Source organism: Chaetodon auriga, chromosome 5, assembly GCF_051107435.1.
Source record: "Chaetodon auriga isolate fChaAug3 chromosome 5, fChaAug3.hap1, whole genome shotgun sequence".
Classification (NCBI taxonomy): domain Eukaryota; kingdom Metazoa; phylum Chordata; class Actinopteri; order Chaetodontiformes; family Chaetodontidae; genus Chaetodon; species Chaetodon auriga.
Genome location: NC_135078.1, coordinates 1168605 through 1312783, shown reverse-complemented (window position 1 = coordinate 1312783; position 144179 = coordinate 1168605). Strand labels below are relative to the sequence as shown.

General features: G+C 39.3%; 1 protein-coding gene and 2 pseudogenes across 2 annotated transcripts; 1 reads left to right on the top strand and 2 right to left on the bottom strand.

Annotated features, from left to right (window-relative positions):
- Positions 1–23643: 23643 nt before the first annotated feature.
- Positions 23644–25106, bottom strand: LOC143320594 (uncharacterized; annotated as a pseudogene).
- A 1487-nt stretch (positions 25107–26593) lies between these two features.
- LOC143320593 (uncharacterized) lies at positions 26594–99763 on the bottom strand (annotated as a pseudogene).
- Positions 99764–126109: 26346 nt separating this feature from the next.
- isl1a (ISL LIM homeobox 1a) lies at positions 126110–133071 on the top strand. 2 transcript variants are annotated; one of them, XM_076729801.1, is made up of 6 exons: positions 126110–126283; positions 126703–126892; positions 127730–127989; positions 129175–129458; positions 130015–130182; positions 131399–133071. In XM_076729801.1, the coding sequence occupies exons 1-6, from the start codon at positions 126256–126258 to the stop codon at positions 131513–131515; spliced, it is 1047 nt and encodes a 348-aa protein (XP_076585916.1). In that variant the 5' UTR covers positions 126110–126255; the 3' UTR covers positions 131516–133071. The 2 variants fall into 2 exon arrangements, with proteins under 2 accessions (XP_076585916.1, XP_076585917.1); XM_076729802.1 differs by having other exon boundaries at positions 129172–129458.
- The last annotated feature ends 11108 nt before the right edge of the window (positions 133072–144179 follow it).

Sequence of the window (144179 nt, the reverse complement as noted above, 5' to 3'; positions counted from 1 at the left end):
AGCCTGGTCTGTTGCATTATATAAGTAGTATAATAAAAGATAAAAGGCCAATACATATCTAAACAAAAAAGATAGCTGCACAATTAGCCCCAGTATTGCAAATCTCCTTTCAGTGTAAATTGTTGCATATTACTTGGAGTAAAGTCTTGTCAGCCCTTAATGAGCTCAGTGACAGGAAAATGGTGATGATGTTACCATCACAGATTTTGGTGTTTCTCAAACTGAAGGCAGTGCTGCCTTATTTATGTATAGTTATTATTGTAATATTAGCTTGCTAGCCACATCAGAAATACACCACCATTAAACAAATATGTAACACTGCTGGCAAGCTGTGTTTACAAGAATCTTGTCAACAGCTGCCTTCCTGCTGATTGCTTTCTTTCTCACTCCTGTCTTTATTTATTTAATTTTTTTAAACTTTTTTAAAATGTTTCAAAGTTCACCTGAATCCTCCTCGTCAACTTCCAACTTAGTATCATTATGAAATACACCCAGTGGCAGTGTCATGTTGTGCCTCACCAATACGCTGTCATTCTGCAGTCAAGTTAGCATGAAAAAAATGTGCAATGTTGGGTTAGACTTTTAAAATAAATCTTGCTGATAACATTTCAGATGACTGTCACAGTTTGGTTAAGTTTTAGGCACCAAAGCTACATGGTGAGGTTTTGCAGTCAAAGGTTTAGGCACAAAAACTACTTGGTTAGGTTTAGGAAAAGATCGTGGTTTGGGTTAAAATAACTATTCCTTAAAACAACTAACACTGACAATTGATTTCACACAGAAAATGAATGACATGAAAAGTGCAATTAGAACTTGCCCAAAGAAAAAAAATCCTGCAGACCTCTCTTCATTTTTCTCTGGCTAAGGCAACTCATGTTGTTTCCAGTTTTCAGCATTCTTCTCCTTATACTTGTTTATTATAGCCATGCGTAACATAGCTTATACTGTCAGCTTCTGACAAAACCAGTTTATTCACTTCAAATGATCTTATGGAAACGTGCCTAATTCACATTTTCTTTTTTTTCTTTTTTTCTTTGTGGTATTTCAAGAATTTGCATAAAATTTGCTTAACAATAAATGGAAACATAACTACTAACACAGAATCCTCTAGGATACTTGTCATTCAAAGGTTGGCATCTGATTTTGTTTGTAGCCTGTTCATCACATGATGTATGACGGGGGTCCTCAACTAAATTTGTCCAGGCGCCAGAAGTTTTCTTTGGGGATGAGACTTGGCCTAAAAAGAAAAAGAAAAGAACAATTATTTAGGCCTATTAGCCTATTATTGTTTAATAATTTCACTTTCTTCAAAAAATGCTATTTTTATGACTCTGTATCTGGGTGAACAGACAATAAAACAGAAAGCCAAAAATCTAACAACAACAACTAGATACTGAACTAGAAAATGCTGTCAGACCTCCACCAAGGAGGCAGTCAATGCTTCGTACATAACCTACAGTTCAACTATCAACGAATGAGTCCTTATCTCAACAAAAAACTATTCTTCAGAATACCAAACAAAAATACTCAGTTTGGGACTCAATTAAACAGCGTGCCAATGAAAATAAACTCAAGTGACACCTCTTGCATCTAATAGACAAGCTTTGTGAGTCTTCATGATTATCTGTAGAGTGGGTGAACAATGAATTACGGATGTTTTTGGCTCATTGCCAGTGATGGCCTATTCCACTGGTGAGTAACATTAGATGTGTGTTTTTTCTGAATTAATTAATATTCTGCATGCTGGATGTGAATGTGGCGGCTGGATGTGATATGCGGGCGCCAGTTGACAATATGGGCTGATTCCAGATTGACTTTTGTCCACTGACAGAGTGGCAAAACCATGTGCATCTTTTAAAGGGAGGAAGGGGACTCTAATATTGATTTAAATACAATGAATAGTCTACCAAAGTATTTATTCAGTCAACAGTAATGATTAACATATTCTGCCAATCATGTAAAACTTAAAAATTGCAGATAATAACAAACAAGTCTTTACTGTATTAAGTCTTTACGCAGTAACTCGGCATAAATTAACCGTGCTTGATAAACTATTATTATTGATATAAATTTTATTATTATTTTTAAATAAATCCTGCTTATCACTACATTTTCTTAGCAGAGATTTATCTCGCTGTCATTTTAAGTATCATTAATTACATCAATTCTATGTCACCAATACAACCTTTTCAACATTATCACCAAGCTATAATTGTACATTTTTAAGTGTAGTGCATGTATAATTTTACTCTGTGTGAAAAATAGCACTTTATCAATGCTGCTAAAATTTTTCAATATTAATTAACACTCGGAACCATCCAATGTGCATGGTTTATCAGGTGCAATGATGGTGAGGTGATACAATGCAGTGAAGAGCAAAATGTTCCTGATGATATTTAGGCACAAAAAGTTTTATTGTTTTTGGCAAAAAGATATGAGGAACAGTGTGACAGGTATCATAATGTCAGCTAGTTTTTCTGATACATCAAATATTCAGATGTGACAAATCCTTACAAACCATATATCTACAAACAGTGGCAAGAATCATACACTGTGAAATATACTGCTTGTGGTTCATGGGTAAAGGTCCAAATCATCATAATTTCCAGTGGAAACAAAGTCAAACGTGACCCTTCTACTCAACATGTTTAATGCAGGTGCAGCGGTATTTTTCCTGTTGTAGAGGAACTTATGCCTTCATTTTCATGCTTTTTGCCATTCACTTGTTTTGGTTTTATGTTAAACATTGGATGCCATTTATTTCCATATGCTGTACTAATCAACTTGGAGAGACCTGAGACACCTGAGTAACCTCAGTTGATCTCAAAAACAAAAGCAAAGTTTAAAAAACATCACACCACCTCCAGGTCAGTGCTGGCTCAGGTCTGTGTAAACTGACCATTCAAAGCAGACTGAGCTATTTGTGAGGAGGACCTTGAGGAGGACTGGAGCAAAAATTGAGGTTTTCAGACAGAGAGAAAAGCAATGTTGTAGTAATGGACAGTATGCATAATAATGTGTTATTTATACAATATGTACTGTACCTGTGCATTGTTGCACTTGATCAGTTTGAGTGTATGGTGAATGCCACTGGGTCAGATATTTGTGAAGACCAGCAGTAGGACAATGACAGTGTTTAGTTGCTGTACTTTGTCACAACAGATAAATGACACCTTTCCTGATGAGCAGCCTCTGTGAACTTGTCTGCTCAAAGAATCAATAGTGTTGCTGCTTCTCAGAAGAGGCTGCCCATAGACTGATCTCTGTCTGTTTGTAGACAGTCATGCTGTTCATGTCAGTATTATGCTTAAGTAAACAAGCTGTCATTACTGCCTTTGTAAACTTGCACAATAACAGCCATCCATCCTTCCATCTGTCTATTTTCTGCTGCTTATCACGGTCTGGGTCATCATTGCAGTAGGCTGAACAAGGCAGCCCAGAGGTCCTTCTTTCCTGCCCAAGTTGTTTCCAATCCAGAATGTAAACATAATCCCTCCATTGTGATTTGGTTCTGCCCTAGGGTCTACACCAAGTTGGAAGTTTTCAACCAGGAGGAGCAGCAGTTATACTTGAGCTCTCCAAGCTCTATTGCACTTTACTGATATGTGTCATTATTATTTTGTTTGCCCCATTTATGTCAGTGAGGGTAGGCCAAATGATTATACAATTGAATCAACACCTCTTTAAAGCATTATAAACTTCATGAAGGGAAGATTTATTAAAGGACTGTTGTATTACACTGCATTAGTTTAGCTGCGTGGGCCTAATAAACTGGCAACTGAGTGTGTATGTGGATTCAAATATCCAGCAAACATTTTCAGTGTCCAAGCCCTTCAACAAGTGCAACAATGAACAGGTATTACCTTGGCCCTACCACAATATGTAGATGAATTCTTGGTGTAGCACAGTTAAGGTCCCTGGCTGCTCATAATTTGTTTGTATTTGCTTCATGAATAAAGCTGAAAAGCTGATGAGAGCCCCAGGACCTTCTATATGTGTCAGTGGCAAAGGTCAAGCACCTGTTGTTCAGTGAGAGCACTGTTAGTCACAAACTGGGCCTGACTAAACTAATTAAAAGATAATGAATTGCTCATCTGTATGTGAAGACTTTTTAAAGGTTATGGGTTTATGCTGACTTTTGGTACAAATACCAGACAAATAGTTTATTGATATCTAAACATGTTATTAATTGAAACAAATAAGTCAAAGTTGTCAAATGTCAGCGTGACCTAAGTTAAATAGAGTAAAAATGACAACAATCTGTTTAGGGGTGACTATGGCACAGGAGATAGAGCAGGTCGACCACCAATCAGAGGGCTGGGAGGTTTGATCCCTGGCTCCTCCAGTCCATGTGTCAGATTGTCCTTAAGCAAGATACTGAACCCCAAATGTATGCATAAATGGGTGAATGTGGTTTGTGTTCTAAAGCATTTTGAGTGATCAAAGTAGACTTGAAAAGTGCTATATAAATGCAGTCCATAGGTATATAAGACTATCTGACCAGATATCCTATGTTAACTTTCTGTTTTTGATGCTGTCTGATATATGGGTATATATTTCAGTTGGTTAGAAAATGAGTTTTAGCATTAACACCCAGCCAAAATGTGTACATATAACAAAACAAAATAAACACATTTTCATATAATATTCTCTAAAAAGTGACGGCCTTGTTTAAGAAATAATTGATAATAAATAAAAAAATCATTTAAATTTATATTTTAGTTAAATATATACAGTTGGCCACCTGTACTTTGTTTTGGTTCAGCTTAGGTTTCCTTGTTAAAAGTTAATATTTTTTTACTTTTAAAACATCCTACATACAAAAGTATAATAATAATAAATCATTATTATTATTATTATTATTATTATTATTATTATTATTATTATGTTATCAATACATTCAGACTGATTAAAGGACTTAAAAAGTTACATGTTAAGAAATTGTGTATACTCACGACATTAATTTCATATTTAAAAATTGTTCCAGCTGAATTTCTTTAATGCAGGTTGTACACCCAGAAAAGGCCAGAAAAGTTAACTTATTTTCCATAAAAGCAGAGGTGCATCGTCATTCTGTCAAGTGTCAGATTTTTGGATTTTAAATCCTGTATAAATTAGGAAATATTGTGGTCAGCTATTACCCAGAGGACTTCTTTTTCATTTCCTGTTCTTGGTAGATGCAACCGTATGACATGGTCTGGGACATTTTACATTTTTTGATATATTAAACAAACAATGTGGTTTTTATTAAAGATGCACTTTTACTATGCACTGATGTGTAGAGTAATGGTCAATTTTGAGACAGAAGTGTTAAATATGTTGTCACATGCAAATTGAGACCTTTGTCTACAAATATATCAATTCCAATTTAATATAGTATTCAAAAATAAAAATCAGATTTGAAATATGTTTTGTCACCAATCTCAAGAACCAGTGACTCCATACATACAAATCCATAATTTTCTGTTGTATCTATTTAAACTCAACAAAATATCCTCCAGTTGATATTTTTAAAAGACAACATATAATATAGAGCGTTTGCGAAGGAGCCCTGTCCCCAGTTATACAATGAGATAAAATCAATTATCTGTCATGTCCATACGCAGCAGTTTCAGAAATAAAACAAAAATAAATAACTAAATAAAGGATCAGAGGAATCCACTTAGAAGTTTTATCAGAGCCAGTCTCTGGAATTGCCTTCTCACTTAAGAGGGTCAAGAGTTGTGTGCAGACACTTTCCTCTCTGATGGAGAGCAGCCAAACAAACTCAGCAAAGAGAGAGGAGCTTAACAAGGAGATTACAGGGATGAGATCCTAGATTTATTGTCAATCCCTGAACAAGCACTGTTGCAACATTTTAGATAATGTTGTGAATTTTGTTTGCTTGTTTCAGACAGCCAGTGTTTTCTTTGTTTATGACCAGTTTGAACATTTTTGTTTGTTTGTTTGTTTGTTTTTGACGGAAAAGGATCTAGATATCTCCTCCCAGAAATTCTATTATTTACATTTACACTTTTTTGGTTCTGGTGATGTTGGGATTACACATCATGCTGCATTGGGTTTATATTTCTTTAAAATCCTAGAAAGTGGGAGTCAAAAAAAAAAAAATCAGGTGGTGACCTTGGGTCCATTTTCTGATGGGCAGTGTGCAGTGCTAGTGAATGGCTGGACACAGCAGGGCTTGCAGGCACCTGGCTGGACGGCCCGGGTGCTCCACAATGCTGTCTGGGGGGTAATTACCACAAGGTATTCTTTAAAAAGACCAGATGGTGATGAGGTCCCACCCCACCCCATCATTTACAACAGAACCCCATTCAATGACATACTTAATCCACCCACCGGTTAGCTCTTTCAGAGTCTGCTGTTGTTGTGCTTGTTCCTTTATGCTAATTCAGCCTCACCCCACACCTCCCTAACAAATAGAGGGAAAGAGAGAGAGAGAAAGTGAGAGAGGCATAAATGCCTCAAGGGACTCAAAAAGCATTATTCATTTTCAAATCGTTTCCGCCACAGCAAGTACAGTAACATTTGTACCTCCCCTCCTCTTTTCTCTGTCTCTATGCTGCCTGAAGTGCTGTTTGGCTCTTTGAGGAAGACTCGCTGAGGAGAAGCTGAGTGACAGCGGGAGGGAAGTAAAGGGGGAAGGGGAGGGTGAGAGATCTACCAAGAGACAGAGAGAGCAGCTTTTATAGACAAGGTTAAGCTAGGGTTCAGGGTTCATGATGGCACCAGCTGAAGTTTGGTGTGTTTGTGTGTGTGTGTGTGTTTGTGTGTGTGTGTTGGTAGGGGGGGTTCTTATTTTGTGGGCACATATCTGTTTCGTTTCCAGCTGGACTGCTCCCCCTCCCTCCCCTGTGCTACCCCAATCTAGTTAACCAGAAGCCCCCCACATCCAGCATCCCTAGAGAATACATAATCAGATCTTTCCCCTTTTTATAGCTGTATTCTCTTCTGCTCATCGCAAGCTAATGTTTCATCAGACTTTCTGCTCTGATATATTTTCATTCCTATTATGTTTTTGGTATTCCAATAAGTTCTAAATAGATAAGTAGTTAAAATTTGCATCAAGACAATTGAGGTTTTGTGTCTTTTTTGAGAAAAGTATAGAGATTTGCAAGACTTACTGTTTAAATAGCAGACAAGTCTGGTTTTAATCCAATAGGACATTTTCAGCAAACAACAATTCCAGGAAAAAAAGTTTGTGATATATGATTAAGTGAATACAGTTTAAGTAACATTTCATTTTGTTTACTTAATGATGCTGCCATCCTATCTCATACAAAAAAAAAAGAAGTAACATACACGTGTCTTTATAGAAATGGCTTAAACATCTAGAGATGAAACAAATCGTTCCTATAGGATTACCCTGGGGTGCCCCAGTGTGCAAGGTAACATGATGGAGCTTTCTAGAGTGCCCTTCTCGTGAAGAAAATATAATGACGTGCCCTCCAGGGAACTGCCCTCTAAATGATTAAATAGTCAATAGTTCCCTGTGTTTAATAGTTCCCAGTGTTTTTATTACAGATGATTAGTAGTCTGAATCACAGAACAAAGCAATTGTAATCTTATCCAGGGTTTTGGAAAAGTTTCACTGTAAATTCATCATAACTTTCTGCGTGCTGGTGCTCTACTGCATGAAATAACCTCTTTGTCCACACAGTTTTGTAACACAAAAATTCACTGTGAAGAAACAATGTAAAAATGTTGAATTTGAATGTTTTTTTCTTCTTCTCTGAGTTTGAAGATGAAAAATGAGTCTCTGAAACAGAGCTATCTTCATAAATTCAGGTAAATGAAAACATTTAGTGATTCTTCTCCAGTAACATAAACCCAATGCCTTGTTTTACACAAGGCAATGATACTGATAGGGAGACATTCAGTAGTTTAGAAACTAAAATGAGAGTGAACACAAAGATTGCTGCGGCAGATAACAAACCTGAGCATCCTATGTACAGTGCAGTTCAACAGCTTCTTCTCTCCAACCAGACTATTTGTATTCTGATGAATATTTTATTGTTTTCTGATGGCTATTCTAAAATCAAGCCATAAATTAATATCCATAGTCAGTATTGCTCTTGACTAGCATTGTATTGTCTGCCAAGTCACTGAGTGCCTTTCAGAAAAGACTTTTATATGAAAATCAGCGAGCTTGGGATGAAAGACAGAAATGCAACAATATCCTGCAAATTTTGTCCTTTGTTTGAAAGGGATTACTCCATTAGGGAAATTTATGGAAATGCAGCCAATTTTACTTTGTTGACCTTTCATTTATGTAGCTGTATTGTTTTAAAATCTGAACAAAAGTATGTGATTTATTTGGAATTAAGATAAGCAGAGGAAGTTATGCATTTCAATGTTTGATTTTGTGTTTATACAAAAGTAGCAAATCTTTTGGCAGCAACTGCAGGAAATCACGTTGAATTGTGATGCGGAGGAAAGGAAAGGAAAATAAAATTCTAAATATATAAATTTACAATGGAGCGTGAAGTTTAAAAACAGTAAAACAAATGCACTGAAATACCACACTTTGGTGTGGGAGCATGCAGTACTTGATATAAAAAAAACTAATTACATCTTTGGTGCCTGCAATGTAAGGACAGCAAGAGAATCACTGCATGAGTTTAGAGACATGAGATAGAAGAGCTTGCACCCAGTTTGGTTTAAAATTCGGCATTTCAGTACAAACCAAATAATCACAAGCAAAAGACAGGGTTTGAAGAAATGTGTAGGCCCAGAGAAGACACACAGATGAGTAGAAATGATACATTCATGACTTTAGTGGATTGTGTTTTGTTTGTACTTTTTATTTATAGTAAACTTTTCAGCTTGGTGTCAAGTCATTTCTATATTATAATTTTGAAATCTGCTCGCTGGATTTTTCAGTTTTCTGGATTTTTTGGTTGAAATAGCACGAGAGTCCACCTGTGCTGAGCAGGCTAACTTCATGCTGACATGAATGGTACCAATACGATTTACTGACATGGCATTGACTTACTTTACATGATAAATCAACTGACTGACTATTATTTCCGCTGGAGTTTTGGAAAAAGATCCCGGTCTCTAGAATTACATTTTTGGAGAAGTAAGGCAGTGTGTAAGACCAATTAGTTCATGATCAACAATACTGAATCTGCATCATTAATATTAAGTTGTGTGCTGGCCATATGTTGAATGTACAAAGTAGGATGTTTATTGAGGGCACCATGCTACAATTTTTAAAATAATTTGTATTCAAATAAAACCATGGGGGGGGGTGTTTTTTCATACTGATACTCCCACCGGTGAGATGGTAAGGCATTTGCATTCAACTCATAGTTCAGTGGGCTGCTTAACAGCAGCATTAAAAATTCAAGAAGCTGTTGAGTTCAAATTCTCCTTTTCACTATGCCCACCTTTTCTCACTATGCGTCGTCTGAGTTTGATTTTCACACAAAATCATCAGTGTAGCACTTCTCAGCAGCCAACTGTCTCTAATGAATGTAGCAATGAAGACTCTTCGAAACATCTGGTGCTTTCTGCTGCTCTACCATGCAAAATAAGGTAAATTTAACAAATATAAACAATATCAATCCTTGAACAAATGGCATAAGAACACCCAAAGAGGTAGCAATTGAACTAAAACTACACTATAACTACACTATACAGTACACTAAAACTAACTACACGTTATTAGCCCTCTTAAAATGTTTCGTCTTTGTTCTACATTGAATCAAAGCAAATTTAATGGTTTTTTTTTTTTCTGGATTTACATTGATTGATACTGTTACATGGCGTTTATTATTACATGGCATTGTAAAGATCTCCCTTGTTCTGTTAATCAGTGTCAACACAAAAGTGTGTATCTTTTATACAGGAGACCACTGTTAGTTTCATCTTTCTTATCAACAATGACTTTTCTAATCATGACCACCCTCTTTCCCTGACCTTAACCAAGCAGTTTTATGCCTGCACCTTACCAAACCTTAACCAGAAATATGGCAGACAGGAATCATTCTTGTTAAGGTCATATACATTTTGGGCAGAGCTGACAAGAAATGTTGTCTGAATGATTTTGTATGAAATGTCAAATGACCTACTTTACTGTTTACTTGCAGGTCATTTTTGAGGATTGAAAATTTTGGTAAGTCATGACAAATATATGTGATTTGTAAAGCTATAAGATTCAAAAAACTTCTGCTTATCGTTGAATGAAAAGCATGATCAATGTTGTTTTCAGTGGATTATAACTGTGTTGTCCTCACATGCTTTCCAAAATAAAAACTGTAACACTGAACACAATCAGAAAGACATGAAACAACATTTGTGCACTGTTGAATATTGTATTTAGACTCCTCCTTCACGCACCCCCACCCCCACTCCAAATAGCTGGAAGTGAGAGAGGTCAGAGGGCAGATCTCTAATACCCCTCTGTCCTCCCCCTTACACCTACCAGCTCCACCCCAGCAGCATCCCCCATCATGTCCAGCCTCCCCAGCAGGGTGTTTACTCTACCACCTACTTTATCAGTAAATAAATAATGGCAACATAAAGTGCAGTGTGGAACAGGAGCTGAGATTGGATAACAGTCTGGAAGGCGTGGTGGACTGTAAAATATTAATGACCCAGATTACTTTGTGTGGTGGTGAAACAGGCTTCCTGAAATGCTTCATGACAGAGACCCACTTTGTTGTGGATTAGCTGCAGCAAGTCAGAATAAGAGTTGAGATCAGAGAAACATCTGCAAAATCTGCAAAAATATCAGCATACAAATAATGTTGCAAACTAAACTCAGTAAAAACATTCTATGGGCTATCCTAAGTTTTCATTTTTGCTCTTTTTTGTCAACTTCAACTGATTTCTTCATATTTATTGAGATAGAAATATTTCATGAAAATGCAACTAGTAACAGGCAAATGAGTTTTGGAGAAATCTAATTGTAGATTAGATTGGGTTCACTGGCCGAATTTTGCAGGAAGTGTGACATTGTTAAACCATAGTCAGGTCAGACCAAGGAAGCCCATATTAATGATACAAAGTCCGTGGTTTAAACATTGAAGACCAGGTTTTGTGTCCTATCATGATTCAAGCCAGTTTCGTCTTTTCTATATTTGCCTTTTAAAAATGCTTTTATTTCAAAGTGGAAAAAGTGCAATATCAAATAGCACATAAGGTGACATAAAAGCAAGTTTAAACACAAGCTCATAAGAAGGCACAGCTGAAAAATAAAAAAAAAACTTACAGTGGCACAAATATGTCAAAGGCAGGAAAACAAGGTTCTAAAATGATTTAATCATGTTTCAGATTAACTGGAAAATTGTATTTTGTGTGTTAATGGCAGGATTGTATTTATATTTGTATGTGTGTGTGTGTGTGTGTGTGTGTGTGTGTGTGTCCTGACCACGAGGAAAATATTAAAGATTTTGGGGCAGTAGTTTCGTTTTATGGAGTCCAAACTGTTGATTCTATGGAATCATTCATCTATGAAGTCCATGTTTTCAGGTGTTGTCATGTTGTTTCTAACTTTTGGAATGAGTTCTCTGCTGTTGCATGATGTTACAGAAGCAAAAAATTACATTTTTTTCCACTTAATTTATTATGGAAAATGTTAGAGAAAAGCTACTTGGGTAGATTCCTTGAATATCAATCTAACCTTACTTGATCAAGTGTTTTTCCAACCTGCAAGGTAACCACTCCTTAACGTTTATAGCATTATACTGTAAGATAAAAGTCTATTAGCAGACTTGAATCTTGCTTTGGTTAGGTAATCAATTAAGGTAAAAATAATATCTGTTCATGTTCAATTATTTTTCTTTGCTAGTCCCTGAAAGTGTGCATGGGATGAATGTGCAATAATTATCTAACCAAAGCAAGGTTCAAGTCTCTGCAGACTTTTCTACCATCCTAAAATAAATACAAATTGATGGCATCCTATTGGATAGAATAACATGCAAACAAAAATCTGTAACACAATAGTATGCTTTTAAAAATAATTGCTAATAATTTTAAATGTGTGCATCTGTAGTTAGTTGGAAACATGCAGTCAAGTCAGTACTTCCAGATGAGCATCCTCTGTATGAATATCACTTTAGCTACGGATGTTAATGTGGAGGAGGTCCCTACATTTCATTGTGTGTCGCAAGTAGTTTTATCCTCAGTAGACCTTGTTCGGGGCCCCGCTGGAGTCTCCAGATGCCTGCTGAAAGGAAAAACACAATGTAGACAAGCCCCCTGACAGAAAAGGGCCCCTCTGAATTATCACCCCACTCCTCCTGGCTAATTAAAATTTTGCTTGTAACTTATGTCAGCCATTTGAAGGCTGACAATTCCCTAACCTCCCCCTCATTTTAATTTGTGGCACGTGTGCATAAATTGTTAGAGAGGGGAGTGGCAGTGATGCCAGGCACAAACTGAATCACATTTTTGGCCACTCTAAATGCTCTGCCTCTCCCTAGGCAGGTCTAGCTGGGTTTATATGTCCTCCACTCCACTGAGGATGACTTGATTGATAAATGCCAGGGAAGATTTGTCAAAGCAACTAGACTGCCCCCAGTGGGATGTCAATATGGTTCATTTAGACTCCCACCAGGCTTAGACTTCACGTAGAGAGGAGGTGCTACAGAGACCAGTGGGGAAACATGGGTTGAACTCGGCAGGCAGTGCTGTGCTGCTCTGTGTACTAGGCTAGTGTGCTACAAGAAATGAAATGACTAACTCTCATATGGAAGGATAAACCAGCAGGGAACAGTTCACAGTGTGTGTGTTTCTGTTTGTGTGCGTGTGTGTGTGTGTGTGTGTGTGTGTGCGCGCGTGCGTGTGTGTGTGTGTGTGTGTGTGTGTGTGTGTGTGTGACTGAGAGAGAAAGAACAAAGGCGAGAAAGCCTGCTAAAAGTGTAAGGGTCGTGCGCGCGTGTGTGTGACTGAAAGACATCGAGAAAGTGTGTTTGTGTGTGTGCGAGGCTAGAGTGCTCACAAGGAGGAGTGAGGGTGATCCAGGGTTCAGCATGTGATTGGCTCAGCTCAGCTGGAGGAGCTTTTAGTCCATTTCCCAGCAGCCTCTAGGACAGATGCACTGCCCTGAGCCATAATCTGTGTCTCGCTTCAAATGACAAATGGCACAGTGTAGAATATTGCATTATATATTAAGTACCAGCAGTCAGTAAGTTATAGGATGCTACTGCTGCCTGCAGCACTTGTCGCTCACTAAGCAGACTCTGTTTTACAACGTCAGTTATATCCTGACCATAACCTGCAACTGATTCCAGACCACAGCCTCCTACTAAGTCCTGTCTTGCTTAGATAACTTATTTGTCTTTGGACACATGGCAAAATAAACACATATTTTTAAACATGTTTTGTCTGCGTAAAAATACTCAAGAGTTCTTTTTTTTTAATGTACAAAATGTAAAAATTTTAGTTTAAAACATTAAGAAATTAACAAAAATTATCAATCGAGTGTGAAGAAAAAACAGCTTTGATGTCATGACAAAGACATCTATGTATTGTGTTGCAAAGATATCAACTGAAGTTAGTATGCTAACCAACTAACCCCAGCCCATGCTGTCTTGTAATACCACTTTTGCACCTCAAGTGGCCACAGTGAGTCACTGTCTTGTACACACACAACTGTACATGTGCATTTGGTATAATTATGTAGCTGAAGATCAAACCCCAGTGAGTTGACAACTTTGCTAACACAACCAAACATCTAGCAAATGCAAAACAAAACACAAGACATGGCAAGCCAACTATTACTACTTTACTAGTCCAAGAGCAAGAAGGTCACTTGGACATCTGTATTGCAGCCATTCATTTCTAGATGCTCTCACCAACAACTAAAAACCAGTCTGAGATTTACTCTTTTCCAGCCTCTTGCTCAATCATTCTCTTTTTCTCTTGTTAAATTCTTCTATCAACATCTGTCTCTGTCACAATGTCTGTAGAAGCCGTTGAGCCTGGTTGTGTTGCTTGCTTAACTGGTTCTGATTCTGGTGCCCATTCTGGCACCACTCACCATCACAATTCCTCGCTGGGTCCTCCCCAGCCCCACGCCTGAAAACTTCCTCCTCCTGGCAGTCCAAAGCTCTGTTAGGATCCTGTTTTATTTTGGTAGCCTTGTTCCTGTTTTATTTTGGTAGCCTTCCCTTGTGTGTCTTAGTTTCTTTACCTCCTGTATGTTTTCCACCTTTGTTATTGTGATTGTGCCTACCTGTGTCTGTTTAGTTCCCCCCTCTATTTAAGTCTGTGTGTTTCTTTTGTCTTTGTGGGATCATCCCCTGATGTGTGGTTTTCCTTGTTCCCTGTGACTACTATAAGTATTCCTGGGAGGTATTCCAGGTAGGAGGTTCAACAAACTCTGAGTCTATCGCTGAACTCTGAGTTGACTTACTCTGAGATGGGAAACTGTGAGTATCTGGTTCCAGAACAGCCGATCTGAGTTAGTTTGATCAACTCTGAGTATGTTCACCTTGAGTTGCGCGCGTGCACAACCACTATAAAAAGCCATCATCAATGGAGCCCCGATACCACGAGTCACCATGACAACTGACAAAAAAGAGATCAAGTTATTTTACCCCCGATGGAGCTGGAGGTCTTATTGCAGGCCTATGGGGAGTATGAGCACATATTTAAATGTATCATTGCTGCAGCAGTGAAGGAGAGAGAAACAGCATGGGAGAAAAATGTTACCTGAGTCAACGCGGAAGTTTGAATGTACTATTCCACTTACTTAACATTTAACCATGCTTAAGATTTGATGAAAAGCGGCAGCGTTCGAACAGACATTGCTCTGGAAATGACAGGAAATCTAATATGGGTCGGAAGATTCTCTCGCGCCGTAAAGCATTTTGAATCAGTTGGGCTTCAATATTAATCCAATTGGGAATGAATGGGCAACAGCTTTCTTCATGTGGGAGGAGACAGGCAGACACTCAGGGTTTCTTATAGTAAACATGCCAGCGAGCAGGTTATGTTCACAGAGTCTGTTACCATGGTGACTGACTCAGAGTTTCAGTTACCTCTCTTTCTGGAATGGAAAACTCAGAGTTTCCCTCATCTCAGGCTTAACTTACTCTGAGTTTTCACATAACCCACTTTCTGGAATACCGCCCTGGTTCTCCTCACCAGATTGTTTGTACTCATTAGCCTGGTAACATGCCCCCGCCACTTAACTCTTCTAGTGTCCTTTGTTCTTTGCTCTAGTTTTTGCCTCGACTGTTCCTGAGTAACTAAAGTGTGCTCTCCCTCTGAATCTACTTGCTAAGTCTGCTCAGCTCCAGTCAAACACCTAAAATTCTGCTGACTCACCTCTCCTGCCTGCTCGGTCCTTCTTGGATCTGCACGAATTGTCTCCCAGTGATCAATCTACCTTTTTATGACAATAAAACCTTTTATTATTTAAACTATCTGAATCTGTGCCATAAATTTGGAGTCCAGCCCCTTAACAGCAACATCCAGTTATACTGTCGAAATAAAGCTTACTGAGAAACATTTCAGATGACAGTTGCAGTTTGTTTGGGTTTAAGCACAAAAACTAATAGGTTAGGTTTAGGCAAAAAGCGAATTGGTTTGGTTCAGTCACAAAAACAATTTGGTTATGTTTAAGCACCAAAACTACTTGGTTATGTGTATGAAAAGATATTTGACATTTGATTTCACTTCTGGTTTCTCATGGGACACAAACCTCTGTCTCTTGGGTGAAAGTCATGTCTTTGTTTGACCCATCCATCTACCCTACATTCCTCAATTTGTGGACTGTCTTGGTCTTTATACCATGTCCTTGCCCTGAGGGTCTAATATTGATGTTGATGGCTTTGCAGTGGAGTTAGTTGAAAGCCTACCATCATCATCGTCCTCTGATGTCAACATGGGTGTCCTTTTCATGTGTAGGTGAGGCAAAATGTCACACTTACACACTATCCTCTAGTGCAAGGTTGGGGAACCTTCAGCCCCCAGGCCATATACCCACGAGACTGTTTGAACCGGCCTGTGAGGAAATTCATTAATAATAATAATAATAATAATAATAATAATAATAATAATAATAATAATAATAATAATAATAATAAAAGAGGTTTTTGAGTAATGAGGAAAATAACATAAAATAACACACGGACACATTCTTCAAAGTGGTCCACAAATACAACATACAGGTAGCAGTTGAAATCATGTCAATGCATCATTGTGCTAGTCAGCAAAACGTAAATAGATGCAGAGTGTCATGCTTTCCAAGAGAAATGGACAAACAATCATTTTTCATATTATATTATATATTATTTTTGGCAAACCAATGTTAATGTTTGTTTGTGGGGATGACTCTTGCACAGACTAATTTCTACTCAAGACTGCCTGACCCAATCCTGGAAAACGAACTGTGAGTAGCATCATCATCTCTATCATCTGACATGAGACACCTCGTCAAATAGAAGCAGTTCCAGCCAATGCAGAGATTAGTGTGAAATGTGTGTTAAATAATTTAGTATGGCCACCAAGGAACCACCAAGTGAGCACCCCCCTCCTCCCAGTTGCATATGCATAAAGAGCTTCTCAAGTGCTGCACAGTCTCTCACATGAAATGCACCTAAACCACAGAAAAATCAGACTCGCAAAAAATGGAATTGTTACTGAGTGTAAATTAATATCATTTGTTGGGACCTCACAATGTGAATGTTAAAAAAGAGGCCCCATGTAAAACTACAGGCCTGAACAAAGAAAGGCCTGCATGTGAAGACTAAAGCCACAACAAAAAAACAAACAGATGTGCCACAACAAGATCAGGCCTTGCAGATCACACAAGATTGCAAGATTCTGTTTGATTCCAAATTCTAGTTTCCCATTGGACAAGACCCACCGCAACACAGCCATGATCATCATCAAGGATATAAGAATCAATGTAACCACAAGGATAGGAGATGTCTAATCAGACTCACTTACTTTAAGTAGCCTAGGTAGCAGTTCCTAACTTGTGGCTGTTTATGTTCACTGAATACATTTGAATCCTGAAAGAAATCAGCTGTATTTGTAGCCAACCAGCAATCACAATTTGCCTGTAGAAGGAAGACAAAGATCACCTGTTTTCTTTAAATTTCTGCCATTAAACTACAGACGATGCAACACTGCCAGACACACCAAATGGACTGAAATGCACTTTAATTGCTCCACAATTGATTGTGTGTGGATGTCAGGCCTTGTCTTGTATTAGTGTTCTGCTACTGCAGTAAAGTATTTTCCAAATTTACTCTACTGCACTTTTGAAGAGAACTCAGTCACAGAATATGACTTGAGCAGCACAAATAGCACACAACAGAACACAACAAAAGCTTCTTTACACATTTATCAGTATGTTATTAATGTATGCATTCATATGCAACTTTAATAACATTTAATAACTAATTACAAAAATAATACAGCAAAATCAATCAATCAAAAATTGAAGTATTACAGGATGCACACATATCTATAAGATGGTCTTTTAATTCATATATAAGAAGAATTCCCCTTCATTTGTCACACACATGCACATGCACGCACTGCACTGCACACGAGGTGAAATTTGTCCTCCACATTTCACCCATCCTAGTCATCCCTCCTCCACAGTCCAGACCGGCGCCCGGGGACCCATCTTCGCCGTCATCATCTTCTTGCATGTTTTTAGTGGGGGTATATTTTTACGGAGGATACCCCAGGTGAGAACGGGGAGAACATGCAAACTCACAGAAAGGCCCTCTTTTTTGCAGCAGGCACCGAAGGCATGGTGCCCACAGCGAGAATCGAACCCGGGTTCGAGAATCGAACCCGGGACCTTCTTGCTGTGAGGCGACAGTGTTGCCACCGTGCCACATATAGTTGCGTTCATTTAATTATTGACGCTATCATTATTAACATGCCTCCGTAGAAAGCCCATTTTCACTCCCAATGTGTTAAATGACTGAATGATAAAGAGTGAAAAAAGTCCACATCTGGAGGAAGGTTGGGTGGTTGGATAATAATAATAACTACTCCCCTTCTCATCTCAGTCCCACCCAGCGGCGCAACTCGGAAGGAGGGAGGGGAGAAGGCGTGGAGTGGGTTTGACATAGCCGAGTCCAATCTTCACCAATCACACCAGCTCCTCGCCTCACCTTTAAAAACGCTGCTGGCGAGGCGCATGGCAAGTTTCGAGGATGACTGAGCCCGCAGCTGGGAGAGCACAGCCGGGGTGCGCATCAGAGGCCACAGTGCCCGCTGCCACGTCGACGAGCTCCCTTGGCAGATGTAATTTGTTTCTGTGACGTGCAAAAGAGTAGATGATTAAAGAAAATTGCATAGCCTACAGTGTTGAAGGCGTTATTCTTGTGGCCCACCTGCACTCCTGCTCACTCATGTCTAAATATGAGGTCCTTAGATGGTAAATCCTCGGCCGCCTCCTCCTCCTCAAAGCAATGATGTACTCCATCTTTGTAGATAACGTTAAGCATTACAATGATAACATTTATATTTGGAATGAAATTACGTGGGTAATAGGGGACAACGATCATCACGTTTTTTCTGTGTGTCTGACTCTCTCTGTCTCTCGAGTGCTCTGAGATAGATGCAGTATATATGCTCTGTAGGATGCCACGGCTGTTTCAGGTTGGCACAACGACGTTAATTGATTAGTTTGCATCCCTGTTTCACCTGTGTGCATTCAGTCAGGTTGAGTGACCATTAAGCGTACCGAACGCGCTTGCGATGTGGTCAGATGAGATACTGATCAAAATATATAAATTTATATATAAATTTAGGTCTGACTGTAAGTGCTGACTCAGATATTTGCATTGAATCGTGGCTGTTGCTAATTATTGATCGCAGTGAAATACCAGACACTGTGGAAGCCTGCCTGTGAGGTATTGGTGACGTGGGCGCACGACTCCGCTGGTTTACGAAAATCCACTTGCTCAGCGGCGCGCCGCTGGCGCACGGAGTTGAACGGGTCTGGGGTGGCGAGCTTTCAGCGCACTTCTACCGAAAATGGACCGAAAATCGCACTTCTACCGAAATGGACCGAAAATCCAAATCCGCCGGCTGATCCTGCCGACACCTCCCCCTACTGCGCCACAATGCCCATCCTGGCGTACCTCTGTGCGCCTTGGTTTACCAAAATAGCAAGTGCACTGCGTGCCCACCTGCGATGCACGATATAAATACCACTGCGCAGGGAGATAACGTGGGTATGTGGAGATAAGTTCTACCGTCTTTAATCTCGGGCTTTGCAGAGGCAGATAAGCAGCAATGTAATTCAATGTTCAGTCCAGAACTATAGTCTCAATATATTTGATAAGTCAAAACACTAAAGAAGCAGAGGAAATTGGCTCAGTTCAGTCTCTTCAATGGAATTCAGAGTATCTTGAAATGTTTGGCAAACCAAACACCAAACAGTTACAGGCAAACAAAGATCCAAGAAGTACACGGCAAGACTTGTGGTCAGAGACAGAAGGCTGAGGTATTTACCAGAGATCAGACGTAGTCAAAGACAGGCAAGTTCAGTAACAAGAGGTCAGTCGAATAGTCAATGCTAGAGAGTCTTCCGTAGATACAAAGAACAGTCTGACCCTGAGTGAGTGTTGGAAAGCAGCTTAAATACTGGGCTCACTGGGAATGAGGATCAGGTGAATGCACAGGTGGGCATGGCTGGCCAGGAGAGTGAGAGTGAACAGATGACAAGGAAATGGCAGCAGACAAGAGACTGAAAGCCCTGTGACTCAAGAAGTATGTAAAAATACACTAGTAGCCTAATTTTAGGATTTTTAAGTTACACTTAAAGTGTACTGAAAATTCTCAAGTTATATTTAGATATACTAATGTACATGTACTTCTTGTACTTCTGATGATGAGATCACATGGTAATCCATTCATAGTACATTTCATGTACATTAAAAGTGCAGTATATTGATGCAAATTGGTAGCAGGTATCCAAATGTAGATGTATCTGTAATCTGTAAATGTTAGATTTGATGTGCACTTACATTGCATTTCAAATATATTTCAGTTAACATCAGAGAATATAAAATAATTAGTGTATTTGCAGTATATTAAGCATACTTATAATTGTCTCACATTAGCACAGTCAAGTAGGGTGGCTGTGGCTCGAGAGGTAGAGCAGTCGTCCACCAATCAGGAGTTTGGTGGTTCGATTCCTGCCCTCGGCAGTCCACATGCCGAAGTATCCTTGGGCAAGATACTGAACCCCAAAAACTGCCCCTGATGCTGTGCCATTTGTATGTCGCTCTGGATAAAAACGTCTGCCAAATAGCTAATTGTGATTGCAAGTATACTTAATATAAGTTAAGTTGGACAAAAGTCCAACTTAAATACTATTAAGTGTAACAACTACAAAATTAGTTGTTCCAGTTAAGTACACCATTTATTTGTCTGGATGCAAGTACAGTTTAGTATGCTCAGTATACAAATGCATTTTATTTTATTTTATTTATTTATTTTTTTACCAGAGTGCATACTGTTACATTCTGTACGAGTTGTAACTGACCAAAAGCTTTCTTAGGCACACCAGACAGAAGAGTGTGACAGTAGTAGTAGTTTTGTCTTGATTTAGTTGTAAGAAGCTCTGAGTCATCCACAAGCTGGTGTCTGAGATGCATGTGATTAAGTTTTTGATAGAACTGTAATCATTTGAGCTTACATACATACATACTCTGTCTGGCCAAAAAAAAGTCGCCACCTGGATTTAACTAAGCAAATAGGTAGGAGCCTCCTATTGGATAATTACTCCATGGCCGATTATCTTTCTGCTGACAACAAGTTATTTAACCCCAACTGATGCAATGACTAGCTTCTCAATTCTTAGATCATAGTTGTGGTGTCACTCTGTTTGAGAAGGGTCAAATCAGTCGCATGCATCAAGCAGAGAAAACATCTATGGAGAGTGCAGAACCTGGAAATTGGGTTAAGAACTGTCCAACGCATTATTAATTGAGAGTCTTTGGGATGTGCTGGAGAAGGCTTTGCTCAGTGTTCTGACTCTCCCATCATCAATACAAGATCTTGGTGAAAAATTTATGCAGCACTGGATGGAAATAAATCTTGTGACATTGCAGAAGCTTCTCGAATCAATGCCACAGCGAATGCGTGGCTTAATCAAAGCTAAAGGCATCCAACGAAATATTAGAGTGATTTTTTTAGATTTCTAATAACATTAGAAACAATTGGGCTTACAATAGATCCCAGTTGGGTCCCACATGTCAGGTCTATTGTATTAGAGGAGTGGTCATCCATGGCCACATAGAACTGTCGACCAGTTAGATAAGACCTGAAGCATTTAAGAACTGGGCCAGACCGTGTTCAAGTCTGTCCAGCAGACTATTATGATCTACACCATTAAATGCAGCACTGAGATCCAACAAGACCAGCACAGACAGCTTTTTCTTATCTTTGTTCATTTGGGGGTCAGGAGTCCAGGAGCCACTCCTCTTGGATCTGATAAAGATCGGAGATCTGACCTTTGAGTTCGGCGATTTTTCAAGTTAGCTGAAGGCATCCACAGCAGTCAGGAGAAGAGGTGAGTGGTGGCAGTGATAAAAAAAAATGTAACCGCAAGGTAACTTCCCAGGAGAGCAGTTGGAGGCTTCAGTGTGATAAAATCAATGCAGATCGAAGATCGAATATAGTCCATAAACGCGTAAATAATACAGTACAAGCAGACCATAAAATCAATTTTGTAATCCAATTGCCACAAGCAGTTGTTTGAAGTAGTCCAAAGTTAAAAAGTAAGCAGAGCAACAAACAAACAAACAAACCACCAGCTGACAACCAGTACATAGCACCATTTAGTCCATGAGTCATGTACAAAATAAATGAAATCTTTTATTTATTTTCTAAGCGAAGTAATGACTTGATGTACATATGTAACAAATGTACTTATTTTAAGACAGACCATGGTGTTTTTGTAAACCTAACCAAGAAGTTTTGTTGGCTTTCACAAAAGTGCAACTGTTTCACAATGTTAACTGCATGTTTATAATTGTTCTCAGCAAGTTTTGCTTTGAAAGTGTAACCAGACATCGCTAATCAGACATTGTATATTAATTATATAATATAATAATATATCTTCTTGCTTCTAACCCTCTCTATAGTCACTTATTTTAAATGTCAGTAAAGCCAATCTCAAAGCACAGTTACTGTCACTAAACTGTATTTTTGAGTATGTTTTTGTATCAAAAACTGGAAATGAGAACAACTATATTATGAATTTGGTTGCATTGAAACAAAGTATAGGTGATCACAGAGCAGATTGGAAGTGAATCGAGGTTTGGGCGATCTCCCTTGCTTTTCTCCCTTCCTTTCTCTTTCTCATTTAACTACAAATGAAAAAACACAGATTTGCTGTGTATGTATGACGATAAAGTCAGAAACAAATTACATGTATCATTAAAAATTCATTTCAAGTTAACTGCTAATAAATACATGCATTTATATATATTCACAAATTAATTTCATATTTCAGAGATGCAAGAGGAGACTGTTCCAACAAAGAGACCCAGGAGAAAAAATGGCTGACTGGGTAAGATGCTCCAGTCACGGAACCAGTAGTTAGACATACGCTGACTAGAGTGTTGGCAGATTGTCTCCAGCTGAGTTAGAAGGCAAAGCAGCTGGATGCTCGTTCATAAGCTGCCGAGCTCATATTTTGATTTTTTTTTTTTTTTTTTTTAAAGCTCATTGAAAAAAGTATTGAGACATGTTCATTTCATTGTTGATTTTGTGTTTCATGGCAGTTGTTGGCAATGAGAAAAATACACCAGCTGCACATTGTTTTAAAGTAGAAATAAGATACTTTTATTTCTGTTAGGCTTACGCCTGAGAATTTTGTTAGGACCCAAAGGTGCAGACCAGAGATGGAGATAATAATGAAAATAATGCAATTCATTTTAAACAAAAACAGAGAACCAGAAAACACACCAATAAGTGGCAGCAAAATTCACACAAGGCGCACTCCAAAGCAATGGGGAGAAACAAAGGAAGCACCGACGAAGCAGGTTGAGGCAAGGCATGCACAAAAAGCAAACTTTAAGTGGCAGTCCAAAATCAGTTAATATTAGCAACTTAGAGATAGGGTAGCATAGTGCTCACAAAGCACAAACAAAGATGCCGCCAGGGATTCAGGAAAATCCGGCAACAGGTAGGAGAGAACTCTCACTCTCCCCTTTTATACTGTGCCTAATCAGGATCATGTGCATCAGGTGTGCACCTGAGGAGGCGAAGCTGGCTGGGTGTAGGTGAACACCCAGCTAAACAGAGAAGGGAGAACTGACAGACAACAATAACACTGGGGAAAAGGAAAAGACACACTGGGAAAAAACAGGTCTGTAGGATCGTAACAATTTCTTGTAGTGTAGTGAGTAATCAGCATCAACAACATTATGCTTAAACCTGTGTGGTTATGAAAACACTGTCTCTTAGAAATGCATTGTTTTCAATGAATGCAATGCTTCTTCAGTCTTATTTTTTACCTAAACTTCCAAATTATCTATGGTGCTGGAAAATTTTTAATTGTTGCAAACATTTCCCTCTTAAAGGAAACTGAAATGGCAAGATCAATTGAATTGAATTCAATTTTATTTGTATTGTGCCAAATCACAACAAAAGTTGTCTTAGGACACTTTCCATATAGAGGGTACAGGCCGAGCTCTTTTATCTACAGAGACCCAACAATTCCCTCATGAGCAAGCGCTTGGCGACAGTGGCGAGGAAAAACTTCCTTTTAACAGGCAGAAACCTCAGGCAGAACCAGGCTCTGGGTGGGCGGCCATCTGCCTCGACCGGTTGGGTGAGAGAGGGAGAGCAAGAGAGAGAGAGTGAGACAGACAGAAATTCAGTCAGCGAGAGAGATACAGACAGAGACAGAGAGACAGACAGACAGAAATGTAATCACAGTAGCAATGACAGTGGATGCAATAACAGTAGTAGTAGTTGCAGTGGATGTCAGGCAGGGCCATGGCAGGAGATGCAGTTGTAATCCACAATCCAGATTCAGCCACTATCCATGGGAACCTGCGAGACGATAAAGCACAGAGACTCCGGGGAAGAAGCTAAGTTTTTAACACACTGTGGTAGGACATGAAAACGTGCAGATGGAGAGGGAAAGGACAGAGGAGCTCGGTGTATCTTTGGAGGTCCCCCCACAGTCTAATGCTATAGCAGCATAACTAGGGGCTGGTCCAGTGCAAGCCTGAGCCAGCCCTAACTATAAGCTTTATCAAAAAGGAAAGTTTTAAGCCTACTCTTAGATGTAGAGACAGTGTCCGCCTCCCGGACAAAGACTGGAAGATGGTTCCACAGGAGAGGAGCTTGATAGCTAAATGTTCTGGCTCCTATTCTGCTTTTGGAGACTTTAGGAACCATAAGTAGGCCTGCATTCTGGGAATGCAGTGTCCGAGTGGGGTAATAAGGTACTATGAACTCTTTAGGATAAGAAGGTGCCTGGCCATTTATGGATTTGTAAGTAAGGAAGAGAATTTTAAATTCTATTCTAAACTTTACAGGGAGCCAGTGCAGAGCAGCTAACATCGGAGAAATATGATCTCCGCTCCTTGTTTTTGTCAGAACATGTGCTGCAGTGTTCTGGAGGAACTGGAGAATATTCAGCAACAAATTTGGGCAGCCTGGTAGTAAGGAATTGCGATAATCCAGCCTGGAAGTTACGAATGCATGGACTAGTTTTTCTGCATCATTTTGAGACAAAATATGCCTGATTTTTGCAATGTTGCATAGGTGAAAAAAGGCAGTCCTTGAAATTTGTTTTACATGGGAGTGAAAGGACATGTCCTGATGAAAGATAACTCCCAGATTCTTTACAGTGGTGCTGGAGGCCAGCGCAATGCCTTCCATAACTACTATGTCATCAGAAAGTGAGTTTCTAAGATGTTTAGGGCCTGGTACTATAATTTCAGTTTTGTCCAAGTTTAGCATTAGAAAATTGCAGGTCATCTCATGTCTTATCTCGCATGTCTTCAGATCTTTATGTCCTGAAGACATGCTTGTAGGCTAGTTAACTGACTGGTTTCTTCTGGCTTCATTGATATATATGGCTGGGTATCATCTGCATAGCAATCAAAATTTATTGAGTGCTTCCAGATAATCTTCCCTAAAGGAAGCATATGTGATCCGCCATGAGAAAACCAGCAACAAGTCGGCCCGGTACAAGTTATGTAAACAAATTTTTTTTTTTTTTTTTTTTTTTTTTTTTAATTTGAATTGGTGGTTTTCTTTTTTTTGCAGAATATGTAAGTTGAAATCATGAAGAAGCCACTCCATGTTTCAAATAACAGTATTGGGGGCCTTAAAACCGTAAACTTTGTATTTGGGTTGTTGTAGTAGACGTTCTCGTGTCGTGTTGTGATTTAACAGTAAATTAGCATACTGGCTTTCGTTGGCTATTCACGCACTTCTGTTCTTTTTTTGGCCAATCAGCTGCATGTTAAAAGGGAACCACGTGGCTACTTATGGAGTTAAGAACAATGCGGTCCGACCGACGCTAATCCTGATCGTCTCTGACTGACTGACTGACAGGTCCCGAGTATTTTGAGTACTATACATATTCACCTTATTCACTTGTTGCACTACGCTAAGAGACGCTATCCTGGTATGCAACATTTTGATTTCCTGTTTTGATTTCGTTGGGAAGATCCTTGGTAAAATGAATGTACTTTTCGTTGGTAAGGAAAACACTGGATTGAACTGAACTGTGGCGAAAACCGGGACAGAATGTCACTTTGAGGGATTGCATTGAATACTATTGCCACACACATACATGCCTGTATATTGCTCTCTGGTTGATTAATACACTGTTGAACATTACGTTAGTGTTTATTCAAAGTCACATACAGGGGTTACAAACTGTTTTTTCATGCTAGATGCTATGGCTATACCTTACATTGTTTTTTGCTAGCTCAGTATTGTTGTTATGTTAATGATATATACATCGAAACTTATGTTAGATAAGATGATCATATTATAAACTGTAATGGCAGGCTTAGATATGGTAATGTGACCATCTGCTATTAATTTGAATAACACACCAACCTGATGATGTGTTTGAATAATGTGTGAATAACACACCTTTGGGTGCATGAATTAAGTATTGACTGTGATGCCAATGTGCCTGTTAGCTTGACCCATGATCTGAAACAAGTGTTTTCTTTGTTTTCCTTTTTTAGAATTGGCAAAAACACTCTGACATAATCAAACAGACTGATCCATTCCACTGCACCACAGAGTGACAGAATTTATTTTATTTTATTTAATATTAGAAATAAGTATCTACACTTGCTCCTTCTAGCTCTTAATTATATTACCTTTCTTGTTTTTCCATTTTTATTCAAGGACTTTTTGTAACAAAAGAATTTCCATTTCCATTTGATCACCATTGTTCAAACTACAATAGTTTCTGTCCTGCAGAGTAACAGATACCAGATGTCACTGATAGCTAGACCAGTAGGGGGTTGGACTTATGTAAATGAGATGCAATGAGCAGCACTGTGTTACCTGGCTCCCCTGGTAGGTGAGAATCTTTCAGGCTGAATTTCTCACTAAACTAGTTTGAGGAGTGTCTACATTGAAATGGCCACATCATCTTTAAATATTTTCAGATTTCCAGCACAGAGGAGTCGTCATTAACGTGTACAAAATGAGAGCGATCTGAAAAGTAGGATTTAAACCAGCTTAGCGCAGTTCCCTTAATGCCAATGAAGTGTTCCAGTCTCTGCAATAAGATACCATGGTCAATGTTATCAAAAGCGGCACTAAGATCCAACAAGACTAGTACAGAGACAAATCCTTTATCAGATGCAATTAGAAGGTAATTTGTAACTTTAACCAGTACTGTCTATGTGCTATGATGCACTCTAAACCCTGACTGGAAATCCTCAAATAAATTATTTTTGTGTAGAAAGTCGCACAGCTGATTAGCAACTGCTTTCTCAAGAATTTTTGAGAGAAAGGGAAGGTTGGATATCGGTCTACAGTTGGCTAAAACCCCTGGATCAAGAGTAGGCTTTTTAAGTAGGGGTTTTATTACAGCTGCTTTAAGGGACTGTGGTATGTAGCCTGTTGATAAAGACAGATTGATCATGTCTAATGCGGAAGAGTCAATTAAAGGTAAATCTTCTTTAAGCAGCTTAGCATGCACTGAAGAATGTGGAGGCTCAATCACGGATCAGAGTTTGAGGACTCCGAGGCATAGGGCTCTTGGTTAGGTTTTAAAAATACACTTTTTTTTTTAACCTGTATTATCTTAAATCAAGGACTATTTTAATGGACAACTCAGGGGATGACTTTTGCTCTATTGAACAAAATCACTGAGGGGGTGTATTGGTCAACTAAAAGACAGGTAAACTTACTAAACAAACTGGTCAGTCTGGCTCTGACTGTCCTCTGAACATCACTGAGGAGGTGGGTGAGAGGAGGATATTAGCCAAGTTGACATTGATCAAGGACAATCCATCCCACCCTCTGCATGAGACTTTGTATGCCTGTGATTGACTGTTTGGTGTGTGCTTCACCAAACACTGAAAGAGACCTGAACTTGTTGCTGCTTATCTGGTTCTGCCAAGTCTGAAATTGAAGTTGCTACAAGCAATACCTGTGTTCTGGTGGTACTGCAATTGGGTCCTTAACCCCCCTGTTACATCAAAAATCTCTGGGATGAACCTCCTCTCATGAACCTGTGGCATTCATGAGGCTGAACTAGTAATTTATGACATGTTTGATCAGTCAAGATTTTGGTGAAATCTGACTCTCATGAGGCTCAATGTTTGGATTAACAAACATGCAAATCCTCCTCAGCTATGAATGCAATAAGGATTCTGACAAGAAACACACTGACCAAATATCCCTGCAGGACTACCTACACATCAGAACCTCTATCTTTTCCATCGACCACAGGATTGCATTTAAGGGCAGATGTCATTTTTCCAAGGCCTAAGAGAGTCATATTTGCTTCTTTTAACACTTAGAAACATTAGCATTATACAGTAGAACTACAAAGATAACTAACATGATTAAAAACACGGTCAACAAGCATGACAGGGTGACCTGGTGTTAAAATTAGACCGAAGAAAGATGAGCTACAACCAGAACCATCTTACAAACTAAAGGAGAACTGTGTTCTGTTGACTGTTGAACTACTTCACATCACAACAGTGCATTTCACCAGAGCTCTGACCCTGTGGCCTGCTTCACGGCTCTATTCCAGACAATTGCCTGCTGTTGTTGTCACCTTAGTCTGAAAGGGCACTGCACGTTTCGGGGTAGACAGACAAGCAGAGGCTTTCTCACTGAAGGTCCCAATAGATGGATAAAGTGGGCAGAGATGCCTAGAAAACACCTGACCTACATGAAGGGCTCCTTGGGTCACATGCATTACAGAGCTCTCAGTAGACCTGTGTGTGAAAACCTCAGGGGACCCGCAAGAGACACAGCTTCTATAAAAAAAAACAAACAAACAAACAAACAAAAAAACTACTTACTCATACAAAGTTTAGCTAAGACTTTCAATTCAAATAAGACTTAAATGAAAGTTTTATGTAAAATTGATTAATCAGATATTGTTTGCATAATGATTATGTGATTATTTTTTAATATTACATATCTTTCTTCTCCTCAGCTACATTCTCTGAGAGTTACTGGAAGATATCTATATTTTCTTATAACAGACTGGGCACATAATTTCTCCAGCATATTTTGGATTTGGTTAGTGTCCAGGCTGATTTTGCAGCACCCTGCATGTTAATCTCATCTTGAGTCCTAACCCTCAACTTGTGAACCCCCAAATACTTTTCCATTCACTTGAAGCAGCACCTAATCCAAAGGGAGAGATCAGAAATTCGTTTTCTAGCAGACTGCGTTAGTTTCAGACTTGGAAATGCTGACTTTCATCATCAACTGCTACACAAACATCTGGGGGTCACAGTTGAATGAAGCCGACAGAACTACATCACCAATAAAAAATATGCAACCTTAAGGTTGCCAAACTGGGTCCCATCTATTCCTCAGATGTGCCTAAAATCACATAATCTGTGACATGGCACAACCTTGACAGCAGTCTTATGTACAACATACATCTGTATTGCTTTACCATTCTACTATTTTTTTTTTTATTCCATTAATTCGGCTGTTGCGCACATAACCTGTAAAATCCCCCACTCCAGTACCTCACATGCATACTTTCCATAAATTGGAACCTCACAGCATGGCTGAACAAAGACAGGTCTGTATGTAAAACCAAAAAGCCTGAACAAAGGCCCACAGGTAAAAACTAAAGCCTGATAAATAACTCAGGTCAGAGAACAAAGAAATACTGCCAAAATTCTGTCAGGCCTTGTAAACCACACCTGAGTGTAGGATTTGAATCCAAATCCTGGTTTCCCATTGGAAGAGACCCATCAGAACTCAGGGGAATCCCCACATCATGGCAATGACATCATCAAGAATATAAGACTAACAGACCGCAAATCCTGTTGTTGCTGTTTGAGAAACCTCAATCACAGTGCTTCCTGCTTGATTCTGTATACTGAACATGTTACATTGATTGTGTGTCCTGCACTGCTGGGCTTTGCTTTGTTTTTTTGCCACTGTGGTAAAGCCACTAAGCTGCACTTCATCAGTAAAAAAAAAACCAGTGCCATGGCTAATGAACACTGAGTTGAGTTCACTCATCAGGTTTCTGTGTGATAAAGAGACAGTTATTGTGTCATCTTGTGCCAACTCGGGTTCCTTCTGATTTGCTGTGAATGCCTTTCCCTCTCTTTTTTTTTTACTAACCCACATACACACATCCACATACCTTTACATTCACTCACACACACAATAAAGATGCAGATAACAGTAGCGGAATTCAGCTTCGCTCACTTTTGTTGAGACAACAGATGTTTATTGATTGAAGAATTATTAATTGATGTGTTGCTGAAGTTATAAAATATATATAATCTAAAAACTACATTGAAAGAACAGTTGTCTGTGATTATTTGTGTATATTTGTTGTGGTAACAGCTGGTTGTGAGGGTCAGCCTCTGATTCATCCCTTCACTGTCCAATTGAGAAATAAAAAATGGTATTTTAAACATCTGCATTTTAAGTGAACAGCCCCTTTTGTGAGACTGTATCCCTGGTCCCTGATCTTAGGATGATGACCCATGAAACGTTTCACTTTGGTAATAACATTTACAGCCAATAGTAAAGTATAGTAGTTCAGTATAAATAAAACCTTCAATACACATGTAATAGTGTTTGATGATTTTACATTACGCCCTTTAAAATTCTTTTTTATACCAAACATAATGTGAAATTATGGTAATCTGGAAATTACAAGGTTTAGTATAATTACATTTAATAATTAAATGCAACTGATATATGCACACATACTAATCATAGGTCAAAACAAAGCTAAATTTTACTAAATCATAAAAGCCATAAGTGGTGAAAGAGCTGTTTGGGAGCTGAAACAGCTTGATAGTATTGCTGAGCTGATCCAAATGATTTGGCTCACAAACAAACAAACAAACAAACAAACATAATACATAGCTAACAACATTCTGGTATTATGACAATTAGTGAATTGCATAATGCGTTACTAAAGGATATTCAGCATTCAGTGACTAATGACGATGCCAAACCTTTATTAACATTAAACAGTGGAGACGAGGGGGACATTCTTCTTTTGCCGAGTTTTATGGTGGCTGGCATCCATATAAGCTGCATTAGTGCTACCTTTTGGACTGTACAGTAAAAGCTTCACAGTGAGGATGATTTACAGTGTCCATCCAAAGTGATCCTATTCATGACACTGTTCCTTCCATAACCCAGACCCAATTGTCTGAGTACGTGCAAATCATTCTTTTAGTTTATCATCTAGATCTTCTCCACATATACAGGTGCATCAAGAAAAATTAGAATATCATGGAAAAGGTCAATATTTTTTGTCAATTATTTCAGAAAGGGAAACTTTATCTATTCAAGAGTCATTACATGTAAACTAAATGTTTCAAGCATTTGTTGATTTTAATTTTGATAATTAGGGCCTACAGCTCAAAAAAATAAAAATAAAAAAAACGTACCTCCGAATATTAGAATGGTAGAATGGGTAAATCACTATTTCTGCAGTATAAATACCCGCAATCTCTCAGTCAGGGTCAGTACACACAACTGCAATCATGGAGAAGACTGCTGGCTTGACAGTTGTCCAGACACTCACTGACATCCTCCAGAAGGAGGTTAAGCCACAAAAGATGACTGCTGAAAGAGCTGGCTGTTCACAGAGTGCTGTATCAAAGCATATTCATGGAAAGTTGACTGGAAGGGCGAAGTGTGGTAGGAAAATGTGCACAAGCACCAGGGATGACGGCAATCTCAAGAAGATTGTCTAGCAAAGTCGATTCAAGAATGTGAGGGAGTTTCACAAGGAGTGAAATGAGGCTGGAGTCAGTGCATCAAGAGCCACCACACACAAACGTGTCTTTGAAATGGGCTACCAATGTCGCATTTCTAGTGTCAAGCCACTGCTGAACCAGAGACGACTTCAGAAGCATCTTACCTGGACTAAGGAGAAGAAGAACTGGACCACTGCTCAGTGGTCCAAAGTCCTCTTTTAAGATGAAAGTAAATTTTGTATTTAATTTGGAAATCAAGGTCCCAGAGTTTGGAGGAAGAGTGGAGAGGCACAGAATCCAAGTTGCCTGAAGTCGAGTGTGAAGTGCCCTCAGTCAGTTATGATTTGGGTGCCATGTCATCTGTTGGTGTTGTTCCACTAAGTTTTGTCAAGTCCAAAATCAACACAGCCATCTACCTGGAGATTTTAGAGCACTTAATTCTTCTGTCTGCTGACAAGATTAATGGAGATGCTTTTCTTCCCTGTCCAGCAGTTTTGGCACCTGCCCACAGTGCCAAAACTGCTCGGAACTGGTTTGCTGACCATGGCATTACTGTGCTTGATTGGCTGGCCAACATGCGTGACCTGAGAATCTATGTGGTATTGTCAAGAGGAAGATGAAAGATGCCAGACCCCACGATACAGATGAGCTGAAGGCCCCTATCAAAGCAACCCAGACTTCCATCACACCTCAGCAGTGGCACAGGCTGATCGCCTCCATGCCATGCCGCATTGATGCAGTACTTTGTGCAAAAAGAGCCCCAACAAAGTATTGAGTGCATAAATCAACATACTTTTCAGAAGTTTGACTTTTTTGTGAAGTCCTTTTTTATTGATCCTATGAAATATTCTAATATTTTGAGCGACTGAAATTTTGATTTTCATGAGTTGTAAGCCATAATTATCAAAATGAAAACAAAAAAGACTATATTTCAGTTCATGTGTAATAACTCTAAAATATATGAAATTTTCACTGTTTGAATTACATTACGGGAAAATATGAACTGTTCCATGATATGCTAATTTTTTGAGATGCACCTGTATATTAAATTTCCCTGGCCCAATAAAGTCATATGTCCACAACATTCAAGAATCTCCTGGAATTGTCCAATATGAACTTAATCCTCTCTGACTTCCCCTGCGCTATACAAATACAATCCATTTGCCATTTACCATTCAGCTCCAGCTTTCAGCAAACTTGGTGCAAAAGAGGTGTGTATATGTGTGCCCGTGTATTACTCACATTGTGGGGACAGAAATCTGTTTTCACAGTCACACTGTGGGGACTTGCCTTACTTGGTTAGAGTAAGGGTTAGGGTAAGGCAAGTTGTGGTTATGGTTGTGTTAAATCTCCAGGAAATGAATGGAAGTCTATTAAATGTCCCCAAAAATGATTAAAACCTACCGTTTTTGTGTGTGTGTGAGTGTGTGAGAGTGTGTGAGAGAGAGAGTGTATGAGTGAGTGAGTGTGTGTGTATAGCTGTCAAGAGTGTACTCTGCTCTTCCTAGGCTGCAAAATGCCATTACATAGATTTATTTAGTGCCTCTTTATTGTGCATCAACCTCATGTTTATATGACTTGAAACGTAAACAAACACTTTTATGCTCATCAGACATGGCTGAGGTACGAGCCATGCACAGGGCCATTGCAGACACCTGCACTGATTACAATGAGCCTATTTGTTGCATGAGAAACACAAGTAGCAAAAACACGTCTAATAAAGTTTGTCAGCAGAATCCCCATTAAGAGCAATCACAAGGTAAATTAAAGTTGCCATGTAGAGGGTATGCTGAGACTATAGTAGACAGTCTTTTTATTACAAACCATAATATATAATGCTTTCATACTTGGGCAGTTATTTTGGTGGAAGTAATGCAAAAGTAGCATAATCAGTAATGCATTACTCCACACAGACAGTAATATTGTAAAGTAACTTACTCAACATGTGATGGCTGTGGTCTCGGGTCACTGTGTTCTCCTTTCTTTTCTCCCATGTCTGATACTGCATTTTTTTCTTTTCCACTCTCACTCAGCAGGATGGAGCGGTAGAGAGGCGCACCGATCTACTCAGGGAGCAGACTCATGAGCCACACCTGCACCTCATCAGCTATTAGCTCGGCTTCTTAAGCCACCTCATGCTCCACTCTTGTGCCGGACTATTCTCTTAGTTCCAAGCCGAACGCAGCTCGTCAGAATAGATCGCTCATCTCTCGTCTCGCTCCTCCTGTGTATTTTTCAGAAAACTTGTTCACGATTTTTTTCATAGTCGCCTTTTGTTACTAGTTTGTTAGATTGTCTCCCAGTTGTCTGGTGAGTTTTGAGTTACGTTATTTTGTTACTTCTGCTCTTTGTTTTTTTACCCTTTTTCCCGTCAGCGGTGATTCTCAGTTCCTCTCGCTTGCAAGCGTTATTCCCTGGTTCAGGTGATTTTTTTGTTTGTACTTTTGATTAATAAATCCTGGTTTCCAACGTCTCTGCCACTGTGTCCTGGCCTTCCTTTTCCACAAACCGTAACACAACACTGGTTATGGACAGCCAAGAATAGAGACTTCTACTACTGCTTTGCCTTGCTTGCCTCCCATTAACATGCTCACTCAATTACTACTCCTTTGTACTGATTTTATGCTGATAATTACCTTGTTAAGCAGATTTTTTTTATTGGTTAGAACTTCAATTATAATATGAAATTTTATTACATTTAAACATTAATGACAGTTTTTTAGATTGCTTTTAGTCTTGATGATTTCATCCAAATTACCTTCATATATACAGTACTGTGCAAAAGTTTTAGGCAGTTGCTAAAAAATTTCTCTAAACAAAGAATGCTTTAAAAATGTATTAATAGTTTATTTTCATCAATTAACAAAATGCAGTGAACGAACAGAAGAGAAATCTAAATCAAATCAATATTTGGTGTGACCACCCTTTGCCTTCAAAAAAGCATCAATTGTTCTAGGTACACTTGCACACAGTTTTTGAAGGAACTCGACTAATAGGTTGTTCCAAACGTCTAGAACTAACCACAGATCTGTGGATGTAAGCTTCCTCAAATCCTTCTGTCTCTTCATGTAATCCCAGACAGGCTTGATGATGTTGAGATCAGGGCTCTGTGGGGGCCATACCATCACTTCCAAAACTTCTTGTTTTTCTTTACACTGAAGATAGTTCTTAATGACATTGGCTGTATGTTTTGGGGTCGTTGTCCTGCTGCAGAATAAATTTGGGGCCAATCATACACCTCCCTGATGGTATTAGATGATGGATAAGTATCTGCCTGTACTTCTCAGCATTGAGGACACCATTAATCCTGACCAAATCTCCATTTCCAGAAATGTAGCCCCAAACTTACAAGGAACCTCCACCATGTATCACTGTTGCTCACAGACACTCATTATGGTACCACTCTCAAGCCCTTCGGCGCACAAACTGCCTTCTACTATAGCCAAATATTTCATATTTTGACTCATCAGTCCAGAGCACATGCTGCCATTTTTTGCAGTTCCTATGTTTTCTTGCATAGTTGAGTCGCTCAGCCTTGTTTCCATGTCGGAGGTATGGCTTTTTGGCTGCAACTCTTCCATGAAGACCACTTCTGGCCAGACTTCTTCAGACATAGATGGGTGGACCTGGGTCCCACAGGTTTCTGTCAGTTCTGAGCTGATGGCACTGCTGGATATCTTCTGATTTAAAAGGGAAATAAGCTTGATATGTTCTTCATCTGCTGCACTAAGTTTCTTTGGCCAAGCACTGTGTCTGTGATCCTCAACATTGCCTGTTTCTTTGTGCTTCTTCAAAAGAGCTTGAACAGCACATCTTGAAAACCCAGTCTGCTCTGAAATCTTTGTCTGGGAGACACATCGCTGATCCAGGATAACTACCTTGTGTCTTGTTGCTGTGCTCAGTCTTGCCATGGTGTATGACCTGTGACATGAAACTGTCTTCCACAACCTCGCCTTGGTAGCAGATTTGGCTGTTCCTCACCCAGATTTAAGTCTCCTACACAGTTGCTCCTGTTTCAGTTAATGACTGTGTTTCAACCTACATGTGAAATTGATGATCATGAGAACCTGTTTAGTATAATTGGTCGATCATACACCTGAATATAATCCTACAAAATCATTGACTTTGTGCAAGTGTACCTACAAGAATTGATCCTGGTGAAGGCAACAGGTAGTAACACCAAATATTGGTTTGATTTAGATTATTCTTTTGCTCATTCAATGACAAGAAACTATTAACATTTACATTTTTGAAAGTATTCTTAGTTTACAGCATTTTTTCCCACACCTGCCTAAAACTTTTGCACAGTAATGTCAAGTGTCTTTACAAAAGCATGGCTTCCTACACTTGACAAAGGAAGGACTTGACCAAACTTCTGGATTTCACTCGTTCTTTGTTTTATTTAGGAGCAAAAAGCAGGTGAAAAACCTGCAAACATACAAAATAAACACATGTAAATAAAACTCATCATTTTCAAAACAAGTACATCTTTAACAGAAACCTAGTTCTGGATTTTAGAACCATATAAATTAACCCGTTTTTATTTTATACTTGTATAATGTATTCCTGTCACTATTTTAAATAAACTTATTTTTAACTCAAATGAAATCAAATATTTGAACCGTATTTACCATAGATTTTAACACTATTTTTTTTTAAACGGAAATACTGTATTTTTTTTATACATAAATTAAATCATTTTAATTTGCACTTTAACAAAGCAAAATTCACCAAACCTTTAACTACTGCTATTTATGTATTTTATCAACCCCAACACAATAAATTCAACTCAAGTTGTCTTTTTTTTTTTTTTTTTTTTTTTAAGACAAGGCTTTTTTGAGCAAACTAATATAGGCTTCTTCAAATAAACACGGTAGCAAAGAAACGAACATAAGCACAATGCCCAACCAAAACTAAACTAAGCAGATCTCCAATCAATAACTACGGTGGCCGGGAGGTGCAAACCAACATTACAAAATCTGAGACAATTTAACATTTTGGAAAACAAATTAACAAGACGTGAAACACATTTACAAGTGCCGAGACAAATTTACAAGTGGCGAAACAAATTTACATTTTGGAAAACAAATTAACAAGACGTGAAACACATTTACAAGTGCCGAGACAAATTTACAAGTGGCGAAACAAATTTACATTTTGGAAAACAAATTAACAAATACAATCTACCGGAAAGGGAACGTCCCAAATACGGGGTTGACCCGGAAGTGATAACGGGAGCGGGTCAGTTCAATTTGTTGATGTTTTCAATAGACGGAGATGGACAGAGACGGAGTCATGTTTTGCCTGTTTTGTGGCAAACACATGAGCCAATTAACACGGTTTTGTTTTTCGTGTACTGTATGCACTGCTCTAACATATCTGGTCCGCCGGTCTGGTCCATGCCTCTTAAACACTGTAACGACCGACCACACGAAAAACAAAACCGCGTTAATCGGCTCATATGTTGTCCACAAAACGGGCAAAACATGACTCGGGTCGTTTCTCAATACCAAGTACGCCAAGTTCGGACTTACGAACTTGACAGTTCGGACTTAGCAAGTTCGACCTGGGAGTACAGTCTCTCCAGGACGGGAGGACGCAGGATGGTCATTCTGCAATAGATGAGATGCGGACTTTTTAATTGGAACAGTACTTGGGCTCAGACTGATGACATTTCTCAAGTACACAAGAACACAAGTACAGAGAAGAACGCATATTGAGAAAGGCCTTCGGTCTCTGTCCATCTCCGTCCATTGAAAATGTCAACAACTCGAATTGACCCGCTTCCGTTATCACTTCCGGGTCAACCCGGTATTTGGGACGTTCCCTTTCCGGTAGATCGTATTTGTTAATTTGTTTTCTGAAATGTAAATTTGTTTCGTCACTTGTAAATTTGTCTCGGCACTTGTAAAAGTGTTTCGTGTCTTGTTAATTTGTTTTCTGAAATGTAAATTTGTTTCGGGAATTGTAAATGTGTTATGGTAATGTAATGTTGTTTTATGATATGTAAAAATGTTTTCCAAAACGTAATTTTGTCTCACAGTTTGTAATGTTGGTTTGCACTTCCCGGCCACCGTAAATAACAGACCATGTGAAATTCGCAAGCTGAGCTTACCGGTAGCCCTCTGAATCAAAAGCCCTTTTCCCATGCGTTTCATTCGTGTGTGATTGAAATTATTTCTTTTGTCTCTTTGCGACCGTTTCGGCCGTCCTCTGCTTCGTTGACTGCCAGCCAAACGACCGGCGCATTACTTGCATTTTGTTTGAGCTTGGCGCACGCTGCTGATTGACCTGATTGTGTTCACCTGTTGAAGCGCGCCGCGGAGCAGCGCGGCCGCCGTCGCGCACACGCAGCAGAGTAGCATGCGCAGCCACATCTCCAGGCAGATCGACGCAACAAGTAATGTATATGTATACTATATAAACACACTCACACATATACAGGTCGGGGAAAAAAAATAAGAGACCACTGCAAAATTACTAGTTTCTCTGATTTTACTATTTATAGGTATGTGTTTGAGTAAAATTAACATTTTTGTTTTATTCTATAAACTACTGACAACATTTCTTCCAAATTCCAAATAAAAATATTGTCATTTTTAGAGCATTTATTTACAGAAAATGCCAAATTGGTTAAAAAAGCAAATAAGATGCAGTGTTTTCAGACCTCAAATAACACAAAGAAAACAAGTTCACATTCATTTTTAAACTACACAATACTTATGTTTTAAAGAGTTCAGAAATCAATATCTGGTGGAATAACCCTGATTTTCAACTACAGCTTTCAAGCATCTTGGCATGTTCGCCACCAGTCTTTCGCATTGCTGTTGGGTGACTTTATACCACTCCTGATGCAAAAATTCCAGCAGCTCAGCTATGTTTGATGGTTTGTGACCATCCATCTTCCTTTTGATCACATTCCAGAGGTTTTCAATTGGGTTCAGGTCTGGAGATTGGGCTGGTCATGACAGGGTCTTAATCTGGTGGTCCTTTATCCACACCTTGATTGATCTAGCTGTGTGGCATGGAGCATTATCCTGCTGGAAAAACCAATCCTCAGAGTTGGGGACCATTGTCAGATCAGAAGGAAGCAAGTTTTCTGCCAGGCTAACCTTGTACGTGGCTTGATTCATGCATCCTTCGCAAAGATGAATCTGCCTGATTCCAGCCTGAATCACCCCCAGATCATCACCGATCCCCCACCAAATTTCACAGTGGGTGCAAGACGCTGTGGCTTGTAAGCCTCTCCAGGCCTCCCTCTAACCATTACATGACCAGGTGTTGGGCAAAGCTGAAAGTTGGACTCATCAGAGAATATGGCCTTACTCCAGTCCTCTATGATCCAATCCTTATCATCTTTTGCAAACCTCAGCCTGGCTCTTCTTTTCTTCTCATTGATGAAGGGCTTTTTTCTAGCTTTACATGACTTAAGCCCTGCCCAGGAGCCTGCTTTGAACCGTTCTTGATGTGCACTTCACCCCAGCTGCCATTTGCCATTCTTTTTGTAGGTCACTTGATGTCATCCTAAGGTTGCTGAGTGACATTCGAATGAGTTGACAGTCATCCCAGTCAGTGCAAAGTCGTTTTCATCCTCTGTCATTCTGTAGCTTTGTTGTCCCCAATGTCTGCTGCATGACATTGTTCTTATGAACCGCCATCTTAGAAATTTTAAATATGGAAGCAACCTGACACTCACTGTATCCCTCTGCCAGTAAAGCCAGAGTTGAACCCTTCTTTTCCTCACTCAAAACTTTTCTTTTCAACTCTTTTGGAATGGTTAATAGTTATTTTTTTGATTCCAATTACTTTTGAGGTACTATGAGCCCTGTTTTTGCCATCCAGCTTGTCCTATTGCAAGAGGATAGTGATGACCACAGCAGTGGTTTTTATACTTTTCCTCGTTAAATAAAATTTGGTTCAGGTGATCACCAAATGCACATATGTCAAACTCAAGGCCCATGGGCCAAAACTGGCCCACGATGGAATTATCTTTGGCCCGCATGATAATATTTAATTATTATTAGAGCTGGCCCGCCGGTATATTGCATGCAACTCTAGTACTACAAGTTCCACAGTGCACTGCCAGTGCGTTAGCACATCAATCAAAAGCCTGCAAGTGCGAGTCCCTGCCCCATTCGTTCATCAGCAGCCTGATGGAGCTCATTACCTGTGGTCAACTTTCAGCTACCCTCTCCCCAAAAAATGGCTAAATGGACAGTGGACTTGAAAATAGGGGTTTTCAAGGCAGGTGGGAGGCAGAGTATGCGTTCATGGATATGAAGGACAAAGCTATTTGTTTTCCGTGCGGAGACAGTGTGGCTGTCATGAAAGAATATAACGTATGAAGACACTATGAAACGAAACACCGTGACAGGTAAATGACTCTGGAAAAGCTGCATAAAGAACCAGAGGAAATGAATGCAACTGATTTTTCTTGTAATGTTTAATGTTGTTGTTTATAGATAAAAACGGTCTTTTAAGCTGTGTTAGTTCAAGGTTCAAGTATCTGGCTTAGACTAGTGCGCATCAGAGAGCAGCACACTCACGTTCCCTCAAGCTCCCAGGCCTCTGGTAGAGGACCCAAGCTTGAAGGAGGCACAATACCACCCCAGGCGGGTGGGTGGTATTTTAGAAATCTTTCAAAAAAACTTGTTTGAAACTAAAAATGTTATTGTTTATTTGGTAAATAACAAACTGAAATGACTAAATAGTCCTTTTACAACGCATAATAACCAAAAAATATTTTGTTAGGCCTCCTTTGGCCTTGATACCAGCTTGCATTCTTGCTGGCATTGTTTTTATGTACTTTTTGACAGTCTCTTTTGTTATTGAGTTCCAAATAGTTTGGAGCTGTTCCCACAGACTTGCTTTAGCTGAAACTTTTATGCGATCAATCTTTGAATCTACTAAATCCAAAAGTTGTTCAATAGGATTCAAATCCGGACTTTGACTTGGTCAGTCCATCAGTTTCAGTACTCCAGATTCCTTTTTCTTGGTCAAATAGTGGGGTCATTGTCTTGTTGGTATATGAACCCACGTCCAATCAGATTCAGTCCAGAAGGGATTCCATGATGCACTAAGATGTTGTGGTAGACAGTCTTGTTCATGATACCGTCAATTTTTACTAATTTGCCTATGCCGTTCCACAAATGGAACCCCATACCATAATGGAATCTCCTGTTCTCCAGCTTTTCTGTGGACATAAACAAGAAGACTTCAAACTTGGGCTCGTCCTTCCAGAGTGCCGTCTTCCAGTCATCAGCAGTCCAGTGTTTGTGCTCCCTGGCAAATCTGAGGTGTTTCTGGATGTTTGCAGGCCTCAATAATGGCTTCTTAGCAGCTATTCTTCTCTGTAAGCCTTGTTCCGTCAGTCGTCTGCTTATGGTCATTCTGGAGACTTTCTCAGACTCTAATCTAGAAGCATCCATCTCTGCCTGAAGATCAGCAGAGGTCTTCCTTCTGTCTCTAGTACTTAAAATCTTGACGAGTCTGACATCTGCTTCAGTTAACTTTCGTTTCCTGCCTCTTCCTTGGTGCATTTTGTAAGTAGCAGTCTCGGCAATTGACTCCAAAGAATACCTGACCACACTGTGAGAACACTTTATGTCTTTCCCTATTTGTCTCAGAGACCATCCAGCATCATGAAGTGCTTTAATGCGGACTCTTTCATTTTCAGTGAGATTTACCATTTTGAACAGGAATGAGGAATTTCAAACTGAATTCACCTTTTTATACCCAAATTTGAGCCGGCTCACTGGGCTTCTCTGAGAAGTCAGAAATAAATCAAGCATAACATTCAACCACTAAAACTAATATTTCTGTTCAGGAATGCAAGTAAATAACTATAATTTGACATATTAATCAAGAAATAATAATGTGCTTTACTATTTTTCTTTTTTTTTTTTGTAAATCATTAAATTTGAAAATTCATGGATAACAATAATATTCAGTTAAAGAGCTTCTACCCTTACAGAAAAACCACATGAATTTCACATGTGATTTTGCACATGTTGAACATGGGAAACATGTGGTTTTGGAACATTTTTCATGGTCTAATGTGTGAAACCCATGTAAATTCCTATGTGAAACCCATGTGATCACATGTGGTAACATGTGGTTACCACATGTGATCACATGGGTTTTACATAGGAATATTTATTTATTTATTTATTTATTTAATTTTTCTGATGATTTGTTTAGTCACACCAAAATTGAATTCCATTTACCACTATTGTATGGAGAGAGAGGCAGAAATCTCGGAGACAGATATCTAAAAATCTGAACATAAAAACTTTACAGGGCTGGCAATTGGTGCATTGGGACCATTATGTAAAATATGTCATTCTTCATTGACCTGTCACAAAGGAAATTAGTACAGATTGACAGGAAACTTAAATAAATAAACACTCATAAAAAAAAATAGTTAAAAAGCATGTCAAATAAAATAAAAATAGAATTAAGTAAAAGTGATGAAATGAGCAATTCAAGTATTACACTACAATGGAGACCTGGCTCTGTCTTGGACTGCCCTCTGGACAACATCGAGGAGGTGTGTGAGAGGAGGATGTTAGCCAAATTGACATCAATCATGGACAACCTATCTCACCCCCTGCATGAGACAGTAGGGGGCTTAAGCAGCTCCTTCAGTGAAAGACTCCTTCATCCCAACAGCTGTCAGACTGTTTAACTTCAGCATCATGTAATGTAGCAGTGTGTTGATGTTTTCTTTTTTTTTTTTTCAATTCTAAATCATAAACCTACTGGTTTTTGTTTTTTTTTGCACTACTGTTATCTATGCTAACATATGCTCACATTATCCATTACATCTTGTGCAATTTTGATTAATTTGTTGTTCATTTTTTTTGAACTGTGGAATAACACTGTATTTATTAGAAACTGTACATATTGTACATATACATAGACTCATGCTATTCAATGTTATTCTTATGCAACAGTATTTTTATCAAGTGCAATTTCAACATATGGCACTGGTAGTTTTCTCATAGTATTTTTATGGGCAGTAGTATTTTTATGGTAATTAGCATTTTTGTAATCTGTACATAATGTACATACATATAATTGATTTTATTCTGTATTATGTATCCTGTATACTCTTTTTCTTGACCCTTCTGTGCCACTGTTTTTGCTATTTTTGCTTTTTTAATGCTTGCTTGTTGTCACAACTGGGATCAGTAAAGTCTTATCTTCTCTCGCAATTAGCAATTAGGCAATAGCAGTATTCATACAGTACCCACAAAAGTGTTGTGGTTGAGGTAATAGTGCAATGCTGTCTCAAGCAAAGTGACATCATGGTGAGATTAGTGCAGTGGTGAATATGGCTAAAAACTGTACAAGAAATGCTATTACTTTGTAACAGTAAAATCAGTAATAAAAATATCTACTTGATATAGGGTTAGCACAAAAGCACAAAAGTATTTACGGAAAAAAGTACTTGAGTCCCAAGTAACTTAAGAAATATAAAAAGAATGAAACTAGAAATCATCTTGTGATGGAATTACACCTGCAACATGTTGATGTTCTGACCTATGAGTTCTCAGTAGCCTATACCACATTATTACATGAGTACTCTGTACTCATGGGTCGAACCACACTGATCTCTGAACTCGACCTATACTTTGATTTCAACTACACACCTGTAAAATTTTGTGACTGTATATTGCACCATTGTGACGGTGTAGATTCCTTACAGCAAATGATGGATTATTTCACAAAAACACATGAAACTATATGGCTATGGCTTTTTCCGTACCTCCTATTTCTGTCCCTCTGGTGTCCTTGCTTGGACTACATTCACGTTTGAACTTGGCCTTATGTGAGGACCCGACCTGTAACTTGGAGCAACCTGTAGTAAGATAACAGAGCACCACACTCAAAAAAATGATTCTTGGCTCTAACAAACATCAAGTAATATTTTAAAGTAAAATGTAACTGAAATATATGAAATTTAAAGTATGCTTAGTATAAACTGAATCTAAACAAATCAACTAAACTTTATTTACTACATCACATAAAAAGGCTGAGCATCACAGTCAAATACAGTTTATGTAAAAGTTTGCATTAACTAAAGCAAATCTGACTGAAGGTATTCAATTTATTCACACTGACTCAATATGATAGAAAAAACATTGTAATAAATGCAATTCTTTACATTAAACATATGTAATAAAATTACATGGGAAATTTATATGTAATGGGTGAATTATTTTTATGTGTGTGGCAGACAAACCATGATCTTTTCCTTAACCTAACCAAGTATTTTTGTTGCAGAACCGTACAAAACTGGCTGACAACTTAAAACAATAAGTTTAAAAATGAAATGAAATTCAGCACCTAGGAATCCTAGGGGCCCATCCCCACTTTTTAAAAATGACAAACTGTTACAATAAGCTCCATCAATAAATTCTGGGAAGACTTCATTTGTGCATTTGAATGTTCTTGGCCAGTTTTACTGCCATTTTTGCATCACCCTTTATTATCTTGACACTTTATTGAAAACATAAACACATGTTCAGAAATTAGACATAAGTTTAATTAGGCTGAGTTAACAGGTGATCTCATTGTTTTTATTTCCTCTTATGACTCTTGGCCCTCATAAATATTAAGTAGTATAAATATGATATTTACGTAAAATGTAACTAAATTTTATGGAAAATAAATAAACACAATGTGAATCTACCTAGTATAAACTGAATGTAAACAAATTGAGTAACCTCTATGCGGCCAGATCCCATTAGGCGGCTATGTGCATACCCCTAACACAGCAGGTGGTGGTAGTGCAGCTTAACACTGGTTGCAACCCACCCCAAACCAGAAGGAGTAGAAGAAGACCGACGTATCCCCTGGGCGTTGGTGAAGTCGACCCCGCGACCTTTGCGCATGGCAAACGTTTTCTTCAACGTCAGGGAAAATTGCGCGGAATTAGTGGCAGGTTCGGTAAGTTATTCAACCATTTCCCATATGTTGTGTTACACCGTGACGATATTATTTCGATAAATGTATTCATTTTAATTTTGTTTTTTTAATTTACTTAAGCGAGTGTGATTGTTCTGCTGTGTACAAGGTCGGGTAACTTAATTTGCGCGTGTGTGCGCTAGCTGCCTCGTGTCCTGCTAGCAAGTGCTAGCACTAGCTGAGTGGATCATATCTAACCAACAATGAACTTACAAGTACAGTCAAATTTATTCATAGTTTTTGTGAGATGACAGGACCTATGGTGAACAACACTGCTTTAACTCAGGGCCGCTCGGGCTGTGTTGATAGCTACACTTATAATGTCATAGTCCGCTATCATCTGCTAATTGACTCAGCACTAACACAGCTTCACTTTCTGACTTGCTCAACTCCGTGAAACAATACGTGTTAGATTATACTGCGGTCTCTGGCTTCCGAAGCGAGATACAGAGTCACCAGTGACACTGCTGCTCGGAATGCTTCATTTGCAGAAGCTAATGTAGATGTAGAAGCTAATGTAATTGGTCCCTAATTTTAATTGGCTATCTCTTGCTGCTCCCCTCAACTTGCCAACACTTCATTGTTATTTAATTATGTTTATACCTCAACTGAAGTGACCTGGGTGGTATTTAAAACTCATGGATAACATAATAGTCGATCAAGTATCATTCAAGGACCAAATATAGCACTAGCCAAATCCTGAAAAATATTGGAGTGGAATAATTTGGATTTGTTTCACTACCCGGCCAGAAAATACACAGGAGTAAGAAATTGTGTTATTAAAATGTTCACATTCACTTGCAAGTCAGACAAAGAACAAAATAAAGCAAACAACAACAACAACAAAAAAAGTCTGGACCAAATATTTGCATTTGACTACATGAGAATAAGACCGAAACGGTCATCTGTCCTTCCTGAATAACCCCTTGTTAATCATTAGTAAAACGCTTTGAATTTGGAAGAATGCACTGCTCTGATCAATTTTTTTGTCTTTTCTTTTGATGCCAAAATTATTTACGAAGACATGAACAGTAAAAACTCAATTCATGATTGAAATACCTTAGATTTATTGCTTAATTTACATATTGATCTTGCATTAAGTCTAGCATGGGATGCTGTTAATTTTTGTACATAACTGATTGTTCAGGAAGTATTACATTAATGTATTCATTCTTTTCGATGCACAATGTCAGAGAAATGTATGTACTTTTACCATGATAAGTTATTGTTACATACACATAAACCTGCAGCTGACTATTTCTCATCCTGGTTGGAAACTAACATTATACTGTTTTTTCTTACTTACAGATACAACATCACAGGGCCAAATCACATCACAGGGCTCACATCTTGAAAGGGCAACCTCTCAATTTAGGTGAGTACATATAATGTTGTGAGTAAGATCTATATAAACGCTTTTCTTTCTTTTTCTTTTTTTTTTCTTCAAAAATGGCAACAAACTTACATCTTGACCATTCTTTTTTCTTTTCTAGGTACAATATGTGAATGGGCGTGTGGGAATGTAAGGTGTGCAGAATATCAGTAGTAAGCAGGTATGAATTACTGAAACATTGCAAGCTAAAGCATGGCCACCATGGAAACAGGTTCAGGCATCCATGCCCATATTCTGATTGTCCCTGCACATTTATCTTATGGAATAATCTTTTGAGTCATATATACCGCAGTCACCAAACCCAAGCATCTTCAAAGACATCTGAGTTATCTACATTTTCATGTCAGTTGTGTGCATGTCATGAGATTTCAAATGAAAGGGATTACTTCAGTCATGTAAATGAACATTTACGTAGACATGAAACAGTAACGTGTGTTTAAAGCTTGTGTGTTTAAAACTAATGTCTATAATACATTTTAAACACACAGAAACAGGAAGCACAATCCACATACTTTAAATGATTTTAAACCTGAGGTTGTCAGTGTAGTTACTGGATTACAAGAATCAGTTGTTGATGTTGCGTCCTGTGCTGCAGACACGGATGTAGAATCTGACACTGATTTTGCTGCACATAATTTTTCCAGTATTGAAGATATTTCCAAAGTTGTTGAGGAGAACATCGCGTCAGTTCTGTTGAAATTGGAATATATTTTGTTTGTACCAGCCACAGCAATTGATGAATTACTGCTTGAATTACACTATTTGTTAAGCTCCCCATCTGTTCCCATCACCTTTAACAGTCTATCGAACATTCTTAAAAATCATAGTGTTCAAGTTGATGAGTCAGTTGTCAAAGAGCTTGCTCAAGAAGTGTGCAAGTCCAATCCTGTGGCCAAAGCCTTTGCAAAAGATGGGCCCCTGGCTACAGCTTACAAAAGGAAGCAATATTACAAAAAACATTTCAATGTGGTGAGCCCAGTTGAGTACATCCTTTGTCCTAAGACCAATAGGACATTTCAGTATATTCCTATTTTGTCCTCTTTGCAGCATCTGTTAAGTAACAGTGACATTTTAAAAAGTGTAGTCCATACCCACAAGACACAGGAAAATACTTCAGGTGTAGTGCAGTACAAATCGATAAGAGATGGAATTTACCATAAAGAAAATGTTTTTTTCACTGTTGATGACTTTGAGGTTTGTAACCCCTTAGGCACATCGAGAAAAACTCATAAACTTTGTGGTGTCTACTGGATTTTGAATAATTTGCCACCTGGATCTCACTCAGCTCTTTCTTCCATCTACTTGGCTGTATTATGCAAGGCTACTGATGTAAAGGTGTATGGCTATGAAAAAATTTTAGAGCCCCTTTTACAGGATTTGGTTATTTTAGAGAAGCATGGTGATTTTGTTTCAGGTCTTGGAGAGTTTGTGAAAGGCACAATCGAGACAGTAATTGCAGATAATTTAGGAGCCCACAGGATAGCAGGCTTCACTGAAAGTTTCAAGAATATATCACTCACACTAGCAACCAAACATCAGCAAATGATTGCATATCATATCAATGCATCCCACCTTAAATCCTCATTAGAAGTTGCAAATGTTTCTACCCTTCCTGTGGATGTATTGAACAAGGAAGTAGCAGCAAGCCTCAGGCAAAAATACCCCATGATGAATGAGGTACATCTAGCCAAAAATGCTACTAACAAAGGAATCTCTTACAGAATTGGCATGTTGATTCCTTATGGTTCAACCTGTGGTCTGCCAGAGTTTGCAGAAATTCTCCAAATGTGCATAGTCAAGAACAGCTTGAGCTTTGTTGTAAGAATATTGTGTGCATGGTATCATGAGCACCTCCGAGCATATGAAGTGACTATGTCACCCAGTAGAGAGGTTGCCCTAGTTGATGTTGAAGACCTGGCCGATGCTTATCCACTCTGTGAGTACACTGTAGGTGTAAGACGGATGGTTACCTTGAAAAGGCATATCATTGTATAAGGTGGGTCTATAATGTATTTTTTTTCTCACTAATTTTATGAAGTAGGTGTGCAACAAATAATTGCATAACTAGTCAGCCATCTGAAAAGATATTAAATTATACTGTTTTTTTGTTGTTGTTGATTTATGTTTTTTCCTAATTTATCAATCAAACAAAAAATATGACTGGTATTGTGTGTTCATGTAGTTTCTGCTAATTCAAAATCCAGCTACCTTTAAATTTGCCTAAATTTCCAATGAGAAAAATATGATTCTGAATAAAATCATGGCAATCACTGATGCGTTTTGCTGGGTTCTATTTTTTCCGTTGAGTTTGTTGATTATGATGATGTTAAAATTAGAGTTTTGTGAAGGGAGTCTGGCTAAGATTGACAAAACCAGTGAAACTGCTGTTTCTGGATTAAACAACGTGTCTTAAAGACTGTCTCTGTAGCAGTTCTTCTCATTATGTTGGTGGACATTTGCAAAAACACTTCTAGTGATGGTGTGAAGTTGCTTCTGCCAGCTGCATCAAAAGTATTCAAAGCATTAAAGAGAATTTTTGGCACTTTTAGATTTATTTACATGCTAAGATTTACTGCTGTGTCCTACAAGCTGCACCAAATGCACAGTCACTGCAATGTAACAAAGGAAGTCTAGGCTCAAGTTATACAGTTGGAGTGACCTTATGGGAAAACTTGGATCAACTCATGATGGAAATAACCATCAGGTCAAGTTCTGATATGAAGCTGCAGTAATGGTTGTGTACTTTGTGTAACTTCTGTTTCCTATGTTTGTTCTCTAGAATAGGTTGAGTGAAAGATGTCAAGTCCCATCCACCTGCGAATCGTTTTTGGTGGAGATGATGCCAGAAAACTTACCCTCACGTCAGGGATGCTAGCATCTGTGGATCAACTTGTCCATGAGATAAAGACTGTTTTTGGACTTACAGAGCAGTTCAGGCTCCAATACGAGGATATAGACTTTGGAAATGAATATGTTAATCTTATGTCAACCAGTGAAATAAGAGATAGGGACACTCTCAAAGTGATATTTTTTTCTTGTGAAGAAACCAGCTCCAGCATTCCAGAGACTCTACCATCTTGCAGCACCAGCATGCCAATAAATTCACCCAGCACATCACACAGTTCTGAGATCCCAGAAAGCTTGTCTGCAAACACCCTCAGCTCTCCATCCCTTGACCAAGTGAGTTTGTCTTCCGATCACTCTTTTGGCAGTGCAGACACCATCATTTTGGATCCGATTCCAGAGTCAAGAACCTCCACTTGGCCTCCAATCTTCATTGTTCCCCGCTTTTCATATTTAGCTGAAATTCAGCTCCAAACAGCAAATGCAGAATTCAGAGCAAATGGCACTCTTCTTATCCCTCCACCAAAGCTAAGAATGGATATCCTTGAAGGTATGGCTGAAGAGATCTTCAAATACACAGCATATCCCAGTGACTCCCAAATTGAAGAGGCCGCTGAAGTTTTGGTGCATACTCATCCATGCTTGATGCAAAGAGGAACTTGTGCTGGCCATGTGGGATGGAAACAATATCTAAAGACAAAGGTTGCCAATTTTCGCACAAAACTTTGCAAGATTGGACTCCCAGAGGTCAGTGTAAACTCTCTCAAGAACAAGCGCAAAGGTCAAGACAAGGCAGCTGCAAACATCAAAAAACCAAGGAAAGCAGAGGTAAACTTCCTGCCATCCCTCCCTGGGGGTGAAACAAGAGAGAGTCTTGAAGATGAACGGGTAGCTCTCTTGACAGAGGTGAAAAAGAGAAACAATGAAGCTGTGGTCAGGGAGAAAATGCAGAGGACCTTTACCATAACGAACCTGTGATCTCTGAATTTGTAGATAGGTGGTCTGCCTTGTTTACAGTGAGTGAAGTGAGTATTGATATTGGTGTTTTGCATGCTGTTTTATGTACAAATATTTTTTCCCTGGTTAAAAGTTTGTTTTATTCAGTCTTAACATTTTTGTACTCTAAATTCCTTGTGCACTGTTATTTTCTATGGTATTATGTGGATAGTATTTCTTAAGAAAATGAATGTCAAAGACTGATTATAAAATATAAGACATTTAGTTGAAGTAACATCCTGTGTAGAGGGTTGGCCCATTGTGGCACAGGGTTGCCCACTCTGATCAAAATTTGGTACTGATATCTTTAAGAACACATTTTGTAACTGTTTGCAATTTGGCAGTCCTAAACTAAGGGAAGCAAATTATAAAACTCACTACAAAATGTTGCATCCATTATATAAAAGGGCTTATAAAAAATATTGCCCCAGTAGCGATTCTCCTGTTACAGTCAAAAGTCTGTTTGTTCTTCTCTTCAGCTCAGAAAATGTTTTTTTCTTAAAGCATGGAAATTTAGATCATCTCATGTATTTTCTTTCACCTTCTCTCTTACAGATAAATGCTGAATTCATGCGTATAACGACTTTGCCGCTTCAAGCCAAGTTCTTCGGAGAACTTGACCAATACACAGTTAAGTTGATCAAGATCTTCAGCAGCAGAGGTGGGGCTGCTGGAAAGAAGATCCGATTGCTCATGGCTCTGATAGCTAAGGCAAGTGCATTAAACTGTTGCATTTAACTAAGTAAAATCTTTCTTTCAGTCTAACACTTGGTTGAGAAGGGTTCCTATTTTCTTAAAACTGGAATTTTTAAATGGAATTTCACAAAGTTTTATACAAATCAGTGTATAACTATAGAGGGTGTTTTCACAGCAGTAGTTTGGTTCATGTGGTCCAAACCAAGGAAAAAATGACATTTTGTTGCATTTTGACATGTTGACACTGACACTTTACAAACGAATCTAGAGAAGTAAGCATTAAGTTATACAGACTGAAAGGTAACTCTTTGATTGTACAGCTTTGGCATTTACCATCCTACATCACCAGAGCCCACGTAGGAAGATCAAATTGCTGTGACTGATAGAAGTTTATGAAGTGCTTAAATCCTGATGTTTTTATGTTCCTTGTGTGACAAAGAGGTTACAAAGAAACAGATTAGAACTTACAAGTATTTGACAGCAAGTTGACTGCATGTTATAAATAATGACCAACAAGTAGAGATAGGATGAAAAGGATGGGGCTTATACAGTAATGATTTGGGGCTCAATCACTGCCGCACGCTTTTTGATGAACTTTATGAACTGGCAGAGTACATGGAGTAGGATATAAGCGCAAAAGTTTTAACTGGTTTTGATCCATTGTTCAGGAAAAATATCCGCACTGACAGACTTTTGTGTTATAATGGTTACCAAACGATTTGCATAAATACACAGGGCTTATTCATAGTTGAGTTAAAGTGTCTCCCTGAACAGATTTCAAGATCAGCAAAATGATTTATTTGTAGTTAAGCATCTAAAATTATTCTAACATCTAAAATTATTGTAAAATCACTTGCTATCTGCTATCATAAAATTTTGTGGTTGATTGACTTGCTTTCGCACCTCAAATGAACCACAACAGAAGTGGGCCAAGATCACACTTGAGACTATCTCAGTCTGGCTGTTTGGTCTGCACCAGGGATTGATTGACAGCATGTCTGAGGTTTATTGTAGACCTAGCCTGTTTGGTTCATGTGGACTACTGTGAAAGCTGTCATTTGAACTTTGGTGTGGACCAAAAACTGGACTGAAACTGCTTGAAAAGGTATGAGTCGGTCTGGTTCCAAATAGACTCTGATGTGATTCATTTGTGGTGTGAAAGCAAATCAACCAGCCATAAGATTTTATGATGGCAGGTATATGATTTTAGCTAATTTAAAAAAAATTGAACCTCTAAGAAAATTCATAAGCTAATCATAAAATCTGTCCAGCAACAGATTATTTATTTGATCTTAATTAGCCATGTCTCTGTCTTTATAAGCCATATCTATATTTATGTAAATAATTGGGTAAAAATATGGACATCACCACAGGTATTTTCAGTGATTAATATTTCAAAAAGCTGTTAATCTACTGTGCTTGTGTCCTACTCCGTGTACTCTGTCATTTCATTAAGTCCATTCAAAACTGTGTGAAAACAATCCCACAATAATGTCACACACAAAAATTAGGTGAAGGGGAATATTTTTCCAGTGTTCTCTTTCTTGATTTGCTGCTTGTTTTTAATCAGTTATTTCTTAGTTCTATGTGATACAAAAGAACACAAGTATACACATCAGAGGCATTTCAGTGCTGCATAAACTTCTTTTGATTTCCCATATATTGGTCATGATTATGCAGGATGACAGATGCCAAAACTGTCCAATTATTATGATACCTGACAGCCTATGTGAACATGAACCATAACAGAACTACAGTGCAACTGTATATACTCTTTTTTTTCTTTTGGACCATAATTTTTGATCAAATCTGACAGCTCAAATACAAATAAACCTTGTGTATGCATAAATGTGCTGCCCCCTATTTTTTTAAGTTGTCTATCATAATCATTGTATTAAGAATAAGACATTGTCCTGGAAAATGTCTTAAATTTGAGATTGGAGACTCATATTTAATATGCCTTCTTTTTTAGAGGGACAACATTGAAGTAAAGAGAGACTGTGTCATAAGAGGTCTGTGCGTCCACCTCAACGAGGACAGCAACTCACTTGTCAAGGAGTACTTGGTTAGTAATAGCATTTTACTGTAAGCTTTCAGCATTTAACTTGCATTTTTTTTCTTAATTTCATAATGGTCTTTTTTTTTCACCATTAGACTGTCAACGGTGAGGAAGCAAAGAGAGAGATTGCACAGACCACCATGGGGATTTATGCGATTCGCCACGAAGGTGCTGATGAAGAGGATGAGCCAGAGGCTGTTGGAGTGGTGATCGAGGGTGTGGAGGTCCTAAGCAATCTGAGGAGCATCTCTTTTGGATTTGCCATGCTTTTTGGGCTCATTTACACACTCAACCAGTTATCCCCAGGAACTCAAATACACATTTGAGTTCTTCCAGAAAGTGCTGATGACCTTGGATGGTAACAAACTGTCCCCAAAGGTCCAAACACTTAAGATAAAGATGCTCCAGTAACTACTCAGAAGTACAGCGCCAGACAGTTGAGCTTGCCACATTTTGGCTCATTGGACAATGCCATTTTGATAGCCTGGAAAATCATTTGAACCGAGCCCATGAGCAAAACAAAGCTTTGCAATAAAGGTTGTTTCTTTTATTTTTTGGCATCTTCCACTGACACTTCCATTTGAACTTGTTGTTTCTTACAATCTCATGTTTCAGGGATGGAGCAGTAAGAGGAAACTGCTTTCGGACCCTTTTTTGCCTTGAGATCTTTTTCTTTCCGTCTTTGTTACACCTTTCACTTATCTGGTAGATGAATCACTGTTATTTGTTTGGCAGTGACAGAGAGAAGCAAGAGGACTTCTGTGAAACTCATTGAATTATCCCTTTAAATGTTACCAAGTAATAGTTCAGATTCCTCAACTTAAGTCAGTTTGGAAACTGAAGGATGTTTACAATGGACAAATGTTAATGTCATTAGGTATTAATTGATGACATCCATGGAATTCAACTGTATGTTAATCCAGCATAAGAAGATGCCTTCATGTAATGTCCATTTTCATTGTGATCCTGATGGCTTTACATTACACATGCTCAACATTGTTGTTTACAGAGTTCATTAGATAGTTGTGTACTTATGTGGATTCATTCTCTTCTTATTGGTCCACCTTCCTCTTGCTAGCTTTTGCAGCCTCAGAGCTGCTGTAAGCTGCTTTCTGTAGGGCTTGGTCAGATTGATTTAGGTGGACACTTTTCTGGCATGTGCACAGATATTTTTGCCATATTTGCCCTAGTATTTCACTCACTTTCACACACTTCTGTATCATTATTGACTGTTGGATGTCAACCATGCCTCACTTTTATTGTGCAGGTAAGATGAGCTTGCTCTGTCCATTCTGGTGATGCTTTAAGTGTCCTTGGGACTACAACTCATTAATTTGTTTCTGATTTCTTTTACAGGGTTGTTTTTATTTGTTTTCCAATTAAGTCCAATTAATTCCAATTGAGGATTCTGCAACCCCTATAATGGCATTGAACTTTCAAGTGGTGTTTTTGCTTGAGATGGGTGTTGTTTTTTTGGTTGAAATCCTGGTGGACTGATACTCTTCTGCCTTGATTATGATCTATGATGTCAACACCCAGGAGCCTCATGTTTTTATTTTGTGATTATTAGTGATTACAGATTGGTTTTATGTATTAGAAACCCTTTAGAATTGTTCCCAATGAATGCCAAATGTAATGTTCTTAAAATGTAATGTTCTCAGAAGTTTTAAGGTGTTTAGATTTGTATGTTTTTACATATGAATGTTGAAACTCTAGTGCATAACTATTACATAAAAATGACTGACTTTTATATTCAAGCCATTGCAAAAGAATGTCCAGTACATTCACACCATTGACAAATGAGTTGACACAATGCTGATTAAGCAGCTCCACATAGTTATTTGTATTTCTCAGGGTAGCGTTTTGAATCTTGTGTTGTATGGCAACATTCCTGCGCTGGTGCTCAGGAGGTAATTTTTTACCAACACTGAGGGAAGACAACATTAGCAGGTGCTTTTTGCAGCCATCTTCTTTGCCTGTCCTTGCCAACAGACTGTGACTGTTTTCTCCCCGTAGTCATGAGGTAAAAGAAATCACATAAATGCAGTTACTTGGAGCTGATAATAGTAATATTATATATAGTTATATATAGTAGTAATATATAACATATATAACAGTAATAGTTGTGCACTTGAGCTTGAGGTTGATTTATTGTTAAAGGTGCACAGTGTAGTTTGGGGGAAAAACAGACTGTTTTTATGTTGTTTATGTTTATTACAGACAAAACAAACAAAGGACAGAACACTTTAATGGTGTTTTACTTTGTTTAACCTGGACCCAAGCTCATGTTATTTTTTTTACAGTATTATTCAGCCCTCATTTGAAGCTCATGTTTTTGTATTATTACCTCATTAATATTGTAAATGAATTTTATTTCTGAGTTTAAATGTCTTACATAGTGCACTTAGTCAGTTTTACTGGTTATGGCATAAGGCCATTGGCTTTTATACATTTGGGTTTACAATAAATTTTGAACTTTTTCAATACTTTTATTGTGTGTGGGATGCTTAAATAATCACATAAAGTTTATGTAAAATTTCCTCTTATCTTTATCTGTAATTATTGAATAAGCAACATAAGGTTTATGTAAAAGTTCACCTTAACTTTATGTGTATTAATGAAATGAACACATAAAGTTTATGTAGAAATTTGCATTAACTTTAACTTAAACTTCATTTAATAAAAAATGATGTCATTTACATTAACTATACATGATAAAAACATTGCATTTAATGTGACCTTTTACTTTGAACTTGTGTGGTGGAATTACATGGAAAATTTACATGTAATTAAAATACATAAAGTCCACGTTTTTGGCTTAATTATTTTTTGAGTGCAGCGTACCTGGGACAAGCTGAACATGTGTGTCTTTACAGAATCTGTATGAATGCATAAAATAAGAAAGAAATAAGCGCAAAGAATGTATCCAAATGTAACAGGGTAAATGTAATGATTTTTCTCAAATAAGAGTAAAAACGTATGTTGTGTTCAGACAAATGCAATTTACTTAAAAAAGTTATTTAGGTACATGTAACAGAGTAAATGTAACTCCTTACAACCCATCTCTGGATAAGTGGCAGCAAAGTTAGCAAAGTGTCATATATGTAAGAATAATATGAAACCATCAGCTGTGTACTCTGGAATATTATATAGGTTAATATGATCATTAATGAATAGACAGAGTACTTATCAATCCCAATGCGGAAGCAAGTAAAAAAGAGAAGATAATGAGCAAAAAACCCTTCTTATCAAATATTATCTAATATCTAATACATCAACAATAACTTAACAAAAGCTATCATGAGTGTGCAATTTTTACTGTACATATATACATGTGTAACACAGTGCATTGATAGCCAAGTAAAACCTACTGGAGTCGACATTGTGCGAATTTAAATCTAACAGTACTTGCAAGTTGCACTGCAGTTGGGGATCAGATCAGAAGCCCCCCATCTTAAAAGCCAACTTAAATCACAAAAAAGTAATATTTCATCTAACCTTGTGGTCAACATCAGTTTTATTTGTCAAGGTTTTGAGATCTCTGAAAGTACGGAAGCTCTGAAAGGCAACGTGGAAAAAAAAACAATAAAACGGCCAATGTTTAAGTTTATCTCGTACGTACGAGATAGTATCTCGTACGTATGAGTTAGTATCTCGTAAGTACGAGATAACTCGCAATTATTATTTTTTTTCACCTTGCCTCTCAGGGCCACTGGCTCAGTTATTTTGGAGGAAAAAAAAAAAATCTGAAACGAGAGGTTTAACCTTCTCAGTTACTTTAACTACAAATATCTGCTGTAAACCACAATGGGACTGAGAGATTTCTCCATAAAATATTTATATCACATAATTTTATATAGAATTATGAATGAAAGCTCCATGTGACAACACGTAGCTGTTCCGCCACTGACAGTATGCCACGTCATCCAGACTGACCTGCCATGCAAAAGTACGTTGCTAACGTCAGCTAGTCATCACAATGAACTTTACAAGATGCCTGCATAATCTGTCAAAGATATCTATCAACGATGTTCATCGTATCGTGGATGCCCACTCCCCTGCTCCGAAGAGCAAACGGGAAAAAGGGTTTCGTCTCTACATCTCTAGTTACGTTCACCAGTACGAGGATAAGTGATTTACTGGTGACGTTAGCTGACTAGCTGACGTTAGCAACGTGCTAATTTTTTAGTTTTGTGTTTGCTTCGTATGTTCTTTACTGTTACTTCTTGTGCTAACTGTGTTGACTTTATGTCCATTTCAGTGTCAGACAAAGATCAGGGCACAGGTGATGTTTCTGGGCTTAATGTCAGTCGAGGGCGGCGATCCCAAACACCGGCTCTTGTCTTGGTTGCTGTGTAACTGTTCCATTCAAACAGTGTTGGCACTGCGTTTGCTGCTAAAACCCGTCTACCTTTGGGGGTATTTCGAATTTGGGCATTTTCGAAATGTCGGCTGCATACCTTCGTATGCTGAGTTACCGAAAATCCCGTCCTGCATATTTTCTGCAGCCACTGTGCACGAAGTTCGGTGTCCTTCGGGAAGCAGTGGAAGCTAAGCTCGCTGTTATAGCGACTTGAGCCGGCACAAAGTGGCACACAACAGTGCTCATTAGAGCCACCCACCGTCTTCTGGAACTTAAAAGTCCCTCTCACATTATACTTCGTCTTCTTTCGTGGATGTTGATTAATTTTTCATTCCTTGTATTTATTTTAGCGCTGCTTTGACTGGAGAGGGAAGTAAACCGGAAACTGGTTTGCCGATTTCAGGCGGAATCGGAAGTACGTCACGAGGCTTTCGCACAGAGCCTATTACATAACACAAATAAAAAGACATTCTCAGATAGATAGATAGATAGATAGATAGATATAGATTGCATCTCCACTCAATCAGAGCACGCCACTTAGTTACCACAGTAAAAAAAACAAACAAACAAAAAAAAAAAAACCAAATCGACCACGATCTGAATCTAAAATCTGTTGTCGCAAGAGTCAGTAGGCTACATGACGTGCATTAGCCCACTACTTTAAAGCATCGATTGAAAAAGACAAACACCTGATAAAAATGATTACAAATATGTTTGCGGCTCACTTTTGCATGGCAGGTCAGTCTGGATGACGTGGCATACTGTCAGTGGCGGAACAGCTACGTGTTGTCACATGGAGCTTTCATTCATAATTCTATATAAAATTATGTGATATAAATATTTTATGGAGAAATCTCTCAGTCCCATTGTGGTTTACAGCAGATATTTGTAGTTAAAGTAACTGAGAAGGTAAAACCTTTCGTTTCAGATTTTTTTTTTCTTCCAAAATAGCTTGGCCAGTGCCCCTGAAAGGAAAAGTGAAAAAAAAAAAATAATTGCGAGTTATCTCGTACGTACGAGATACTAACTCATACGTACAAGATACTATCTCGTACGTACGAGATAAACTTAAACATTGGCCGTTTTATTTTTTTTTTTCCACCTTGCCTTTCAGAGCTTCCGTATGAAAGTGAGACTTGAGTGTAGAAAATAGCTGAATAGATGGACATAGATAGTTATTTATAACAATATAAAGTCCAGAATCAATAAATTCTTTGACTACTTTGACTGTCTCTCATGCAGACAACATAATCAATCAACATAAAAAGTAACTTAATCTCATTTTTTTTTACTGTCAATGGTTGTCAGATAAAAGAGACAAACCGAGAGAAGTGGTCTGAAAAGACAGGAAGTGAAGACTCCAACATCCTGTCTAATTCTGCTGTCAGACCGAGCCTCACTGCAATTATCAAACTGAATGGTGCCTTGAGGCCATAATTGCTTTGTTTTTCAATTATTTCATGAGACTCTAGTAATTTACTTCATTCTATTAAAATATGCCAATTACACATCATAATTACAGTTTTCTCTGTATCACTTTTCGCTGTTGCTGAAAAGATGTAATACTGCTATTACAGTGGAGCATGGAGTTTAATATTGCCAATGTAGATTCACTGCTGTGTTGTTGTATCTGTTTGAATTTCACTTGTTACCCAACCAAAAAATATGAACATTTTAATGATACTTAAAAATCTGAAATTGTTCACTTGACAGTTCAGACGAAGTAAACAAGGCTGTGGCTGAAAAAAGTTAAAAAGAAATTGAAAGAAAAGAAATGTGTGTTATTTTACAGCTATATACAGTTGTTTAAACTGGAGGCTAACTAAAAGCAATTAGCTTGATAGGCTCCCTGCTCCAGCAAGTGTGATGGTGTACACTATATGAAAGAGGACCATGGATAGATGAGGTCCATGATGATGTACAGTACAGCAGTACAGTTTTACAAATTGTTGTAACTGCAACTCAGAAACAATGAAGCTGTTGCAATCCAACAGACCTATCTGTTCCAAGTGTTTTCCTTTTTACCTCTTCCCCAGTGTTTTACTGTCTGCCTGTTTTCCCTGTCTGTCTAGCAGGGTGTGTCTCTACACCTGGCCAGCCCCACCTCATACCTAATGCACATGACACTGATTAAGGCACAGGATAAAAAGGGAGAGCTCTCCCTTACCTGTTGCCGGATTGTCCCAAATTCTTGGCGCTATCTTGATTCCTACAAGTTTGCCTGCCTGCCACGTCAGCGTGTGCCTTGCCTCTGACCCGTTTCAATGGAGCACCCTTAGTTTTCCCCACTCTCTCGAGTGCGCTTTTCTTTATTTTTCCTCCACTCCTTTTGAGTGGGGCGTGCGTCTTTGCCCAGTGATTATTAAACTTCACAACTCCAGGGATAAACCCAGGATAATGGCAGCAGTGGGGGCGACGCCTAATGTGGAATATGAAGGCCAGTGGATCTTCATACATCAAGACCTGTCATCTGCAGTTCAAGAGAGGCGACAGGCTTTCACTGATGTGTGCCAGTCGCTGATTGATAAAGGTATCCGCTTCAGTATGTGCTTCCCAGCTACACTGTGAACCACAACGGCACAGAGCACAAGTTCAAAACAAGAAGTGATGCAGAATACTTTCTCAACACCCTGAAATAAAGTTGTACAGGAGCCACTTTCATACTATGACTTGCTTCTTGTTTGATCCAGGGGATTACACGACATAGATCATTAAAGACCGGGATTTTAACTGCAGCCTGTCTTCTGACATGGATTATAGTCCACCTAAAACCCAACCTCCTTCAAAAATGGCAAGAGCCACAACAGAGCTTTGCTCAGATCTTGGTCTATATGACGCATGGAGAATCACTAATCCTAGAGAGAAAGATTTCACATTTTTCTCTCATCCACACAATTCTGTTTCTAGATATTGATTATATTTTTGTTTCCAGATCAGGCCCTGACAACACTGGTGCCTGCTCCATCAGCACAAATGGTGAACAGTATGGTCAAGAGTAAGAGGGTAAGATCAATTTCTAAAAAAAACACACAAAAAACAAAGAGTAAATGGTAAGAAAAAGAAAAGAACAGAAACCAAAAATAAAATACAATAAAATGAAGAGATAACATTATAAAAAGGCAAGTCTGTAAAAATTAGTTTTAAGAAGTGTCCAGTCCACTGAATCAGCAAGCCTTATCTCCTCAGGCAGGTCATTCCAAAGTCAAGGGGCTTTGACAGAGAAGCCACGGTCACCTCTCGTCTTGAGTCTCAACTTCGGAACAACTAAGAGTGACTCACCGGAGGATCTAAGGCTAGGAGTTGGATTGTATGGATCAACAAATTGGCGATATAATTTGGGGCCAAGCCCTGATGAGCTTTAAAAGTGATCAGTAGAATCTTAAAATCAATCCTAAAGCACATGGGGAGCCAGTGGAGGGAAGCTAAAATTGGGGTAATGTGGTGATATCTATTAAAACTGGTGAGAAGCCTAGCTGCTGCATTCTGGATCAGTTGGAGGTGAGAGAGTGTTTCATTGTTTATGCCAGAGAAGAGTGAGTTGCAGTAGTCTAGTCTCTAGTCATATCTGTGTGTCGTCCGCGTAGCAATGGAAAGAAACTTTATGGCGACGGATAATCTGACCAAGTGGGAGCATGTATATAGAAAATAAAATTGGACCTAAAATTGAATTTTGCGGTACACCACAGGCAGCCACAGCTTTAGAGGAGTTGTGACTGCCTATGGCGACCGCATAGGTTCGATCTAACAGGTATGAATGAAACCAGCTGAGTGTAGTGCCCCTGATGCCAACCCAAGTCTCTAGACAATTAATTAAAATGCTGTGATCTATTGTATCAAAGGCTGCCAGCAAGTCTAAAAGGATTAAAATTGCACTTTCGCCCCTATCAGCAGCTAAAAGAATGTCATTGGTCACTTTGAGGAGTGCAGTTTCTGTACTATGTAGTGCTCTAAAACCTGACTGGAACTCCTCAAAGAGGTTGTTAAGAGACATAAAATCTAAAAGCTGGGTTGAAACCACTTTCTCTAAAACTTTAGATAAGAAGGGAAGATTAGAAATTGGTCTAAAATTACTAAAAATAGAGGAGTCTAGGTTTGGTTTCTTTAAAACAGGTTGGACCACAGCATGTTTAAAAGAGGCTGGGAAAATGCCTTCAGTTAAAGAGCTATTTATGATGGATAAAATACTGGGTCCACCTGTATCTAAAACTCTTTAAGAAATTTTGTGGGCAAGGCATCAAGGCTGCATGTAGCTGATTTCATGTGGGTTATGGTGTGATATAAAAATGACTGGGACACTGGAATAAAATTGCTAAAATAATAGTGAGAGTTTCTACTGGTTAAAATGCAATCTGAGGGGGTAATTTGATTCCTTAAATTATTGACTTTATTGGTAAAAAAGTTTCAAAATTCTTCACACAGCCCCTGAGATGCATCATTAAAAGGACAGGGGGTGGGATTGGTGACCACATCAACAACCTTAAATAAATTCTGGGGTTGTTTTTTGTTAAAACTAAGTTAGAGAAAAACTGAGCTCTTGCTTCTGTAACTGCTTGCTGGTAGGTCTTCATAGCCTCTTTCCAAATTTCATAAAATATCACTAGGCCTTTCTTTCGACGCCGTTCTTTTCTCCTACAATCCCGCTGCAAGTCATTGGTAAACTCATTTAGCCATGGTTGTGGAGTGGCATTATTTCGTTTTAATTTGTAAGGGGCGACAGAGTCCAGGACATTTTGACAGGTGTGGTTAAAACAGGAGACCTGCTCTTCTATGCTAAAATTTGGATTAAAAGCCGTTGAAAAAACAGTACTAAAAAGCTCAGTAAACTGGCTGGCAGACCGGGAATTAAAAACACGACGACGGACAGGTAAAATATGATTAAGATGGGGGAGAGATAAAACTATACTAAATAAAACTGCTTTGTGGTCCGACACACAGATATCTCTAGTTGTGAGGTTGTCTAGGTTGAGACCATGATGAAGCACCAGATCAAGTGTGTGGCCTTTGGCATGTGTGGGTTCCTTTACAGAGTTAGGTTAAAAGAATCCAAGATGTCCATAAAATCGGTACTAAAAGTCATAGAGGGACAGCATGCATATATATTATAATTACCCACCCTATAGAACTCTTGCCACCTTACTATGACCCCTTTTCTAGACATTGGCATTTAAATCCATCTCTTCTTAGCAACCCTGCATTTTTGACATATTTAGAAAATCAATGGGAACTCTTTATGTCTACTAACAATTGTCTGGTGTCTGATTTACCTGCTCTTTGAAGAGGTCTTCCTCCTTTTCCTTAAGGTACACCATTAAGCCACGGATGGCGACCTCCCTTCTTGTCTCCACAGAATTGTCCTGTGAATAAGAAAAAGAATGTTGAACTGCTTTTCTAGGAAGATGTGTTCTTGATAATAACATCAAATAAAAGACGAAACAACGATGTTTATGGGGCCTGGTGCGAACCATCTCACTTATTATTTAGTTTTAATTTATATTTTTGCCCATTCTATTATTATTTGGCATATTCCCTTACATGAATTAATGTTGTAAACAGCTACCTTTTAATACGTCTAGGAGACAATAAACAATTAATGTTGCAAACAGCTACCTTTTAATACGTCTAGGAGACAATAAACAATCTTACAATTCGCATTTCTGGCCACCAGTAAAATTTAAGTCCATTATTCACTCTTGAGTTACACTGAACAGCACGGCACTATCAATAGCCAAAGATGTATTAATCATGATCAATAACCCAACATCACCAAAGTGGATGTCCTACTTCAAAGTAACTACATTTCATTATTTTCAAAAACAAAAAACAAAAACAAAAACAAAAAAAACAAGAAACAAGAAAAACAAAGCTAACAAAATACCATTCCTGTGGTGTTTCTGCCACCTTCTCTTTCTCGCCCATGTTTTTAGACTGCACTTGCTAATGCTATGGCTCACTCAACTAATGGAAAGCATGCTCAGTCATCAACGGCCCAGCCATGCAGCAAGTTAAAACTACTGCTACAGATATTCAGAGCCAATTAACACCATTTTGCTGCCACCGTACAACAAAATGTAATAAAGACTAATGTTATGGCCGAATTACAACATTAATGGGCTAAAAGTCTAAATTTACTAGCTTGAACACCACTAAACTAGTAGTAAAGTTCAGTGCTAACCGAGGGAAAGCATTTAGTGGTGTGTAAAACTATTTCTTGTACTGTGTGCTGATACAGTTTTTACCTGTTAAAAGTTAGCTAAAGAAAACAAGTCAAAAAATTGTACTCACCAAGCTTTAAAACTGGCTAAACTATATTTCTTCATGCTGTCTTTGCTGCATTCCCACAGGCATGGTCTGTCAGTTAAAACTATTTTCTTTATTTTCATTTAGACCAACTTATTACATTAAGTTATCAACTCGTTATTATGTGTATATGTGGCAGACGTAAACTTTTAAGCAGGAAAAGCTCTTGATTTTGAGCTATACTAACTAGCACCATGAATCCTTTTTTAGAATGTATTTTAAAAAATAACAACAATGCCTTCTATAGCATATGGCAACCCCTCCTTGATTATCTTCCCAGTGATCTGATCTGTTAAATCTCATCCTTTGACATGACTTCGCTGTAAACCCAGATTTTGATTCAACTCAAAGAGATTGAGTTCATATTACTTAAATCTGTCTAATTTATTGACATTACTTGTTAATTCTGATTAAGGTGAACTTTTTCAAGTCCATTCTTATAGTAATTGTGTTTTTAAGTCCAATCAATAGTTTCTACTCAAATAAACTGAGTTTGTATTACTTAAACATGTGTCTTTTCTTTACATGAATTATGAAATCTGAGTAAACTGTACTTTTTAATAGCCTATTTTATTGCAATCATGTGATTGAGCTCAGACAACTCAATATCATCAAGTTTTGCGTGATAGCAATGTGTTGACGTCACCACCCACCAAAAATCTAGTTTATACCAGTTTGGACAGAGTGGTGGCATTGGTGAACTCTGACCTTTTTGAGACAGAAAAGAGACGGGACAGAACAAGACACAGAATTCAGCTGTATTGAAATTTTAAGCAAGTGAAGTTCTAGCAAGTAAGTTGTTGGACCCACATTTGGTCGTTCACCCACCAGTGAACGACCTGAGTTCAGCCACAAAATGGTAAGTTGGAACTTGGTAATGTTACTGGTTGCCTGCTGTTGCAGTCCCGACTGCTAGCTTAGTTTGTTACAGTATTAGCAAGGCAGCTAACCCGATAGCTAACTTGTATGTTGCTCCCAGACAGCTAATGCAAGCTGAGCTGAGCCAGACACCAGAACCAGTTACCCAGCTCCACCACCGACCACGGACCAGCGAACGTCCCGGTAAGTTTGCGCAGCTGAATTGCTATGGCAGAGTCTATTGTGTCTACAGTGTGAGTATGTGGAGTCTGCCTGGTCATAACAATTGCGCTTTGGTCCGACGTGTCTGGCGACCGTTCACTTTTGGTTGAAGAAAAAAGAAAAAAAAACACTGAGCGGACATCCACTGCGCAAAGCTCAAGTTTTATGACTGGACTCCACATACACTCAGCTGGAAGTCTTCACGTTGCCGTGCTTTTAACATGATGCAGACGTGACGGACAGTGACGTGGACTCACGTGACAGACAGTGCGCGATTCAACATGGCTCTTTTTTTTTCACTCCCCATAACCTTGGCTCCATCCCTACTAACGGACTACCTCATTCATTCATCGACCTGGACCGTTTAGAGAACTACATTGACCACTACTTTACCACATACTGCACAATGAACGTGGCCACTTCAACCACCCCTGGGAAATCCAGCTTCTCTCCAGCCTACAAAAGACCCCGTTCAGGTTCTCTACCCAGCCCACACATCTCCATCCTCACCCCTGAATCCACCCAATCATTCAGAGGTAAGCGACATTTTAATCTCCATAAACCAAAAACTCTCCGGACTCGACACCAGAATTGCACTCATCGAAGTTCTACACAAAGAATTCCAGTCACTGCTGAGTTCTACAAACACTTCTGGTCCATCTTAGCTCCATTTTTCCACAGAATGTTAACCAAAATACAACAAAACTCCAGACTTCCACCCAACATGAATACAGCATACATCTCACTCCTTCTCAAACCAAACAAAGACCCAACCCTGCCTTCAAGTTACCGTCCCATTTCACTCCTCAACGTCGACATTAAAATTATCACCAAAGCACTTTCCCACAGATTAGAAAAAATAATTCCTTCCATTATTCACCCGGACCAAACAGGATTTATCAAAGGAAGAAATTCATCCAATAACACATGCAGACTATTCAATATAATACACCATGCAGCCACACATAACCATAATTCAATCATAGCCACCTTAGATGCAGAAAAAGCCTTCGACAGAGTCAACTGGTCATTCCTCATCCACACCCTATATAGTTTTGGCTTTGGGGAATCATTTATTAACTGGATTAGAACACTTTACACCTCACCTACAGTCACAGTTATTACTAACGGACAAACCTCACAAAGCTTCACTCTTCACAGGGGGACCAGGCAAGGTTGCCCACTCTCTCCCTCTCTGTTCACCATTTTCATTGAACCCCTAGCAGCAGCCGTCTGTCAGAACCCCCTCATTACAGGAATCCAAACCCCCAACATGAACCATAAAATCAGCCTCTATGCAGATGATATATTACTTTTTATTGAGAATCCACAATCATCACTACAAGAAGTAATCAGAGTCATCAAATCATTCTCTCTTCTCTCTGACTAAATAAACTGGAACAAATCAATCCTCCATACTCCCATTAAACATCAACAGTCTGGATGTGGCAGCCCTTACAACACCCATCCCCCTCTGCACAAGTCACATCACTTATTTAGGCATCCACATTTCCTCCAGGCTGTCAGAGTTGATCAACCTGAATTTCATTCCACTACATAAAACAATTCATGATGATCTCCAACAATGGATGAACCTCCCACTATCCATTCTAAGCAGAATAGCAACAGATAAAATGACAATCCTCCCAAAATCAATTACCTCTTCTCAATGATTCCCACTCATCCACCTCTCACCTGGTTTCATTCCCTCCATTCATCCATCAACAAATTTTACTGGAAAAATAAACCCCCATGAATCAAACTGGCCACTCTTCAAAAATCCAAAAGATTAGGCGGACTCAATGCTCCAAATTTTCATTATTACTCACTAGCAAATCAACTTCAATACATCTACAAATGGACCCACCCCACTCAGTCAGATAGCACTTGGTTAGACATAGAACAAACAGTTAGCAAAGACATCCATATTTCAAATTTACCATTCCTTAGTCAAACTATCAAAAAACACCCCTGTTTCCAAAACCCCACAATATCATCGGCTCTGACAGCCTGGTGGAAATTCTACATTACTAACTCCACTCTGACACCTTCACTTTTCACCCCAATCTCGCACAACCCAGACTTCATCGGCAATAAACAATCACTATACTTCAGCACTTGGGTAGATAAAGGGATTACTCACCTCAAACATATCTTCAGCAATAACATCCTGGTTCCATTTTCCCTCCTGGTCCAGAAGTTCGGCATCAGGAGCCATCAATTTTTACAATATCGACAGGTTTCATCATCCATCCAATCAACAATGAAAAACAAGAGTATAAACTTAGACCTCCCCCCTCCAGCCTCTACATTCATTAACATCCCTTCATCAAAAAAAACTTTTATCTAAAATATACAAATTATTATCACAGGCCGATACATCACCCTCCGTACCTTCAGAAAAATGGGAAACTGATCTCTCCATTGCTCCTGATGCCGACTTCTGGCCCCAAATCTGCCAGAACATTTTCTTCATGACAACAAGTGCCAATTTACAACTCATACAATACAACATCCTCCATAGAACTCACCTGACTGCAAAAAATGGGCTTCTCATCATCTGGAAACTGTTCACACTGCTCACTAAACTGCTCTGATACCTACATTCATGCAACCTGGCACTGCACACCTGTTCACTACTTCTGGAGAAACATTACAGAAACATTATCCCAGATCATGGGCTGCCACATCCCACTTTCCCCTTCCCTCTGTCTATTAGGAGACCTATCCACAATAAAACTTGACAAAACACACACCCATCCACTTCTAGTGGGGCTGACTGTTGCCAAAAAAACTATCCTCGTGAACTGGAAGTCTCGGAACTCCATACACATCATACACTGGAAAAAGCTGCTCACAGACTGCATCTCCTTAGAAAATACAAACTCCTCTGACAATAATCATAACCCTACCTGGCTATCATTCATCACCTTTTTACAATCATAATCTGCCACAAACCAGTCACATCATCCACCTCAGTTCTTTGACATTTTGACACCTCCATTCCCATCCTTTTTTTTTTTTTTTTTGGGGGGGGGGGGGGGTAATTGACACAACCATCATTATTACTATAACTATTATGATAAACATTATTGTTGTTGTTATTTTCTATTATTATTTATACTTATTCATTTATTGATAGATCTATATCTATACTTACCACTCGGGTCCCTGCTGGGTCACGCCTGTTGGGCCATTCCCTGTTTTCAGGTGGTGCATCACCTTTTTTTTAATGCATATCACACTAGTATAGGAAGAGGAAAGGGGACATAATCAAATCAGATTACAGTTCATGACAACCCCCCCCCCCATTTTTAATGCACCACATCAGAAAGCACCATTATTATTGCAAAACCTATAAGTTTATATTGTGGTATTTCTGTTTTGTTCTTTTGCTTCTACTTTCTTTAATTTTCTTATTTCTTTTTTTATTTTTGTTTCCTTCTGTTTAGTCATTTCTATTATTATTATTATTCCGTTTGCCTGTCTGACAATTATAATATTTATTATCATTATTATTAATATATATGTATATAAAATACCGTTTTTCTCACTCCCATGTCACACAAACACACACACGCACACACAAAACCACAAATGTTGTTGTGGTTGTTGTTTGTTGTTCACAACTGGTTTGTCTGTCCTGTATTGTCACTGTAATGTCATATGGCACAATAAAAAAAAACCAAAAAAACAAAACAGGACACCGAGCTGATATGTCCGCTTGACTATGACACTTCTTTCTCCGTTGCTTCCAGACAGCTGAAGTTGATTGAATGACATTTAGAGTTTCAGGAACTAAAAAAGTTTCTTTCCTTTGTTTTTTAAAAAATACGGAAGCCCTGAAAGGCAAGGTGGAAAAAAAAAATAAAACGGCCAATGTTAAAGTTTATCTCGTACGTACGAGATAGTATCTCGTACGTACGAGATAACTCGCAATTATTTTTTTTTTTCACCTTGCCTCTCAGGGCCACTGGCTCAGTTATTTTGAAAAAGACAAACACCTGATAAAAATGATTACAAATATGTTTGAGCCGCTTGCGGCTCACTTTTGCATGGCAGGTCAGTCTGGGTGACGTGGCATACTGTCAGTGGCGGAACAGCTACGTGTTGTCACATGGAGCTTTCATTCATAATTCTATATAAAATTATGTGATATAAATATTTTATGGAGAAATCTCTCAGTCCCATTGTGGTTTACAGCAGATATTTGTAGTTAAAGTAACTGAGAAGGTAAAACCTTTCGTTTCAGATTTTTTTTTTTCTTCCAAAATAGCTTGGCCAGTGCCCCTGAAAGGAAAAGTGAAAAAAAAAATAATTGCGAGTTATCTCGTACGTGCGAGATAGTATCTCGTACGTGCGAGATACTATCTCGTACGTACGAGATACTATCTCGTACGTATGAGATAAACTTAAACATTGGCCGTTTTTTTTTTTTTTTTCCACCTTGCCTTTCAGGGCTTCCGTAAAAAAAAGATATTTTCAATAAAAAAAAAAGTTGGATCTATGTAATGTTGCAGTGTATGTATTTTACACGGCTCTATTGATTGAAAGACATATTTTGAGTTTCAGGAACTAAAAAAGTTAGAATATACAATTTAGTTGAATTGGTAATGGCGTAATGCTTACTAAACAAGCTGAGTTAAATAAATGGGTGGGGAACGATTGTTTAAACTGAGTATCTTCAGTTACTGTAACTCGGTTATTAGTATATTCAACTTAAATGTTCTATTCCATTCCACAAGGAGCTTCAAGTACACTGAACGTAGTCCACTTCACTTACTCGACTAATGCTTCATTACTTGAAAAATTTAAGGCAACGAGTTACCTTGATTTTTTTAAGTAGAGTCTACTTTTCTGGGTTTACAGTGTTTAATGTAAACAACAATGTATATGATATGATCCAGGTCAAATGTGTTTTCATGTAACCCATGTACATTATTACTTTTTTTTTGTATATTTGCAAGAGCTGTTTTGTCTGGTTCTTTGTTTGTTTGTTTGTTAGTTGTTGTGAGTGTCCTGAACTTTTTACTTTGACAGACTCTGGCTGATGAAAGTTTTTTGGATTCTGTGGTGGTGGAGCAGTTTTGCCTTTCTACTCAGTCTAGGTCAGCCATTAGAACCCAAAGCCCTGGATGGATAGTTCTTTACAAGGGTCACCTAGTGCATTGATTATAACACTTTCTGAATTTTTTTCTCAAACGTTTTAAATATAGAGAGTTAGCTATGGTTGCTTTTTGCGCATGCGTCGGTGGGGTTGCACATGCATCTGCGTTGTGTCTCTCCACCAAACACCTCTGTCAAAACTGACTTTTTATGAAATTTTAAGCAACTTTTTTATGGCATACTTTTTAGATCTTGTTTCTTTTTAACTACTACTCCTAACCAGAGAAACAATTCTAGTAATCAGATGCCTTGGTCTCAAGCAAACTAAGCTAGCTGAGAACAGCACAGTTAGCCATGGCTCCATTTACCTCGCCATCCGGCTGTCAAAGCTGTTTCGCCCTCGGCAAGAAAATCGCTGAGCTGGAGCAGAGGATTTCCTCTCTCTATAAAATTCAGGAAGCTGAGAGACACCTGGACACTATCCTCTTCAGCCCTGCACAAGTCTCTGCCACCAGTAAAGAGCTTGAGGCCACGGCTCCCTACCCAGCTGCTGTTTACACTCCTTCGGCTAGTGACTCCACGCAGCGCGCTACTATGGCTCCAGCCGTGGGTTCCACTCCACCCGCTGCTGTTTCTGCTCTGACCGCTGCTACCGCTACCTCGATACGCTGGTTCCGTTCCATCCACCTTTCCTGAGGACCCCTGGTTCCAGCTCGGGGCTAAACCCAAGGTCCCAGTCAGCTCCACTCCTTTACACTCGGACACCTGGGTGGTTGTCGGTGATCGCAAAAGGAGGGAGAGGCTGTCACTTCATACTCCCACAACCTGTGACATCCAGCCACAAAATCATTATGACATCCTGGACTCACACGTATTTCCACCACTGGCTGGGAACCTGGGGCCTTCTTCTTCACCTCCCAGGATTTTAAATGATTTCAGCGGATCTCCACTGCTCCCACCTGTCCCATTGAACGCACCTGGGCGAACAACTCACCCCACACCTCGCCAAGCACAGCAGAGTTTCACCCCAGCTCTGCAGAGCTCTTCTTCTGTCTGTCCTTCATCATCTGTTCCTATACAAAGTGCACAGTCTCATCCTCTGTCACTGGCGGCCGGTGGCGCTCAGGTCGCTGGACACGCCACCTTGAAGCCTAAACGGTCCTCATCCCGGTCCACGACCTCTTCTGCCCGACGTCGGATCCTGTAGGAGGTCGTGTTCTGGTGCTCCGGTGGTCTTCCTTGTCCGGAGCCAGCGGGGAATCCCTCTCCCAGGCTCGACAAAGCATCCTCCACACCGCATCCATCTGTCCGGACGCACAGCGCAGACCACGGATCATCCAGCCACGGGACCTCACAACCTCCACCACCTTGTCCCCTCTTCCCTCCAACCACTTTAGTAGTGGGCGGTTCAATAACCAGGGGAATTCGCTTCTTCATCGCAGCCACTCACTGCTTTCCAGGAGCCACAGTCCCGGTTATCCTGGAGAAACTTCCCGGTCTGCTGCAGTCACTCCCATCCTCCATAAGCCGTGTCTTAGTACACGTGGGCTGTGTTGACACCGCTGAGAAGCCATCTGAGGTGATCAAAAGGGATTTTAACAACCTTTTTAGCTTTTTAAACAACTGTGGAAAGTCTGTTTTTATCAGCGGTCCTCTTCCCACACTGTCCCATCATGGACCATGGTGCTTCAGCAAGCTCCTCTACCTGAACACCTGGCTACAGTCCGCCTGCAGAGCTTTTAACATTGGTTTTATTGACAATTTTTACCTGTTTTAGAACGGTTCCTCCTTTTACAGGGCATCCGAATGCTAACGGCTAATATTCACCACGCCATCCAGTATGCTCCACGAGATTGACTGTTTACCTGTCACACCCCCTCCCCAGATTCTTCTTCTCCGTCCACACCAGCTGTTCATATTACTATTACACTCAATAGCCCCCCCTAAAGTCCACAGTTGTCACTACCACCTAAACCGGACATCTTTCCCATACAAAACATTACAGGCAGACATTTTCCCCGGACTCACAGACAGAATGCTTTTAACAGAGATAATCTCGTACACCTGGACATTTTATCTCCCTGTGGTCATGAGTACACATTCAGCACGAACATTAACCTGGCTGTGCTGAATGTGCGCTCTCTTTTAAACAAATCTTTTATCATAAATGACCTGATTTTAGACAAGTTAGATGGGTTACTTTTAACAGAGACATGGCTTGACACAGAGGCACCAGTTGTTCTCACTGAGGCTTGCTCACCAAATTTTAACTTTTTATTCTCCACCAGGGGAGGCAAGAGAGGAGGCAGGACTGCATCATTTTTTAATATTTTAATGTCAAAGGAAGTTTATTTTAACAGTTACTCATCTTTTGAGTATCTCGCCTTTGTTTTTAGCAATCCTCCTGTTCTCTGCATCACTGTTTATAGACCACCCCATCATTCCACTGCTTTTATCAGTGAATTTTCAGAGCTTTTATCAATCATACACACCTCTTATAACAGAATTTTAATAACTGGCAAATTTTAACCTGCACGTGGATAACACCTCGGACTCACTGTCCAGAGAATTCTTAAACCTTTTAAATTGCATGGATTTTAACCAGCACGTCACACAGCCAACTCACAACAGAGGACACACCCTGGACCTGGTCATAACCTATGGCCTCTCCACTGGTGTGTCCTCTGTTGTTGACCTGGCTGTGTTCAACCATTATTGTGTTTATTTTAATATCGCCAGTTTTAACCATCAGGACGCCCCGGTGAGAACAGTGAGGAAACGCCACCTAACTTCTGAGGTGGCTGCAAATTTTATCGAGATTTTACAGAGCACTCCTGCAGAAGTTTTACCTGCACCCTGTGATTTTATTGTTGACAATTTTAACAGGAAATTGCGATTAACGTTTGACGCTGTGGCTCCACTTTTAGCAAAAGCAGTAAAAACAAAACCTTTACCCCGTGGAGAAGTAAAGATGAAATTAAAAAATCAAAAAGACTATGCAGGATTGCAGAGAGAAGGTGGAGAAAAAACAAACTCACAGTCCACTATGAAATATTCCGTGAACAACTAAAATCGTACAATAAAACAGTCAAACGGGCAAGAATATCCCATTTCTCAAACCTCATCTCAGATAACAAAAACAACCCAAAATTGCTTTTCTCCACCTTCAATCTTTTAACTAACACCAATTTTAAAAAATCCCCAGAGACACCAACAGACGCCCTCTGCGAGGACTTTGCAGACCACTTCAGAAATAAAATCGATGACATTGGATCCAGTCTTGTATCACATCAGAACGTAACTTTTAACACACCTGGACAGTCAGTTTATCCGAGGAAACACTGGAGAGTTTTGCCCTGGTCGATGCAAGGACACTTGGTCAAGTTTTCTCCCAGGTAAACCCAACAACCTGCCTTTTAGATCCAATTCCGACATCACTGTTAAAGACATTTTATGGATTCTTCAAGGAACAGATTTTATATAAAGTGAATTGCTCTCTTCAGACAGGTGTCTTCCCTGCTGCCTTCAGAACAGCAGTGGTGAAGCCCCTTCTGAAGAAGAGCAATTTAGACCCCAGCATTTTTAATAACTACAGACCTGTATCCAACTTACCCTTTTTAAGTAAGATTTTAGAAAAGCTGGTTTTTTACCAACTAAATTATTTCTTAAATACTAACAACATTTTAGAGAAATATCAGTCTGGTTTTAGAGTGAACCACAGTACCGAAATAGCCCTTTTAAAGATTTTAAATGATATCAGGTATAATGCGGACTCACAAAAACTCACAGTCCTGGTGCTACTGGATCTAAGTGCTGCCTTTGATACAGTAGATCACCACATTTTATTAAAAAGACTCAGAAACCTGGTGGGCCTCTCTGGTACTGTTTTTAATTGGTTTTACTCCTGTCTCACAGACCATTGTTTCTATGTAAGTTTGGATACATGTTCCTCCGGAACCTGTGAAATGAACTGTGGGGTGCCCCAAGGGTCAATTTTAGGTCCAGTACTTTTTAATCTTTACATGCTTCCCCTTGGGGATATCATCAGGAGACACGGCATCAGCTTCCACAGCTACGCTGATGATACACAGCTTTACATTGCCGTGTCTCCTGATGACACCGGGCCTAAAGATACCCTTTTAAACTGTATTTTAGACATGAAGTCATGGATGACAGAGAACTTCCGACAGCTCAACCAGGATAAAACAGAGGTTTTAGTTACTGGTCCTGAAGGCCAGAGAGAGACACTTTTACCAAAACTACAAGGTTTTACACCCTCACAATCTGTTAAGAACCTGAGCTTAGTTTTGTTCCTCATATTAAAAATGTAACAAAGATAGGTTTTTGCCATCTTTAATATAGCCAGAGTCCGCCCGTTCCTCTCTCAGGCTAACACGGAGGTACTGGTGCATGCTTTTATCTCCTGCCGTCCAGATTATTGTAATGCCCTGCTCTCTGGTCTTCCCAAGAAGACTATCCATAACTGACAATTACTCCAGAACTCAGCCGCACGTGTGCTGACGAGGACCAGAGGGCGGGAGCACATTACACCGGTTTTAGAATCACTGCATTGGCTCCCCGTGTGTTTCAGGATCAATTTTAAGGTGCTCTTATTAGTTTTTAAGTGTCTTAACGGTCTTGGGCCATCTTAGTTATCTGACCTGCTTTTGTCATATCATCCCTCGCTGATCCTGAGGTCCTCTGGCACTGGCCTTTTATTTGTTCCAAGGGTTCAGACCAAAACCCACAGGGAGGCGGCATTCAGCCATTATGGTCTGAAGCTTTGGAACAGCCTGCCAGAGGCCATCAGGACCGCAGAGACCGTTTTAAAAGGAGGCTCAAGACTCACTTTTTAGTTTGGCTTTTAATTGATTTCTTTTACTCTTTTAATTCAGACCTGTTTTGCCCTAGCCTATTGTCTTTTAGCTTTTAGGTCCTTTTATTCTATTCAATTTTAGGTTTTAGGTCTTTTTATTCTATTGTCTTTTAGGTTTTAGGTCTTTTTACTCTATTGTATTTTAGGTTTTAAGTCTTTTTTTTTTTTTTAATTCTATCGTCTTTTAGGTTTCAGGTCTTTTTAATCCATTGTCTTTTATGTTTTAGCTCCAGTGCTTCCTCATGGGGGACCTCCCCGCTGGGAGGTGTTTCTGGTCTGCCCACCGGGGCATCGTCCTGGGGACCCCTCGGGCCCGGAGGACTGGGGGGCTCTGCACTATGTGTGGGGTCCACCCCGGTCTATCTGGGTCGTTGCGGCGCTCCCTGTGGCTGTGGGCTGTGATCCCTTGCAGTGTGGATGAGCTCCCCATAGGTGGTTTTTTCCTCTCATGATTCCTCAGTGCCCTGCCATGTTATTACACCGACAGTTTCGTTGGTGTGTGTGTGTGTGTGTGTGTGTGTGTGTGTGTGTGTGTGCGTGGTGTACGGTGGTTTTGTAGGTCTGTGGGTGTGTTTGGGGGGAATGGGCATTTTTTTTTTCTATTGTACTACTGTTTCATGTTTTTATCTTTTGACAAGCACCTTGTGTTGCATTTTTATGTATGAAAGGTGCTATACAAATAAAGTTTGATTGATTGATGATAGTTTGTATTGATTACAACAGGCACATGTGGGTAGATAAATCAGGCAAAACTGAAACATATCCTGTCTATCATATTATTATTATTATTATTATTACTATTATTATTCATTCATTCATTCATCTTCTATACCCGCGCATCCCATTTCGGGGTTGCGGGGGGCTGGAGCCTATCCCAGCTAGCAATGGGCGAGAGGCGGGGTACACCCTGAACCGGTCGCCAGCCGATCGCAGGGCTACATACACAGACACACAGACAGACAACTCACACACTCACACCTACGGACAATTTAGAGACCAATTAACCTAATGAGCATGTTTTTGGTCTGTGGGAGGAAGCCGGAGTGCCCGGAGAGAACCTACGCATGCACGGGAAGAACATGCAAACTTCACAGAGAAAGGCCCTGCCCGACCCAGGGTTCGAACCAGCAACCTTCTTGCTGTGAGGCACGCGCACTACCTGCTGCGCCACCGTGCCGCCCATTATTATTATTATTATTATTATTATTATTATTATTATTATTATTATTATTATTATTATTATTATTATTATTATTATTATTGCTGAGGATTGTTATTGCTGAGGATTGTATCAACCAGTTCATTTAGAACACCTCTTAAGTTGATTACAGAGAGAGAGAGAGAGAAAGAGAGAGAGAGCTATCTGAAGGCATGTAACTTCAGCCATTCAGATCAACTACTAAGAGAGCGAGATTGACTTTAAACAAGAGTGAAAGCAGCACACAGCACTGTCAATTCCTTATCTTGTCTCAACAGAAATGGTCTTTCAAAACTATATAGAGACAATCAAGTGAGAAGAATTTTCATTCTCTGTATCATCATTCCAGCTACAAACTGCTCAAAAGATTCAACCTGACCCAGTTAACAGGTCTCCGAGTTGCTGTTTTGTTTAAATGGGATGTTCTTCAATGGACTCCCTCTGCCAGACTCACCTGCCATCCTGGAAGTGCTCACACAAGGACTTTTCTCTGTAGGCAGTTCTGGTTGCCATAGGTACATCATGGAAGCCTTAGTCTCAGCGTGTCTTGTCGATGCATAAAACAGAACTTTCACTAAGCACAGTAAAGTCTGCTGTCCCCTGTGCCAATTCCTTTTAGTACCTAGTCTCATTTAGTTCTGGACTTCGTCTCTGTCTGCCTGCCTTCAGTAAATTTGCCCACTTTCTGTCTCTGCCTAAACTGTCATTAGCTAAGACAAAAACCAATGCTAAAGGACAAACTGGACAAACAAAAAAAGGGAAAACAAAAAGGACAAACAGCTGAAAGGACAAACCAAAAATTAAAAGCAACCTTCCACTGCCCTTTGTCCACCAATCCAGCCAGCTGGGCCTCCCTGGATTGAATATGCCCATAACACCCTGCCAGTTTCAGCCTCAGGTATCTCCATCTTCTGGTCTCTGGTGTCTTTGGTGTATGTTGGTTTTATGTCTGTTTACTCATATTCCCCCCCCCCCTGCCCTCAGTCTCTCTCTTCACATGCTCAGCATTGGTAATCAACACACTTGCCTATTGCTATTTTTACCTTACCTGCTGATCTGTTGCCAGCCTGCGGGCCGAAGGAGTATTCATTGTTGTTCATTGTTCTTGCTGTCTATTAACATAAATGCTGCATTAATCTTTATACTCATACTGTACATAGTTAGAAAGCTAAGATTCTTGTGAGTCAATTGATGCAAACCATTTTAAGATACAACCACAAGAGGACTTTATTATTATTATAAATAGCAACAACAGACAAACAACCAGTTTTAAAAATGACACAACATTGAGCCAACTCATTGATTACATCTCTCAGTGATTCACAGATCGATAACATTCTCACAAAAACAGTCTGGTAACATTAGCAAAGGTCCAAACGATCCAGTGCAGTACAACTATTTCATCCAAAACATGATAATAATCCAAAGAAAGGGTGCCCCAATATCTCAGTTGGTAGGGTGTGCACCCCATGTATTGAGGCTGTCAGTCCTCTGCAGTGGCCGCAGGTTTGACTCCCACCTGCGGCTCATTTGCTGCGTGTCGTCCCCTCCCTCTCTGCCCCCTTTCCTATCACACCTTCAGCTGTCTCTATCACAAAAGTTAAAAAGCCCCCCCAAAAAATGAAAAATGAAAACCATGTTTTCCTGGTTACAATTTCTGGAAACATATACAGACGGCACTATCTTGTCTCCAGTTGCTCTGCGGAGTCTCAGGTTTTAAATGATACCTCACTTGACACATCATGATCTGCCATATGAAGCCAAGCAACCAGAGTGGCCAAAAACCATCTGAGTTGTGCAGAAGGGCCTCGACCTCTTCCTCTGTATGAAAAAAAAAAATATATATATATATCGCCCTCTTCTGTATGAAATATACTGTATATATTAAATCAACACCAGTTTTATTTTTCTCACAAGTCATTTTAAGAGAGGCATCAGAAAATCGTAGAACATTGATACATTTTAAATTTTCCTCAATTTATCTGTGGACTGAAAGTGGAGTGAAATACAATCAAAATCCTTGGGGCGAGTTACAACTAATATGATCTTAGTTATTTCTGTCTATTAGACTGACAGGAGTGACTGACTTAATTGTTCTGACTTATTTTCTAAAGAAATTTTCATTTTTTTATTTTTATACCCAGCTTTGTCATTTTTTTTCCTTTCCCCAAATGTAGATGTCAGAGCTGTGAAATCTTCGAGTTGATCCAGGTGCGAGTGTCAGAGCAGAGTGGAAACACCAAACTTTGACACCAAATTTCCAAAATGAAAAATGACCATACTCATCCTCTCAGCTGATTAATTACTCTACAGCACTTCCTGGGGGGTGCTTCTCTGTTATTGCAAGTGATGCATTACGGGAAATTCCAGATTAATGAACATATAAATATTTGGATCATTTTTGGAGTGAGCTGGCAGTTGGAATAAACATTATCCTTATGGTAAAACCTTTTAGTGGGGGACTACTGATGAGATCTCACTGCTGGGTTTGAGAATGCAAACTTTAATGGATGGCAGGCAGGACTCACTCTATATATATCATTTATTAAACTGCATGGCTATGAGGGGAAACATGTTCGGTCAGCTATAGAGGTTGATAGTGAAACCTTTTTTTCATGTGGGAAGAGAGGACACTTACCAATGGAACTGTTAAGCTTTGCTTTGTTTTACTGTGCATTGCTGCTGTCAGCTTAGGTGTGTCCCCTTTAATTTGACCTCAATTAGGCCAATACATGTTAATATTTTGTCTTGAACAAGTGAAAATTTTGGCCTGATTGTGATACTAAAGGAACAGTATGCGACTATATACAGCTCTGGAATAAATTAAGAGACCACTGCAAAATTATCAGTTCTCCGAGTTTACTCTTTATAGGTATGTATTTGAGTAAAATTAGCATTTTTGTTCTGTTCTATAAACTACTGACAACATTTCTCCCAAATTCCAAATAAAAATATTGTCATTTAGAGCATTTACACTCTAAAAAGTAATTCAGTGGCTTTGTATATATCACAGTAAGAGACAATTATACTACCTTAAAAAAATCTCTGAAACACATTCAGTTGATTGTTTGAGTTGGATATACCAAATTAAATGCCTAAAAATTTAACAGGTAATTTTATCTTAGCTTTACATTTATTATTTAAGTTTATTTCATTGAAATAAATTAGCATTAGCAGTAAGTAGCAAGCTAGCAAGCCTTATTATTGTTATCAAGTTATTAATAATTACTTTGTCTTCTTGCATACATGACTTACAGGGTGTAATTTCTGAATGCTGTTGCAGCCTGCTGGTGTAAGTTAGCTAGTTAGCTTAACTTCTTCTGCACAATCGACATGACTGTATGTAGTCTATTTATTCAGACCACCAAACTGTTTTGGGTAACGCTCAGTTTATACGACAATGTAAAATCATGTGCAAAATGTTATGCTAATTATTTTAGAACATGATGCGCAACAACCTTTCTCTCCCAAACGGATTTGGGTGGGGGAGGGGTAGAGCTGTGTCGGTGTTCAGCCTGGTTAGCATGCAGACTGGGGCTTAATGAGGGTCTGTGTCGGTGTTCAGCCCGGTGTTCTTTGTTATCTTTTTTATGTACCCTGCTTTTATCAGAAGTCCTGTTAATTCTAGTCGTGCTTAAAATTAAGTACAAGTAAATGATGTGGCTGTGTTGTATTTACTTCTGTACTGTCCAGTGTGAATTCAGCGCTCACACTCTCATTTGTACAGATGACAGAGACAAATCAAATTCATGTTTAATACAAAACAAATTGAAAAGCAGCTGGCAAAAAGTTTAATGTTAATAGCTGTTATTTTGCGTGGACTCAGGCTACATTCACACGAAGCCAAAACGCTTATAGTTTCAAAAATGTTCTTTAAAAAGCCGGAGCTGTTTCAGTAAATGTGTCCGTCCATACGAATTCACTTGATACGCCTGAAAATGATGTAAAACACATGCCAGGCCTGTTGATGGCGCTATGACGCTGTAACAGACACAAGCAAAAACTGGCAGCAGGACTTTAAGCATGCGCAGAAATCTATATGATGTAAACATAGAACATGGCGGAGGCAAGTAATAAACTAATAAACTAATGGCGATAATAGAGTGGCTAGCTTCAGCAGGACACACCAACACTGTACGGCACCAATGTTGTTGTCATTTTCTGATGTTGGCGCACTGATCAAGAGGTGGAGCTATGACGCAAGCGTATCAGAAAAAGAAGCGGACAGGGCGTAACAATGGTGCCACAGAAACGGCGTTTTCAGATCTTTGCACTCTGGGGCCTAGGTTCAGAAATGATCGTTTTCACACCCCAAAACGCCGGCTTAGTGTGGATGATACACGGGTTTGATGAACTATTTGTGCATTTAGGCCTGGGCTCGTGTTCCTGTGGATGGGGCTTAAGTTATCATTTCTGAGACTGTAACTGTTTTGTTGTGTTGTTGTGTGGAAGTCAATGCACTGCATATAGTTCTGCAAATAAAAAAATATTATTTTACCTATTTTGAATATAGAAAATAGATATATAGTGGTTGTTGCTGCGGACAATGTATGGGAAACAATGTTATACAACATTCAGCCAAAACCTTTAACCTGGTACCTGGTTTTAATGTTGTGATGTATATCCAGTCTAGATATTAAGTTAAACAACTTGCCACAGTATGGTAATACAAATGTCTGTAACTAACTACCTTTTCTTATGAAAATAATGATTTATTACTATTATTCTAATGAGGAGTTATATATTTTATTTTTGAGTGTCCTACTTGCTAAAGGTCTTACCATATTTTGGGGTGAATACTTGATGATGGCTAGAACATGTAATGTTGCACATTCACCTAACAATTTTTTCAAAATGAAAGTCTCTGCTGTCTCATCGTCTTTAAATGTGTATGTGTACCACTCCTAGTCCATTGATGGTGATAGTGATGGTGAAGAGTGCTGCATCCATTTGAGGACAGTGTAAACATCTACCAAGTGCAGAAGGTGAAAGCATTTAAGGTCACTCTGACTGGTTGATTGTGGTCTGATTTGATGCCACATTCAGTGATGGGAATTTGATTTGCATGCGGTCTCAAGTTAAGATAGTGACTGTCTAGTATCATGTTGAATTTCAGTGAACATAATTTTTTGATGATATGATCATTCTGCAACTTTCTGTTTTCCAAATGAATGATACCTCAATCAATATAATTATGACATCAGTCATTTTCAGAAAGTCCCATTGTTGGACTGTTTGGAGCACAGTTTTGTAAAGCATGTTAAATATTTTTTATAGAATTTGGATAAAGACAACAAAGAGAGAAATGTCACACATTTATTATTGTGTTCCAGGACCATTAAATGTGCAAACATTGAAACAAGGATACCAATGTATTGCATAGTTTGGTTTATACAAGTTCAGGAAAGCAACAAGTAAGCAAATGAGTTGCACCTTTTGATTTTGACCATGTTTGACTGCATTGGTCAGGGAGTATTAATTGGAAACACAAACTGTAAAGCTAAATGTCTAGGATATAGTGGTATTAATTGTTACCAACTATTTCCGCCATTGGGTCATTGATACGATATTATGCATTTACAGTACCTCTGTCGGGCTGCAGATAGCAACTGTTTTGGTAGTTGATTAATCTATCAATTGATGAAACAATTAATCAGCTAATCAGATTATATGCACATCGCAAAATTAATCAATGGCACTAACTCAGTCTTTAAATTTAGCTTCAGGCTGTTTTAGGGACGTTTTGGTGTGTCATTTGGTTTGTTTGTTTGGTGAGATTTAGGTATGGTTAAGCAGGGTTGCACATATCATTTCGTCTCTCAGTTGAAGGTCTATATATCCACTGCAATTGTAGCTGGCTAACCAGAACTGACTGCGGTCCTGAAAGTGTGGTCCAGACCAGCAGCTACTACTACTTGTTTGTATTGTTATGTCTTTGTGTCTGCCGCCGCCATTTTGAAATGTTTTTTTTTTTTTTTTAACCGTCAGTTCCTGGTTGCTCTTACATATGCCCTACTGTCATAGATAATAAGGAGGTGAGATGGTTCACTCCTTAGTTACTTCCATCATCACCTCTGGAAAAACTATGTTTAGTTCAGACAAACTAGCACAGATATGTGCATAGGTTAGTTAGTTGTAACCAACTAATAATTGATTAAATTTTTAGGCAGCTAATTTTGTCACTGATTATTGTCAACTACGTTTATTAGTTGTTGCACCCCTGGCCATGGATATTCAGTACCTTGTCTTCATTTAAACTGTCCTTGCTCCTTCAAGACATGGGGTGGCTTGCGTACACATTAATATAGATCTCACAGTTTGCACGAAACTGAAGAATGTGAAGTTGTGGAATATTTCATATGTCAAATTTGTGACTCATCCCATCCTAATACAAAAGACTATTTCCAACATATTAATTTTCACTTGAAAAAACATGAAACAGTAGAATGTGCTTTTGAGGGGTGTGATTTCAAGACAAACATATATGGGACTTACACAACACACAGAAGTCGAAAACACAAATGCTATTCATGTAAAGATTTCAAGGCTAATGTGATAGCAAAACATCTAGTTGTTACTGAAAATGAAAATAACTTTTCTTTGTTGGAATTAGATGCTCATGTGGATATAGATAATGCCCAGAGTTGGGTTAGGTTTGAATTTGGGTCGGTTGGATGCATTAGCTTCCTCCTGTTCTTCTGCATGACACACCAAGTTTTTTCTATGGCTTGTTTTTATTCTTATCTACTTGTCTCCCCAAATACCAGCATTCTATAAGGCTGATGTTTTGTTTATCTAATGTCAATTCCTTTGAAGTTGGTAGAATATAGCAAAATTAAACTTGAACACGTGGAATAATGTTAGGTGTATAAAGACTTTCTGTTTTGCAGACTGGAATCCCCATTCAGCAAACAGGAGAGGTCATCATCTGATGTCTCATTGATCATCTGGGAGAAGATGCAAGTGCCTTGATAAAGGATTTGGGGGTAAGTACATTAAATACAGTAGCAACAAAATGTATGAATCCCTTGCAATTACATGGTTTTCGAGATTAATTAGTTTTGAAATTGAATCTTTATCAAATAAAAAGTATAGACAAGTTAGTAACACAAATAATCATAATCTTTTGTGTCTTTATTGAACACATCCATTAAATATTCACAATACTGGTGGAAAAAGTAAGTTACACTGTGGAAATTGACTGACCTACACCTTAAATGTTTCAGTGTTTTACTTTTCAGTATGGACATGAACAATGCAATGCTTTGTGTGGTAAAGTAGATTGTGTTTGTTCATTATGGAACTTAGATGAAGATTTGGACATATGTTAAAGCAATCCTGAGGTTTTGTTTAATAAGTGAGCAATGAGGGATCACTTTTGTGTCCCATAAAGACTTAAAATGAGTTGTAACCAGTTATCTTTGTGTCTGCAGGATGCTGCTTATACACCTGTCAGTGTACAAGAGGAGCTGGGAGATGAAGTGATGAAGATTTACGTGCTGTGCAACCAAGATGGGTTAGTTGATGAACCTGCTGATGTAGGGATTGTAACTGAGGGTGTCACTGTCCTCGGAAGCCTCTTAGCAGAGCTTGCTGTTATCTACTGGGACTAACCTATGCCTTGGATCTGAGCTACCCCAAGAAACTCAGATGTAGTTTTGAAGTATTTCAAAAAGTACTGATGGGGCTTGATCCAGGAAATCTGTCGACTAAAGTTCAGAGACTGAAAAATTACCTGTGTACCTAGATTACTGTACTCTGACTACTGTTCAGCAATATGCCCTGATATCATCTGACTTTTTCATTTCCAAGGTAAGCCAAGAAAAAGATTTCATTCTAGACTGTTGTTATATTACTTGCAGTTCAACCGCTCCTTACCCGCTCTGGTCAAAATAAAAATGGTACATTATGGACCAGAATGGAAATTTAGAAGGAGGACATACTGGTTATTGCATGTCAGAGAAGTCTGGATCTCAACATAGCATGTTTCCTTAATCTCTGATGATATATTAAGGTCATTTTATGATTTAGTACAGTAGAAATTACATATTGGTCCTATAACTTTTAAGCGTTTTAAGTGCTTTTTACTGTTAATTGTACATTTACTCTTTATTCTGCCTGTTGGTCTCACATTGTCATTGGCAAGAAAAAAACTTCTGGCTTTTCTTGATAGTTTGTGGTGACTATGTTTGATTGAAGTTCCCATTGTTCTTGATGCATTTATGCAGTTAGTTTTTGTCGCATTGGCATTGTAAACCAGGTTAAATTTTGGTTTAATAAATGCTTTCTTAAAATGTTACTATGTGTACATTTTTTATTAGCAATTGATTCCATTAAAGCATTCCTGGAGTAAAAGGTAAAATACAATTTTAAAATTAAGTACAACCTAATTATTTTGATAATTAATCATCACAACATTTAGTAAAATTAGCACATATGTGTGGTTAAATAGCAGTCTAATTTTCAGTTACATCTACTTTGCATTTGTAATTTTATGTACTTATTTTTTTTTTTGTGGTTTTCGACTTCTGAGGCATAATTGCATTGACTCAGGATTTTTATTATATCTACTCAATTGTTTCACGCCATGGTACTAAATGTAGTTAGTGAGATATACTTAATATTTTTACTTAGATTTACCAAGATCATAAAGTATATTTAAATGATTTCGCAACTTTTAATTTACTCAGTATCTGTAAGTGTAAAAATGTTTCACCAAAGAAATTGAGTAGAGCACAGTAAAAGTTTTTAGAGTGTATGTGCAGAAAATGACAAATGGTCAAAAAAGCAAAAAAGATGCACTGTTTTCAGACCTCAAATAATGCAAAGAAAACAAGTTCATATTCATTTTTAAACAACACAATACTAATAATTTAACATAGGAAGAGTTCAGAAATCAATATTTGGTGGAATAACCCTGATTTTCAATCACAGCTTTCATGCGTCTTGGCATGCGCTCCACCAGTCTTTCGCATTGCTGTTGGGTGACTTTATGCTACGTGGTTTTTAGGTCAAGTGTTTCCTCATGGGGGCCCCCCACACTGGGAGCTGCTCCTGGTCTAAGGATGGGGGCGCTGCTGAGGGGACGGCTCTGGGCTGGATGGCTGGAGGCCTCTGCACCTTGGTGTGGGGCCTCCTGTCTGCCTGGGTCGGGGTGGTCTCGGGCATGCTCCCCGGTAATGAGCCGGGGGCCCTCTCAGTGTGGATGGACCCCAAAGGTGGCTTATTCCTTATCTTATCCGTATGGGTGTGTGCGCGGGTGTGTGTATGCGTGCGTGCGTGTCTGTGCATGTGTGTCTCTATATGTATCTGTATGTATTTATGGGGGCTGGAGGGCTGGGTTTTCTTCTTTGTTGTTTTTTGTCTCTGTGAGGCACTTTGTGTTGCTTTTTAAGTATGAAAAGTGCCATATAAATAAATAAAGTTAGAAGTTTACTCAAATATTCAAGCAGCTTAGCTATGTTTGATGGCTTGTGACCATCCATCTTCCTTTTGATCACATTCCAGAGGTTTTCAATGGGGTTCAGGTCTGGAGATTGGGCTGGCCATGACAGGGTCTTAATCTGGTGATCCTTCATCCACACCTTGATTGACCTAGCTGTGTGGCATGGAGCATTGTCCTGCTGCTGGTTTTGTAAGCACCACCAAATTTCACAGTGGGTGCAAGATGCTGTGGCTTGTAAGCCTCTCCAGGTCTCCCTCTAACCATTGGACTACCAGGTGTTGGGCAAAGCTGAAATTTGGACTCATCAGAGAATATGACCTTACTCCAGTCCTCTATGATCCAATCCTTATCGTCTTTTGCAAACCTCCTGGTTCTTCTTTTCTTTCCATTGATGAAGGGCTTTTTTCTAGCTTTACATGACTTGAGCCCTGCTTTGCTGTGCACTTCACCCCAGCTGCCATTTGCCATTCTTTTCGTAGGTCACTTAATGTCATCCTATGGTTGCTGAGTGACATTCCAATGAGTTGATGGTCATCCCGGTCAGTGGAGAGTTGTTTTCACCCTCTGTCAGTCTGTAGCTTTGTTGTCCCTAATGTCTGCAGCTTGACCTTGTTCTTATGAACCACCATCTCAGAAATTTTAAGGATGGAAGCAACTTGACACTCACTGTATCCCTCTGCAAGTAAAGCCAGAATTGAACACTTCTTTTCCTCACTCAAAACTTTTCTTTTCAAGTCTTTTGGCATGGTCAATAGTTATTTTTTTTGATTCCAATTACTTTTGTGGTACTACAAGCACTGTTTTGCTTACCAGTTTGTCATTTTGCAAGAGGATAGTGATGACCACAGCAGTGGTTTTTATACTTTTCTTTGTTAAATAAGATTTGGTTCAGGTGATTACTTAATGAGTACCTCATTAAGTAGAATGAGGTGTGCTTGTATTGGAATTCAACAGACACTGGAATCGAATGGCTATCATACATGGAGGGATGCTGATTTCAGAAAAAATTGCAGCGGTCTCTTAATTTTTCCAGAGCAGTATACCAAATTTCTGAATCCAGATTATCACACAGATACCGTGTGTTTTCAATTAATGACTCTGGTCTTTGGGATGTAGTTGAGATTAAAACAATTGCAAAATTTGCAAAAGCTGAGAGTGAAGAGGGTCTTCATTAGCGGGCCCATACCGACCCACTCCCGCGGTGCTGAGCGGTTCGTCAGACTGCTCAGCATGAACACCTGGCTCCCGCGCAACTGCACATCACACAACCTGGCTTTTATTGACAATTTCAACCTTTTCTGGAATCGCCTTTCCTTTTATCACCACTACGGACTTCATTTGAGTACAATGGGCAGCTTGGTTTTAGCAGGTAACATTCACCACGCTGTTCAATCATACCCACCTGATTGACTGCCTGTACGTCACACACACACACACACACGCACACACACACACACACACACACACACACACACACACACACACACCACACCCCACCCACAGAAGTACCGCACAGCACCACCCACACCATCCCAACCATCATCTCCTACAGATCGCACAAACCCAGGACTGTTTTCAGACCACGCACACACACTGTCATCACACCTATTCACTACAATGAGTGCACGCTCAGCATGAACATTAACGTGGTGGTGCTGACTGTGCGCTCTCTTTGAAACAAAACTTTTCTAATGAATGATGTGATTTTAGATTATAAGTTAGACTGAGACTTTAACTGAGACATGGCTTGGCAGTGACGCACCTGTTGTTCTCACCGAGCCCCCCCCCCCAAATTTGAATTGTCTTTTAACAGTTTCAGATCATTTGAGCATCACACCTTTGTTTTTAGCAGCCCTCCTATTATCTGTATTACTATATATAGACCACCCCATCACTCTAGCTCTTTTATCAGTGAATTCTCTGAACTTTTATCAATCATTCACACCTCTTATAACAGGATTTAATAACTGGTGATTTTAATCTACATGCCGATGACACCTCAGATCCAATATCCAGAGAATTTTTAAACCTTTTACATTGTCTAGATTTTGAGCAGCACGTCACGCAGCCAACTCACAACAGAGGACACACCCTGGACCTCCTCATAACCCATGGCCTGTCCATAAATGTGTCCTCTGTTGTTGACCTGGCTGTGTCTGACCACTACTGTGTGTTTTTTAACATCACCAGTTTTAATCAGCGGGGGCCCCGGTGAGAACAGTAAGGAGGCGCTACCTAACTTCTGAAGTGGCTGCAAATTTTATCGAGATTTTACAGAGCACTCCTGCTGTCATTTTACCTGCACCCTGTGATTTTATCGTTGACAATTTTACCAGCAAACTGAAGTCCACTCTCGATTCAGTAGCTCCACTTTTAACCAAATAACAAAAAGAAAACCTACACCCCCGTAGAGAAACAAAGATAAAATACATGAACTAAAAAGACTTTGCAGGTGTACTGAGAGGAGATGGAGGAAATCAAAATTAACAGTCCACCTTGAGACTTTACGGCAACAACTCAAAACCTAGTTGAGTTTTTATACTGTCCAGGAACATTACAGCTAAGTATAATTTTCTTTTGTGTCTGTTTAACCTCTTTATTTTGTTTGATTTTAGCAGTATATCATTTAAATATAGATTCCTTTGATGTGGATTTGAATACTTTTGGGTGCAATTACAGATGCCATGAAAATAATGTATTAATAAAAGGTCTGCTCCCGATTACCCAACCTTTCTACCACCATCTTTCAGAATTCTTGCACATATTATGCTGTGCATAGTCTCACATACCTTTAATGCTCAGTCTACCCATTCATTATGAACTCCCATGCCTGCTACATGGCAATCCTGCTGCTGTAACAGTTGCACTTCACATGACATTCAGCTACAGCGATCAGAAAAGCTTAAACAGGATTTAAGTTCCCTTCCCCTCTTGAAATATGATAGGGCGTTCATTCTTGTTGTCCTTCCCATTCACTCAGCTCTCATTTTTCAGATCATATAGACTTCTTTAACCTCATTCAATCTGTTCAAGGGGCCACACATTCTAAAGGTTACACCTGGTACTCTCATCTGGTTTCTCTCTAGAGTGTCTTGAGTGTCTTTGGCGGAAATGTTTGTAACTGATAAAGCTGTTGTTTTTGAAGTTCCACTATAGCTCTCTCTTCTTAGTCCCCACCATACAACATGCTCTTGCATTCTCTACACTGGTTCTGCATTTAAATTCTGTGATGCTTTTAATTGATTACCCTTTAATTCTACTTTTTCTCCTCTCAATCCCGATGCACTGTTAAATTCATTTCATGATCAGGGCCTATCTGTCCTTGACCAAATTGCACCATTTAAAACTAGGAAACTAAACTCAAATAACTTCCACTGGATGAATCATCACTCTTGAGCCCTTCAGTCACTCTGAACCACAATGTAAGTTCAAAATGTCTGAAATAGCACATAACTCCCTTAAAATCCAAGTGTTTATATATCAGAATGCAGTTCAGGATGTGAAATAAGATTGCTTTGAAGAACAGAAATCTAGAAATAACCCCAATCCTAGTTTTCTGTAAGATAATTGATCCTGTCATTAGGGATCCCTCCACATCATTTCCTCTACCTGACATTGAGATGTCTGAACAATTTCTTGCTCATTTTGTAAAGAAGGTGAGGAATATCAGGTCCCAAATCCAGCCTGACCCTTGCATTCTTTCCATTACTGATGTCAATTCTGCCATATACCCTGTTTCAACCATTACAATTTCAGTGTTAGAGAGGACAGTCTCCCATATGAACTAATCTTTGTGCATCTTAGATACCATCCCCACAAAGCTGCTCATTTTATTATGCAGCTCTCTGCCTATTGAACTGAGACACAGTCTCTAGCTTCTTTTAAATGTCTAAAAAACTTTCTTTCTGTTTTATTGTGTTTATTTTCTCTGCACTCATGTCCTTGTCCCTTTCTCATTCTGCCATATGTGTGTGTGTGTGTGTGTACGCGTGCACGCTTTGCTTAGACTATTTATGACAGAAGTTTTGTCAAGCTGCATAGAGCAGAGCAAACCAGGCAGGAAGTCAAACAAAGGAGCATAGCCAACTTACCAATGGTGAAGCACATGCATCAGACAAAAGCTAACTTTGAGAAATCAGAGAGGCAAAACAAAAACATATATAAAGAATATAATAAAATATTGACGACTTTCTCCAAGAGATCAAGGATAGATATCCTTGACCTGCCTTATGATTTGTCGCATGAGAAACATAAATTTGTCTGGAAGACAGTGGCTAGAAGCATCCATGTCTTCATGGAAATGCTCCTGCCTGGGACCTGTGATCGTTACTCAACACTTTGTCAAGCCCTGTAGTAGGAGCACTCGCTGTATATCAACCATACCTCGACCACCCACAGGTGGAGCACCAAAATGAAAGGACGACAATCTTTGATGGTCCTTTCCTTTTGGTACTATTCTGCAAAAGAAGCTTGAACCCCAGAGTGATTATTACAGGCACCTGAGAGCTGTGTACTTCCTTGGACAAAACCCCCCAGGTATGGAGGAGCAACAGGCTTTTAAATCCCTGTTCCTGCATTTGACTGGCTCACGAGACTTACTGGACTTACTAAGCTAATATGCTACTGACAGGGTTCACCCCAAACTGCACTACCTCAGAATCATAATAATGTCACCAACATGTGCAATCAACTACATTATTCTATTATTATTATTATTATTATTACTATTATTATTATTAGTAGTAGTAGTATTACCATATATCACTTTTTTTTACTGTATATTATTATTGCTATATACTATATAATTCTAAATATTATTGTTATTGTTTGCTTTGTTATTATGGGTATTAGTATGGCAGTAGTATTAGTTGTAGTATTCTATTATTACTTGATGTACAATGTTGCACAGTATCTGTGTGGACAGCTGCTACTTATTCTTGCATATTACACATTGTTCACATATTTACATTAACACATTTTTATATTGTTTACTATTTATTATTGATTTATTTTGTTGCATATTTCTTACATTCATACACTCTCTAAGCCCTCTTATTTCCATTCTATTTTTCTGACTGTCTCTATTGCAACTGACTTAATTTCCCCCTCTGGGATCAATAAAGTATTCTTATTCTTTGATTGTGATATCTTCCATGATAGTGTGTGATACAAAGTCATCATGCACTGCAGACGCAGTTGCACCCTACATAAAAATGATGATGACGATGACAGAATTCTGGGGATCCAAGCTTTGAAAAACTCCGACCTAGCTATGGATGGAAACAAAATGTCCGGGTAGGACCCCAGGGGCACCAGCCAGACTGGTCATCCACTTCTCAAAAGTTTGGAAGTAGACACATTCAATACCTGGAAGTAGACATGCAGTAGGCAAGAACCCCAAATTGCTCATAATGTGTCATCAGTGTGTGAATATGTGAATAATGCTTATAATGAGCAGGTGGGCAACAGCCGCTAGTGAGTCAATGTGTGTGAATGGGTGAATGCTGACCATTGTTGTAAAAGCACTTTGAGTGGTTGTTAAGACTAGAAAAGGGCTATATAAATACAGTCCATTTACCGCATCTGTCAACACTAGGATTTGAAAATATAGGAAATTTTCTGGCACCCTGCCCTGCTTGTTAAGGTTATGAAACCAACATGGGTTTAGTAGGACCCAAGAGGCAAATAATCAACAGGAGAACCAAGGAGCCCATAAAACAAAACTCAACTACATTGTGGTGAGCAGGTAGGAACAAAATGTACTACTAAGGAAAGAAACCAAAACTAGGAAGTTAGACTATGGTTAAACAACAAATCAAAACAAAAACATCCACATGCAGGTGACTAGGAATACAATACAAGTTTAACTAGAAAGCTACGGTCACAGGAAAAATGGCTGGAAAGTCTCGGCAAGTTGCTCTGATAATCTGGCAGCGTGCCGGATAATCTGGCAGCTGCCACGCTGCTAAAAACATGCAGAGAATCAGTGGAGATTAGCCTCAGGTGCGACAACCAGCTGGAGGCAACAGGTTTTAGCTTGCAGACATCAAAAGTTGAATGAATCTTCATGGTAAATGGAAGCTTTAACCGAACAGCAGAGGGGGAAATAATACAATCAATGGCCCAATGTACCAGAGAGCCAACTTATGTGACATAACCCGGAGAGGGCTATTCTTGAAGGAGAGAAAACAAAAGAAAAATATGCAGGTTGAAAAAGAAAATAGCGCATGGTTAGAAAAGATGCACGCTAAAACGTTATTTAATACTCGCATACAGTACTTATCTGCTTTACCAAAGTCAAATTTAGTCAGCATCATAAATACACATCTTGTGTAGTTGGATTTGAATTTGTGCATTTTTTTTACTCAGCTGAGGAATGCAACTGGTATTATATAGTTATACAGTTTCAATCAACTGAAAAACATTGCCCACCTGGTCTGGCGTGAATTCATTCTTTTGGCTGTTTGGATGTACACCAGGTTTTTGTGGTCCGTCCAAACCACAAAAGGCTGTTCGGCCCCCTCCAGCCAGTGGCGCCACTCCTCGAGCACCATCTTGATCGCCAGCAGCTCCCAGTTCCCCACATTGTAGTCCCTCTCCGCGGGGCATAACTTACCACGCGGCTAAAGTCTTTGATGAAACGCTGGTAGAAATTGGCAAATCCTAGAAACCACTGAAGCTGCTTGTGGTTGGTAGGAGTGGGCCACTCGGCCACTGCCTTCACCTTCAGTGGATCGGCCCTGATCTGCCTTCTCTCAATGATGTAACCAAGGAAGGGAACTGATGACTGGTGGAATGTGCACTTCTCCGCCTTGACAAACAGTCTGTTCTCTAAAAGTCTTTGAAGAACCAGGCACATGTGTTCGACATGTTCATCCTGTTTGCAAGAGTAAATCAAAGTGTCATCCAAGTAAACAAACACAAACCGGTTGAGACAGTCCCTCAATATGTCATTAACCAGGACCAGAAAAACAGCAGGGGTGTTGGTGAGCCCGAAAGGCATCACCTGATACTCAAGGTGCCCTAACAGCGTATTGAAAGCTGTCTTCCATTCATCCCCTTTTGTAATACGCACTAGGTGGTAGGCATTTCTCAGGTCTAGTTTATAAAAGACCGTTGCCCCCTGGAGGGGCTCTAATGTGGCCGAAAGAAGTGGTAGGGGGTACTTATTCTTAATGGTTTTGTTATTAAACCTCCAGAAATCGATACACGGGCAAAGCGATTTATCCTTCTTCTTCAGGAAGAAAAAACCCACCCCGAGTGGAGAGGAGGAGGGCCAGATGATGCCTGCAGCCAGAGACTCACCTATGTACTTTTCCATAGCCTCCCACTCAGGTTTCGACAGGCTGTACATGCGACTGGAGGGTAACGGGGCTCCCGGCGGGAGGTCTATGGAGCAGTTATACAGCCTGTGGGGAGGCAAAGATAGGGCCATATCCTTACCAAAAACTTTGGCTAGGTCGTGATAGACCTTAGGCACGGAAGATAGGTCTTGGGGGGGTGGCCGCCTCCGGAGTCTCAGCTTCAGATGTGGGAGGAATGGCCGAGAGCAGACAGGTGGCGAGCCAAAAAGCGCTCCAGCTAAGAATTTTCCCGGCAGACCAATCGATGTGGGGGTTATGGACTTTGAGCCAGGGATGACCGAACACGACGCGAGCTGACAGAGAAGACAGGATTTTAAATCGGAGTGTCTCATGATGATTACCAGAAACGACTAATTGCAGGGGTGCAGTATGGTGGGTGATGGTGGGGAGAAGTTTACCGTCTAGTGCATTTACATTTATTCCTTTTGCTAACGGAATAAGCGAGAATGAGGAGCGCTCTGCTGGGTGCCTGGAGCTCTCCACTGCAGAGGCTCGCCTCTGCCCTCTCTGTGGCGCTCATGCAGCCGGTTGTCCAGGCGGATGGCAAGGTTCACTAGAGCCTCAAAATCAATGGGAATATCCCGAGACGCTAACTCATCCTTAACCCTTTCACTGAGCTCCTTGGTAAATGCCGCCTTTAAAGCCTCCTTGTTCCAACCTGCATCTTTCAGCAACGTCCTGAAATGCATGGAGCACTCCGCCACAGACCAAGGTCCTTGACGGAGATCCAGCAGTCGGGCCGAGGCATTGCCACCATGATCTGGGTGGTCAAAGACTGAGCTAAACTGCCTGACGAAGGAATCAAAACTCAGACCCTCAAACCCCGGCCGACAACTCAGTGCCTCCGCAATTTTAGCCTGACTGGTGACAAAAGCTTGGGGATGCTGGGAATAGATGAGCCGACATTGTACACACTTATCTAAATCCCCTGAAAAGGGTTCGGGATTGGAGATGGGAATATCTTGAGCGGGGTTAAGGTCCGCCGGGGCTGCTGAGGCAGGAGTTGGCACCGGAGCTTGTGCTCAAGAGGCTGAGGGCGCAGCGGCAAGCCCAGCCACTTGCGTGGTTAGCTGATTTACCTGCAGGGCCAGCTGCTGCATGGTCTCTAGGAGGGAGCGCAGTGCATGGTTGTGGTGGCTTAGCCACTCATCCTGCTTGCGTAAAGCAGTTTGCACCGCGGGATGCCCATCTCCAAGTCGAGTATCCCCTGGGTCCATATTTGCCAGATTGTGCTGTTGAGGTTATGAAAGCAACGTGGGCTTAGTAGGACCCAAGAGGCAGATAATCAACGGGAGAACCAAGGGAGCTGTTTAACACAAACGGTTTACTTAATAACAACGAAATAATTAAACCACAAATTTACAAAAACCCGACTAATAACACACAATATGAGTAAACACAAAATCAGCCCAAGAAAACAAAACTACACCGTGGCGAGCAGGTAGGAACAAAACGTACTACTAAGGAAAGAAACTAAAACTAGGAAGTTACACTACGGTTAAACAGCAAATCAAGAACAAAAACAAAAACATCCGCAAGCAGGTGACTAGGAATACAATAGAAGTTTAACTAGGAAGCTATGGTCACAGGAAAAATGGCTGGAAAGTCTCGGCAAGTTGCTCTGACAATCTGGCAGCGTGCCTACTCCGCCACGCTGCCAGTGAAAAGTTGAATGAATCTTCATGGTAACCGGGAGCTTTAACCGAACAGCAGAGGGGGAAATAATACAGTCTATGGGGAATGGCCCAATGTACCGGAGAGCTGACTTACGTGACTTAAACCGGAGAGGGGTATTCTTAAAGGAGAGCCAAACCTGTTGCCCCCCTAGTACTTGGGCACCAGGATGCGCCGTCTGTCTGCCACCCTCTTGTTGGCGTCAGTTGTGCGCAGTGTCTGCTTGCCACACTGCCAGGCCACAACTCCACTGCAGACACGGAGAAAAGGTTAACAAAAACACAAACAACCATACAGAAAGACAAAACCAAATCATAATCACCCAGAGTCTAACGCTACTATCCTACTGCATTTAGCTCTGTCCACATACCCGTCACATTTAGACAAGGGTACACACAGTGAATTCTAAAATCACCATTTGGAGACACTTGCTTTAAAATATCAGAGCAACAAGGAACTAGTTCAGTTGTGCTTATGCTTGGCAGATTTGTTGCTACACTAAAAATACATCAAATAGGCAGTTATGCCTGCCATCAACATTACAGCTAAGCTTTGCCATGTGCAGATGTTGCAGAAAGCAAAAAATTTAAAAAAAAATTGTGAGATGTCCAAGATGATATTGGATGTAATCCGGGATGTCACAGACTTGTTGAATAACGGCAGGTGATAGGGTTGGAAAGGTATCATAAAGTGCAACCAGTTCAGTAATAAGTCCTGATAGCAGCATTGAATGTTCTTTTTAAGATTTGGAAAATGATCGCCAAATTCTGAGTTTGTGAAAAATATGACATTATACTTAGGTGGGATGCAGCAGTGTTGTTCTTATTTGCTATTTAGGCTCTGCTCCTTATATGTGATGAAATGTGCCAACAGTCATGGCCCGAGGCTATGGCTGCCCTAGAGACAAAGGGAGATGGGCTGCCACCATCATGTTTAACCACCCCTGACACATCATCGCCCTTATTGTGCCTCTCAATCTGAACACACACACACACACACACACACACACACACACACACACACACACACACACAGCAGCAGCAGCAGTCCAGGGCAGTAGAGCTGGAGCACCATCTGTCAGCCTGGTGTCAAGTGGCCCTTGTCTCCAGTGATTATAAGAGCTCCTGCTGCCTAAGGTGGACCAGCTCACCCATCTAGAGGCACTAGGCCAGGCCAGGCCATATGGTCTGTGGGGCACAAGAGGGCACCCAGGGGAACTGGCTCCCCTCCCCACCACTGGCCAGGACAGACAGCAGCAACAGCTTATGCTTGTGACTGTGACTGTCTACTGAAATGTCCCAGTCAGGTCTGAAATGACAGTGAAGGACTTGACAGGCATCATTCAGAGTTTCTGAGCGATGCAGAGGAAAACTGGGTGTTAGGAGTGCAAAGTGAGAGGTCACCCAGGTCAAGGCCAGTGTATTATTGCCTTTGTATTCTAAACATACAACAGAACTATGGAAATGTAGGGTCATAGGATCATTCAGGCTCTTCAGGACACAAATTAAAAAGGCAGCACTGCTTAAATGGACACCAAATACGTACAAAATATGGGTATGGATATTTGAAGTTGAAAAAATGCAAACAAACAACAACAAAAACAATATTATGCTTTACTCACAAGAAGCATAAGGTTGGGACTACATCTCTTTGTTAAACCAAGTTTAACCAACCAAGTGTTTGTCTGCCATTTACTGCAAATCATTTAACACCATACAGTAAATGAGTGGCAGCTACAGTTGACAGCATGAAATTGTTATTCAATAGTGTACCTGCTGCAATTTATAACAACAGTTTATTACTGTAAAGGAATTACAGTATTGTGCTGTACAATTTTTAGCTTTACAGCACAATACTTCTCAGCTGGCTTATGGCACGATACTGTCATTTTAGTTTTCCTACTCTAATCTCCATCACCAGTTTATTACTGTAAAATGTATTATAGACCTGTAGAATGTAGAATGAAAATGCTGAAAACTGTGAGCATGACTTAAGTAGATGGGTAACAACAATGTCTTTTATTAAAGTCAATGCAGTATCCAACACAATCAGTAACTGACAAATTTAGAATGATTTCATTTTTGCAGAATACATAAAACATGATCCATAAAAATACCATTCTTCATACTGAACACATTCTCTTTCTGTATGTCCTAGTCCATGTTCCCTGAATTCACTTTATTTTTTGCTTGAACTGTGATAAGAGATGCCTATGTCTCATTACATTTATTACATTGAGCAATGCACTTCAAATAATAAAATTATTATAACGTACATGAGAACAGTTAATTGTGTCAAGCAGGTTCTCTAAAATTTGTATACACCTTACATATCATACTTATTGCACGTTGCCTTCAGTATCCATCTTTCATGAGTTCTGATCATGTGCAATAGAAAGCAAGTGAAAGAACAAAACTAGAACTGCATAAAAGAGACAGCTAGAGTGAGTTATACTGAACTTAACAGAACATAATACTGAGACTTGTTACCTTGAAATAATAAGACCACCTGGTTGCAGTGTGGGCTATTCCTCTGTGAAAGTGAGGTCCAGTGTGGAGACGTGTTGTGGCCTAAAGCCCCAGTCAGAGTCCATGGTGTTTTTTGTTTTTTTTTTTTTTCTTCTATGTAAGGATAGCTACATGTATATCAATTGTATTTGTGTACTTTGAGGTTGTACTGAGGGTGGAAACAATCTAATCTATCTAATGTAATCTAATCCAATCTAATCTAATCTCCAATATCTTCCAAATTATAATTTTAACAACAGGAAAGGAGGAGGGATTGGAGGCATTTTTTCTACAGTTTGTGTGTAATGACATTGGCCTGGGTGAATTTAGGAATATCTTGCTCTTAAGCTCAAAGCAGAATCATCATAGCACATAATTACATTGTATTTGCTACCAAGATATTCATTGCTGTTTATTCAATTTAATTCAATTCAAATCAATTTTATTTATATAGTGAAAATCACAACAGAAGTTGTCTCAGGAGACTTTCCACATAGAGCTGGTATAGACCATACTCTTTATCTATCCACAGAAACCCAACAATTCCCTCATGAGCAAGCATCCAGCAACAGTCGGAAGGAAAAAATTCCTTTCCTCAGGCAGAACCAGGCTCTGGATGGGCAGCCATCTACCTCAACCGGTCGAGTTAGAGAGAGAGAGTGACAGAGGCAGAAATACAATCACAATAACATTGACAGCTCTAATAATAGACTCTTAAGTATATGTAACTATATAGCATAGTATATACATATATGATATATTTATAGTGATATATATAGTGATAGTGATAGTATATTTACATAATACAGCACCATGGATGTAATGATGGAAGTATGACTAACAGTAATGGTAAATCGGCTGTATTTGTGTAGCACTTTTCTAGTCTGATGACTACTCAAAGTGCTTTTCCAACACAAGTCTGCATTCACCCATTCGCACACACATTCATACGGAGGCTAAGCCACCTGCTCATTACAAGCGTTACCCCTTAGATGACATAGCATTTCGGAGTTCAGTATCTTGCCTTAGGATACTTCGGCGTGTGGGCTGCCAAGGCCAGGGATTGAATCACCTACCTTTTGAAAGGTGGATGACTGCTCTACCTCCTGAAAGGGGAGGTTAGACATAGGTCTATAGATGGCTAAAACCCCTGGATCAAGAGTAGGCTTTTTAAGGGGTGGTTTTATTATAGATACTTTAAAAGACTGTGGTACGTAGCCTGTTGATAAAGACAGATTGATCATATCTAATAAAGGAGAGCCAATTAAGGGTAAAACTTCTTTAAGCAGGTTAGATGGGATGGAGTCCAAAATACAGGCTGACAATTTTTCTGATGAAATTATTGAAATTAGTTGGTAATGGTCAACAACATACCAATGCTCTAAAAATACAACAGGTTTAATTGTTAGGGCTGTGGTCTCGAGGTGATTTTTCCCTGTTGATATGTTTTTTTTCTTTCCTCTTCTCAGCACGCTGGAGCGAGAGAGAGGCGGGGCCGAGTTACTCTAGAAGCGAGCTTCATGAGACACACCTGCACCTCATCACCTAATCGGCTCGGCTTCTTAAGCCACCTCATGCTCTGCCCCGGTGCTGGACTATTCCCGTAGCTCCAGGTCGCATGCAGCTCGCACACAGTATTCCTCATGTTTCTCTCGTCTCGCTCCTCCTGCCTCCTTTGAATCTCTTGTCTCTAGTTATTCTCATTCTGGCTTTTTTCACAGTTGCTTTTTGTTCAGCATTAATATTTATTTATATTAATAATTTCGGTTGAATTTTGCATTAATAATTTTTGGTTTTTGACGTCTCTGCTATTGGGTCCTGGGCTTGCTTTACCTCAACCGTAACATTAATAACTATTTCTATGGTTTCTTCACAGGTTCCCATGGATAGTGGCTGAATCTGGATTGTGGATTACAGCTGCGTCTCCTGCATTGGCCCTGCCTGACATCCACTGCAACTGCTACTACTGTTATTACATCCACTGTCATTGTTACTGTGATTGCATTTCTTTCTGTCTCTCTGTCTCTCTCTGTCTCTCTCTCTGACTGCATATTTGTCCGTCTCTCTCTGTCTGTCTCACTCTCTCTCTCTTGCTCTCCCTCTCTCACTCAACCGGTCGAGGCAGATGGCCGCCCACCCAGATCCTGGTTCTGCCTGAGGTTTCTGCCTGTTAAAAGGAAGTTTTTCCTCGCCACTGTCGCCAAGTGCTTGCTCATGAGGGAATTGTTGGGTCTCTGTAGATAAAAGCGCTCAGCCTGTACCAGCTCTATATGGAAAGTGTCCTGAGACAACTTTTGTTGTGATTTGGCGCTATACAAATAAAATTGAATTGAATTGTGTTTGAAATTAAATCAGTACCTATTGAGGGCAGGAGAAAATTAATTTTGCCTCTAATAGTAAGAATTTTAGCATTAAAGAAGCTCATGAATTCATTACAACTGAGGGCTAAAGGAATACATGGTTCAACAGAATGATGGCTCTCTCAGACTGGCTACAGTGCTGAAGAGAAACCTGGGAGTGTTTTCTTATTTTCTTCTATTAGTGAAGAGTAATAGGCTGCTCTAGCACTGGGGAGGGTTTTCCAATTTGTTTTTTTAAGACTGTCTTGCCAGGTGAAACAAAATTCTTCTGAATTGGTGGAACGTCATTTCCTTGCTACTTTTCGTGACATTTGCTTTAACTTGTAGGTTTGGCGGGCACACCATGGAGCTAACCTGTTTTCTTAATTTCTTTTTTAGAGAACCAACAGAGTCAAGTGTCATATGCAATGAATCTGCAGCACTATCAACCAGGTAGTCAATTTTGGAGGGACTAAAGTTAGCATATGAGTCCTCTGTTGTATTGAGACATGGCATTGAATTAATACTGATGGGATCATATCCTTAAATTTAGCTATCAGACAGGCATCTTGTATAAGAATCTTTGCCCAATAGCAAGTAGTCTGTTAATAAGAATTCAAAAGTTATTAGATGATGGTCTGATAAAGAGGATTCTGTGAGGAGACTATTAAGTCTTCAATTTCAATGCCATATGTCAGAACAAGGTCGAGAGTGTGGTTTAAACAGTGAGTAGGTTCATGTACATTCTAGCGGAAGCCAACTGAGTCTAATGAGACAAACAGTCCTAAGGCTGTCATTATCGACATCAACATGTACATTAAAATTGCCTACAATAATTACTTTATCTGTTTTAAGGACTAAAACTGATATAAACTCAGATATCAATTTGGAATCAGGACCAGGGGAGCAGTACACTATAACAAGTAAAACTGGCTGCACTGTTTTCCATTTTTGATGTGAAGGACTAAGAACAAGGCTTATATAATTTTATAATTGAGTATAGGTTAAGGGTTGACTAAAAGGCTTGAGTCAAAAATGGCTGCAACTCCACCTCCTTGGCCACTGCTTCGAGGAATGTGAGTATTAATATGGCTCAGAGGAGTAGCTTCATTTCAGCTAACATACTCTTCATGCCACAGCCAGGTTTTAGTCAGACAAAATAAATCAATATTGTGGTCTGATAGTCAGTCCACATTTAATTCTCCTAAATTGTACTATTGCAATGGTTGTTTTAATTTTTAGGTTTTTATGTATAACTCCTCTTCTGTTTCCTTTGGTTTAATTAGTTTATGTGGGCGGGGGGCAGACACAGTCCCTATGGAATTCTGATAGCACTTGATATCATTAGATATGATAGATTACCCTGAGTATTGAGGCCTGAATATCCATATCAACCAAAAACAAAAAAACAAAAAAACAAAAAAAATGACAGCAAAGCTATCAAGCTTGTGAATTTGCCGGACAGCTTTGAACTTACCCAACATGTAAATGAAGCCACTCACTGGTATGGAAACATTCTGGACTTGAATAAAGTCCTGGAATAAAGTTTCCAGTATCAGAATTACTGGTAACGCTTTATATTACGGTCCTTGTAATAAGCATTAATAAGACCTTTGTAAGTTCTTATAAGATGCTTATTAACATTATTATTTGTTTATAAGGCTGTATGAGTGTCTAATAACGTCATTGTAATAGTTAATACAAGACTAAAAGGAAGTTATAAGAACTTAGTTTGCAAGTTATATGGTCTTATAAGGTGCTTAACAACCTTAGTATGTGTTAATAAGACTCTACAAGCTTTAATAAGATCTTATGAGATGCTTATTAAGTTAAGCTTATTAAGTTATTAAGTGTTTATAAGATTGTATAACCTTTAATAAAGCCTTTATGAGGTGTTTATTTAGCGTTTTTAAGACTGTAAAAGCCTTGTAAGAGACAATCCATGCATTATGTCATAATTTCTTGCTCATCTATTATCAGTTTACTAGGCACTTGTCAACAGTTAATTGTGCTTTTTGCAGCTACCGGATCTAAAGCGAGAACAATACCTTATTAAAGCTTATGAATATTTCATGATGCATTATTATGCCTTTAATAAACAGTTAACTATGCATTTTACAGCTACCTGATCTAAAGCAAGAACAAGACCTTATTTTGACTAATAAAGCTTTTATTATGCATTAATTAATGGTCAGTAATGATTTTCACAACTTCCCCATCTAGAATGAACACTACATGTGGTCAAGATTATTAATATGGTTCGAAAAAACGCACATTTCAACAGTGAAGCTCAAAAGTGCCATTTATTGTGTAGGAGTCATTTTAGAGGTAGAATTGTTTTTTTGACAGTAAACATGTAAAAGTTATCTAAATGAGGCATTTAGAAGAGAAAAAAAAGAGTCCACTCTATAAACAAAAACAGGTGCAAGTCGATAAGGTGCTGTAAAACTGAACTGGATTGGTTTCAAAAAAGTTCCAAACATTTCACAATTTAGCATTTTAAATAGCAACCGCTGTTGGCTTCAAAAGCAGTTCAATATTTCCCCCTCCCTACAGGCAAAAGTTTTCGTGATTTCTTAAGTGCTGTAACTGCACTGGCGATATCTGGACTGTCACAGATGGCATCAAGACATTTCCCAGCAAAATCACTGTAATGGGAATTCTTGTTATTCATCTTCTCTGTACTGAATCATAAGTATTCACTGTCTTAAAGCCAAATGAACAACCATATCATATGATTAGGTGCGTGCGTATGTCATAATCTGCTGACCATGTAACCACGTACAGTATGTTATTATGCACTGATTAAGTGAACCTTGTGTCCTGATTGTACAACACATTATGACGTGCCTATTGTGCTGACATTGTTCTGATGATAGAACAAAGTCATCCTGTCTACAAAGATAATATATTGTATATAATCTATTAACTTCTCCTGTTCCAGGCTCTTTCTTGTCGTCTCACACTCGAGACAACAAGAAAGGAGTCCGTCTGTAGGCGTCAGAATAAACTCACAGAAAGACAACGAACGACTCTGTGCTTTTTAGTACAAAATTGCCAGAACAATCACCAAGCTTGTGCTTTCTTGTATGCTTATCTTCTAACTCTGCAAACTTTTCTGGGGCAGCAATGGAGAGCTCTGCGATTGGTGCATTCAAGGCAATTGTGTTGCGATCCACTCCCACTATTTTGCAAGCAGCAATGATGCTATGCTTCTTCTTGTAGAGCTTCAGCACTTTCTGGTAACGTACAATCACCTCTTTTGGACCACATGCTGTTGGTGAAGAAGAAAGAGAGTAGATATTAGTCTCAGTGACAAAGGATCTTCCATTTAATACACTTAGACCATTCATGAAGTAAGCTAACTATCCACACAAGTTAAGAGCATTCAGCACTAATTAAAGCAGCACTCCAGAAGATTCAAGCCTTCAAATACCCCGTCACAGAATCGCTCGTATTTTTTTTCCTCTTAATTTTCTCTTTTCAATTATCAAATACAATAAATTTAATTCAATCATTCCAAAAGAGAGTTCATCATACTTTCAGTCACACATGAGAAAAATAAAAAATAAAAAACAAACAAACCCAACAAACAAAACAATTAAACAGATTAAATCACCATGATTTGTGTAACAAAATATAGAAACATACTACTACTAAACATATTTGTGATAAACTCCAATTATTGACTTACTGTGCGTTCAGACCAAAAGAGGCAAAAGAGGCAAAAGAGGCAAGGACACCGGAAGTTAATACATTTTCAATGAGAGCCCGGTGTCCTGAGCGGCCAAAGCATAGCCGCCGTCAGCCGCGCGTCTACAGCGTCCAAAGCGGCTAAAGCGTCCAAAGCGGCACCAGATGAAAAGTTGAAACTCAGTTAACTTTATGGTAATTAGCTATGACGCGGTTCAGCGGCAACCGGCGGCAACCAATCAGAGTAGAGGTGTCCTTCGCTCGAGCGGGCCCCAAAGAACAACGCATGTAACTTTGGTTCCTAGTTCCGTCATGGATGCCGAGAAATTGATCACTTGTGTGCAGGCACAGCACACATCACAGCGATGTCATCCAAATCCATGATGAGTCGATATGATTTTGAGGGTTAAACGCTCATATTTATAGTCGTCGCAGACCATGTTGATGATACAATAATAACAATTATGAGCGGGAGTTAATTTAATTCGCTAACCGCCTCACCCCATTTTCCCCGTTCTTCCAAAAAAGGAACACTCTTTGGCCACACACGCACACACACACGAACTTGACGAACTCGTATGACACCAAACGAAAGACAAGCAGACAACACCACATGCGTAATTGTGCACAGAGATGCTGCAGCTGAGACGTAAGGAGCGCGCATTTGCACCCGTGTGTGTGTGTGTGTGTGTGTGTGTGTGTGTGTGTGTGTGTGTGTTCTATAGGCCTAAAGAAAATTACCCCGGAGTCGGAAAACATAACAATAACAATCTTGTGGCCAAAGAGCGTTTTACTTTTTTGGAAGAATGGGGAAAAATGGGGTGAGGCGGTTATGACATTAAATTAACTCCCGCTCATAATTGTTATTATTGTATCATTAACATGGTCATTAACACGGCGGCATGGTCAAAATCATATGGACTCACCATGGATTTGGATGACATCGCTGTGATGTGTGCTGCTGTCTGCCTGTACACCCGAAGAAGACGCTTGAAAAAAAAAAAAAGCACTTTTCACTGCACACATCAAGATATTTTTGCTCTATTTAAATGTCAGTTAGTTGATAAAATGCTTTGTTGTGCAATGTGTCATCTCATTCAGATGAAGCAAGAAAGGCTTGCATGCCCAGGGTACGTCTTTGCCACAGAATTTTAGTATATTTCAAAGTTGTAAAAGTTTGATGTTGTGGTGGGTAAATCATAATGCCCTTTGTTAATTGCTTCCTCCTCAATACGTCAATCCGCTCGTGACTAGATGGTGATTTTGATTTATGTTCATGCTCTGAGATTTTTTTTTTTCTGTATGTAATGACACACAAAACCTCCAATGCAACTAGGCATGCTTTAAACTGAAGGTGAACAACAGAAAGCAGCACTATGCCGCTGTCAAGAAGTCTGCTTTGCGGCTCCTTTAAATGACTAGCGCGATTTAACTTTGACGTCAGTCACGTGAAGAGCGACCAAAGCGGCTAAAATATTTTGCCGCTTTGGAAGCTGTCCGGTTTCTCGCGCAGCCTCGGGCGTCCTTGCCTCCTTTGCCTCTTTTGGTCTGAACGCACAGTTACCCTCCACCAGTTGTTCCTTTAAGAAATCTCTCTCCTTGGTTAGTTCCTTGATCAAGTCTTCCTGACATGTTATTTTAACTTTTGCCAGCTCCAGCTCATGTTTGTGCTTCTGGAGTTTTGCAGTGGGGGCCATTCGTGTGGCAGCACCTTTGGCACCTTCAGCATTGGCACAGAAACAACAGTTCAAAACAAAAACAATACTAATCACATACACTGCTAGCTATGCAGGTAGCCTAGCTAGCTGCGTGTTTGAGAGTTTGCAGTAACTTGTTCATACCGGTGAAACTTACCAGCAGACACATCTTCTGTCTCGAAACGCTTCCTCTTGTCCGGTTTTCGTGGCCCAGAACGGGTTTGAATTCTCCTCGGGGGCGAAGATGGCGGGAGAGGATCGACTTCCTCCACGTTAGACGAGTCGTTGTTGGTACATGACCTACACGCTAGCTCAAACCGGAACTTCTCGTTTTACTGTCTGCCTTCAAAATAAAAGCGCATACTTGAACGCAATACGTAAGAAGCGCTGGAAGAGAAGGAAGAACCATTCCGGATTTCAAAATAAAGTAATGCATCATGAAATATTCATAAGCTTTAATAAGGTATTGTTCTCGCTTTAGATCCGGTAGCTGCAAAAAGCACAATTAACTGTTGACAAGTGCCTAGTAAACTGATTATAGATGAGCAAGAAATTATGACATAATGCGTGGATTGTCTATTACAAGGCTTTTACAGTCTTAAAAATGCTAAATAAAGACCTCATAAAGGCTTTATTAAAGGTTATACAATCTTACAAACACTTAACTTAATAAGCTTAACTTAATAAGCATCTCATAAGATCTTATTAAAGCTTGTAGAGTCTTATTAACACATACTAAGGTTGTTAAGCACCTTATAAGACCATATAACTTGCAAACTAAGTTCTTATAACTTCCTTTTAGTCTTGTATTAACTATTACAATGATGTTATTAGACACTCATACAGCCTTATAAACAAATAATGATGTTAATAAGCATCTTATAAGAACTTACAAAGGTCTTATTAATACTTATTACAAGGACCGTAATATAAAGTGTTACCGAATTACTTATTTCTTACCATCACTGTGTGATTTTAATGCCAAGCAAACTTTATGAAAGGAAATTATTTTGTTCAAAAGAGATTCCAACAGTTCATTGCAAAATACACAGAAAACCCAAGCCATGTGCCAAGGCAACACGTTTGGCAAGAAAGGATTTCTTTTTTCCGAGATTAATAGAGAATGCTGGAAACTCTAGAATGTTTTTCTCCACTATTAAGATAAGATATAACTTAACTGATCCACGCCAGGGAAATTACCTTGTAACACTGTAAAAAAGTCTGTAGAAATGACGATAAAAAATTGTCAAATAGCAACAGTCAAGTCCGTAAAATCTCAAATAGTATATCACCATAGTAAAGTACATTGAATCACCGTAAATCAAGAAATAATATATAACTTTAATTTTTACAGTGGTAATATGTAGAAAACAAATATTTTTTTTTCTGTGAAAATAAAAAAAGGTAAAAATTAATGGGAAATACCGTAAAAGTCACAAAAGAGTAATTACCCTAAAATTAACGGCATTATTCTGCCTAATTTAAAGATTTTGCTGATGTGTATGTGTGAATTTACAGTATGAAACTGTTAAACATTCTGCAAAATTATACCTTCATTTCAACAGGAAGAATATGTTAAAAATAAGGTATGTTTGTAAAGTAATGTTGATTTCAATGAAAAACATATGTTTAAATAATATTATTTGCTGTTATTTTATATAGGGTCCTATGCATCTATAGATATTGTCTATGAACTATTAACAGAACTATGCTGTAATAAACTCAGCAAAAATGTTCTGAAATTTTCTGTTTGGTAGATTATTTCTCTGTTTGTTACAATGCTAATTCACGAAATGAACAGTGAATGAATGGTTTAGCTATGTTGCCCCACTATTTACAATGAATTACCATAACGATTTCAATCTTTAAAAAAAAATTACCTTTAAATGTTGTTTTTATATGTTATTTAAATTCATTTCTTGGAAATAACTCTCATATGAACCTCTGGAATTAAAACATGCATATATTTTGCAATTTTTGTTGGTGTCAAGATATGGTGAATGGTGAGTAACGCTGGATCGAGGAGCCCCCTTTTAATTTTTTCCCAGGGCTCGAACAGACTCTAGAATCGTCACTGCAAGTTGGACATCATTAATGAACAGGCTTTCCAACGATATAAAATACAATGCCAATAGCATTATAACAACAGAGAAATAATTGATCAATCACAAGTTTCCAAACTTTTTTGCCAGGTTTACTTAAAACAGCCCAAAAAGGAGCTTTAAGTAGAGCAAGGCCTCCATATACACCCTTTAGGCTATTGTGATACTACATCATAAAGTGAAATGTTGGGTGTTGTGAATTACATTTTTATGTCAAAATATTTAAAATATTAAAACATTAATCTGTGGTCTGTTCTTTCTGTAGGCCTACAGTCCCTCTTTAGTTACCATCCAGAGGTAAATTCAATTTATATAATGAAAACCATTTGATTGATTTTAGAAGCATCTCAAAACTTGATTTTAAAAGCATCTCAAAACATCTGATTGATTCTAATAGCATCCCCTACCTGCTAAATTTAAAAGCATCATCATTATGGGAATGATTTTAAAAGCACCTCGAAAACTGAGTAAGTATTTCTCTCCTACAGCTTGGGATTGTTCATTTGTTGATATTAATGCACCGAATTTCAAATAGGCCAATCAGCGCATTTTATCTGACTCCCGTGACCTGTTAACCTCCGACCAACGCCGGACAGGGTTAGTTTAGTTTCCGACTTCACCCGTTCAGGTCCACAGTCTTCGCCGGAGGAGCTTCATCATCAGCGGTCTAGATCTTTCGGAATTTGCCTCAGCCAGAAGTTGAACCTGTCTTAAGTTACCTCGCTAAGTAAATCAACACAAGTTAAATGCTTTAGCTGAATTGGGTTTATTCAGCTTATGAAGAGGGTTGCATTACAGACAGCTAACAATGTGCAAATGTCCCCATAGATTTACGTCTAGCTACATTAGACTTTTATAACAGCCGGGAAACCTCTATAATACATGTTCAGACGTATTTAGGAGACAGATTGTATTATTAGCAATCGTGTCATTAGTTTCACTGCTTTAGAAAAATGCGGTGTGGGTTTACCCTATGGTTTACTCCCGGGCAGGCTAAAGCGGGATCCGTCTGTGCTGAAACCTCTGGATAGCTAACCGCGCTGCTCGTGTTTATTGTGGATATGACCTCAGTGTATTTGACTGTTGAACATGTATTCTTGTAACAGATGTGGAGAAAACATTCAAACATTCAGTTGCAAACTGCACCGCAATGAACCCTGACATATTTGTTGGAACATGTTGTAAGCAGGTGTGTTCAGGCTATACAGCTTTAAAGTCGCACTTCTATCGTCACCCCAACAGTACACCAACCATTACTCAGGATGTGACCTTAACGGCATTAAAATGCACCGTCTCACTTTGTGAACGCCAGTGTGAGGGTACAAAACCATTGGTTGCTCACTTAAAGGAGCACATAGCAGAGGGGCGTCAGGTAGCTTGCCCAGTGAGAGGATGCAAAAGTGTGTTCACTACGAAAACATCGTTTACTTCTCACGTGTCCAGAAAGCACAGAAAGCGGTCAGAAAATGTGATTTGTGCATCAATCTCAGATACACACCATGAGAATCCCACTACAAGTGCCACCATACAGGAACCTGCCAGTGTGTCAGATGCTGAAGACACTGTAGGGGATGGGTCTAATTTCAGCAACCTGTATCTGAAAAATATATGTATGTTTTACATGAAACTACAGGGACAGCATCTTCTTCCAGTGTCTACCATTCAAAACATTGTTGAAGAAAAGCAGAATATACATGAGTTGGGACAGACATATACTTTGAATCGACTGAACTTGCTTCTAAAAGGTATGTGGGTTTCAGGTGAAGACATTGTAAAAATCAGTGACACAATTAAACAATCTGACCTGTTTACAGCTTGCCACACAGGGCCCATGAGAACTGCTTACTCGAGAACCCAGTGCTTTAAAGACATGTATAAATTTGTGGAGCCCAAAAAAATTGTGTTGGGCAGAGATGAGAAAAGGACAGAGAGGTGTGCCTCTCTCTCATACTTTAAAGGGTATGCTGGAGTCCAGTTTTTGGCAGGGGCTCATGTCAGTGGATCCTAAAAATATTTCCAAAACAGATGTTCTCTCTGACAGTTGTGATGGTAAGGTGTTTATGTCGAACACATTTTTTCAGGAAAACCCAAGTTGTCTCAAGCTGGTTTTATACCAGGATGCATTCGAAGTTGCGAACCCATTGGGTTCTGCAAAAAAGAAGCACAAGGTTTTGGATGTGTACTTCTCTCTACTCAACATGACCCCCCATGTACAATCAAATGTTGACCACTTGCAGCTGGTTTTATTGTGTACAGAGAAGGATTTTAAGGAATTTGGCCATGCCAAGGTTTTTTCTGAACTGCTTACTGATCTGAACTGGAGGAAAGTGGGATAACAATGGGAGATGAACTTGTAGTAAAGGGTGCTCTCTACTGCATTGCTGGGGGAAACCTGGGCTCTCACACCATTGGCGGTTTTCACAGAAAATTTTCAGTTCATCTCAGTACTTCTGCAGATATTGTCTGATTTCTCGAATTTTCAGGGTGCTGATCCTAACATCTGTGGACTGGAGCGGACTCCAGAAATGTACAGATCTGCCATCAAACAGCTGGAGACAGAGGATGCTCCACAAGTACAAGGGATAAAGTTCAGGTTAGTATTTAATACTCTACAAAACTTTGATGTTTGTTCACCTGGTATGCCCCCCTGTTTTGGTCATGACATCTTCGAGGGTGTCCTCTCATGCAATGTTGCTCTTTACCTGAAGTACTTCATCAGCCAAAAAAAAATGGTTCACCTACACAATTTTGAACAGGTGAATCAAGCAGTTCAAATACAAAGCAACGGATGTTTGCTCCAAAACTTGTGAGGTCAGTCCTCAACAACTGAAACTGAGTGGACATGCTGTCCAAAATTGGAGCTTCTTGAGATTGTTGCCTGTGATAATTGGAGACAAAGTGCAGGACCCCCAAGATAATGTGTGGCAGCTAATTTTGCAGTTTAAGGACATTGTTGACCTTATTTGTGCTCAGCAGATTTCCAAGGCTCAGGTTGCCCATCTGGATGTTCTCATCCAAGAATATTTGGAAACCAGGAAGGCACTATTTCCAGATATCAACTTGAGACCTAAACACCATTATTTGCGGCATTATCCAGGACTGATCCTGAAATTTGGCCCACTAATCAGGGTATGGACTCTGCATTTTGGGAGCAAACATAGTTACTTCAAAAGATGTATAAGGCATCTGAAGAATTTCAAAAATCTGTGTTTGACTCTTTCAAAGAGGCATCAGATGTTTCAGGCCTTTCTTTCCGCTGGGTCCGTGAGTCCTCCACCCTTGCAAATAAAAGATGCCTCACCATTTTACTCAGAACTTTACAGTGAACAAGTTAAAAGCACAATCCTCCATTTTGGCTTCACTGAAAGAAATACAAAAATTCCTGTTGATGTGCAGTATAATGGGACAATTTACAGGAAGGGCCAATTTGTTGTCACTAAGAATGATGATTCAGTGGAGTTTGGTGAAATCATCCTCATTCTCGTGAAAGATGATTTTGCACTTCATTTTCTGATGAGAGTGTATGATGGGGAATTTCTTTCACACTACCACATGTACTGTAAAGAAGGACACTGGAAGATTAGAATGCAGACTTGTCAGTGAACTGATTGACATGTGGCCTTTATCATATTACATAAACAATGGATACCAGATTGTCCCATTGAAGCACAGTCTCTTGTCACACTAAACCAGTAGGTTAGATGTTAAACTGTCTCTTTTGTGTGTCTTAACAGATATGGCTGAATCACAGATGATAAGAGATGCTGTAGCAGCAGCACTTCCAGATCTTCCTGATCAAGTTGTCAAGTCAGTAGAAGATACTTTGAAGGCACTTGGTGCTGTAACAACAGATGATTTACAATACATTACAGAGGGAGACTTGCTGCCAGTATTAAAGCCCATACAAGCCAGAAGACTGGTTGCTTCCTGGGCCCAAAACAGTGAGTGTAAAACATTGCCACCACAACACAGCACACTTCTCTTGTAGGGCTGCACAAGTAATTTCATTTTTAATTTAATTTTTAAAAATCATATCTAAATGCAATCGGTCAAAATAAATGCAATAATTTTTGATAATATTTTGCAGCCCTACTATCTAGAAATTTATCAGTGTGCTACATTCTCTTACAGAGTAGAAAAACATTAAAGGTTTAATGATTTCAAATCTCTTTTGTTGTACTTTTACAGAGTCGTCCACTCAAACTCCAGCCCCAGCATGTTCCTCTCCAGGGTCTCTCCTTTCCTCTCCCTCGCACTCCCCAGTCACTCCCTCACCAGCATCATCCACAGCTACATCATCATCCTCAGGAAGCTGTTATTCACGTGCGCAAAACTGGGTAGACACTTTTCAGATACCATGGCAGAAGCTCCCCAAAGAGTTAGTACAGAGTTTGGAAAGACAGAAATGGCCAAGTGCCAAATGATAAGGATTGTAGTCTCCGAGATGATGAAGATTTGTATGACTCCAACCAAACACAACACCACAGAGATAGCAAAAAGGATGGTGACCAGGTATCCAAAGTCTCTTCAAGATGTGATTGATGGTGATGTTATTGGACTTGGATATCATTCCCTGGCAAAGCAACTCCAGTCAAGAGTTGAAAATGTCAAACGGCCTGACACACCAAAGATAAAGAAACGCAAAGCAGCATCAGATGATGATACCAATGAAATGTCTGCTGAACAAAGAGCAAGTGTTCAAGACACATTTGGCTGTGTCAACTGGATTCCGAAACATTTGCCACTCCCTGAGACGGTGGAGAGTCAGCTAGAAAAAAAAGAAAAAATGAAGACGTTTGAAGAGATGAACTTCAATTCAGATGCTGTGAAAGAATTAATGAAGTCCACCTATTTCACACAGTGTAAAGAGATCAATAATGGTGCAAGCATCCAGAAATTAAGCCAGGAATGGCCATTTTTGTTTAATGAATTCCGTATGACAGCACACTTCCAAGAACTGACTGGCGTGAGTTTGATTGAGTTCTTCCTTGCCAATGTGGACAAAAAGGGTCTCTTGAACTTCTTCAAACGTATTGATGCACATAAACACAAACAAGTTCTGGATGCTCTTCTCAAGCTTCAAACTGAAAGAGGTCAGTCCACTGGTTGCTCAGAAGAGGTCATACAGATGGTGCTTCTTTTACTGGCTCATTTTGATGAGAAGGAAGAGCTTCTGTTCCATTTTGTAGAGAAGACAAGCCTTACTGAGGAGGTTCAGATGGAGAGTGTGCCACCAACACCCTGCCTTATTGTGTGTGGTAAGTAAACTAAACCAAACCTACAAGCTTTCGCCACCAGTATACTAACACCCACTTGTACTCTTGGCTTGTTTACTTTCATGTTAGCTTGTAGCCCACTTTGAGACACTGGCTAACATTTTACCTGATAACAAGTTCTGCCAACAGTAGATTGTATGACTCTCATCCTATATTGAAATAAGTACCATTGAATTTCTATTCATAGTTAGGGCCCGAGCACCGTCCGGAGCGAGGACCCTATTGTAACCGTGGGAATTATTCTTTTCCTTCTTCTTCTTCATTATTACAACAAAAGTAAATCGCTTATTTAGAGGCTTAAACATGCTCAAAAACTCACCAATTTTGGCGTGTGTATCAGTCCCCGTTTAAATTTAGGCGTGATATGGCTTTCGTCAAGGGGCGGGGATAATTGGGTAGGCCACACCCCTTAAACAGCAGCCCCCAAGGCACGCTTCACCGATAGGTATGAAAATCGGTACACATATGTATCACACCCAGACACACAAAAAAGTCAGAGGCCAAAGCGAACAGAAAGTCAGCCATTTTGAATTCGGTTTTCCACATGTTGTGTTTGAACGAATTCCTACAGATTTCATCCAACTGACATAAAAATTGGTTTGTGCGAGCTCAACTACCTTGTGATCGAAAGGTATTGAAAGATTGCGCTATCTCTAAAGTATACGATCGCTGTAGAAGGTTGAGTTTTGATGTCTCACCATAAAACACGAAATTGCTATAACTTTGGGGTTAAAGGTCCGATCGGCATCAAACTTCACATGATGGATAATAGTCCCGCCCTGAACAAAATGACATATCAATCTGCATTTGACTATTGTTATTTGACTAAATTAGCTTGATTTGGCTTTTTTTTTTTTTTTTTTTTTAGTATAAAAGTTTATGGACAGCACCTTAATTTTCCTTAAAACTTTTAAGGGAATAGACTGAATGGTATTCTTGGATAGATTTACAACACAGTGGGTGGAATATGATATGATCAGATATTTTTAAGCTCAGCAGTGTGCCACAGGCCGTGCCGATAAATGGTCAATTGACACTCACTAACAAAATGATACCATCAGGTGACCAACAGATTCTATTAGGCATAATGCCATAATGATTCAGGTGTTGTTCATGAATTTTTATATTAAAGAAATCAAGCTGATCTTGTCAAATATCAATTAACATATTAAGTATGTGTGACTTCTAATCCTTAGTTGATGATCTATTAAGTATGAACAAAATTATAGTGACTTCATAATTAATCGTCCATCTTTTGTTAGTGTGTGTAGTAATTCATCATGAATTATGCATTATTAAGCATTCCTTAAGTATATGGCTTGTATCTCTCAAGTGAAGTGTTATCTTTTAAAGATTAGTTGCAGTCATAGGGAAAAGTATTTCTTTAGATTTATGATGCAAGATTTGAAACTTTTGCTGCCTTTCAGGGATGATTTTATTTTGATAATGTGAAAATGATACACTGTATGTACACTGATATCACTTTATGGTTACATTTGTACCAAAACATGCACTTAAATGTTCTCAAAATGTTCTCAAATTAAGCATAAAGGTTTCTTGGCAAATTGTTACAGTTTGTTTTAAATTGATAAAAGTTAAGTTTTAAATTTTCAGGTAAAACAATGTTTTTTTTTATGTTAAAACTTTTTTTATTGTAAAATATTGAATTGAGCACATTTTTTAATCATAAAATCAACAGTATCTATCTATCTATCTATCTATCTATCTATCTATCTCTCTCTATATATAAAATAATAAAATAATATATATATATATATATATATTTTTTTTTTTTTTTTTTACCGTAAATGAAGAAAAAGTTTTACTGTAATTTAACGGTAGAGTTCTGGGAACCACAACTGCCAGTATTTTACCATAGAAATAACATTTTTTTTTTTAATGTAAATTTTCAGGTAAAACATTGTTTTTTTAAAATGTAAAAACTTTTTTTTTTTTTTTTTTTTTTTTTACAGTAAAATTAAGAGACCACTGCAAAATTACCAGTTTTTCTGATTTTACTATTTATAGGTATGTGCTTGAGTAAAATGAACATTTTTGTTTTATTCGATAAACTATCTCCCAAATTCCAAATAAAAATATTGTCATTTAGAGCATTTATTTGCAGAAAATGACAAATCGTCAAATTAACAAAACAGATGCAGTGTTTCCAGACCTGAAATAATGCAAAGAAAACAAGTTCACATTCATTTTTAAACAACACAATACTAATGATTTAACTTAGGAAGTGTTCAGAAATCGATATTTGGTGGAATAACCCTGATTTTCAATCGCAGCTTTCATGCGTCTTGACATGCTCTCCAGCAGCCATTCACATCGCTGTTGGGTGACTTTATGTCACTGCTGCCACAAAAATTCAAGCAGCTCAGCTATGTTTGATGGCTTGCAACCATCCATCTTCCTTTTGATCATGTTCCAGAGGTTTTCACTGGGGTTCAGGTCTGGAGATTGGGCTGGCAATGACAAGGTCTTAATCTGGTGAGCCTTCATCCACACCTTGACTGACCTAGCTGTGTGGCATGGAGCATTGTCCTGGAAAAACTAATCCTCAGAGTTGGGGAACATTGTCATAGAAGAAGGAAGCAAGTTTTCTTCCATTCTCTGTATTCCTCCGTTCGTCCATCCTTTATACACCCCACCACCATTGAGTCGTCCGAAAACTTCTGTAGGGGGCACAATGAAGCGTCATAATGAAAGTCTGAGGTGTACAAGTTGAAGAGAAAAGGAGACAGAACAGTCCCCTGTGGTGCTCCTGTACTACTTTCCACAGTCTCAGACAGAACGCTGCCCAGTCAGACAAACTGCTGTCTGTCTGTCAGGTAGTCAGTAATCCATGAGATTGTGGGCGCGTCAACTCCCATCACTCGCAGCTTCTCACCCAGGAGCAGCGGCTGGATGGTATTAAATGCACTGGAGAAATCAAAGAAAGTGATCCTCACAGTGTTGCTGCTACAATCCAGGTGGGCGTGAGCATGCTGCAGCAGGTGTATGATGGCGTCGTCCACACCCAGATGGGATTGGTAAGCGAACTGTAGAGGGTCCAGTGGTCGGAGGTGGGCCAGGACCAGCCTCTCCAGCATCTTCATCATGAGCAATGTAAGGGCGACAGGTCGGTAGTCATTGGGGCCAGATGGAGATTTCTTCTTTGGAACAGGAACCACGCAGGATGTCTTCCACAGACTCTCTGCAGGCTGAGGCTCAGGTTGAAGAGATGACCCAGGATCACGGACAGTTGGCTGGCACAAGTCCTCAGGACTCTGGAACTAATGCCGTCAGGTCCAGTAGCTTTGCCCAGGGGCAGCTTCTCCAGCTGTCTTCTTACCTGGCCTGCAGTCAGGTAGGGGATGGTGCCAGGGGGAAGGGGTGCTGTGGGGGATGGTGGGGGATGTGGGAGTTGAGTCCAAGGGAGGGATCACTAGGGAGGGCTGAGGGTTGGAGGGAGAAAACTTGGGCAGAGGGGGGTTGTGGACAGTGGGGAGGTGTGGAGGGGCGGTGTCATAAAAACAGACTAAATGAACAAAAGAAACCAAACAAAAACAACGGAGCTATTGCAACAGGCTGCCACCTAACACTGCGCCACAGACAAATTCTCCCCAAATTTCACCAGAATGTCTGGACCATGTTTATACAAACACTCCTGAGGCTTACAAAGCCACCCTCCTCCTCCACCTGGGACAGTCTGATCACCTCTCACTGTTCCTACTCCCCAAGTACACACCATTCATCAGTGTGTGTGCTGTGTGGTGACCCCTCTCCTCTACTCCCTCTTCACCTAGGACTGCGTGCCTGTGCATGGCTCTAACCCCATCATCAAGTTCACAGACGACACCACTGTGATAGGCCTGATCAACAACAACGACGAGTCACTTTACAGGGATGAGGTTCAGTAGGTGAAGATGTGGTGTGCCAACAACAACCTGACCCTCAACACCAAGAAGACCAAGGAGCTTATCGTGGACTACAGGAATACTAAGGCCTGCAGTCACACCCCCATTCACATCAACAGGGCTGAGGTTGAACATGTCTCCAGCTTCAAGTCCCTGGGCGTCCACATCTCTGAAGACCTCTCCTGGACCCTCAACTCCTCCACCTTGATAAAGAAGGCTCCACAGCACCTCTACTTCCTGAGTAGACTTAGGAAAGTTAACCTAGCTCATCAAATCCTAGTTTACTTCTACCACTGCACCATCGAGAGCATCTTGACCAACTGCATCTCAGTATGGTACGGCAGCTGCACAGCCTCCGAGCAGAAGAGGGGTCTCATCACCACAGTAATGTGTTAAACGATGTTGACACTTAAATGTGAAATGATGTTGGAGTTGAACAGTTTGACAGTCATTGGAATGAAGGGCCTGCGGTAGCGTTCCTTTTTGCACAGTGGATGCAACAGTCTGTTGTTTAAGGAGCCCACTATATCATGCAGGGGGTGAGAGGGGTTGCCCACGATTGTCCCATTGATAGTGTTCAGAGGGCAGTCCATCCAGGACAGAGCCAGCTCTCCTGACCAGTGTGTTCAGCCTTTTTTCTGTCCCTCTCAGAGCTCCCACAGCCCAAGCAGACCATTGCATAGAATACTGCAGATGCCACCACAGTGTCATATGAAATGCTGTCAGGTCAGGGTTTTGGATAGTGGGGAATGAGGGTAATATCAAATCTGCTGACATTGTTCTCTGCAGTTTTTGCTCTTCAATATAATTTCAATTACAGCCAGCATTGCTGCACAAATGACCTCAGCAAACCTTGCAAAAAAGGTGTAATCATGGGAAGATTTGCCTGTATTACAGTAACTGAGCTCAGCAAGACGGTCACTGAATATGGTGAGGTAGAGGGGTTCTTGTCTCCTGGCTGAAGACAAGGATACCTTTGTTTAATCTGTCACAATAATGTTTACCTTTAGCACAGTTGCTGACTGGGAGGGAGACACCCTCTCTACGTTTAAAAGGAGGCTTAAAATGTCCTTTTTGATAAAGCTTCCAGTTAGGGCTTGCTCAGGCTGGCCTTGGATCAGCCCCTTGTTACGCTGCTATAGTATTAAACTGCCGGGGGTCTTCTCATGCTACACAAAGCTATTATTAGAGCTGTCACTGTGATTGCATTTCTGTCCACCCCTGACCCCTTCCTCTCTTGCCTTCTCTCTCTCTCTCCCTCCTCCTTTTTAAAACTTTATTAACAATACAGTAATATTCCATTGCAAAGTTTTAGACAGTTTATTGAGGTTTTCTAAAAACATGAGGAGATGCTGAAAGAAAAGCTCTGCCATTGAAATATAACTATATAATATAAAAGAAAATCTCTTCAAGCAAAGGAACATTATAATGTCTTTATGCATTATGATTCCTAGTAGAAATATTCCTAGTATAATAGCCTAGTAGTTTTATCAGCATCTGTATGAAGTGAACTCGCTGTCAAATCAAAGAAAAAAAAGTACAATTCAGTAATATTTCAACAACATTTATTGACAGTTTTTACATTGACCTGGAGGGAGTATACATCTCACTCTGCTAATAAATAAAATACAATGGCTGTATTTAAAAATAAAATGTAGTGCTGGCATGGAAGCTAAGCAATGCACTGCTGTGGATGAGGGCAACATGCATAGCCAGCTATAAAAAAGCCCGTCTAAAAAAATTTAAAAAAAGTTAAAGCATACACAACATTTAGAATATTTTCATTGCTTTACCACTCTGTCAGACAACCCTTTTCAAATCAAAATTGAAAAGGGCTGTATTATATCCAACTATGCTCTCTTCAAAGTCATCAGATTTCTTTTACAAAAACAGTGATTTTACCTTGCTAAACAAAGGAGCTGCTGATCTCCAGCTGCCTCGACACGAACCCAGTGCCATAAAAACTAGAAAATCTGCATTTTTCACTTTTACAACTCTCAATCATTTGTTGGTTGTAGGTCATCCCCACTCTTTCACCCTCAACACTGCACCTCCTTGGCTTCTCAGCAATATACCTGCCAAGTCAATAAGATGAACAGTCAAGAAAATCATACACACAGTATAAAATCATACATACAGACATTCCTAACTTTTAGAATTGATGCATGAAAATTTCTTCTCTGACTGAATAATATATTGAATAAAACACAAAATATATGCAAGATACTGTCGTTAATTATTTATTTATTTATTTATTTTAATGCATTTGACAAATATGACAATATATCCAAAGCTCAGTCTTTCAGTTTACATTGCAAACTGCAATCAGAACAGGCTTTTCAAAGAAGTCAGTAGATTCCACGGCTAAAAACAAACACAGATACAAGAGAAAGCTATAGACCCAACAAAGTGTCCAAGGTGGAGGGAAATAATGTCTCTATATAAGCCTTTGAGGCCATAATATGCCCCAGCTGTTGATAGAATCCAGTTTGATGGGTTCAAGAAGTGCAGCAGAGATTAATAGATGTTTATGAAAATGGAATACTTGTCACAGTGGAGGACCTTAAATCAGAAATTAGATCAGAAATCTAAGCCAAAACCTTTAATTTCACAATAATAACTAAAAGCTAACAGCTAAACTGTTGAAACCCTGACACGTATAACTGGCTTCATGGCTCAGGTACACAAAAGTTTAAATGACATTCCATAACCACCAGACTTCAAAGAAAAATTCTGAAATGATAAGTTAGGTTAAGTTACAGTTAGGTACAACTACATAAAAAAAAAAAAATCAGTTGACACATTGGTCAGACAGCATTGATGAGTCAGGCCAAGCAAAAGGGCTGTTTCACACTACTTTTCTACAACAAGGGCAACCTGGCAAAAATCAGTTAGATCAACTTGCAAAAATACTATGAAGGGACTAACTTTTCCACAATATCATACCAGTTTAGGTTTCCTTGCTCAATATGAGGCCCACACTAAAAGCAACACTGGTAAAGAATCCTTTAAGTTATATTATACTATATTAGTGATATAAACAAAAACAGAGTTACAATAGGGAAAATAAATATTGAACGTGTCAACATTTTTGTCAGTAAATATATTTCTAATGGGGCTATTGAAATGAATTTTTCACCAGATGTCAGTAACATCCCAAGTAATCCACAAATACGAAAAAAAATCAAAACAAATAAGTCCATAAATTAACTTATGTGAAATAAAGTGGAATGACTCAGGCAAGTATTGAACACACGAAGAAGAGGAGGTGTAAAAAGGCATGGAAAGCCAAGAAACCAAATGAAATCTGTCAGTATTTACAATGCAATCCTGCCCCCTATCCGTGCAAATTAATATCAGCTGGTTTAGTCCTCAATGATGGCCTATGAAAAGGTTTCTCATTACCAAGGTGTCACACAAGAAACATCTCATGATAGGTAAAAGCACAGAGCTCTCACAAGACCTCCGCAACCTCGTTGTTGCAAAACATAGGGATGGCATTGGTTATGGACGAATTTCTAAACTTTTGTGGACAGAACATCATTTCACCTTAAACCAGCTAGGGTGCTAAGGTGCTCCTCTCAAGAGTCAAAAAAATAATCCGAAGAGTTGTTCAAGAGCCAAGGACCACTCATGGAGATCTTCAGAAAGACCTGCAATCAGCCGGTATATTTTTTTCATAGAACGTAATAACTAATGCACTCAACCGCCATGGCCTCTATGCATGCTCACCACTGACGACTCCACTACTGAAGCCAAACATGTTGAAACTCATTTGAAGTTTGCTGCACAACATTTGGATAAGCTGATGAAATACTGGGAGAATATATACTGGTTAAATGAGACCAAAATTGAACTTTTTGGATGTCACAGCACACACCATGTTTGGAGGAGAAATGGCACTGCACATCACCCCAAAAATACCATACCAATAGTGAAGTTTGGAGGGCCTTGCGCTGGACAGGAAGTCTAACAGGAAGTCAGTGGGCAGCTGGGGCTCCTGGCCAAACATGAGAAAGTAAGTCTGCTCACCCTTGGTTTGATGAAATATTGTGTGGCAGGAAAATGTGACTTGTTGCAGGTACGTGGGCCTATTACTTTTCTTATCGGGGCAAAGTTCTCCAGAGATTGTGCAATGTCCTGTTAAAGCCCTCACACTGCCCCTTCACCTTGTGGGTAGTATGAATGTGATGCTGGTCTTTCCCATGCCATACAACTAACACAGCCATTGGATCACTGCCCCTGCGAAACTCTTCCCTTTGTCTGAATGGATCCTAATCGGGGCCACAAAGTGGTAAGACCACTCACAAGACAAGTACCTGGACCACAGTAATTGACTTTTGGGCCCTAGTAGCAATGGCCTTTGTCTATTGAGAAAAAGAAATATGAGAATCAACACATTTTCCCAACCATAAGCAGAGGGTCCTAGATATGTGAAGTTAATGACTAGAATCTGGTTAGGCCTGGAGGCCAGAAGGTAGCCTATAGTTAGAAGAGAGAGACTGGGAAACTCAAAGAAACAAGAGGAAAAGGAGGGAAAAACTGCAAGATCCCTACATGTTGGGCCACCTCTGTTGCAACAGTTCAAGAGTTCTGCCCACCCCCTGGTGGACATTGGTGTATTGCCTCCCTACCATCAGGCCATAACACTTAACAGTGAAGGACTCATCACTCTATCCATTCCTGTCGGTTGGGACCTGTCCCTCTCTGCCAAATCCTCAGAAACACCCTGATGGTGGAGTTGTCTCCCTGTAGATTGATTCCAGACAGCAAAGCCTCGGTTAATGCTATTGACTCTGATGGTTGGTACAAGCGCGAAAGAGCATCAGCATCAGTATCTGAATTGCTGCAGCATACCTGCTGGATAAGATGTACTTTGCAAGTGAATTCCACTGTTAACACTGGTATTCTCATTTACAAGTTAAGCATACATTGGCAAATAAAGGCACATAAATGACTAAATTTATGTTGTTATTTATGTTTTCTATTATGCACATTAACTGCAATTGAGTTTTTCTAGAAGTATTAGCTCTCTGAAGTAATTATTTAGGTTGGTTATGAAGGAAATTGGACGGAAATTGTGATTATGAAACGGAAGCAAACAGCATGTTGCAGAAGAGATGTTTTTGAATTGGAGCAGTAAGTTGATTTCACGAACTTTATCTTATAATCAAGAATGATTATAGAATTGATAAAAATACAATTGTATCTTGACCTTATTCATAAGGCACATTCTTTGAGTTGAACTCCATCCACAGTACATTGTCACTTGAAATTACCTTGGGTCCAACCTGCTCATCACCTGGTTCATTGTTCAGTACTTGCAGTGAAAATCTACAGCCGTGTCCCATGTCTTTATTTCGCTATGGTCTCCATTCCTGTTGGCTTTCACCATTCCTAAATCTTTCTGAGTGTGGTCCAGTCCTTACAGTTAACTTCATTATTCATTACTCACACTGTACTGAGACATCAGTAACAGGTGTTGGAGTATGCCAGTTGGCCACTTCAGAGCTTTTAATCAGGGTCGGTCATTACACCATCTTTGGAAATGATATGGCCAAGGTACTTCACATCTATCCTCAGGAATCAGCACTTTTCCAGCATAGCCTTTAGGTTCTGCACCCATAAAGTCAACACAGGTCCCAACCACTGAGTATGCACATCCACTGTAGCAGAAAAAACAATGGCATCATTCAAATATAGCAGTAATGACTGGTGAGTCTGTGAACCGACCATTCTCAGACTTTATACCATGGTCTGGGTGAATACTCGATTCTGATTGGCTGCAGGGTGTCCGTTAAAAAGTGTTATAGGACACGTATAAAAAAGTTCCGGTAAAATAGCCTGATTGTTCTAAATTATTGGGCTGGCTCAAACGCTAGTTGGTAACCATGGCAACAGAGAACAATTATGTCATTCCACAACGTCCCAGCCAGCAGTGGTCAGGGTCCACAAACGTTAAATCTCCGTCCTTCAAATGCCACTATGATGGACATACCAGTATCTCTATCAAATTTCATGATCAACGGCAATGTTGCATTTAATTTTAAATAGTTCGTCACCTGTCCTTCTGTCTTGCTTACCTTACTTACTTACTTGATACAGAGTGAATGGTGGATAATATTTATAAAAACGATTTAGGATAGACTTACTTGCTTGATACACATTTAATGATCAGAGTGAATGGTGGATAATATTTCTTGCAATAAAAACGATTTAGGAAACTATCTGTGGACTTTGACTCTTTGAAACAAAATTTCGCATCATCCTCTGGACAAACACAAGTGGTAAGAGGTGCACTTGCCCTCTGAAATGATGCTTTGTATCATGTAACATAACGTTAAGCAATCATCTCACTTCCCTCCACTGATTAGGCCAAATATAAGAGCTGCGCCGACCGAGCTGCAGGTTCTGTGGCCTGAGCCGGTTACCTTGGCAACGCGCTACAACGAGAGATATTAAATAGTCCACTCAGCCACTTCTTGTGAAAAACTTACGATTTTAATGGTAAAAAACAACATTAACGTATTTATAATTGATTTAATATTTCTTTCTTTCGTAACTGACCATGGTATAAGTGGGATAATGCCCTTTGAGGTGTCCATTATCAGAAATGAATGGACTTCGCGAAAGCAACCGTCCACGTCGGACGGTTCACGCCTCCGCGTTGTCCATTCATTTCTCATAATGGACACCTCGTCGGGCATTATCCCTTACTTGAAAAGCGCCAGGTTCATTACAGAAGCTGAAGGACATGATGTTAAATTCAAAGAGCCCCAGCTGAATTCTAACTAATTCCAAGGTATAAAACTGGTGTGACCCCGATAGAGTGTCAAGAGACTCCTCAATCAAGCTAGGGGAAGGGATCTTTCCTAGTTGTAGAGGTCAGGAGTCAATAATGGACACTGGGCCTAATGGTAGAATCTTTCATGCTCACTGCTACAGTTGGAAAGATAAGCAGACCACACCCCAAGTCACCATAATGGGAGAAAACAGACTGATAAAAAGGAATCTTTGTGAGGCTGGATTAGTCAAGGGCTTCAATGGCTGGCAATGGGTTCTCCTTCACACTCTGAATCACCATGATGGCTACTTTCTCCTCAAGTGTCTCTTCCTCCATGTCCCAGCGATGCCCTCTGGTTGGCTGGCTTTACTCTAAAATAAAACACACAAGGAAGTATATACTGGTAGCAATCAAGTAGGCAGGGTACTTAGTGTGAAATGCTATTGCAAACCCCACCATAAACCCCCAAATGTAAACTCTGTGATCACTGCCAACACAATATTTTGCACCACAAGGAAAAGCAAACATACAAGATGACTAAAATGACCACCACTCCAAAGACCTACCACACTACATGCATGGAGGGGTCTGTACTCCCCGGAGGTCTTGTCTGTGCCCTCAGGGAAAAAGACAAAACCAGATATTGCAGTGAAATTCAGTTGGTTCAGGTACACAAAGCTTAAAAGACATTCCAGGATACAATTACAAACAGTGTAATAGCCAGACTTTGATGGAAAATTCTAAAGTAAAAAACATACTAGAGATTGTTGTCATTTGTCTAACTACAGTAAAATCAGTAGCTACACTGGCCAGACAGCACTGATGAGTCAGTTCAGACCAAACAGCACAGATTACAAACCATTTGGATCAATCAGGAATCAGCCACAACACAACTAGATATACAAGAAACCTTATTAGTTTCCAATAAAACAATACAACCAATCTTTCTCCACAAGTCTCCCTTACCTTCACAAATGAAGCAGTCCTTCTCCATATGCAATCAGCCACAAACAAGTAGGCACTAATTGCCAACAACTGTCCTTATAAAAGTGGGGATCTCTCTCTAACCCTGCCTACAAGGGTGGTGCTTCAAACTTAGAGGCCAGTCCTCACATCATAATAAAGAGTGTGCATGATTGCAATGGGAGTCAATCAGATAATAATAGAAGTGATAATGGTCATAGGTTTCAGGTTCCCACCAAATCTTTCATTCTGGCTTCAGGGATGTCTTCCCACAGGAGCATTAGTAAGGTCAAACAGTGATGTTGGGTGATGAGATCTCACTAGAAGTCAGCATTTCAGTTCATCCTAAAGAGGTTGGATGGGGTTGAGGTCAGGGCTCTGTGCAGGCTGGTCCAGTTCCTGCACACCAAACTGGGAAATCAGTTTCTAGGAAAATAATTTATGGACTTGGCTTAATGCGTAGGGCCATTATCATGTTGAAACATGAAAGGATGAAACATGGTTTCACAAACTATGGACTCCACACAAACTGTGGACTCCACAAATTTGGGAGGACACTATAGACCAGAAATATCATTGTTTGCTGTAAAGCAAGGCAAGGCAAGTTTATTTCTGTCACACCTTTAAACAAAGCATTTCAGAATGATTTATGTAACACACACAATGAGGCAATAAATACAAAACAACATAAAGAGATACACACTACATATAGGGTTATAAAAAAGAAAAAACATATGAACATACATACATATGAACTGTAACATTTGAAGTTCTGTTTAATTCTGTTCTATTTTATTCTTTTCTAGTTAATTCTGGTCTAGTCTACTATTACTGGTATGTCAATCAGAGCTCTCCATGCATGCATCATTGCCTCAGTTATATTCTGGCATTGATATACAGTATACTGTAACCTCTAATCCTTTTGCTTTGCTTGAAGTATCTGTTAACGTTGTGAATTCTGGTTCTTTTAATTCAAACTACAAATATGAATTCATATTTTTTCTTCTCAAAACCCATTTTGTTGCTGTTATTCTCATTGTAAACAGCAGCTGTAATGTTTCTGTTTCTGTTTATTTTATTTAAGAAGGGACAATGCACATTAATTAACATGATCACTTAAGTCACGTAAATGTGCCAGATTTAGCCATACAGGCTAATTTTCATCTGCAGTCCCTGGCAGGTTGATGGTATTTACATATATATATGAACAGGCATTAAAATTATGTACAAAGACAAATATATACATTATATAGAAAAAAAGTTAATGATTACAAATAATAATGATTATGTTATATGATATTAGAAGATACATTATAGTCATTAAAATGGACAAATATTGCACCTTTAGTTATGCAGACATGGGCAAGACCAAAACATATGAATTGATGAGACAGAAGCTTGTCCACACCAGTCGCACTCAGGGTAAATTTGAGAAAATATGAGTTTTTTCAGTGAGTGCAGTGTTCGATTTACATGTGTGGCTTGTATAATGAAGAGTGGACCAAGAGAAGGATGTTGTCCCATATCTTCATTAATTTGTCTGCCTATCCGACTCAATGTTTTGACAGCAAACAATGAGGAACTCAGAAGAGAAAAAATTCTCTAATATCCACATGAGATTATACCTTTTGAAGCAGGCGTGGTAATGACAAAGCATCAATGGAGTGGCTTATAAGCTGTGAGGGAAATGGAGCGTTTGTGGGCTATGAACTTATAGATATTTTAAAAAATGACTTTTTGGAACACCAACTTAAGCTGAAATATGGATTGGAAGGGTGCAAAGACACCTTCAATATATACATTATTCACTAACTTTATGTCATGATTAGCCCACATGGAAAAGGTGTCATCTACCAGAGAGGGATAGAAAGCGTGACTTTTAAATATAGGAGCCTGTAGTGGAAAGGTTTGCAATCAAAAATGGCGTCTAAACTGATTCCAGATTTTGAGAATCGGCTTGACTTAAAGACGATTGCTTTACAGTAGTCTGAGTTGAGCAGCCTGAATCACTAGGGGTGTAATCCGAAGCAGTCCGTGAAATTGGCATACAGGAAGAATGCTTTGGTAAGGCAATGCCCACCCCAGCCTCTTTGGTCTCAGGAGGAGGCGGATTCTTGGATGGATGGATGGATGGATGGATGGATCTATCTATCTATCTATCTATCTATCTATCTATCTATCTGTCTGTCTGTCTGTCTGTCTGTCTGTCTGTCCAGTTGTCGTCAGGCTATTTTTTCCCCCACACTGCTTTAAAACTATTCAATTTTCCTTTATGCTCGAAAAGACTGCCAAGAGGTGTCCCCTGTTACTGTGGAGTGTTTACAGTGTGAGTAGGTTACAAACACAAGAGGGCGTGTTGGTGTGTGTCGGAGCTGCTCTTGCAGGTCCTCGCCTGTCACTGCTCTGATGAAAGGTTCACACCATCAGCTGTTCTCTATTGAGAACCATACGTAAGTTAATACGTTTTTCTGACATTTTTCGTTATATTTAAAGACTACACGTTTCTCTGGGCTTTTAGATAATCATCCTGTTTCATTAGGTTTACCTTTTGAAATAATCTCTCACAAGGTTTTTTCTGAGTGGGTGAAGTTTTTAGTAAGTTAATATTGTGAGCATACAAGCAAAGGTTTTCGGGTGATAGCAATAGAAGGCACCCTATTATTACCACTTTTAGAGCTATACGCTCTGTGGCTAAATATGTGCAGCACGGCGCAATATTTTAGGCCTACATCACGTCTCAAGTGTTACTCGAGTCCAATACATATTTTTAGGAATAGAGGAATGTTTCCTGTATTGCCTACTGTGTGCCCAGTTAAAATTAACAGTTAAAAATGATGATATGAGGTATGAATTTTCCTTTATGGAAAACCATGTAGTCAACAAATTAACATAACAGAAAAGGAAAAAAGAAAGCTAAAAAACAAATTATGCGCACCAATAATTGTGCCTACGTGTGTGCGCGCGTGTGTGTGGTTCGTGCTGGTCAGGGTCTGCAGAGCCAATCAGCTGCTCATGCAGATGACGTGCTGCTGTCCTACGTCAGCCCCTCTGCTTGTCAGGATCAGAGCGCCACACACACCGGCAACACACACACACACACACACACACATACACACACATACACACACACTCCCTCTCCGAGCCGGACAGCACAGCCCCTGGCCCGGCAGCCCGACAGCGGAGGACACATCCAGGCTTCCAGGTGCCGCAGCCCGCTGTTACAGTGGACCTAACGTCGCCTTACTTTGTGGACATGGGAGACATGGGGGATCCGCCGAAAAGTAAGAAACTTATTCGATGTTGGGATACGATCCTGAAACTAAATTTATCACAACTTGATAGCTGAATTAGTTGTGTCGTGATGCCCGAAGACTGAACATATTTTCTTGGCCTATTAAAGTAATCGGTGTCGCAAAATAATAAATTGAAAGTTATTAATTCTTTAAGTAATGAAAAGTGTCAGTGAGGGTTTACGGAATCAGAAGTTATTAATATAGTTGTTGTTGTTGTTGTTGTTTTTCCAGGCTGTTAAAAACAACAACAACGATAACAACAACAACAACAACAACAACAACAACAACAATATTATGCATTCTCACTATTCTTAAGGCCATTTGGTACATTTAGATGAGTCTACTTAGTCAGCAGACAGTTGTGAGAGCTGTGTGTGATGTGTCCTGCTCACGGTCCGGTCTTCCAGAGAAACGGCTGGTGTCTCTGTGCGTGGGCTGCGGGAACCAGATCCACGACCAATACATCCTGCGGGTATCCCCGGACCTGGAGTGGCATGCCGCCTGTCTCAAATGTGCCGAGTGCAGTCAGTACCTGGACGAGTCGTGCACGTGCTTCGTCAGAGACGGAAAAACTTACTGTAAAAGGGATTACATCAGGTAGGACGACCGGGACGGGACGACCCGCCTCAGATACAAAACAGGAGCATGGAGTTAGGAATTCTAATTAATTCATATTGTCCAGTATCAGACTGAGAATATTCGTACCAATCTAAAACACTTGGGTTTTCAGTGGGTTTTAGATAATATGGTCATAATCATCTTTAGTGCCACAACAACTTGTTGTAGACAGTGCTTCTTTGTAATGTCATGAAATGTAAGGTTTTCATTGTCTTATGTTTATCATACATTTAAAAGAGCCAGAACGATGTATATTAAGGCTACTTAACTTATTTATTAATCAATGATGTCGGTCAGATTGTAGCATCCCGTACGCCCTGCTTTGACAGATGGACCTGAGGAAATCACAAAAAAAAAGAAAATCAAAAATCAAAAAACAAAACAAACAATAACAAAAACAAACAAACAAACAAAAAAGACACCCTGTCTTAAGCTATTGTAACGATACAGCCTGTAAATTACTCACTGATTTAGTGTTTTTACACCACGATTATTCGATTAAAATTTGAGCAGACCTTAATTTATGCGGAAATACCTTTTAAAGTTGGAGGCTACTAAAAATATATATATTGGATAAAAATATCCAGGTTCACTCGAATTATATTATATGGAGGTACAACATAAAAAGAATGTGCCTCTAATGTTGATGATGTGATACTACTACCACCACCAATTTATATTATTATAATAATAATAATAATAATTATTATTATTATTATTATTATTAGTAGTAGTAGTAGTAGTAGTAATAGTAGTATTTCGGTCATGCTGTACCGCAGCTCAAACTGATCGGACCGTGTTTGTGTGTGTATGCAGGTTATACGGGATTAAATGCGCTAAATGCAACATCGGCTTCAGCAAGAACGACTTTGTAATGAGGGCACGCTCCAAGGTCTACCACATCGAGTGTTTCCGCTGCGTGGCCTGCAGCCGGCAGCTCATCCCGGGGGATGAGTTCGCTTTGCGGGATGACGGGCTCTTCTGTCGGGCCGACCACGACGTGGTAGAACGGGCCAGTCTGGGCCCCGGAGACCCGCTCAGCCCGCTGCACCCTGCCAGACCGCTACAGATGGCAGGTAAAGTCCGATCGAGTGGGAGACAGTCGAGAGCTGTTAGCCTAATGCTGGCAAATATACAACCTGGCTTACTTTAATTTGCCATTTGCTCGGCGTGCTTAGCTATGACTTTTGTCTTTCCACAAGGTTCCGAAACTCTGCTTAAAAAAAAAAAAAAGAGAGAGAGAGAGAGAGAGAGAGAGAGAGAGAGAGAGAGAGAGAGAGAGGGGAAAGAAAGAAAGAAAGAAAGAAAGAAAGAAAGAAAGAAAGAACGAGAAAACCCCTCTTAAAACCCTCTTATATTTCTCTTATATTTCACATTGTCACTGAGTAGTATCAAGATCAAGGCGCACGGTTCTACAGACTCAAAATGTAATGTCCGAGTAATTTACCAGCCAGTTTTGATCCATGTAGTATATGTCATGCAGCCACAATGAAGCCGCTCCTGATGCCATAACTATCGAGAGGAGGTTTTCTGTTGGACTGGCTCTATTTTCTGGCTCTACGTTTTCCATTCTGCATACCACTGCTCAGTCAGGCAAGGCTCCTTAGATTAGATATTGTGGGCGCTCCTGTCCTGAAATACACCAAGTTATCGCCGCTGGAGGAGTGCAAAACTGTGGTTCCGGGATGCGTTTGGTCTGAACTAAAAATGCTGTGCAGTGCTCTGCATGTGTGGAATGGATTGGAGGTTTTCTCTAGCAAAGAGCAGTCTGCTGTGCCGCCAACTCGCTCCCTTTTCATATGCATTTTGACCTTGGATCGGATGAGTCAGTCAGAGCCTCGCCGTTCTCCTATATTTAAACCTAATATAGAGTGAAATCTGGATATCCTGAAACCACAAAATATGGTTGTACCACAGGACTATTTTATGCAGAAATTACAAACGCAATGTAGAGTTTTGCTCAAACGGTCCGGGTCTGATCCTTAGTGGCCTTTAACGTAAGCAGCGTCGTGTTTGAAAATTATTACTCAGCATGAAAAGTGTCTACAAAGATGATTTAAACTACCTCACAATTGACAGAGTTGTACATCAAAGCCGCAGGAGCATGTCTTCATACAGAAAATAATTCTATAAAAATCATCAGTCTATGTCATGCGTCCACATAATTTCTAATCTTTATCGGGTCTTGTAAAGGCACTGTGCTCATAGATTCGTAGATTCTGCCTTCTCTAAGTTGTTTTTCCTTCTTTTCTCAACAGCAGAACCAATCTCTGCCCGGCAGCCCGCGCTGCGACCTCACGTCCACAAACAGCCGGAGAAGACCACGCGCGTCCGGACGGTGCTGAACGAGAAGCAGCTGCACACGCTGCGGACTTGCTACAACGCCAACCCGAGGCCCGACGCCCTAATGAAGGAGCAGCTGGTAGAGATGACCGGCCTCAGCCCGCGGGTCATCCGGGTCTGGTTCCAGAATAAGCGGTGTAAAGACAAGAAGAGGAGTCTCCTGATGAAGCAGCTGCAGCAGCAGCAGCCCAATGACAAGACGGTAAGAGGATACTGCATATTGACATGCTGAGATGTGAATGAAACAGACGACATTGGGCCAAAACTTACGTATATTGTTCTATGACCAAGGACAGACCTCAACTTTGCAACTCTGTTTTACATACTAAATTAAGATGTATTACCCCTGAGTAAATAAAAGGCATGTTATATCCTCTATTTAAGCGGCATGACCAATAATCTTGCAAACAGTAGTCAAGCCAGTTATATTCATAAATCCCCAAATCACATCCTTGTCAGGGGCAATGGTTTATGCTGTGAAATGTGTGCATAAACCCATGGCCAAAGGCCGTGAGCTGTTTGAAGAGCCCGGACCATATGAACACACATATTAATCTGTCTTGTCTATTTTTCTTTTCTTTCTTTCTCTTCTATTTATTGGTTTGTTTGTTTGTTTTCTTTGCTTGTTTATTGATTGTTGTGCTGTAGTCTGCTGATTAACTTGCCCCCCCCCCCCCCCCACACACAGATATCAGTTGTAATTACCCACAGAGAAAGATGTGTATACTGGTTGCTGATCACGAGACGTCCTTTCGCAGAACATTCAGGGAATGACGGGCACCCCGATGGTGGCAGCGAGTCCAGAGCGGCACGACGGCGGCATCCAGGCCAACCAGGTGGAGGTGCAGAGCTACCAGCCTCCCTGGAAGGTTCTCAGCGACTTCGCCCTGCAGAGCGACATCGACCAGCCGGCCTTCCAACAACTGGTTCGTGTTTTCTGTTCGCTAAATCATTAAAGCACTCATGCTTTAAATATATTTATACTCATTTAATTAATTGTTTTTCTCCACACCCTTCGACACTTGTTATTCAAGTTTCCAATGCTTCCATGGACGTAAAAATGCGTATCATCATTATGATAGTATGGTTTCATGCTTGAGAAAGTGGTTTTTTTTTTTTTTTTTTTTTTTTTTTAGTTTTCCAAAGAAGTCGTTCCAGCTGTAGGTTGTGACTTTTGTATTCACCACCATTGACTACTAATGTCAATCATCTCAAGTGGTTCACTATTTTTCTGTGACATTCACGTCCTTAGAGGCCTGTTCATAATTTGGCCAGGAGAGAAAAACACACTGTCTCATCGGGGATGCTCATGGCACAGAATAGACACATAACAAATGTTGTCTTTTAAACCTTTAATTAAATTTTATGCGTATTGATTTATTTCTTTTTGAGTCATGCCATGTTATTTTGTGTTAAGATCTCAGCAATGGATAATAATAATAAAATGCTTCAGTTAAGACATTACCGCCTGCATATTACTCGGCTTGAAGCTCAGCTAACTTCATGGTCATGACCTATGGTGTTTACAACATTTATTTTTTCATTTACAACATCAGTACAGCATACAAGGGGTTTTGAGATTCCATTGTGTTTCCTCTAATCATCCTGGCAGCCACTGTTTCCCCCTTTTCCTACTAAACTATTATCAAGCAGGTACTTTAATCTTCTACAAAATATGTAGAATCTCAAAAGAAAATCAATCAGCGCAAGCTTTTTGCGCTATTGTTCCAACCCGGTATCACGGAATAAAAATCTATCTGCAGTTAAAAACAATCATTCTCAAATTCTGATAACAATAACAGGCATGATGTTCATTGCAATTGATCACTAAACTGATACAATTAGGCTCAGTTTCAAGTTTTGCCAACTTAATTTTCATTGGCAAAATTGCCCATTGAAATGATTGGCTGCAGTAGCTTGCAGCGTGCTTTGAAAGTAACCCACTGGAATAATGTAGGCTGAAGATTATTGGTTTGTAAATGGACAGAAGCATGGCACATAGCGTGATTTTCTGCCAGCTTTTTGTCTATATCTCCATACTGCTCGATGAGAAACAGAGAATGCGTTTCCAGGCATGCTCTGACACACAGTCCTTTGTGGTGAGTCCAGATGTTGCTGACCGCTGTTTGATGTGTACCGCAGGTCAGTTTCTCGGAGGGAGGACCGGGTTCGAACTCGACGGGCAGCGAGGTAGCGTCCATGTCGTCTCAGCTTCCAGACACGCCGAACAGCATGGTTTCTAGCCCCATCGAGGCCTGAGCCGACGCCGCATGGACGGACTGAACTGAACTGAACACACAGCCCCTGTTCATCCACTCCGCCCCCGCCCCACCCCGACAGCACCAAACAACCCCCCTGGTTGTATTTTGACACTGTGAAGACAATCATGGGATTTTACCACAGCCACCCATTCTAATGTCCGCCCAGGATCTACACACGTCTGCGTCATCATAGCCGGAGCTGCACGTTCACGCCTGGTTACAATTGCCAAAACGAGAAGACATGAACCCGACTCCATCGATAAATGGGACCGCTGAGTAGGAGAGAAATCTGAATCCTATACCTGCAAAATGCTGTGCCCTACGTTGAAAAGAAAACAATGACTGAATGATTTTTTAATTCGATACATGCACCTCATCATGTAGACTATTTGGAGGGGAAAGCAATGCTTTTCTCCATTTAATTACACCATTTCCTTCATGATCCAAGTACTAAAGCATTTGCAACAAGGTATACCTCTATTTTGCCACAAGTCTCGTGGGACATTTGTGTGAGTTAGTGTCCGTCCAAGATTTTTTTTCCCCCCAAAGATGTGTATAATTAATAAGTTAAAAAATACCGTTAGCTCTGGAAGAAAATGTTTCGTTCGTTCCCGTGCAACAAAAATTATTTATTATTTATTGTCGACAAATTTGCCACCTTTTGTGTAACTTTCTTTACTGAAGTAAAAAAGGAACAAAAAAAGATTGAAGATTGGTCTGTGGATTTTCTATCACAATTTAATGTTTCATGGTTATTTTTTTTTTTAAAGGCTAATAAGGAGAGTTTATCTATCTTGAAGGTGATTTCTTTTCTCTTTGTGAATATTCACACAGCATCAGATCTATTAAATGACTTGATAGATATCATGTGGTTAATTGGGTGTCATGTTGGTCCAGATGCTTTTTCAGTTTACCGACATGCTAGATACCTGCTTTAGAATAAACTCCACTGCAAAACATATCAGTCTTAACAAAACGTTTGATTCCTAATATCATACTTTGTAAGTAAGTGAACAAAATCTCATAGTGACATGAGATTGAATCAGTTTCAAGAAATGTTTAAGGAATGTCATTATCTTGATTTTAGTGTCATCATCTATCTCCATTTTTACAAGACATAGACAAGTACAATAATGTCACCACTATTTTTTCATGTTTTAAGAAAAATCTGAAATGAAATTTTTTCAGATATTCTCAGCCCTGTGGCTTTTTACTATCAAAGAGCCAATTCAGAGTTCCATGGAAATGTTAAACACAAATGGAGTGTTAAGAGGAATAATATATGTGTTTTCTGGAATTTAGGTTTTTCATAACAAAGTTTTGTCAGAACCTGCTGTTTTTATTCTTCATGAATAAAAACATAGTACCAATACCTTATGAGATAATGTTTCATTATGTGTCAAAAAAAAAATAGGTTTCAAACCCTGTTTTAGTTTGTTGGTGTATTTGACTGTGTACACTGACAGATTTATATAAGATTTGAAGGTATACATTCTTACATTCTTAATTATAAAAATTAAAAATCTGCAAATTGGTTAATGCAGACATGGAATACTTTCCTCTCCACAAGTTTGAGATTGTTCACTGAAATATGGGGAAAAAAAAAAAAAAAAGTTTCATGAAGACCATGCGTCGATGATGTCATTCTGTCCTGTATCACTGTCATTGTAACTCTACTTAATGAATTAAGTAGAGTTATTAGAGTGCCTTCACTTAATTCTATATAATGTCCTGTGAGCTTTCTGTGCAGCAGCATTTTCCAGAAATCCATGTTTTACTGTAGTAAATGGAATTGAATTTCTAGCCAAAGTTGGCAATTAGAACAACAACAACAACAACAACAAAAATAAATAAATAAATAAATAAATAAATAAATAAATAACAAATAACCAATTAATCGACCAAGATCTGGCACTAAACATATTGGAATTTTTTTCAGAAATCTTTTGCCATCCAGGAATTGGATACATAATGAAGCTGATATGATATACTGTATAATTCCATACTCTTTAAATCTCATATTTTAGGCATCACCTGTATACTTTCTTACAATAACGTGTTTGATTGTGACTGAAACTGTGGTGGTAAATTTCCACTGGTTTGCCTATGTCCAAAGGGCTATATATTGTAGCTGTTTCAGTTGAAAACAGAAGGAAAATAAGTTTTCAGCGTAGTATTGTTTAGTGAGTGGCACAACATGTGTCTTTTATCCTGTAGACAATGGCTAATGTACATCACATGTGAAAGTGATTTCTGTCCAAAAACACACAAATTCAGACAGAACATAACTATAATGTGGAATGGTATTATCAAAATAATGAAATACAGTAAATGTCCTTCATAGCTGCAATTTGAATTTACAATATATTGATCAATGATACAAGCTTTTTATCTAAATGTCCAATAGACACATATGGACTTCAATAAAACCAACAGAAAATATGACATGAGAGTAATAAGACAACCATGATTTTTATGCAAAATTTGCTTTCATCAGTAAAGGCAAATAAAATGTCATGTTGAAATTTAGATTGTAACCATTAAGGAAGGGACTCAATGATTCACCCATAGTGGGATTTTCAGTTGATGACTGAAGTTAGCAATGGAGTACGTCACACCAGCAGCTCAATTCAATTAATATCTTTGATTACTTGATGGAGTTTCTTCTCACCCAGAGTCTTCAGTCTTTTTTCCTCAGCTCATTTAAACATGGTCAATGTTGGCACTGTTTTAATTTTAGCTTCGTTCTCAGAGACTTAGGCATTATCACCGTTTTCACTGTTTACCAGGAAGTGATGGCACGCTATATGAAGCATGGGAATTGATGATGGTAAAATGAGAAATGCCACTATTCCAGGGAGTACCTGCCACATTTGATGACTGCTGTTGAGCATTTCTGAGCATCTTGTTTTTGTTTGTTTGTTTGTTTGTTTGTTTGTTTGTTTGTTTTACTGAGTTAATGACTAGATCAGCAACTCAGGGCAACAATCCAATCAATCAGAATCATTGCATAACATCATCGATGAATTCACAAACAACAAATGAAAACTATTGAGTGAACACAAAACAAATTTGTACAATCACTCTGCAAGATTTGTGAGCATGCTGGAACAGACAGGAAAGTTTAGAACAAGTTGAGAGTGAGTGTGTACAGATTTATCTTTGTACGAATGCATTGCCACTGGGCTTTTTGCTACATTGAGGAAAATGCCACATGCTGTGCCTGTCTGTCTGGTATTCCCATGTCTCTCCATCCAGAGAGGTGGAGTGGGGGGAGTGTCACTAGCAATCCAGTGATGCACTGTAATTTTGGCGTCAACATTCACTGTATTTTGCACCTTCTGCTTGCTACTCAGAGCAGGTCAGCACCCCAGTGCACAGTGCACCTATGCACCCACATAGATCCTTTTTTATAATGTTTTTCTTGTCTGTTTCACTTTCACTCTACATTTTCCAAACAGCATTTACATGGACCCTAAGAACACATTTTTTTTTCCTCCAGATGTAAGTATAATTTCCAAAAGCAGTCATCCACAACACCACTTCACCTTCCATTGGTGTAAATTTTGTCTTTCAGTCATGGCTCCACATATAGCCATTTAAAGGCTGCCTATACAGTTAAGGTTTGCTTTAGGTTTAGACACTACAACCTCCTCCCTATGAAGTTTTAGGGCTGTATCAACTTTCTGCTACTTATACCTTTGATTTTGACAGTCAAAAGTCATAATTCTCACAACCACTAGAGGTCACTTGTCAGAAAACATAGATCACATTTGAACCACTGACCACAAAATAAAAATATACCAAAAGGGCTCTCATACAGACCCACACACATTGAATATAATGCTCTTGGCTGGGCTCAGTTATTAAAAACAACAACAACAACAAAAAACCCAGACTTGCTTAGCAAAAATTCATCCAAGCTAAATTTTAACTTAAGCAACAATAGAGAGCACACTGTGTTTGCCAATCAAATCTACCCACTGTAGCAAAGTGGCAGAAAATACATTGGTAGAATGCTATGATAGATCAGCATTTGGAAATAACAAGACCTTTCTGAAAAACTTGAACTTTTCTTTTTTTTTTTTTTTTTTTAAATGAGCCTATAGCTACAGCAGCTAACATAGCACCTGGAATTTCACTTGGCAAATGACAGCTAGTGGCAGTCATAACCTGGAGTAAACACACCAATGAATTTGTCTTATGTTGTTCTTATAAATTACATGCTTCAGTTTTCCCAATGAACAGCTGATTAAGAACATGGAAGCAACCTCACTTTCCCACTCCCAAATATGAAGTTTTGTCAGTAAAATATGGTAAACGAGAGACTTATCAGAAGTCTAGAGAAAAAACTCAAAGTAGATCCCTGCAGTTTGTAAAGACCAAACTACATCTGTTAAAGTCATGTCATCATTTATTTAGAATTACTTATGAGTGAGATTGGCTAACTGTTGTCTTTCTCCAGTAAAGAATGCACTGATCCACAGGGCAATACTGTAAATCTTTCCTGTGAAACAGTCATTTTTCTCCATTCATTTCACTACGTAATGTGAATAAACTGGACTTATACTATAAAGTGCCAAAGTTATATTATTGTTGTGTGGTGATGCAGGACATACTATTCAAATCAATCTGCACTTTTAATTGCACTACACAACAGCTATATAATAATATAATGACACAATAATATAACAATTGCTTTAGTATTAATAATTTAGTAATAGTCTAAGTAATATTTTTGCTATATAATTTTAATAATAGCCATTATAAAATGAATAGAAGTAATTACAACTTGTATGGTGGGAAAATCATATTCAGATATGTTTAACTCCACGGTGTGCTTTGGAAATGAGTCAGCAGTAATCTGAGGGTAGTTTTATGATTTGATAATAGTTCATAGAAAAAAAAAAATTAACAAATTGCCCTGATCAAGTTTGCACAGTCCAAAGTTTGGAATTTTCTGTGAAATTACGCTCATCATCATATTAAAATTATGAACCAGAAGTCATGTGAGCCGAGTTTGTTGAGCCTCTACAAAGTAACAAAGGGAAATGCAGAGACAGACCCTTTGCCTACAGTGGTGCCTCTCCTCTGTTGTATGGATGGGGATCTGGGTAGGGGAAGCTAAGAACCAGGACAAAGAATCCTGATAACATATCCTACAGGTTTGTCTGGCTCTGGGACTGCATTCAGAGCCGATGGAGAGATCAGACAAAAGCAGCACTGTACCTGAAGGAAAAGGCTGAAGGAAACAATTGCGGGCCTTTGGATGAGACCACATTGAACTGGGATGGGAAAAGAGCAAGGGAACTAACCCTCCCAGAAATGTGGCGCCTGACTCCCAAAAAGCCCACCAGGTTAGTTCTGGGAGTCAGAGACATTGTCAGGTCAAAGGGTTGTAAGGGACATTGCAAGTGACACTGCTTGTATCTGTTCTATTTACCTCCATATGGCAATAAAATAATTTGATTGTAAATGTTTGCACTGGAAAGAATAAGGTGAACCAAATTTCCAAATGATCTTAAAGGTGCAATAACTTTTAAAATGTTCAGTTTATATACAACAGCCAGAGGAACTGTGTCGTCAGCCAATTTACATGTTATATTAATCTGTAAGTAAAGACTATGCAAATGTGAATTTTGCAACTGGGTATTAGCATGTCATTCCCTCTGGCATTTCACTTAACTTTATATGAGCAGCAGCAGTGATACTGTCACTGAGCAGTGCAGCAGCAGTTTCTGCAGAGTGATCGTAGTTTGACAACTTAAATAGTGCACCTCTTACAAATGTTGTGTTGTGGTGTATTGTGTGTTTCAGTGAAAAGGAGTATGTCACCTATAAGCATGAGTAAATATAAGGCTTGCAAGTGGACCCAACAGGCTGAAAAGTTACACTGCAAAGTTTCAAAGTTTTGAGTCAAACAAACAATGAACTGGCAGCTTTCAGAGCCTTAGCAGTACTGGTGCTAAAAATATGAAAGTTTAAAAGTCTATCCTGTTGATGGGGCAAGTAGGAAGTTAAACTCTCAAAAAAGCATGGACATGTTATGAGACAGCTGGCCCCTAGCTGCAGAAATCACAAAAGTCCCCCTAGCTGCTCTAGATGGTTGTTTCACTGTCTTAGTTTTACTTCTTCTTCTTCTTTTTTTTTTGTTGTGGAAGATTTTGCAAGTTAGTTACTCAAAACTGCTGCTACATCTAAACTTCATATTCAGTTATTGCTGGAAATTAAAAGAAGCTGGGCAATGACAAAAAAATAGGAAAGAACAGTATAATATTAAAGGACAAGGGTTTTGATCAAGGGCAAATAACTTAACTATGACTTTTATACTTTGGACTGAGATCTTAAATGCCTCAAAAAAATGTTAACAGCAGCACTTCATGCAGAAGTGTTCTTAATTCTTGAGACCCAGGCCCATTTTTGTCTAAAAGTTCTTCACCCGGCAGTGTGAAGTGACAGTTATTAATATCAGGAGATGACAACAACGGACATGGAGCAAGACTCTCAGCTAAGTCCAGTTTGGATGCTGATCAGTTTTTAGTGTACAGTCAGTAAAGCTAACCAGTAAAGCTGCTTTTTCACAGCAGTGAAAACATGGCTGCGTTTCGACATCAGTGATTGAAGCAGTGGGGACACCAAAGCACCAGATGTGTCTTTGCTTAATCATATTTCTTAAGCCTTTAGTCTTTAGCAAGGAGGTAACAATTCAATTGTGACCTTTGCTACACCTCTTATTTTAATAGAATTTAACTGATAATATAGTGGTATTTTGCATAAAGGTTTGTAAAATAACCCCATTGAAATCTTGATTGAAACAAAACCATGTTCATTAAAGTGTGGAGTAACTTACTGCTTTGTATAAATTCTATGTCTAATCTTAACAAAACAGGCTGGGTCACTAGCATAACAATAAGAAATATCTAAACATTTTTGGAAATACACTTATTAGTTGACAACAGTTTGTCCATTCATCTTCTTGTGTCACTCCCACAGGTACTTTAGTATATTTCCAAGAATGCTCCTTTATTCAAAAACTGGGATACATGTGCAGATGGAAATTTTAGCTTAGCCATAGGACTAGAAGATGTGTCAGGGAGACCAAAATTATTAGCATGGCAGCTTACTACTGTCTGTGCATGTGCATGTATGAATAGGTAAATTAGGGGCCAAATGGAATGCAGGTGCCAAATGTCATGCTAACCCCGACAAACAGACTGACTCGCACACTGACGTTCAGTAACTATACTTCCAAATGACACAAGGATGGAGTGCATTGTGAGCACATAAACAATTCAACAATGGGTGCCTGCCCTCACCTAACATCCAAACACTTATTGGCAGCAAATTAGGTAAACACTGTTTGCTGTATTTATAAGTGTATACAATCCCACTTGAGAATTGCATCCAGTGTCATTATTTGTTTTCTGTGTGGCCCTGATTAAGTTGTTTAAATGATGTTATTCATCACATTATAAAAATGAGGAATTTGATGTAACACTCTGTTTTGTGTTTGTGAGCTCATTGATTTTTATCCTGCTGATTAGTGTCCCTTGACCAACACTATGGATGATAAGGTTGCTAAAAACTTCTGTATTTTTCCTTCTACTTCCAGAAACACACACACACACACACACACACACACACACACACACACACACACAAACAAACAAACAAACAAACAAACAAACATAAATGCCTTACACAAACCATTTTTACAGCAAATAAAGCCAACCTAGGGGGAAAACTGCATCTTTCAGACTGTCCATTAATATAACTGAATACTTTATAAGCATAACTGTCTGCATTAGACTAACTCAGATCCAACTGTTCAGAACATAGCATGCTAATAATATAGAAATCTGGCTAATTTACCAGCAGTACCCAGAAGCACCTCATCTGAATGCATGTACATTGTATTAGAGCACCTCTGATCATGACACTGTTAGCATCTCAGAAACCAAGGCAACACAAATCTGGTGGTGTCTGCTGAGACACCAGTGCCCCAAAAACCATCTGACTGGGCTTCACAGACTCTATTTCTTGCATTTGGCTTATGTTGCATGTCAGAGAACAAGAATGAATACTATTATCTCAGTACACTGAGATGAGGCAGAAAATGCAAGTATCTGACTGCTATTGTGTGTGTATCTGAAGCCTGATACATTGTCTTCCTCTGTTGTCCAAAAACTTAAAAACACATCAATGAGCTACACTGTTCCACTGAGTGGCATGTTCCTTCATTACCACGACCCCACACATTTTGACGCAATACCACATACACTGGGATCTGATGCATTAAAAAAAACATTCACAAACGTGAACTGGTATTTGTAAAACCAGAAAGTATAGTAAAAATGTGTGTACCTTGAACATACTTCAAACCATGCACAGGTGTGATACACCTGGCAAAAATATGCTTCTTTTTGTAATTCTTCCCATTAACAGGTCTTACAACTAGTGGAGCAGGCAGGGATATTAATATGCAAGAGGTAATCGAGGGCATTTCTAAATCTAACTGTGGGAGCTAAACTTAGGCTCTTGCCTTGTCATGTGCATAATTTCACAATGATTGAGATTTGTAAAACAGAACTGTGCATATTCAGATTCTTTGCATCTGGGCCATGTTGTTATAAAAATATACGTTAGAATGTCACCAAATGTGTATTATCCACATCTGAAAACAGTCCCCAAACAAATGCACTATTTCCTCCCATTTGAGTAGTGTTTGTTATGAATGACAGTGTCCAGCTATTTTGGGATATTCTTCTTCTTCTTCTTCTTGTTTTTAAAGATTTATGACACAAGAAACATTTTTGGTTTTTGCTTTTTCCTTACTTTTGTTGACAGTGAGGAAAATATAGAATAACACACGCCTTGTCCTTTAATGGGATTTGTTTTTAAATTACATTACTGTAAAAAGTGACTTGTATAACAGTGCAAAGGTTTGGAAACATCTAATTCTACCTTAACCTTGTTGGCTGATGTCCAGAGCAGATAGTTCATATTAAAAATTAAACAGAGGTATACCTTAATCATTATCTTAGGGAGCCATTGGGCCAGGACTGCCATGCTTTAACGTTTTCTGACTCAGTAGGTATTTCCATTATTCCATGTAGCCATGTAGTTATGGACAGCATAGAATCCACTCACTGTGTGAGTTTATATTTAAATGTGTGTCACAGACTGACTCTCTCTCTCTCTCTCTCTCTCTCTCTCTCTCTCACACACACACACACACACACACACACACACACACACACACACACTTAGTGCCTGTCCACAAACTGTCCACTGAAATCCTCAGAGTGATCTTATTTCAGATCCAGATATCATAATAGCCAATGTTACAGGGCAGGAGCTATTAACAGACAATCATCAATATCAACTAATGATTTTATTTAACTGCAGCTATTGGCTACCTTCTAATCTTATCACATATTTATACAATAATTAATATACATTAATAAAGCATAATTAATTACCCACATCCTTTTACAGGGCAGACTGTTGGAGGTGCCCCTGTTCAACATTTACTCACCAGAGGAACTGCAGGCCAGTTAAGGGCCCCATGACCAGAGGAGCTGAGCCCTCTTATGTCCATTATGTCCAAAGTATAAATAAAAGAAACTTAGAAAGACAGAGTGAGTGAGCACAGGCTGCCTACTGAAACTAGTGAACACAGACAAGAGAAAACAGACTGTAGCTGTGTCCCACTCCTATACCACACATTAATTCTAAGTTTTGAGCCTGTGGTGTGCTCAAAAAAGCCTGCATACTGAAACTTGATGTTTGACGCTGTCAGGGAAAGAGCAAACTATAGAAGAGCAGATCACACCTGAGAGAAAATCAGAAGAACAGCACATAAAACAGCTGAGCCCTTCTAAATCTGATGTGTCTTGTAAAACCTGGCTTGGCAATATTTACTTAATTCTTTTCATATCAATAAAGCTAATCTGAACGCCACTTTCAGTATGTAAGGAACAGACACAAAAATTTTATTAGGAAGGCCTGAGGCACCTCTCATCAGTCCTGTTGTAATTGCTCTTTCAACAATTGTTGTTGGTCAGAATGACTTTAATAATACTAAGGAATAGGATTCAGGTCACATGAAAAGGTTATGAGATGATTCTTAAAGGGCAATACCACCACTGGAAAGATCTTCTTATCGTAAAACTGATCTGTCTATGCAGTTGATAGGTGCAATTTTTTTTAATTGATGCTACATGACCATAGAAAACTGAGCTAAAGCGTTGTTGTATTCCCTTTTGCTTTCCTTAGTCAGAATAATCTACAACAACCAGAATGCACGGTGCCTGCTGCCTTCCACGGCAATGCCCAGGCTGCTCTTAATGGATAGACTTAACCAAAGCTTCCAGACCAGCCCCACCCTGCACTGCCATCTAACATTGCACCAATGCCCAAAGCTTCAAAGGAGCTGCACTAATCGAAGTCCAAAGCAGCCTCCAAAACAGACAGACTTCTGGGTATGATGGTGGACTGTACAATAATGTCCAATAATTGTTAATGATTTTGCTGATTCAGATTAAGATATTTTCAATACATTTCCAGTCTGCTGTTAAAACTGTCAGTTTCCTTCAATGTTGTTGCCATAGAAGAATAGATGCAATAGAGCAATAAAGTGTCTGTTTTACAAGGAGAAGCAGCAAGGATAGATTACAAAATGTAAAAGAGTACTTTGGGATAATAACTCCTGCATTACAATTACGTATTCATTTTGTTATTTAATTATTGCAATAATTATATTGTCATAAAAAAAACCATCAGATGTCTTGTGAGAAGGTGTGTGATAGCTGTGAAAATCAGTAGGTCTGCATCTCTGTTTTGTGTTTGTTTTGTTTTGTTGTGTTTAATGGAGTACTCTAGTGTATCTGCAGTCTGGCTATTATGAATAAATTATGTTCAAGTAATGATGCAGGTGCAGAATGTATCTATGCCAGCAATAGCTGTGTGCAAAGAGAATCTACAGCAAGAAGCACAAACCTTATATTTGCTGCTGTTTTGATAACTCTGAATATGACATACAGTAAAAGTAAAGATATTTAGCTTTAATCACAAAAGTTTGACGAAAATATATATGAGCAACCTTCAATGGCAGACAATGATTCTGTGAGCTGAAAAGTAATAATCCTGCTGCTGGGGAAAAAAAAATGCAGAAACAAATATGGAAAATCATTTCAAATTTAAAATTCATTTTGTGCATCTTTGTTTGTTTGAATCCATGGTACTGTCCATCAGGTGATGGAAACTTTGCTCTAATTGCCTGCACTACACAAGTCAGCAAAACTACATGTTTTCTCCCCAAGTCTCTTGTCCTGTAGAATCCACTCCACAAAATGGCAAGAGGCTGTCAGGCGATAATGTTCGCAAAAAAAATGAACATGATATTTGCAAGGCATGCTTTTTGACAGTATACTACACCTTTCAGACCAAAGGAACGTCAAAGTGCTTTACATAATGAATAAAAATGCTAACATTTAATGAATATTGTACATCTGGTAGATATAACATCATAACATGTCCCTGTTGAAGTGACATGCAATTAGTGGAGAATCTAAAAAATCCCTGAGGAATTGGAAAAATGAAAATAATTAGTAAAATCATGCTGCTTTTCAACATCACAACACCCACCTTACATAAATGAAATGTGTTTTTCTTGTTTCCTAGTTTTTTAGAATGAGGATGAAATGTGTTTTGGAAGCATGCAATTATTTCAGACAATGAGATAGGCTGGGATTGCTGAAGTGTAAACTTTCACAACTCCTACAGACAGCCTCTCAGAACTACTAATGTTGTTCTAAACTCTGTATGTGCTAAGGGCATCTTGAATAGGCCTAAAAAATTTTTTTTTGATTGCATGATTCCACACTAGAATTTTGCCATGTTAGAAACAAAACACTGTCTCTACTGTGCTATATCCTTAATTTTAATAATAGAGATATTGTTAAAAAAAATTGGCAATATGTCCCTGTAAGATGTTGACAAAAAGGGGGATGCAATTTGTGAATGTCACGCAAATAAAACGAATTCTTTAAATTCCTAATTCTGATTTTTTATTTATTTATTTTTTTTCCCAAAAAGCTTTTTGACCTATTTCACCTGATCCTAAATCAGTCTCAGTCCTATTCTCCAATTAGCTAACTCAATTTTAAAAAAATAGACATTTTCTTTACAGAACTGGTGAATGTGCTGTTTTGAATTTGACAATCAGATGACATCTTTTATCTTGCTCCACAGCCAGCCACAGAGTATATAGTTTTAGTGTGGTTAACAGCAGCTCTCTGTCTGTGTCTGAGACAGCACAAGCTGCTCGAGCTGTTTGTGATGCTGGCCCTGGTGGCAGAAAATGTGAGTTTGTGCTTGGTGGAGGCTAAATTTCCACCATCTGATTCAGCAGAAGGAGCATCAGCACACCACTCTCCTCATATGAATGTGCAAAACAAGGCAGAGCGGCAGCTCTACAAAACAAATCAGGTATGGCTTTAAAGCACTCCAAGTGATGTGCTGTCTACTAACCTTCATCCTCTCCTACTATCACAGCCTCTCTCTGGGTGAAAACGATAACGCACTTGGCTTTAAAGCACTCAGACGGGCACAACACCTGAGAGTTTTGACCTTCCTTGTTTTGATAGGTTGGATTACGT

Excerpts from the sequence above, each read along its gene's own strand:
- isl1a (XM_076729802.1), top strand. The coding sequence starts at position 126,256 with ATGGGAGACATGGGGGATCCGCCGAAAA. Across the intron at positions 127,990-129,171 it reads CAGACCGCTACAGATGGCAG|CAGAACCAATCTCTGCCCGG; the intron begins GTAAAGTCCGAT and ends TTTTCTCAACAG. Across the intron at positions 130,183-131,398 it reads AGCCGGCCTTCCAACAACTG|GTCAGTTTCTCGGAGGGAGG; the intron begins GTTCGTGTTTTC and ends TGTGTACCGCAG.